Here is a 144,179-nt window from a genome sequence, read left to right on the forward strand (position 1 = left end):
GTCTAATAACTTCACCCCACAGGTCTGCAATATATGCAGTGGCCTCCAAAAGTAAATTTTGGACTTGCATTGCTTTAAACAAAATATCATATGCAGACAAATCTTTCCTCTGAAAAAAATCTTGCAATTGCTATTATTTTAAAACATCTGGTAAATGTATAAATTGATGTATACATTTTTTGATATTTTATTAATGCATTCACACTTTTAGAAGTTGGCTTGTTTGAATCCATGTCTTGCACGTACAACACAACAAACAGACTTCAATAAAAGCCTGGGTGATACTACAACTATGGAAAATAAAGTACAGTAAACCATATCAGCAGTCCAACGCCTCTCTGTTACCGTAACAATACATCACAACCCTGCCGTCAAGCCACACCCCCTCAAGGTCAACGGTGCATCCATCACCTTCATAACACCCTGCACATTCAAACACTTCTCATAATCCTGAGATAAGAGCAGGTGGTACATAGACCAAGCAAAGCTGAAAACCAGAGGACTCACAAACGAGACCCTTTGGCAGAATACGATGCCAGGAGACACGCACCTGAAGTTACTATGCGTAGTGACTTTCTTGTGCACCCTTAACACGGAGGCTTATTCTGGGTACGTTGTCGACTCTTTCAACTTCTTTAAAAAGTGCCAGGTCTACAAACGTGGCACAGTGGTTATTCTGTGAACTGTATCTTAGCACTTTCATTAATGTTACTCTTTCTGTTCTTCTTCTGCAGATATGTCTCACTCGCTCTACCCGATAGGAGGTCAAATGCGGGTAAGAATTATATTGATTTTAAAAGTATTTCTCTTTAAAAGGGCCTAGAATTGAAAACGCTGCAGTGCCAAACAGAGCTGTCAGAAAGCATGATATTACAGTTTCAAAGCAATATGAACAATTTCTCGCAACACTGACTTAGGACACAAACATCTGTTATAACAAATCAAAACAGAACTGTGTTTTTGGTTTGTTTCAAATGGGTTGATTAAATTCTTACACTGTAAAAATGATGTGATATCTATTTAAAGGGACAGTTCACCTTAATTTTCTCATCCTCATGTTGTTCTAAACCTGTACAAGTTTCTTTTTTCTGGTGAACACAAAAGAAGATATTTTGAGAAATGATGGTAAACACACAGCAGATAGTGACCATTGACTTCCATAGAAGAAAAAATATTTTGAAAGTATTGTGATAAATGAAGAAGAAGATATTTTGATAAATGATGGTAAGCACACAGTTGATGGTACCCATTAAATTCCATCATATTTTCCTATTCCTACTACGGAAGTCAATGGTCACTATCGGCTGTGTGTTTACCATAATTTCTCAAAATATCTTCTTTTGTGTTCATCAGAGACGAATAAATTCATACAGGTTTACAACAACATGAGGATGAGAAAATTGTGACAGAATTATCCCTTTAAAAAATGTTGGTAACAATGTTGCACATAAACATTTTAAAAAGTACTTTTTAAGGCTTATTTTGTAATGAAATTAATGTTAAATCATGTAAAATTATAATGTATCTACTTAAAAAAAATCTTAAATTGGTAACACTTTAAGTGTAAAGTTTAAGGTGAAAAAAAACTTTAAAAAATACTTAAATTGGTTACACTTTACATTACACTTTTAAGATGAAAAAACTTACTTTAACTGAAAAAAACCATATAATTAATACTTATATAAGAAAAGCAGTAAACTTTATTATTATATACCACAATATGATAAGCAAGTGTAAACAAATTCTGTAGAAATTACAGTATTATTGGCAGTTGTTTGGCAGTAACTTACTGTAGATGGTAACGCTTTAGATTACAGCCCGGAAAGTACTACGTAAGTACAGCGAATTTACAGCGTATGTTTCTGTAATTATTGTTTACTTATGAAGTACGTACGTGTAATTATAAGGGAACAATTTATAATATTTGGGGAATAAAGGGGTAACAACCAGGAAAAATACAAATAATATATGCAGTAAAGTACTGCGTAAGTACAGCGAATTTACAGCGTATGTTTCTGTAATTATAGTATACTTATGAAGTACGTACGTGTAATTATAAGGGAACAATTTATAATATTTGGGGAACAAAGGGGTAACAACCAGGAAAAATACAAATATTATATGCAGTAAGTATTTTAGATTACTAAACAACAAAACTTGAAATTCAGTTAATGTGTTTATGCTATTTATTAGTACGATACAATTTATTAAGGATTTTCAATAAAGGTTACTTACCTTAAGAAAGAAAAAGAGTACAGGAATTTGTTGGGTCACCAAGCAAAATTAAAAATAGGCAAGGCAACTATGGTGAAAACAAAGTAAGCAAAACTAGAACCACACTCTTAGAACGAATGTGTTAAAAACAACACATTAGTGTTGATTCTGGGACGACACACTAAATGCGTTGTCCCAAAATCCACCCATCTCTGTGTTATTATGGAAACAAAACATTTTGTGTTACTTTTAACACAACTTGTGTTATATTTTAACACAAAATGATACATAATGTGTTAAAATTACACATAATGTGTTAAAAACTTAACACACAAAGATGTGTAAAAAATTAACACATACTTTCTAAGAGTGTATTTTCTGTAGTTACTGTTTTGTGTTGTTACAGTCTAAGTCAAAAATTTTTACCCCCTTGTTTCACGTAGTTACAGAGTAAGTACAGAATCTGCGGGCTGTAAATTAAAGTGGCACTTGTTACCCCCTTGTTTCACGTAGTTACAGAGTAAATACAAAATCTGCGGGCTGTAAATTAAAGTGGCACTTGTTACCCCCTTGTTTCACTTAGTTAAAGAGTAAATACAACATCTGCGGGCTGTAAATTAAAGTGGCACTTGTTACCCCTTTGTTTCCGAAAATATTATAAATTGTTCCCTTAAAATTACATGTATGTACTTTATAAGTACACTATAATTACAGAAATGTATGCTGTAAATTCGCTGTACTTACGCAGTACTTTCCGGGCTGTAATCTAAAGCGTTACCCATTATTTTTAGTGAAAAACACATAAAATGGCATTTCATTTCAAAATGTACTCTCCAAATGCAGTCCCATGCAAACTACAAATCCACTCAAAAGTAGTAATGTCAAAAATCATTCATGTACTTACTAAATGTACACAAATTTATTCTTCCTACAAATTTAAGTGGATTAAACATTTTAAAATGAAGTTGAATTTATTAAGTAATGTGTTCATTTAGAATGATTATTATAATATTCACAACAAAAAATGTGTAGATTTCATAAAAAAATACGTTAATTAATTTTTATTTTATTAAATCTACTAAGTACTTGATAATTTTTTTACAGTGTCCACTTTAGTTTTTGTTTTGCCTTTTAATTTTTTTCCCTGTGTTGCAGATTATTTCACAAAATGTGATTTTGGCAGTGATTTGGCATCAATCTGCGATTGGACCTCTGAGGAACTCGGCACACAGATGGGAACAGGTAACACAATGAAACTGTAGATAGTAACTGCAATGCATTATTTGCTTATCCGTTTACTCTAAAGACGGACAAGTTCATTCAGTCAAGTCAAACACAACAGTTAATTGGTTTTTAAAAGCACACAGCAGTTTTGTTAAAATTAACTTGACCTCCCACTTCCGTAGTGGCAAAGCTCAAAAATGTTTTTGTGAAGCAAAGTTCAGAGCCTTTGCACATAAATGTTTACAACAGTGTGCATTTCAAGGTTGATCTATGAACTATGGCCAATCTATGAGCAATCTACAGTATGACCAAATCCTTGCAACAAAAAGTAAACAGTATATATTAACCTACTGTATACAGATTATATATCCAGCAAACTGAGCAGCTTTTCAAATCCAACCACTACCTAAAATCAATATCAATATTAAACTGTATATAACCTCATACATGAATACAACATTTGAGAAAAGCACTAAACTTTTACAAAGAAAAAATATTGGATTCATAAGGACCATTGACACAAGCTCTTTCTCCTCTCTACTTTTCTTACCAAAGAAATGTAAATAAGTGAAACTTGTAAAACTGTTCAATGCAATTGCAAGCTACCAATAATTAAAACAAATATTCAATAACAGCTAAAGCTGAAGTTTAGAAGTGAAAATATGCTGAAAAGCAGTATGTTACCAAACAAAACACAACCAATATGGTTTATTTGTATGTATTTGCATATATTATGCTTAAATCAAAAAGATGTTTTACAAAAACCAACGTACAGTACAGAACAGGACATAAACTGACTGTTTGTTAATGTTAATAATAGCTATTTTTATTTATAAAGTTTCGAATGCAAAAGCAAAGATTTCTCTCATATCTCCCTTTTTGTGCGTAAGCGGCAAAGTAATAAAATATAACATCTAACAATATAATATAATGCAGCAACAAGTGATTCTGATCATTGGTGTCGTAGTGCATTAAGCTTAATTTTCAATGGTAATGCCAGCTGTTATGGTGCGAGGGCCAAGCGTCTGCTCCAGCTATGGTTCTATAACAGGTAGAAAAGCCATATAACAGTAACACTTTCTTTCTGTTTAAAGCAGGGGAAAACATTCCCTCTCAAGACATCCATCCTGCATTTCATTTGAAGAGCGGCCTTCTGAACATCTCAGTTGACTCCTGTCTGGAGTTCTGGTATTACAAACCCAGTCAGAAGAGTACTGAGCTCAAAGTTTTTCTAGCAGAAGGTATTCAGCAGACATTGCTCTGGAGCTCAGACAGCACTGTGAATGGAGACTGGAGACAAGCCTTCATCCCTTTGACGGCCCGCCCAGATGAAAGCATACAGGTACAGTGATTAAAAGAAACAGCAAAGACACAGAGGTGTCTGTCTGATAAAAGACAGCAAACCATGTTTCAATGTTTGAGATCATTTTATTGTACAATTCACCGATGTTGATTCTGTGTTTGCTTTCTGAGCTGTATGTTAAGCTTGCTTGCCACCTTAACAAAACACTGCATATGTTTATTTAAGGAATAGTTTACTGAAAAAAATGGTCTTTGCTTTCTCCACTCATGTTGTTTCAAACCCATAAGAGTTTTTTTAGGGTAACGCAAATGAAAACCTGTTGCATTATGTTAGTAATTACCATTTACTTCTATTACAGTATGCACAAAAATGGGTTAAAACAACCCAATGGGCTATAGGTTCACCCTTTTTGACACAACAATGGTTTAAAAATAACCCAGCATTTTTGTGTGTGATTAAAAAAAAGTCAACATTCTTTTAAATTCCTCCTCCTGTGTTCAACAAAAAAGTCATAATGATTTGAACGTGCACAAGAGTGAAAAAAACTAAATGTAGGGCTGTTAAAAGATTAATCGTGATTAATCGCATACATAAAAGTTTGTGTTTGCATAATAAATTTATATGTATTGTGTGTAATTATTATTTTGGGGAGAGCGGGGCACAACCTAACGCTTTTTTTTTCATTAAAAAAAATTGAGTTTGATTAATTACACACATCTCTGCTACAAATGAACGTTTGTTTCTAGTAGTAACCATTCTTGGACAATTACACCAAACGTGACAGAAGTGCAAATGTTACAACTTACCCCATAGGTGGGGTTAATTGTAACAGGCAGGGGGTTACTTGTTACACTTGCTAAAAATTAAGTTTGCAGGCAAATATTTCAATACTATTTTGTCTATATACTTGGATATTGTTTATATATCTGTCTATAGTAGACAGGTATCCATACTGTTTTCATTCATCCAGCCCTTTTCTATCAATAGTTCAATTATAAATGGATACAAATGTCTAAATATATGAGGAAAAAGCAGCACAATTATGACAAAACATTTTTTTTTTATATGTGACCCAGTCTGTAATAACCATATTACAGTTTTAAAATCAAATTCTGAGATAATGAGCATCAAAGTCTGATTTTACCCATTCATTTTATTATGATTTCAATCTTTGATGTGACCTTATTCAATCAATATTAAAGTTATATTAAAGCATGTAAATAATGTTTTCCACTATCGGACATTGGATGATTATTTGAAACAGCCGATGATCAGGGCAAGATTATATCCTTGCAATCAAAAGGGTCAGAAAACACCAAAACTCATACCGTGTAATTATTTTGAATTACATAACAATTAAAACAGAATTGCTGTTTGTAAGCTCTGCACTATGAGAATATCAAAACATAATAACTTGAAACAAGAACAAAAAAGGAAAACTATGGGTATCTATTGGTATCGGTAGATGTCATTCAAAGTAATTAAATATTGGTATCGACACAGAAACGTTGTATTGTGAATACCTAGTACGATGGCATTTTGGTCTTAAGAATTAATCTCTGATCTCTGACAGGTTATTTTTGAGCTATCAAAAGGTCTGCAAAAGGAGGACGAGCCCGCCTTCAACAGAATTGGAATACGGAGGGGACAATGTGGTACGTGACCTACCCTTATGATTAAGACAAATGTTGTTACTTCTCTGACCAACCAAGTTTACTTCATAAATCCCCCGAATCATCCACAGGGATCCAATGCCAGCCAGGGGCTGAATTTTGGTCGGATGAAACTACTCGCTGTACCTGCACTGACCAGCAACTCACCTGTTCCAAGGACTCCGGATTTGGCACCTGCCATGTGGCCTCTGATCCACATTACACCACATTTGATGGCGTCAGCTTCCACTTTGAGGGCCCCTGTACATACATCTTGTCAAGGGTCTGCGATAAATCTGGGTTACTTCCAGAGTTTTCTGTAGAGGTGAGAAATGAGAAGAGGGGAGACTCGCCCTTCGCCTCTGTTCAGCAGGTGAACGTCATCATGGATGGTCTAAGAGTGGTCATGCTAAGAAGAGAAAGGAGTAGAGTCATGGTAAGCTATTCACGTTATTCGTCAATGAGATATCACTTCTAAAAATAATCTGCGTTCCTGTAGCTCAACTGGTAGAGAATTGGATTAGCAACAGTATTTTGAGCCAATATGAACCAAAGATGCTAAACTTATTTGGTCAACCAGTTTTACTAAAAAGCCATGCTAGATAATCCACTAAGTTTTGCTAACATCTTTTACAAGGCCTTTTAACTATTTGGTAGAAGACGTTCTGAGTTAAGATCTAAATCTGTTTGCAAATGATAGTTGCTGCATGACACTGTTGTTGTCTAAATCAGGCAAATGGTATTTGGATGAATCTCCCGTTACACCTAAAAGGGAATGGAGTCATCATTGAAGCCCAGGGAGATGTTGTGGCCCTTCAAACAGACTTCCAAATGTCTGTGTTGTACACTGGATCTGGCGCGGTTCAGGTTACCCTGCCCAGCAGTTATTCCAACAGAGTCTGCGGGATGTGCGGAAACTTTAACCAGCTGACAGAGGATGAGTTCATGGACCGAAACGGCTCAGAGGTGGAAGACGCCCGTATTTTGGGTGAGAGATGGTTGGCTGATGCTGAGTGCGAGGACCCGATCCCACCAAGAGTGTGTACAGAGCTGGAAGACAATGAGTATGCCAGCGATCATTACTGTGGAGTGCTAACATCCAGACAGGGGCCATTCGCAGAGTGTTCATCAGTCCTCAATGTAGACAACTTTCTCCAAAGCTGCATGTTTCATATGTGTACAACTGAAGGTGATCCTGAAGCTCTCTGCAATACCATACAGACTTTCAGTGATGCATGCAATAAAGCCGGGATCACGGTTTCTGCCTGGAGGAACTCAACATTCTGTCGTACGTATTTGCTAATTATTTGTGACCATGAACAACAAAACCAGCCTCAAGGACCAATTTAGATTTATACACACAAAGCTGAATAAATAAGCTTTCTATTCATGTATGCTTTGTAATGATAGGACAATATTTTAAAATCTGGAATCTGAGAGTGAAAAAAATCTAAATATTGAGAAAATCCTTAGCAACTGCATCTACTAACAAAAATTAATTTTTTATATATTTATGGTAGGAAATTTACAAAAGATCTTTATAGAACATTAGCTTTACTTAATATCCTAACGATTTTTGGCATAGAAGAAAAATCAATAATTTTGACACAATATATTTTTGGCTATTGCAACAAATATACTCGTGCGACTTAAAGGCGTTCTAAGCGAATCTGCGAGACGTTAGTTTTTGTTGACGTTTGAATTGTTTTCAAATAGACGGAGCGTAGCTAACTCCTCCCCCTCCCTTCCGTGCTTTCATGAATGCGCCTAACCCCCACCCCCAAATCCTTCTTGTCGTTTATTGGCTGGAACACTTTGTTATGGTTTCTGTTTGTAGGTTTGGCCACTGTGTTGTTATTGCCGTTTGTGAAGCCTGGGCTGTCTACAGAGATCGCGTTTTTTTACAGTTTGATCAGCGGACAGGCAGCAAGCAGATAGTGAGGAGATGTTTGCTGTATTTAACAAAAAAATGTTTTATGGTCTAAAACGCGTCAATTCGCTTAGAGCACCTTTAAGACTGGTTTTGTGGTCCAAATCTAGCACAAATCTTTACTATTTTTTTTAAACGATGTAAAAAATGTATATGTTTAGTATTTTCAATAACTGCGTACATCAATAACTGTGCAAAATTCCCTTTATAAATCCTAGTAGCAAAACAATGTGCGTATTTGTATCTTCACCTCATCTCCTCTTTAAAACAACCATAATGAAGAGTGCAATGCCTAGTTTTAATTTGCATAATGTAATCTGCATATGATTTTAATATGGATTTTCAATCCACATGACGGTACAAAACACAAGGAAAATATCGTTGCTGCCCAACTGAAGTCTCTAATCTACAAAACTGCTACTTTTTAAGAAATTACTAAAAAAAGTGTTTTTTTTAAAGCTTTTTTCAAGCTATGTCTACATGACAACAATGTAGTAAAATCTATAGCTGTGCAATTATGATTTTCATTTTTTTATTAAAAAACAAGATAACCCACTTAAAAAAAATATTGTATAATTAAAATGCTGCTGGGCCGATGTGTTTGTTAGGCACTTCGAAGGCCCTTTGACACGTGTAGCCTATTGCAACACTTGCTTAATAAAAAGGTTAAATAAGTCGGAGCCCATGGTGTAGTGGCAGTGCTCCAACATGTGGTGCTTTGGATTTCCGGCTCGTGGTCATTTGCCGATCCCTTACCCTCTCTCCTCCCTGTACTTAGGGCCCTGGTAAAAACTAAGAAAAACGTATTCTGTTGCATTTAATAAAATAAAATCATCACATACACACAACAACATTGTCAAAATGATACGCGTTTTCATGTATCTGCAAAAACGTCAAAAAATGCTGTATTGTGTGTGCCAGGCCAGAAGATTGTGATTTTACCTTGTAAAGAAATACTAGGAGATATGCATTTGTCTACAGAGCAATAAATACAAACAATCGTGACAAAGACAAATTTTGTAAACTTAAATAGCACAAAGACAGTTCTGAAGCTCCCCATTATTGTTCTGGGCCCGGTTCCCCGATAACGTTCACTCTTAGCGCGCTAAGAAGACTCAAAAAGATATATCTTACCAAAGTTGTTTGTGTTCCTAAGTGTGTTCCCCGAAGTGTCTCTTAGGAAGCTTCTTAACACGCTGCCTCTAAGAACGACGTAACAATGACGCTGTCCCAAGTGAAGGTGCTGAATTATTTGCAATCGATCTCTCAGGGATCGATTTTCCACTTCACGTGAAGGTGCATTACAGCGTTAAGAACGACAACACGTTCTATACAAATGGAACATTACTCAAATTATTCCAGTAACATTTATTTTAACATAGTTTAGTTATCTGTAAAATATAGACTATTAATTAAATTATCAAATTGTCAGTAATACGGGTAGACGAACCGGGTATCCCTCGCTAATCATCCACCCTGCTTATTCCGTTGTGCCACTTGTGCCGCTTATTGATGTGGGTTTAACGACTTAAAAAAATTATATAATACACTTTTATACTAAAGGTAAGGTACTTTACAATCAGAATTACTTGGCAAGCAGCTGTAGTACCTCTGTTTAATGCGGTATTGCTTGCCACTAATGTTTTCAATAAAAAACAACCTATCTACAATAAACAGAGAGAGTTAGATAGAGAATATGGTCTGAGAAGATCCACCAGCTCCATAATGGGTTGTCTTGGGAGGCAATTTTTTTTATTTAGCCACGTCAGGCAAATTGTCAAAAGGTTTTAAGTGTTGCCTAATAAAAAAAATTGCCATGGACTAAACGGTTACGGGGTTACCGGTGTTACGGGGAAGTTTGTCCCCCTTTTTTACCTTTAGTGCAGTGTTTTTATAGCGTTTTTATCACATTATACATTTATTCTTTATATACATTGAAAGTTTTAATGGCTACTGAGATTATTTTTACAGTATGAATCATATTATATGTATAATATATATTTATAATGTATGGAAACATAACAGTTTTAAAACAAACAGTGAAGAGAGAAAAACGGAAAAAGACATGCAGGCTATATGTTAAAAGACATAAAACTGTCAAATATGTAATATTTAATAAATTGTATAATAGAATATATGATATTATTGCTTTTTAGTATAACCAATTGAAATCTTTAATCTTTCTAAATAAATTATAAATGTAACGTGATGAAAACGCTATTAACATAGAGGGAACAGACTTCAATGAGGAACAAACACCGGCGCCGTCTTTGATTCATTAGTTCTGATACCAAATAAAGTCTGCATAAATAGTCCTGTATCCATTGCAAACTTTTTGTTATAAGTCTTAAAAAATTTTATTATAAGTCTTAAAAATGTCCATATCATAAAATCATTGTCACCATACCATAGTTTGACTTGTACTGCGCTGCGCTGATTTCTAAAGACTGCGGCGATAGCGTTTTGCCTTCAAACAACGCTAAGAGAGAGCTTACGAATGGTCCAGACCAACCTTACGAAAGTGTGACTTACAGAAGATATACTTAGCGTACGAACGTTTTGGGAACCGTGCCATAGAGTTAAGAGAGAGGTTAAGGAATAGGTTAAGAACTACTTAGCGATAAGAACGTTTTGGGGAACCGGGCCCTGGTTATTGTCTAGACTGCTTTTAGATTGAATTCGCTCTTGCGCGTCACTGTTTTAACAGATTTGTATTTTTAACCCAAAAACACTGTTCTCGTGTAAAGAAACGTTACAGTCTTCGGTTAAAAATATTGACATCTAAACAGCCTCTAGGTCACTTATTATTCTTCATGTATGACCTGTAAATTCTGTGAAGGGAAACCACAAAGGCATTGTCTAACAGATATTTAATGCAGTTTGATTTCCCTGGTTTCTGTTGTAGCTCTGGTGTGTGGACCTCAAAGCCACTATAATGCCTGTGCCAACGGCTGTCATGACACCTGCTCCAGTCTGGATACTGCAGGGGGTTGTGGGATATGTGAGGAACGCTGTGAGTGTGACGATGGCTTCTTGTTCAGTGGAGGAACATGTGTGCCGATTGAGGACTGTGGATGCTGGGTAAACGAACAGCATTATGCGGTAAGACGGCTTAGATCAATTAAAATATAAATGTACAAATCATTATACACTATAATTTCCACTGCGATATTGTAATACTATCATGCTATCATTATTTTAAGGATGTCTTAACGTTTTCCTCTGTGTCCACTTCAGATCAGAGAGACATATATGGAGGCTAACTGTGAGAGATTGTGCGAGTGTTTAGGTAACGGGAACATTCGCTGTTCACCCGTCGCCTGCCTGCCTGATGAAGTCTGCACGGTTAAAGATGGAGTCGTGGGCTGCTTTCCCTCCAACCCTGTGACCTGTAGGGTCTACGGTGACCCCCATTACATCACCTTCGATGGCAAGGCCTACTCTTTCTGGGGAACCTGCAACTACACAATAGCAAAGACATGTGGGCCTACCGTCACCCAGTTCACTATAACCGCAAGAAATGAAGGGCAAGAAAACTCTGCGACATCATCTCTTAACTCGATAGCTCTTGACATGGAAGGCTTCCACCTCACCATAAGAAAAAACAAGTTGGTTCACGTAAGTGTTTTTAAATGCTTTGCTTGATGGTTGCTAAGAAGTTCTGGGTGGTTGAAAAAGACAAGCCCCAAGACTATAATAGCCTGGCTAATATCTTTTATCTACAACAGGGTTGATTCAACCTAGAACAGTCTGAAGTTGTGTGTTAAAATTGTTACCCTCCCTGTTCAGTTCTCGGGTCACTCTGACATGGCATCCAACCAATTTCTTTAGTTTACAGCCCAGATATTTACAAATGCATTAATTCTAACAAGAACATGGACTGATAGTCTGAGAACATGGGGTTTTAAGGGACCGGCATCAGAGTTTAATGATCCATTGTGTTCAAAGGCTTGTTGGCATTTGTTAATTCAGACTCACTCTGCAGGTGTGACTTTTGGATCCTGTTTGAAGAAGCTATCACTGAAATACTTTCTGACCTAATTGATGATACAGACCATCAATGGCTACCTTTACATTCACACCAATAATGTGATTATTTCCAATAATCATAGTACTAAGGAATTAATCGGAGTAAGACTCCGCGGTATAAATCTAGCCTTTATTATACATATCTATGGTTACAAGTACCCAGGGCACATTGGGTTACTATTTTCGCAAAAAAAAAATTATGTAAGCTAAGCTTATGATCTTACAATGCTTTCCTTAGGCACTAAACCTGCAGTTGTCCGAGTTCCGGTTCCATTGCAACTGATACTCAACTGCCATTGGCTCATCTGCGTTGAAAGGGTGGGGCTTAGCAAAGGTCAATTAAAGCGTTTACATGTCTGCTTGTTGTGATTAAAATCAGCATACTCCACATGTATTTTAAGGATAATTATTAGGAATTATATATCGGCAGATAAACCTATTTTTCCCACCATCTGACATCAGCTGATTGTTCAAAGAATTTGAAATTGTTGGGATTACACCTCATCTCATGCAAACACAACACTTCAACCATAATATGTGATTAAGCTCATCACAGGAAGAATAATCATAAAACATGTGGTGTATGTACACAGCCATGTAAACACTTTCATCATATCTGCACCGCATTAACTGAAGTGCGTTTTGTCATGCACCTTTACGTGCAAATTCGTAGTAAACTTGAAATAAGTTTTCCCTGAACTCGGCAAACACGACATTGCTTTCATTCAGAAACAGCGCAAAAACAAGACAGCAGTGTATAAAATGGTTACAGCTGTCATTGTCGTAATATTTCTGTCTTCATAACGGCATTGAATAAATAAATACATCCATAGGAACGTGTTTATCATTTAAGTAAATTTAAACATTGGACAGTAACGCACCCACAGTATATCTGAGTACATAGTATGTGCTGTGCATTGGGCTATGTGAAAAAGTACCACAATTGTTAGTGAATAATCAGAAAAATAAAAACAGGTAAACAGGTATGAAGAGGTTTGCTGGAGTCATGCATACATCTTACTGCGATTAAGTCCTTACACTGATTATTGCAAATAAATCACATTATCGTTGTTCATGTACATATAGTCAATGACAACCGAATTGCAGTTTGTACACTTCTAGGATTGACATAGGATGACCTAAGATGCCATTTCAAGTAATCAAAAATCAGTATTGGCACAGACATTCTAGCCACATCCCTAACAATTATGATTGGTGCAATTATGAATGTAATTGCATTGTTTTGATGGAAGTATTGTGTTTTCATTAGGGTAAGAAGTGTAATGTTATAATGTTGCCTAAATCTTATCATAATTGAATAATGCATGTAAATGTGGTGAAAGAGTTAAATGCACAGGAGTTTGGTGATTACTGAGAGTCTATAACCATTTCATTTCGGTTTTATTACTCAAAATACAGAAGATGTAGTTAACATTTAGCAGATTTTTATTGCCAGTTGCTGGCACATAATTAGGTCAGTGTAAATTATTTGTTTCCCACGTGGCACTTCCCATCATTTTTAAACGTGTGTGTGTGTGTGTGTGTGTGTGTGTGTGCAAGAGCTGCCATCCAAAATGTATGACCTATAATCTGTGTTTACAGTGAGTGAAATTTGAGACTTTTACAAGAACATAATGAGAAATGTGTTTCCCTATAACATTCAGCATTATTACTCATTGATAACATTTGAGGAGCCCTGAAAATGACTTACTGTATACTTCTAATCGGACAAACAATACTGTATTTTTTTGAGAGGGAATGGCTTCAGATACACCTATTTGACCTAAATACTCTTTAGTTCTTATCAGCAATATAACACAGGCCCTTCCCATATACGAGAGATCAACAAATCTGCCATCTAATTGATGATTGATACTGTTGTTGGCCTACTTTGCATTTTGACAGATAAAAGCCTCCGGTCATGAGTAATAATGCTTTGGGATTAACATTATCAAAAATATAATTCCTTATCTAGTTTTGTTTAATGTTCACTTTATTTCTAGACCACATATTATTACAACAGTTGTTGAGCATAGTGCTGTACAAACCGGACTTTGATAAAAAAAAATTGGATGCTACAATTTTGGATAATACAGCTAATCCAAACACTGATAAGAAAAACACACAATAAAACTGTGGTATATAAATTTAAATCAAATGAAATAAAGACTCGTAATGTGTACAAACATCACAGTTCCAGTGTCCATATATCAAAATAAAAGCTCAAATAAACTCTGCTAATATAAACAGAATATTTGTAGTCAAACTTAAGGCGCTCTAAGCGAATCTGTGTGACGTCACCTCTTGTTGACGTTCGAAGTGTTGTCAAACAAAACGGAGCGTAGCTAACTCCTCGCTTTCTGAAAGAGTCATGAACGTGCCCAGCCCCCACTCCTAAATCCTTCTTGTCTTTATTGGCTGGAACACTTTGTTATGTTTCGTGGAGGTAGGTTTGACCACTTTGTTTTTGTTGCAGTTTTCTGACCGCGTTTTTTCCGTGTGTTCAGGGGACATGTGTGTTCAGAGGACAGGCAGCTAGTAGATAGTGAGGAGATGACTACTCTATAAAACAAAAAATGTTTATGGCATAAAACACGGAAATTCGATTAGAGCACCTTTAAGTTTAAGTCTCACCTTCTTCATTTTTAAATAACTGGATTTTGTCACAGCACAGTCAAAAATGTGCTATTAACCACACAGAAAAATTTGAATGATTTAAAAAACCGGAAAGTAAATAAATAAGTTATCAAATTACGGGCAGGGTAACCCGCTCTTAAATGCAGGGATGTGTCGACCCTCTGCACCCGCGACCCTCTGCACCCGAAAGAGCTAACGTCTCTTTAACTTTCAAATACCGCTGCAGCCTGCATGGAGGCTCGCGATTATAGCAATTGTAATGAGGCAGGGGCCATGCTAGGTGGCTCCAGTGCATCATCGTACCACGGTTTAAGTCCCGCACCAATATTCGTGAAAACAGAAATGTGGAAAAACTGTTAAGCGGTGTCAACAATTCAGTACTACATAGTTCACAGTAGGGATGCTCCGATCGATCAACCGCAGATCGGTATTGGTCAATCATCGCATTAAATGACTCAATCGGTACTCGCTAAATTTAACGATCTCATTCAACAATCTTTCCTTTACTTTTGTCATCATAGGGCTCCTGAATGTGCCTGCAATTGGAGACAATTTTTACGCAGTGCACGCATTTTGTGTTACCTGCAAATTTGAATTTCTTTTTCTGCCTTTACAAAGATCTATTTTCTATATGGACACGCTCTGGTCCTTACAACGTGATTTAATTAAATAGCATTACACCCTATGCTCTAGGGCTGTGCAAAAAATCGACTGCGATTATCATGCGCGTGTCATCAGTAAAGCCGGTTTGGTGATTAGTATTAAATCGCCATCAGCTGCTTTCAGATGGAGCGGCATTTATTAAACAGACCCGTAGTTCACCGAGAAGCTAGGCAAAATCGGGTTCATAATCGAGGAAAATCGATTCCGATTTTCTATGCGATTTTTGCCTAGCTTCTCGGTGAACTACGGGTCTGTGTATAATAAATGCTGCTCCATCTGAAAGCAGCTGATGGCGATTTACTTCTAATCACGGAACCGGCTTTACTGATGACACGCGCATGATAATCGCAGTCGATTTTTTGCACAGCCCTACTATGCTCTGTTAATAAGTTTGGTATGAGAACAGTATATTAGCATGCTTTATTAACCCTAATAGGGCCCTTGGGGTCAATCTTACCCACAAGCCACTTTTATTTAGTTAAAAAACATGGTTCCCTTTATCTCAGTGGAATAAGATTTTGTGACTTTTCCAGATTATCTGGATAAAAAAATCACCAAAAACAGGCCCTTTGGGGGTAAAAATGACCCCAATTGAAATGAATGGGAAATGCAAAAAAAAAAATCATATTTTTTTCTTGTTATTCATCAAAAAAAATCAATGCATCCGGAATAAATCTGAAAATTTTGACACACACTGGTACTACCTGGTACACAAATGCAATATAGAAAAGACATGCTCAATCACACACACAGACGCACGCACAAAGACACAGTAAAACTTACACACACATAAAGACACACACAAAAAAGACAAAGTCACAAACACGCACGCACGCACGCACACACCCTTACATTTAGTCGAATTTATATGGCATTTTGTAAAAACAGACATTTCAAAATGCATCAAAAACTACAAAAAAATTCATACTATTTGAAATAATTTTTATTTTTAATTACCTTTTTAATGTTTATATAAACATACATTCACAAAATGTATCACTAAATTATTGATGTTGAGCAGTTGGCCACATCCAGTAAAATGAATGGGTCTATATGGGCATCTGCTGGTCAAAATTATTTATTTCCTAAACTGTAACCATAAAACTGTTTTTTCTAAATAACAAATAGTCGATTTTACAGGCAAGCTAATGGTGTAGTTGAGGAATTGAGTGGTAAACATGTACAAAAGTATTTCATATCTCCCAGAACACAGCATTATTGTATAGATGGGAAGTAAACAACAAAAAAGATATATTATTTGTATCATTAAAAATTTATATATTTTTTGTAATCACCCTTTTAATTTCTGGGGTCATTTTTACCCCCAGGGAACTCTAACGTGGAAAATAGGGGCTTATGAGGGTTAAATAGTACACAGAACATGTTACACACAGGGATATCTTATGGGAATCGTGAAAGTTTGGGAAACACATGACGCATGGCGTTTCTCACCCTGATCCGTGTTTTGCTTGTTTTTCCCTTCAGGTTAACGGTGCTCCAGTCAATCTCCCCGCGGACTTTGGGTTATTTCGTTTGTCTCAGTCAGGACCTTACGCTCAGTTGGACACCAGTTTCGGTCTGCGGCTGTTGTTTGACGGAAAGCAGAGATTGTTTGTGCAGGTGGATGAGCGTTACACGGGGATGATGTGCGGTTTGTGCGGAACTTACTCCGGAAGTCAGTTTGATGACTTTTTAACACCCGACGGCAACACTGTAGCGCATGCGCACGAGTTCGGCAGCAGCTGGGATACACACGACACTGACTGGCCGTAAGAATCATTTTATTTTAAACTCTATTTCACTTTCAAAAACAGCATACAACGATATTTAATATTCAACAGAAGTGGATGATACATAAAACAAATCATATATATTTATTTTATAATATATTCTTTTTATATTTAATTCACCACAGTCGATGCTACAGAATAGTTTTAGCATCAACAAAGTTTAGGAATTTATATATTATTACAATAAATCGTACTACAATTTACTGTAGTAAAAATTAAATTTACTTCAGCATTTTTCATCTGAGTTACTACAATAAAAAACGTTCATGGTTTTAGAATACTGATTTCAACAAAATATTGAAATTACACATGTATATTTTATGTACATTACATCAATTTATTATGCATTTACAATAATTAAATAATATGTATGGCTTAAAATTACAAAATATTTCCCAGACTTCTGTTTTTTTATTGCCGACCTGGTTATGATTATGATCTAATTTTATGAAAAAATCTAATTTAAATGTGTTTTTTTCTCCAGATGCAGTAATGGCTCTCCAGACCCCCCTGCATGTGACCCTGATCTGGAGAACGGTGCATTCAAAGAGTGCAGTGCACTGTTTAGTGATGTTTTCGCTGAATGTCATTGGTTTGTTCCACCTCAGATCTACGTCACCAGCTGCATTTCTGATTACTGCACTTATCAGGGGGATAAATCTCAGCTCTGCAACTCTTTAGAGGACTATGTGTCTGCCTGCGAGTTAGCTGAAGTGTTTCTAACACACTGGAGAAATCACACTTCCTGTGGTAAATGCTTATTTAGTAAATAAATATATTTTAAAGGGGCGGTCATACTACACTTTGTGTTCCATTGACTTCCATTCATACCGAAACGCAACCTCATGCATAAATATTTCGCCCCAAACCTGTTTTTTTATTTTGTTTTTTGCTATGGTGAACACAGATATTTGTAGTCAAGTAGGAAGCAGGATAACTACTGACTTTTATAGTAGGTGAAGAAGTGGCGGCCAGTGACTTCTTTTTTCGAGGTCACTCGATGCAAAGTTCGTCACAACATGTATGTAGCCTGTCATGTGTGTGGTTCCTTTTTTCAAAATATGTGTTCTGCGCATCTAGAGATCCTGTGTGTATCACGTGTCTTGTCAAAAATAAGTGCCTGCTGCAGATGCGTCTAAACGGTTTATGATAAAAGAGACGCTCGCATTTGCCAGATGCTCGTATAATCTGATGTGTAATCAGAGTTTACAGTTAATGGAGTGTCTTGCATGTATTTCAGGGTTTCCCGCAGCACTTTTCAGTTCGGGCGGCCCACCTAAGCTGGGATACCCTACCACCTTAACTTGGTCGTCCAAAAAAAATTCCACCAAACGCCACATGGCCAAAATGAGAGAAAGACATGGTCCGTCACTGTCTGAAGGATAACTAGCCTGTTGATAAAACATTTAATTCATTAATAATCTAGTATGTGTTCATTTTCTGTCATAGTTTCTTCAAAATTGAGTTTTATTTGATTGTTTTAAATAAAAATATTTTTATCATGACGCATACGCGTCATGATTGCCACACCACCGGCCCGCCCACCTGCACAACCCTACCACCTTAACTAACAAATTTTCTGCGGGAAACCCTGTATTTTGTGAACGTGAGTGTCTCTTTTATCATAAACTGTTTTGATGCGTGTGCAGCAGTCACTTATTTTGACAAACATGTGATGCACATGGTTTACATGATGCAACAAACACATATTTTGAAAACGCAAGCAAAACACATGACACTCCAAACACTTATTTTTGAATGCCGCTCCTCAGATGAGCAGTCACGAGCCGCCACTGAGATGAAAAAAATACTATGTAAGTCAATGGTGCTCAGAAACGGTTTGGTTACAAACATTGCTTAAAATGTCAGCAGAATAAAGTAATTTAAAGAAGTTTGTTACAATTTGAATGGGGGGGTGATGAATGATTTTTTTTGGGAGGGGGGAACTATCCCTTTAAAATAATAGTTATTCATGTTTAATTTTCTTTTTACCTTATTACAAATTAAATTAGCCAATGATTTTATACTTGGGTTTATTCTTTGTGCAAATCATCTTTTATATAAATCAACTTTCATTGCCTTGTATTGTAGACAGCAACACAATCCATCAGAGAAACATCTAAATGTATATGTTTTTACACAGATTTGGATCCTCCCCCCCAACCAACAGATGGATCTAAACCAACCTCATCCTCTGAAAGTAAGCAGTGCTTCGTTGCTCGTTTTCTCAATTTATTTATTTGGTTTTATTGTTAAATCCCCTGTCCTTGTCATCACACAGGCTGCACATGGAGCTGTAACTTTGACCAGAATGAATGCGGGTGGGAACAACTCATCCAGGACAGTTTTGATTGGACGAGATGGTCGGGATCAACGCCATCAGATCTCACCGGGCCAACTGACGACCACACCACAGGAAGTAAGCTGATTTGGCCTAAAGATGCTTATAAAATGCTGGTTAAACTTTCTCATAAGGTTCTATAGATATATAGATCGATGTAGATATGATTTTGCAATAAATATACAACCTATGTTATATAAATTATATGATTGATTTATATAGATGGCTTCTACATGTACATTGAGGGAGATAGCGTGGTCCAAGGTGACTCAGCCCGCATCATGAGCCCTGCATGCTACGCTTCCGGAAAGCAGTGCGTGAAGTTCTGGTATCACATGTACGGCCAAGCAAATGCTATGGCACTCAACATTTACCTGTTTGAGAACAAGCGCGCTCTCAAAATATGGTCCAAAGCCAACAATCAGGGAAACCACTGGTTACAAGGAAGTGTCGAAATTAAACCACAAGAACCATTTCAGGTAAAAAGCATAAAAGGTACATTTTACACAGTGTATCCTCTAGAAATTGAACCCAATATTTTGCTATCGTAATGAGCCAAAATGTTGATGTTAAAGGGGCCATGTCACAAGACTTTTTAAGATGTTAAATAAATCTTTGGTGTCCCCAGAGTACACATGCGAAGTTTTAGCTCAAAATACCATAGAGATAATTTATTATAGCATGTTAAAATTGACACTTTGTAGGTGTCAGAAAAAATGTGCCATTTTGGGTTTGTCTTTTAAAATGCAAATGAGCCGGTTGGATAGTCCAGATTAAGGGACGGTATTATCATAATAAGATCTCCTCATGACATCATAAGGAGAGCCAAATTTCAATGACCTAATTTTTCACGTGCTTGCAAAGAATGGTTTACCAAAACTATGTTACTGGTTTGATCTTTTACACACTTTCTAGGTTGAAACACTGGGAACCCAATTATAGTACTTAAACATGGAAAAAGTCAGATTTTCATGCCATGGCCCCTTTAATACATTCTAGGGAGAAAAAATGGATATAAATGTTTTCAGTCTAATGGGTGCATTGTTTTTTTGTTAACATGTATAGCGAAACACATGCTTATGTTCTAAAATGGCTTGTTTCAGATAATCGTGGAGGGCATCAGGGGTTCAGATCCTCGCTCAGATGTGGCCATAGATGATGTGGTCATATTGTATGGTGGATGTGACGGTATGTGTAGTGTCAAAACCTTTTGAAGCAAAATATTTTTTTCTGGCATTATCAGCGACAAGGGAATATGTTTTTATTAGAGTTGCAAAGGGGTGGAAAGTTTTCTGTAAATTTCCGGAAACACTCCAAATTGGAATCTTAACATAAATTTATGGAAATTCAGGCCCTCTGTTTCATTTTTGTGTTCATGGTTACAAATAAAATGGTCAACCTTTTGAGTTAAATAATAATTTATCCTTATCCCCATTTGGGATTTAGAATGCTCAGTGACGTGACATTACTGCCAGATTCAAACGTCTTGCGCATTGGTTGGCGCTAAGCCAGACAGATGAGCTCATAATGTTTATTTAAGATTTCAGACATTTAAATACACATGAGCACTGCTAAAACAATAGCCTACATGTAGTTTGTAAAATGCACACTGATGTCTGTGGAAGCAGCAATAAAATCTATTCAAATAAGATAATAATTTGCAAATAATAAATAAATATTATTTTCAAATAATAATAATAATAATAATATAAGGTTCACTCTATTGTTAGAAAGGTTATAATGATACCTGTTTGAATACCGTGTTTGGCGCATTTACCTCAGAGTTTATTTCCGTAATATTGCTGCTTTTCCAGTAATAATAATACAATTTACATGTCAATCCTGCTTCCTTGTGTGTTTATTAATGTCATTATGGTGCTATGTTAAGTTAGCCTGGCTCCGCCCTCCTTCGTGCTTCTGCTTAATTTTCATTTCGCTTCAGTACTACGTCTGGGACTGCTGTGTAGAGTTTAGTTTTTTCCTGCAAAAATCTGCAGGACCAATCAGCGAACAGAGGGGTGTGGCTGAGAACAATGACGTTGAGGTTGTGCATCAGTTTGAGTTGTAGTTCAGTAATGGCATGACGTGAGAAAAGCAATTCGGTCCGTTGTTGCAAAACTGCCAAATATACAGAAGATAAAGCCGGAGCAAGAACAATATTTGCTAAGTTTTGTTGGTCTGATCATTCGGTCTTGTTTTTTTCCATCCGTTTTCGGCGCATGATATATGTCACGACCACACGTTAGCGATTGGCTACGGCAGATCCTGAGTGACTCTGGACGGATCCAATAGTTTTAAAATTCAACAGAGGACCCTCCTTAACGGAAGTAATGCTTTGCAATGGAGCGTAGCCAGACTCTCTGTACAAATGAAATGAATGTACGAGAGTCTGGTTGGACCAGGCTAATGTTAAGTTATATGTGGATATTTATTGCCATACGACGAGACGTTCATTGCTGTTATTTGAATACTCTCATCTAATATTAAAATAATTTGCGGAATAACGTGTGCATTTTTGAAAAACTGTAAGAATACAGTTCCTTTAAAAATATTTTTTGTCAAAGTTTTGAGAAATAGTAATATTGTGAGGATATTTACTGCCATATGAGACGTTTATTGCAGTTGAATACTTATTGGACCACTGAAGTGTAAAAAAACATTGCTCTTCTTCCTTTTCCTTTTATAATTTAATATATCATATTGTTACTTAATATTTAATACTATATCATTGGTCTTACAATTTTGATTACATCTTAAACATTGCCAGATACTTCAATAGAAGATCAAGACTCGACCACCCTGGTACCTCCTCTGTCTACTTCAAATTCAATCAATCCACATCCAGGTAAGATTAAGCTTCCCATGATAACACTGATGTTTAAGTCTGTGTGAAAGGTAGAACATATAAAAACAGGACTTAAATGCATCAAAATTAATATCTTGGTTATGCAGATGTTGTTAATTAGTAATTGTTGCTTTTTCCTTCAACAGTTTGTAGCCTGAACTGTGATTTTGACGGTGATATCTGCGCTTGGAGTCAGATGCCGACTGATGCTTTTGATTGGACAAGACACACAGGCTCCACCCCCTCTTTGATGACTGGCCCCTCCTCTGACCACACAACAGGAAGTGGGTCCTGATTTCTTTACTGAAAAACGATCAATACATTTGTTATGTTGATTTCTAAAGAGATTGTCCTGATGTAAATGTCTAGGTGGTTTCTACATGTACATCGAGGGTGATAGTGCTAGTTATGGTGACACGGCACGTATCATCAGTTCAGAGTGCACTGACATTCAAAATCAGTGTCTTCAGTTTTGGTACCACATGTACGGTTCCGGTAACACCATGGGACTGAGCGTCTACCATCTGCAGGGAAATGTGGCCAAAGAGGTGTGGAAGAAGAGAGAAAACCAGGGAAACATGTGGTACCATGCAATGGTGGACCTGACACCAACAGGGAAGTTTCAGGTCAGTGAAGGTTTGAGTATTACATAAAAATAAACAAAATAATGCTCCCATCAGTGATGTTTTAAAGTAATCAAAGCAGGCTTGTAGTTCCTCTCTTAATGTATCCTGTTCAGAGTGTTTTATGGGACATGATGTGCTACGGTCCTGAAATCATTTATGTGTGGTATATGAAGAAATGTGTCAAACTCTATATATGTAATTGATCTGTTAGGTGATCTTTGAGGGACGTAGAGGAAGCACATCCCTGTCAGATGTTTCCATTGATGATGTCTCTCTACACAGAGGAACCTGTTATGGTATGTTTCTACATTTGAGCTTTAAAAAAACTCTGTTTCATTTAATTAACAGAGTGATTTCTCACATGCAACTTTAACAAAAGTGTTCTTGACATCTGGTTAAACGCTGTACTTTTTCTTCAGATTTAACAAACCCTGGAGTCTCATTGCCACCCGAACCCATCCCAACTACAACCAGACCTACCCCAACTACAACCAGACACACCGAACCCACAACTACACCCATAAAAACTACAACCTCAGATGGTGGAAGTGCAGGTATGTATAGATATAAATATATCACAGACTGCACTTTAAGCACCGTTAAAAATTTATATTTCTATATCATTTTTTATTATTTTAAAAATGTTATAAAACATTATTTCTGAATGTTTTTTAAAAATATTTATTTAAAAAACCAACACAATTCACTTATTATGTTTAGATGTTGATGCTTTGTTTCATTTAAAGTCACCATTATGGTGATCAGTGTTATTTTCAGAATCAAAGACCTCATTGAATGTTTTTAAAACTTTTTTCTGTTAGCTGGGTCTATAGAAATCAGACTTTTATTGTAACAGGTGCTGTAGTTTGAAATAGTATGCAAGAAAAAAATCTGGGCCTTTTCATTTCCCTAAATATTTTGATAATCTTTTTCACTGTTGCAAAGTTACATTTTCAGAACGTGCTTTTTTACTATATTTTTTTGACATTATTTAACAATAAAAATTTTTTAACATTCCAACAGACAATAAAAGGCCTTTTTACACCTTGTCACTTTATGCATTTTCTCTTCTATTTAAATTCAGCCACATAAATGAGTCTTGGCCAAACGGCTGTTAATCCGATCTTCTATTCTTGGTTAAGCAGACTGCTGTTAACTACTTGGAATGGTGATTGCGTTTTTTCTTTCAACAGTTTGTAGCCTGAACTGTGATTTTGACGGTGATATCTGCGCTTGGAGTCAGATGCCGACTGATGCTTTTGATTGGACAAGACACACAGGCTCCACCCCCTCTTTGATGACTGGCCCCTCCTCTGACCACACAACAGGAAGTGGGTCCTGATTTCTTTACTGAAAAACGATCAATACATTTGTTATGTTGATTTCTAAAGTGATTGTCCTGATGTAAATGTCTAGGTGGTTTCTACATGTACATCGAGGGTGATAGTGCTAGTTATGGTGACACGGCACGTATCATCAGTTCAGAGTGCACTGACATTCAAAATCAGTGTCTTCAGTTTTGGTACCACATGTACGGTTCCGGTAACACCATGGGACTGAGTGTCTACCATCTGCAGGGAAATGTGGCCAAAGAGGTGTGGAAGAAGAGAGAAAACCAGGGAAACATGTGGTACCGTGCACTGGTGGATCTGACACCAACAGGGAAGTTTCAGGTCAGTGAAGGTTTGAGGATTACATAAAAATAAACAAAATAATGCTCCCATCAGTGAAGTTTTAAAGTAATCAAAGCAGGCTTGTAGTTCCTCTCTAAATGTATCCTGTTCAGAGTGTTTTATGGGACATGATGTGCTACGGTCCTGAAATCATTTATGTGTGGTATATGAAGAAATATGTCAAACTCTATATATGTAATTGATCTGTTAGGTGATCTTTGAGGGACGTAGAGGAAGCACATCCCTGTCAGATGTTTCCATTGATGATGTCTCTCTACACAGAGGAACCTGTAATGGTATGTTTCTACATTTGAGCTTTAAAAAAACTCTGTTTCATTTAATTAACAGAGTGATTTCTCACATGCAACTTTAACAAAAGTGTTCTTGACATCTGGTTAAACGCTGTACTTTTTCTTCAGATTTAACAAACCCTGGAGTATCATTGCCACCCGGACCCATCCCAACTACAACCAGACCTACCCCAACTACAACCAGACACACCGAACCCACAACTGCACCCATAAAAACTACAACCTCAGATGGTGGAAGTGCAGGTATGTATAGATATAAATATATCACAGCCTGCACTTTAAGCACCGTTAAAAAAATAATATTTCTATATCATTTTTTATTATTTTAAGAATGTTATAAAACATTATTTCTGAATGTTTTTTAAAAATATTTATTTAGAAAACAAACACAATTCACTTATTATGTGTTGATGTTGATGCTTTGTTTCATTTAAAGTCACCATTATGGTGATCAGTGTTATATTCAGCATCAAAGACCTCATTGAATGTTTTTAAAACTTTTTTCTGTTAGTTGGGTCTATAGAAATCAGACTTTTATTGTAACCGGTGCTGTAGTTTGAAATAGTAGGGATGCAAGAAAAAAATCTTGCCTTTTCATTTCCCTAAATATTTTGACATCTTTTTCACTGTTGCAAAGTTACATTTTCAGAACGTGCTTTTTTACTATATTTTTTTGACATTATTTAACAATAAACATTTTTTAACATTCCAACAGACAATAAAAGGCCTTTTTACACCTTGTCACTTTATGCATTTTCTCTTCTATTTACATTCAACCACATAAATGGTTGAAGCAGCCCGCATCAAATTTAAGGCTCTGCTCCTGGCCTTTAAAACCACCACTGGGTCAGCACCCCCTTACCTTCGCTTGCTTATAGAGCCTTATGTACCCTCTCGATCACTGCGCTCTGCCACCGAGCGAAGACTTGTGGTACCATCTCAAATAGGGAAGATAAAACTAACGCGTACCTTCTCAGGAACTGTCCCACAACTGTGGAATGATCTGCCGGTCGTGACACGATCAGCTGACACTGTAGCTGTCTTTAAGACTCGGCTAAAAACCCATCTCTTCCACCATTACCTAACTTCCTAATTACAGATTTACTATCTTTATTAAGTTACCCTTCTCTTTATCTCTTTCTCTATTTACCTTCCTCTTTATCTAAAAAAAAAATAAAAAAAAATACTAACATACCCTTGGCTATGTATATTGTGTTGGACTTGATAAAACTATTTCCAGTGCACTTATGTATTGCTGTTCTTATGTTGCCATAATTGCTTCTATTGTTTACCTCACTTGTAAGTCGCTTTGGACAAAAGCGTCTGCTAAATGACTAAATGTAAATGTAAATGTAAATAAATGAGTCTTGGCCAAACGGCTATTAATCCGATCTTCTATTTTTGGTTAAGCAGACTGCTGTTAACTACTTGGAATGGTGATTGCGTTTTTTCTTTCAACAGTTTGTAGCCTGAACTGTGATTTTGACGGTGATATCTGCGCTTGGAGTCAGATGCCGACTGATGCTTTTGATTGGACAAGACACACAGGCTCCACCCCCTCTTTGATGACTGGCCCCTCCTCTGACCACACAACAGGAAGTGGGTCCTGATTTCTTTACTGAAAAACGATCGATACATTTGTTATGTTGATTTCTAAAGTGATTGTCCTGATGTAAATGTCTAGGTGGTTTCTACATGTACATCGAGGGTGATAGTGCTAGTTATGGTGACACGGCACGTATCATCAGTTCAGAGTGCACTGACATTCAAAATCAGTGTCTTCAGTTTTGGTACCACATGTACGGTTCCGGTAACACCATGGGACTGAGCGTCTACCATCTGCAGGAAAATGTGGCCAAAGAGGTGTGGAAGAAGAGAGAAAACCAGGGAAACATGTGGTACCGTGCACTGGTGGACCTGACACCAACAGGGAAGTTTCAGGTCAGTGAAGGTTTGAGGATTACATAAAAATAAAAACAAAATAATGCTCCCATCAGTGATGTTTTAAAGTAATCAAAGCAGGCTTGTAGTTCCTCTCTAAATGTATCCTGTTCAGAGTGTTTTATGGGACATGATGTGCTACGGTCCTGAAATCATTTATGTGTGGTATATGAAGAAATGTGTCAAACTCTATATATGTAATTGATCTGTTAGGTGATCTTTGAGGGACGTAGAGGAAGCACATCCCTGTCAGATGTTTCCATTGATGATGTCTCTCTACACAGAGGAACCTGTAATGGTATGTTTCAACATTTGAGCTTTAGAAAAACTCTATTTCATTTAATTTACAGAGTGATTTCTCACATGCAACTTTAACAAAAGTGTTCTTGACATCTGGTTAAACGCTTTACTTTTTCTTCAGATTTAACAAACCCTGGAGTCTCATTGACACCCGGACCCACCCCAACTACAACCAGACCTACCCCAACTACAACCAAACACACCGAACCCACACCTACACCCATAAAAACTACAACCTCAGATGGTGGAAGTGCAGGTATGTATAGATATAAATATATCACAGACTGCACTTTAAGCACCGTTAAAAATGTATATTTCTATATCATTTTGTATTATTTTAAAAATGTTATAAAACATTATTTCTGAATGTTTTTTAAAAATATTTATTTAAAAAACAAACACAATTCACTTATTATGTTTAGATGTTGATGCTTTGTTTCATTTAAAGTCACCATTATGGTGATCAGTGTTATATTCAGCATCAAAGACCTCATTGAATGTTTTTAAAACGTTTTTCTGTTAGCTGGGTCTATAGAAATCAGACTTTTATTGTAACAGGTGCTGTAGTTTGAAATAGTAGGGATGCAAGAAAAAAATCTTGGCCTTTTCATTTCCCTAAATATTTTGATAATCTTTTTCACTGTTGCAAAGTTACATTTTCAGAACGTGCTTTTTTACTATATTTTTTTGACATTATTTAACAATAAAAAAAATTTAACATTCCAACAGACAATAAAAGGCCTTTTTACACCTTGTCACTTTATGCATTTTCTCGTCTATTTACATTCAGCCACATAAATGAGTCTTGGCCAAACAGCTATTAATCCGATCTTCTATTCTTGGTTAAGCAGACTGCTGTTAACTACTTGGAATGGTCATTGCGTTTTTTCTTTCAACAGTTTGTAGCCTGAACTGTGATTTTGACGGTGATATCTGCGCTTGGAGTCAGATGCCGACTGATGCTTTTGATTGGACAAGACACACAGGCTCCACCCCCTCTTTGATGACTGGCCCCTCCTCTGACCACACAACAGGAAGTGGGTCCTGATTTCTTTACTGAAAAACGATCAATACATTTGTTATGTTGATTTCTAAAGTGATTGTCCTGATGTAAATGTCTAGGTGGTTTCTACATGTACATCGAGGGTGATAGTGCTAGTTATGGTGACACGGCACGTATCATCAGTTCAGAGTGCACTGACATTCAAAATCAGTGTCTTCAGTTTTGGTACCACATGTACGGTTCCGGTAACACCATGGGACTGAGCGTCTACCATCTGCAGGGAAATGTGGCCAAAGAGGTGTGGAAGAAGAGAGAAAACCAGGGAAACATGTGGTACCGTGCACTGGTGGACCTGACACCAACAGGGAAGTTTCAGGTCAGTGAAGGTTTGAGGATTACATATAAATAAACAAAATAATGCTCCCATCAGTGAAGTTTTAAAGTAATCAAAGCAGGCTTGTAGTTCCTCTCTAAATGTATCCTGTTCAGAGTGTTTTATGGGACATGATGTGCTACGGTCCTGAAATCATTTATGTGTGGTATATGAAGAAATGTGTCAAACTCTATATATGTAATTGATCTGTTAGGTGATCTTTGAGGGACGTAGAGGAAGCACATCCCTGTCAGATGTTTCCATTGATGATGTCTCTCTACACAGAGGAACCTGTAATGGTATGTTTCAACATTTGAGCTTTAGAAAAACTCTATTTCATTTAATTTACAGAGTGATTTCTCACATGCAACTTTAACAAAAGTGTTCTTGACATCTGGTTAAACGCTTTACTTTTTCTTCAGATTTAACAAACCCTGGAGTCTCATTGACACCCGGACCCACCCCAACTACAACCAGACCTACCCCAACTACAACCAAACACACCGAACCCACACCTACACCCATAAAAACTACAACCTCAGATGGTGGAAGTGCAGGTATGTATAGATATAAATATATCACAGACTGCACTTTAAGCACCGTTAAAAATGTATATTTCTATATCATTTTGTATTATTTTAAAAATGTAATAAAACATTATTTCTGAATGTTTTTTAAAAATATTTATTTAAAAAACAAACACAATTCACTTATTATGTTTAGATGTTGATGCTTTGTTTCATTTAAAGTCACCATTATGGTGATCAGTGTTATATTCAGCATCAAAGACCTCATTGAATGTTTTTAAAACGTTTTTCTGTTAGCTGGGTCTATAGAAATCAGACTTTTATTGTAACAGGTGCTGTAGTTTGAAATAGTAGGGATGCAAGAAAAAAATCTTGGCCTTTTCATTTCCCTAAATATTTTGATAATCTTTTTCACTGTTGCAAAGTTACATTTTCAGAACGTGCTTTTTTACTATATTTTTTTGACATTATTTAACAATAAAAAAAATTTAACATTCCAACAGACAATAAAAGGCCTTTTTACACCTTGTCACTTTATGCATTTTCTCGTCTATTTACATTCAGCCACATAAATGAGTCTTGGCCAAACAGCTATTAATCCGATCTTCTATTCTTGGTTAAGCAGACTGCTGTTAACTACTTGGAATGGTCATTGCGTTTTTTCTTTCAACAGTTTGTAGCCTGAACTGTGATTTTGACGGTGATATCTGCGCTTGGAGTCAGATGCCGACTGATGCTTTTGATTGGACAAGACACACAGGCTCCACCCCCTCTTTGATGACTGGCCCCTCCTCTGACCACACAACAGGAAGTGGGTCCTGATTTCTTTACTGAAAAACGATCAATACATTTGTTATGTTGATTTCTAAAGTGATTGTCCTGATGTAAATGTCTAGGTGGTTTCTACATGTACATCGAGGGTGATAGTGCTAGTTATGGTGACACGGCACGTATCATCAGTTCAGAGTGCACTGACATTCAAAATCAGTGTCTTCAGTTTTGGTACCACATGTACGGTTCCGGTAACACCATGGGACTGAGCGTCTACCATCTGCAGGGAAATGTGGCCAAAGAGGTGTGGAAGAAGAGAGAAAACCAGGGAAACATGTGGTACCGTGCACTGGTGGACCTGACACCAACAGGGAAGTTTCAGGTCAGTGAAGGTTTGAGGATTACATATAAATAAACAAAATAATGCTCCCATCAGTGAAGTTTTAAAGTAATCAAAGCAGGCTTGTAGTTCCTCTCTAAATGTATCCTGTTCAGAGTGTTTTATGGGACATGATGTGCTACGGTCCTGAAATCATTTATGTGTGGTATATGAAGAAATGTGTCAAACTCTATATATGTAATTGATCTGTTAGGTGATCTTTGAGGGACGTAGAGGAAGCACATCCCTGTCAGATGTTTCCATTGATGATGTCTCTCTACACAGAGGAACCTGTAATGGTATGTTTCAACATTTGAGCTTTAGAAAAACTCTATTTCATTTAATTTACAGAGTGATTTCTCACATGCAACTTTAACAAAAGTGTTCTTGACATCTGGTTAAACGCTTTACTTTTTCTTCAGATTTAACAAACCCTGGAGTCTCATTGACACCCGGACCCACCCCAACTACAACCAGACCTACCCCAACTACAACCAAACACACCGAACCCACACCTACACCCATAAAAACTACAACCTCAGATGGTGGAAGTGCAGGTATGTATAGATATAAATATATCACAGACTGCACTTTAAGCACCGTTAAAAATGTATATTTCTATATCATTTTGTATTATTTTAAAAATGTTATAAAACATTATTTCTGAATGTTTTTTAAAAATATTTATTTAAAAAACAAACACAATTCACTTATTATGTTTAGATGTTGATGCTTTGTTTCATTTAAAGTCACCATTATGGTGATCAGTGTTATATTCAGCATCAAAGACCTCTTTGAATGTTTTTAAAACGTTTTTCTGTTAGCTGGGTCTATAGAAATCAGACTTTTATTGTAACAGGTGCTGTAGTTTGAAATAGTAGGGATGCAAGAAAAAAATCTTGGCCTTTTCATTTCCCTAAATATTTTGATAATCTTTTTCACTGTTGCAAAGTTACATTTTCAGAACGTGCTTTTTTACTATATTTTTTTGACATTATTTAACAATAAAAAAAATTTAACATTCCAACAGACAATAAAAGGCCTTTTTACACCTTGTCACTTTATGCATTTTCTCGTCTATTTACATTCAGCCACATAAATGAGTCTTGGCCAAACAGCTATTAATCCGATCTTCTATTCTTGGTTAAGCAGACTGCTGTTAACTACTTGGAATGGTCATTGCGTTTTTTCTTTCAACAGTTTGTAGCCTGAACTGTGATTTTGACGGTGATATCTGCGCTTGGAGTCAGATGCCGACTGATGCTTTTGATTGGACAAGACACACAGGCTCCACCCCCTCTTTGATGACTGGCCCCTCCTCTGACCACACAACAGGAAGTGGGTCCTGATTTCTTTACTGAAAAACGATCAATACATTTGTTATGTTGATTTCTAAAGTGATTGTCCTGATGTAAATGTCTAGGTGGTTTCTACATGTACATCGAGGGTGATAGTGCTAGTTATGGTGACACGGCACGTATCATCAGTTCAGAGTGCACTGACATTCAAAATCAGTGTCTTCAGTTTTGGTACCACATGTACGGTTCCGGTAACACCATGGGACTGAGCGTCTACCATCTGCAGGGAAATGTGGCCAAAGAGGTGTGGAAGAAGAGAGAAAACCAGGGAAACATGTGGTACCGTGCACTGGTGGACCTGACACCAACAGGGAAGTTTCAGGTCAGTGAAGGTTTGAGGATTACATATAAATAAACAAAATAATGCTCCCATCAGTGAAGTTTTAAAGTAATCAAAGCAGGCTTGTAGTTCCTCTCTAAATGTATCCTGTTCAGAGTGTTTTATGGGACATGATGTGCTACGGTCCTGAAATCATTTATGTGTGGTATATGAAGAAATGTGTCAAACTCTATATATGTAATTGATCTGTTAGGTGATCTTTGAGGGACGTAGAGGAAGCACATCCCTGTCAGATGTTTCCATTGATGATGTCTCTCTACACAGAGGAACCTGTAATGGTATGTTTCAACATTTGAGCTTTAGAAAAACTCTATTTCATTTAATTTACAGAGTGATTTCTCACATGCAACTTTAACAAAAGTGTTCTTGACATCTGGTTAAACGCTTTACTTTTTCTTCAGATTTAACAAACCCTGGAGTCTCATTGACACCCGGACCCACCCCAACTACAACCAGACCTACCCCAACTACAACCAAACACACCGAACCCACACCTACACCCATAAAAACTACAACCTCAGATGGTGGAAGTGCAGGTATGTATAGATATAAATATATCACAGACTGCACTTTAAGCACCGTTAAAAATGTATATTTCTATATCATTTTGTATTATTTTAAAAATGTTATAAAACATTATTTCTGAATGTTTTTTAAAAATATTTATTTAAAAAACAAACACAATTCACTTATTATGTTTAGATGTTGATGCTTTGTTTCATTTAAAGTCACCATTATGGTGATCAGTGTTATATTCAGCATCAAAGACCTCTTTGAATGTTTTTAAAACGTTTTTCTGTTAGCTGGGTCTATAGAAATCAGACTTTTATTGTAACAGGTGCTGTAGTTTGAAATAGTAGGGATGCAAGAAAAAAATCTTGGCCTTTTCATTTCCCTAAATATTTTGATAATCTTTTTCACTGTTGCAAAGTTACATTTTCAGAACGTGCTTTTTTACTATATTTTTTTGACATTATTTAACAATAAAAAAAATTTAACATTCCAACAGACAATAAAAGGCCTTTTTACACCTTGTCACTTTATGCATTTTCTCGTCTATTTACATTCAGCCACATAAATGAGTCTTGGCCAAACAGCTATTAATCCGATCTTCTATTCTTGGTTAAGCAGACTGCTGTTAACTACTTGGAATGGTCATTGCGTTTTTTCTTTCAACAGTTTGTAGCCTGAACTGTGATTTTGACGGTGATATCTGCGCTTGGAGTCAGATGCCGACTGATGCTTTTGATTGGACAAGACACACAGGCTCCACCCCCTCTTTGATGACTGGCCCCTCCTCTGACCACACAACAGGAAGTGGGTCCTGATTTCTTTACTGAAAAACGATCAATACATTTGTTATGTTGATTTCTAAAGTGATTGTCCTGATGTAAATGTCTAGGTGGTTTCTACATGTACATCGAGGGTGATAGTGCTAGTTATGGTGACACGGCACGTATCATCAGTTCAGAGTGCACTGACATTCAAAATCAGTGTCTTCAGTTTTGGTACCACATGTACGGTTCCGGTAACACCATGGGACTGAGCGTCTACCATCTGCAGGGAAATGTGGCCAAAGAGGTGTGGAAGAAGAGAGAAAACCAGGGAAACATGTGGTACCGTGCACTGGTGGACCTGACACCAACAGGGAAGTTTCAGGTCAGTGAAGGTTTGAGGATTACATATAAATAAACAAAATAATGCTCCCATCAGTGAAGTTTTAAAGTAATCAAAGCAGGCTTGTAGTTCCTCTCTAAATGTATCCTGTTCAGAGTGTTTTATGGGACATGATGTGCTACGGTCCTGAAATCATTTATGTGTGGTATATGAAGAAATGTGTCAAACTCTATATATGTAATTGATCTGTTAGGTGATCTTTGAGGGACGTAGAGGAAGCACATCCCTGTCAGATGTTTCCATTGATGATGTCTCTCTACACAGAGGAACCTGTAATGGTATGTTTCAACATTTGAGCTTTAGAAAAACTCTATTTCATTTAATTTACAGAGTGATTTCTCACATGCAACTTTAACAAAAGTGTTCTTGACATCTGGTTAAACGCTTTACTTTTTCTTCAGATTTAACAAACCCTGGAGTCTCATTGACACCCGGACCCACCCCAACTACAACCAGACCTACCCCAACTACAACCAAACACACCGAACCCACACCTACACCCATAAAAACTACAACCTCAGATGGTGGAAGTGCAGGTATGTATAGATATAAATATATCACAGACTGCACTTTAAGCACCGTTAAAAATGTATATTTCTATATCATTTTGTATTATTTTAAAAATGTTATAAAACATTATTTCTGAATGTTTTTTAAAAATATTTATTTAAAAAACAAACACAATTCACTTATTATGTTTAGATGTTGATGCTTTGTTTCATTTAAAGTCACCATTATGGTGATCAGTGTTATATTCAGCATCAAAGACCTCATTGAATGTTTTTAAAACGTTTTTCTGTTAGCTGGGTCTATAGAAATCAGACTTTTATTGTAACAGGTGCTGTAGTTTGAAATAGTAGGGATGCAAGAAAAAAATCTTGGCCTTTTCATTTCCCTAAATATTTTGATAATCTATTTCACTGTTGCAAAGTTACATTTTCAGAACGTGCTTTTTTACTATATTTTTTTGACATTATTTAACAATAAAAAAAATTTAACATTCCAACAGACAATAAAAGGCCTTTTTACACCTTGTCACTTTATGCATTTTCTCGTCTATTTACATTCAGCCACATAAATGAGTCTTGGCCAAACAGCTATTAATCCGATCTTCTATTCTTGGTTAAGCAGACTGCTGTTAACTACTTGGAATGGTCATTGCGTTTTTTCTTTCAACAGTTTGTAGCCTGAACTGTGATTTTGACGGTGATATCTGCGCTTGGAGTCAGATGCCGACTGATGCTTTTGATTGGACAAGACACACAGGCTCCACCCCCTCTTTGATGACTGGCCCCTCCTCTGACCACACAACAGGAAGTGGGTCCTGATTTCTTTACTGAAAAACGATCAATACATTTGTTATGTTGATTTCTAAAGTGATTGTCCTGATGTAAATGTCTAGGTGGTTTCTACATGTACATCGAGGGTGATAGTGCTAGTTATGGTGACACGGCACGTATCATCAGTTCAGAGTGCACTGACATTCAAAATCAGTGTCTTCAGTTTTGGTACCACATGTACGGTTCCGGTAACACCATGGGACTGAGCGTCTACCATCTGCAGGGAAATGTGGCCAAAGAGGTGTGGAAGAAGAGAGAAAACCAGGGAAACATGTGGTACCGTGCACTGGTGGACCTGACACCAACAGGGAAGTTTCAGGTCAGTGAAGGTTTGAGGATTACATATAAATAAACAAAATAATGCTCCCATCAGTGAAGTTTTAAAGTAATCAAAGCAGGCTTGTAGTTCCTCTCTAAATGTATCCTGTTCAGAGTGTTTTATGGGACATGATGTGCTACGGTCCTGAAATCATTTATGTGTGGTATATGAAGAAATGTGTCAAACTCTATATATGTAATTGATCTGTTAGGTGATCTTTGAGGGACGTAGAGGAAGCACATCCCTGTCAGATGTTTCCATTGATGATGTCTCTCTACACAGAGGAACCTGTAATGGTATGTTTCAACATTTGAGCTTTAGAAAAACTCTATTTCATTTAATTTACAGAGTGATTTCTCACATGCAACTTTAACAAAAGTGTTCTTGACATCTGGTTAAACGCTTTACTTTTTCTTCAGATTTAACAAACCCTGGAGTCTCATTGACACCCGGACCCACCCCAACTACAACCAGACCTACCCCAACTACAACCAAACACACCGAACCCACACCTACACCCATAAAAACTACAACCTCAGATGGTGGAAGTGCAGGTATGTATAGATATAAATATATCACAGACTGCACTTTAAGCACCGTTAAAAATGTATATTTCTATATCATTTTGTATTATTTTAAAAATGTTATAAAACATTATTTCTGAATGTTTTTTAAAAATATTTATTTAAAAAACAAACACAATTCACTTATTATGTTTAGATGTTGATGCTTTGTTTCATTTAAAGTCACCATTATGGTGATCAGTGTTATATTCAGCATCAAAGACCTCATTGAATGTTTTTAAAACGTTTTTCTGTTAGCTGGGTCTATAGAAATCAGACTTTTATTGTAACAGGTGCTGTAGTTTGAAATAGTAGGGATGCAAGAAAAAAATCTTGGCCTTTTCATTTCCCTAAATATTTTGATAATCTTTTTCACTGTTGCAAAGTTACATTTTCAGAACGTGCTTTTTTACTATATTTTTTTGACATTATTTAACAATAAAAAAAATTTAACATTCCAACAGACAATAAAAGGCCTTTTTACACCTTGTCACTTTATGCATTTTCTCGTCTATTTACATTCAGCCACATAAATGAGTCTTGGCCAAACAGCTATTAATCCGATCTTCTATTCTTGGTTAAGCAGACTGCTGTTAACTACTTGGAATGGTCATTGCGTTTTTTCTTTCAACAGTTTGTAGCCTGAACTGTGATTTTGACGGTGATATCTGCGCTTGGAGTCAGATGCCGACTGATGCTTTTGATTGGACAAGACACACAGGCTCCACCCCCTCTTTGATGACTGGCCCCTCCTCTGACCACACAACAGGAAGTGGGTCCTGATTTCTTTACTGAAAAACGATCAATACATTTGTTATGTTGATTTCTAAAGTGATTGTCCTGATGTAAATGTCTAGGTGGTTTCTACATGTACATCGAGGGTGATAGTGCTAGTTATGGTGACACGGCACGTATCATCAGTTCAGAGTGCACTGACATTCAAAATCAGTGTCTTCAGTTTTGGTACCACATGTACGGTTCCGGTAACACCATGGGACTGAGCGTCTACCATCTGCAGGGAAATGTGGCCAAAGAGGTGTGGAAGAAGAGAGAAAACCAGGGAAACATGTGGTACCGTGCACTGGTGGACCTGACACCAACAGGGAAGTTTCAGGTCAGTGAAGGTTTGAGGATTACATATAAATAAACAAAATAATGCTCCCATCAGTGAAGTTTTAAAGTAATCAAAGCAGGCTTGTAGTTCCTCTCTAAATGTATCCTGTTCAGAGTGTTTTATGGGACATGATGTGCTACGGTCCTGAAATCATTTATGTGTGGTATATGAAGAAATGTGTCAAACTCTATATATGTAATTGATCTGTTAGGTGATCTTTGAGGGACGTAGAGGAAGCACATCCCTGTCAGATGTTTCCATTGATGATGTCTCTCTACACAGAGGAACCTGTAATGGTATGTTTCAACATTTGAGCTTTAGAAAAACTCTATTTCATTTAATTTACAGAGTGATTTCTCACATGCAACTTTAACAAAAGTGTTCTTGACATCTGGTTAAACGCTTTACTTTTTCTTCAGATTTAACAAACCCTGGAGTCTCATTGACACCCGGACCCACCCCAACTACAACCAGACCTACCCCAACTACAACCAAACACACCGAACCCACACCTACACCCATAAAAACTACAACCTCAGATGGTGGAAGTGCAGGTATGTATAGATATAAATATATCACAGACTGCACTTTAAGCACCGTTAAAAATGTATATTTCTATATCATTTTGTATTATTTTAAAAATGTAATAAAACATTATTTCTGAATGTTTTTTAAAAATATTTATTTAAAAAACAAACACAATTCACTTATTATGTTTAGATGTTGATGCTTTGTTTCATTTAAAGTCACCATTATGGTGATCAGTGTTATATTCAGCATCAAAGACCTCATTGAATGTTTTTAAAACGTTTTTCTGTTAGCTGGGTCTATAGAAATCAGACTTTTATTGTAACAGGTGCTGTAGTTTGAAATAGTAGGGATGCAAGAAAAAAATCTTGGCCTTTTCATTTCCCTAAATATTTTGATAATCTTTTTCACTGTTGCAAAGTTACATTTTCAGAACGTGCTTTTTTACTATATTTTTTTGACATTATTTAACAATAAAAAAAATTTAACATTCCAACAGACAATAAAAGGCCTTTTTACACCTTGTCACTTTATGCATTTTCTCATCTATTTACATTCAGCCACATAAATGAGTCTTGGCCAAACAGCTATTAATCCGATCTTCTATTCTTGGTTAAGCAGACTGCTGTTAACTACTTGGAATGGTCATTGCGTTTTTTCTTTCAACAGTTTGTAGCCTGAACTGTGATTTTGACGGTGATATCTGCGCTTGGAGTCAGATGCCGACTGATGCTTTTGATTGGACAAGACACACAGGCTCCACCCCCTCTTTGATGACTGGCCCCTCCTCTGACCACACAACAGGAAGTGGGTCCTGATTTCTTTACTGAAAAACGATCAATACATTTGTTATGTTGATTTCTAAAGTGATTGTCCTGATGTAAATGTCTAGGTGGTTTCTACATGTACATCGAGGGTGATAGTGCTAGTTATGGTGACACGGCACGTATCATCAGTTCAGAGTGCACTGACATTCAAAATCAGTGTCTTCAGTTTTGGTACCACATGTACGGTTCCGGTAACACCATGGGACTGAGCGTCTACCATCTGCAGGGAAATGTGGCCAAAGAGGTGTGGAAGAAGAGAGAAAACCAGGGAAACATGTGGTACCGTGCACTGGTGGACCTGACACCAACAGGGAAGTTTCAGGTCAGTGAAGGTTTGAGGATTACATATAAATAAACAAAATAATGCTCCCATCAGTGAAGTTTTAAAGTAATCAAAGCAGGCTTGTAGTTCCTCTCTAAATGTATCCTGTTCAGAGTGTTTTATGGGACATGATGTGCTACGGTCCTGAAATCATTTATGTGTGGTATATGAAGAAATGTGTCAAACTCTATATATGTAATTGATCTGTTAGGTGATCTTTGAGGGACGTAGAGGAAGCACATCCCTGTCAGATGTTTCCATTGATGATGTCTCTCTACACAGAGGAACCTGTAATGGTATGTTTCAACATTTGAGCTTTAGAAAAACTCTATTTCATTTAATTTACAGAGTGATTTCTCACATGCAACTTTAACAAAAGTGTTCTTGACATCTGGTTAAACGCTTTACTTTTTCTTCAGATTTAACAAACCCTGGAGTCTCATTGACACCCGGACCCACCCCAACTACAACCAGACCTACCCCAACTACAACCAAACACACCGAACCCACACCTACACCCATAAAAACTACAACCTCAGATGGTGGAAGTGCAGGTATGTATAGATATAAATATATCACAGACTGCACTTTAAGCACCGTTAAAAATGTATATTTCTATATCATTTTGTATTATTTTAAAAATGTTATAAAACATTATTTCTGAATGTTTTTTAAAAATATTTATTTAAAAAACAAACACAATTCACTTATTATGTTTAGATGTTGATGCTTTGTTTCATTTAAAGTCACCATTATGGTGATCAGTGTTATATTCAGCATCAAAGACCTCTTTGAATGTTTTTAAAACGTTTTTCTGTTAGCTGGGTCTATAGAAATCAGACTTTTATTGTAACAGGTGCTGTAGTTTGAAATAGTAGGGATGCAAGAAAAAAATCTTGGCCTTTTCATTTCCCTAAATATTTTGATAATCTTTTTCACTGTTGCAAAGTTACATTTTCAGAACGTGCTTTTTTACTATATTTTTTTGACATTATTTAACAATAAAAAAAATTTAACATTCCAACAGACAATAAAAGGCCTTTTTACACCTTGTCACTTTATGCATTTTCTCGTCTATTTACATTCAGCCACATAAATGAGTCTTGGCCAAACAGCTATTAATCCGATCTTCTATTCTTGGTTAAGCAGACTGCTGTTAACTACTTGGAATGGTCATTGCGTTTTTTCTTTCAACAGTTTGTAGCCTGAACTGTGATTTTGACGGTGATATCTGCGCTTGGAGTCAGATGCCGACTGATGCTTTTGATTGGACAAGACACACAGGCTCCACCCCCTCTTTGATGACTGGCCCCTCCTCTGACCACACAACAGGAAGTGGGTCCTGATTTCTTTACTGAAAAACGATCAATACATTTGTTATGTTGATTTCTAAAGTGATTGTCCTGATGTAAATGTCTAGGTGGTTTCTACATGTACATCGAGGGTGATAGTGCTAGTTATGGTGACACGGCACGTATCATCAGTTCAGAGTGCACTGACATTCAAAATCAGTGTCTTCAGTTTTGGTACCACATGTACGGTTCCGGTAACACCATGGGACTGAGCGTCTACCATCTGCAGGGAAATGTGGCCAAAGAGGTGTGGAAGAAGAGAGAAAACCAGGGAAACATGTGGTACCGTGCACTGGTGGACCTGACACCAACAGGGAAGTTTCAGGTCAGTGAAGGTTTGAGGATTACATATAAATAAACAAAATAATGCTCCCATCAGTGAAGTTTTAAAGTAATCAAAGCAGGCTTGTAGTTCCTCTCTAAATGTATCCTGTTCAGAGTGTTTTATGGGACATGATGTGCTACGGTCCTGAAATCATTTATGTGTGGTATATGAAGAAATGTGTCAAACTCTATATATGTAATTGATCTGTTAGGTGATCTTTGAGGGACGTAGAGGAAGCACATCCCTGTCAGATGTTTCCATTGATGATGTCTCTCTACACAGAGGAACCTGTAATGGTATGTTTCAACATTTGAGCTTTAGAAAAACTCTATTTCATTTAATTTACAGAGTGATTTCTCACATGCAACTTTAACAAAAGTGTTCTTGACATCTGGTTAAACGCTTTACTTTTTCTTCAGATTTAACAAACCCTGGAGTCTCATTGACACCCGGACCCACCCCAACTACAACCAGACCTACCCCAACTACAACCAAACACACCGAACCCACACCTACACCCATAAAAACTACAACCTCAGATGGTGGAAGTGCAGGTATGTATAGATATAAATATATCACAGACTGCACTTTAAGCACCGTTAAAAATGTATATTTCTATATCATTTTGTATTATTTTAAAAATGTTATAAAACATTATTTCTGAATGTTTTTTAAAAATATTTATTCAAAAAACAAACACAATTCACTTATTATGTTTAGATGTTGATGCTTTGTTTCATTTAAAGTCACCATTATGGTGATCAGTGTTATATTCAGCATCAAAGACCTCTTTGAATGTTTTTAAAACGTTTTTCTGTTAGCTGGGTCTATAGAAATCAGACTTTTATTGTAACAGGTGCTGTAGTTTGAAATAGTAGGGATGCAAGAAAAAAATCTTGGCCTTTTCATTTCCCTAAATATTTTGATAATCTTTTTCACTGTTGCAAAGTTACATTTTCAGAACGTGCTTTTTTACTATATTTTTTTGACATTATTTAACAATAAACATTTTTTAACATTCCAACAGACAATAAAAGGCCTTTTTACACCTTGTCACTTTATGCATTTTCTCGTCTATTTACATTCAGCCACATAAATGAGTCTTGGCCAAACAGCTATTAATCCGATCTTCTATTCTTGGTTAAGCAGACTGCTGTTAACTACTTGGAATGGTCATTGCGTTTTTTCTTTCAACAGTTTGTAGCCTGAACTGTGATTTTGACGGTGATATCTGCGCTTGGAGTCAGATGCCGACTGATGCTTTTGATTGGACAAGACACACAGGCTCCACCCCCTCTTTGATGACTGGCCCCTCCTCTGACCACACAACAGGAAGTGGGTCCTGATTTCTTTACTGAAAAACGATCAATACATTTGTTATGTTGATTTCTAAAGTGATTGTCCTGATGTAAATGTCTAGGTGGTTTCTACATGTACATCGAGGGTGATAGTGCTAGTTATGGTGACACGGCACGTATCATCAGTTCAGAGTGCACTGACATTCAAAATCAGTGTCTTCAGTTTTGGTACCACATGTACGGTTCCGGTAACACCATGGGACTGAGCGTCTACCATCTGCAGGGAAATGTGGCCAAAGAGGTGTGGAAGAAGAGAGAAAACCAGGGAAACATGTGGTACCGTGCACTGGTGGACCTGACACCAACAGGGAAGTTTCAGGTCAGTGAAGGTTTGAGGATTACATATAAATAAACAAAATAATGCTCCCATCAGTGAAGTTTTAAAGTAATCAAAGCAGGCTTGTAGTTCCTCTCTAAATGTATCCTGTTCAGAGTGTTTTATGGGACATGATGTGCTACGGTCCTGAAATCATTTATGTGTGGTATATGAAGAAATGTGTCAAACTCTATATATGTAATTGATCTGTTAGGTGATCTTTGAGGGACGTAGAGGAAGCACATCCCTGTCAGATGTTTCCATTGATGATGTCTCTCTACACAGAGGAACCTGTAATGGTATGTTTCAACATTTGAGCTTTAGAAAAACTCTATTTCATTTAATTTACAGAGTGATTTCTCACATGCAACTTTAACAAAAGTGTTCTTGACATCTGGTTAAACGCTTTACTTTTTCTTCAGATTTAACAAACCCTGGAGTCTCATTGACACCCGGACCCACCCCAACTACAACCAGACCTACCCCAACTACAACCAAACACACCGAACCCACACCTACACCCATAAAAACTACAACCTCAGATGGTGGAAGTGCAGGTATGTATAGATATAAATATATCACAGACTGCACTTTAAGCACCGTTAAAAATGTATATTTCTATATCATTTTGTATTATTTTAAAAATGTTATAAAACATTATTTCTGGATGTTTTTTAAAAATATTTATTTAAAAAACAAACACAATTCACTTATTATGTTTAGATGTTGATGCTTTGTTTCATTTAAAGTCACCATTATGGTGATCAGTGTTATATTCAGCATCAAAGACCTCTTTGAATGTTTTTAAAACGTTTTTCTGTTAGCTGGGTCTATAGAAATCAGACTTTTATTGTAACAGGTGCTGTAGTTTGAAATAGTAGGGATGCAAGAAAAAAATCTTGGCCTTTTCATTTCCCTAAATATTTTGATAATCTTTTTCACTGTTGCAAAGTTACATTTTCAGAACGTGCTTTTTTACTATATTTTTTTGACATTATTTAACAATAAACATTTTTTAACATTCCAACAGACAATAAAAGGCCTTTTTACACCTTGTCACTTTATGCATTTTCTCGTCTATTTACATTCAGCCACATAAATGAGTCTTGGCCAAACAGCTATTAATCCGATCTTCTATTCTTGGTTAAGCAGACTGCTGTTAACTACTTGGAATGGTCATTGCGTTTTTTCTTTCAACAGTTTGTAGCCTGAACTGTGATTTTGACGGTGATATCTGCGCTTGGAGTCAGATGCCGACTGATGCTTTTGATTGGACAAGACACACAGGCTCCACCCCCTCTTTGATGACTGGCCCCTCCTCTGACCACACAACAGGAAGTGGGTCCTGATTTCTTTACTGAAAAACGATCAATACATTTGTTATGTTGATTTCTAAAGTGATTGTCCTGATGTAAATGTCTAGGTGGTTTCTACATGTACATCGAGGGTGATAGTGCTAGTTATGGTGACACGGCACGTATCATCAGTTCAGAGTGCACTGACATTCAAAATCAGTGTCTTCAGTTTTGGTACCACATGTACGGTTCCGGTAACACCATGGGACTGAGCGTCTACCATCTGCAGGGAAATGTGGCCAAAGAGGTGTGGAAGAAGAGAGAAAACCAGGGAAACATGTGGTACCGTGCACTGGTGGACCTGACACCAACAGGGAAGTTTCAGGTCAGTGAAGGTTTGAGGATTACATATAAATAAACAAAATAATGCTCCCATCAGTGAAGTTTTAAAGTAATCAAAGCAGGCTTGTAGTTCCTCTCTAAATGTATCCTGTTCAGAGTGTTTTATGGGACATGATGTGCTAGGGTCCTGAAATCATTTATGTGTGGTATATGAAGAAATGTGTCAAACTCTATATATGTAATTGATCTGTTAGGTGATCTTTGAGGGACGTAGAGGAAGCACATCCCTGTCAGATGTTTCCATTGATGATGTCTCTCTACACAGAGGAACCTGTAATGGTATGTTTCAACATTTGAGCTTTAGAAAAACTCTATTTCATTTAATTTACAGAGTGATTTCTCACATGCAACTTTAACAAAAGTGTTCTTGACATCTGGTTAAACGCTTTACTTTTTCTTCAGATTTAACAAACCCTGGAGTCTCATTGACACCCGGACCCACCCCAACTACAACCAGACCTACCCCAACTACAACCAAACACACCGAACCCACACCTACACCCATAAAAACTACAACCTCAGATGGTGGAAGTGCAGGTATGTATAGATATAAATATATCACAGACTGCACTTTAAGCACCGTTAAAAATGTATATTTCTATATCATTTTGTATTATTTTAAAAATGTTATAAAACATTATTTCTGAATGTTTTTTAAAAATATTTATTTAAAAAACAAACACAATTCACTTATTATGTTTAGATGTTGATGCTTTGTTTCATTTAAAGTCACCATTATGGTGATCAGTGTTATATTCAGCATCAAAGACCTCATTGAATGTTTTTAAAACGTTTTTCTGTTAGCTGGGTCTATAGAAATCAGACTTTTATTGTAACAGGTGCTGTAGTTTGAAATAGTAGGGATGCAAGAAAAAAATCTTGGCCTTTTCATTTCCCTAAATATTTTGATAATCTTTTTCACTGTTGCAAAGTTACATTTTCAGAACGTGCTTTTTTACTATATTTTTTTGACATTATTTAACAATAAAAAAAATTTAACATTCCAACAGACAATAAAAGGCCTTTTTACACCTTGTCACTTTATGCATTTTCTCGTCTATTTACATTCAGCCACATAAATGAGTCTTGGCCAAACAGCTATTAATCCGATCTTCTATTCTTGGTTAAGCAGACTGCTGTTAACTACTTGGAATGGTCATTGCGTTTTTTCTTTCAACAGTTTGTAGCCTGAACTGTGATTTTGACGGTGATATCTGCGCTTGGAGTCAGATGCCGACTGATGCTTTTGATTGGACAAGACACACAGGCTCCACCCCCTCTTTGATGACTGGCCCCTCCTCTGACCACACAACAGGAAGTGGGTCCTGATTTCTTTACTGAAAAACGATCAATACATTTGTTATGTTGATTTCTAAAGTGATTGTCCTGATGTAAATGTCTAGGTGGTTTCTACATGTACATCGAGGGTGATAGTGCTAGTTATGGTGACACGGCACGTATCATCAGTTCAGAGTGCACTGACATTCAAAATCAGTGTCTTCAGTTTTGGTACCACATGTACGGTTCCGGTAACACCATGGGACTGAGCGTCTACCATCTGCAGGGAAATGTGGCCAAAGAGGTGTGGAAGAAGAGAGAAAACCAGGGAAACATGTGGTACCGTGCACTGGTGGACCTGACACCAACAGGGAAGTTTCAGGTCAGTGAAGGTTTGAGGATTACATATAAATAAACAAAATAATGCTCCCATCAGTGAAGTTTTAAAGTAATCAAAGCAGGCTTGTAGTTCCTCTCTAAATGTATCCTGTTCAGAGTGTTTTATGGGACATGATGTGCTACGGTCCTGAAATCATTTATGTGTGGTATATGAAGAAATGTGTCAAACTCTATATATGTAATTGATCTGTTAGGTGATCTTTGAGGGACGTAGAGGAAGCACATCCCTGTCAGATGTTTCCATTGATGATGTCTCTCTACACAGAGGAACCTGTAATGGTATGTTTCAACATTTGAGCTTTAGAAAAACTCTATTTCATTTAATTTACAGAGTGATTTCTCACATGCAACTTTAACAAAAGTGTTCTTGACATCTGGTTAAACGCTTTACTTTTTCTTCAGATTTAACAAACCCTGGAGTCTCATTGACACCCGGACCCACCCCAACTACAACCAGACCTACCCCAACTACAACCAAACACACCGAACCCACACCTACACCCATAAAAACTACAACCTCAGATGGTGGAAGTGCAGGTATGTATAGATATAAATATATCACAGACTGCACTTTAAGCACCGTTAAAAATGTATATTTCTATATCATTTTGTATTATTTTAAAAATGTTATAAAACATTATTTCTGAATGTTTTTTAAAAATATTTATTTAAAAAACAAACACAATTCACTTATTATGTTTAGATGTTGATGCTTTGTTTCATTTAAAGTCACCATTATGGTGATCAGTGTTATTTTCAGAATCAAAGACCTCATTGAATGTTTTTAAAACGTTTTTCTGTTAGCTGGGTCTATAGAAATCAGACATTTATTGTAACAGGTGCTGTAGTTTGAAATAGTAGGGATGCAAGAAAAAAATCTTGGCCTTTTCATTTCCCTAAATATTTTGATAATCTTTTTCACTGTTGCAAAGTTACATTTTCAGAACGTGCTTTTTTACTATATTTTTTTGACATTATTTAACAATAAAAAAAATTTAACATTCCAACAGACAATAAAAGGCCTTTTTACACCTTGTCACTTTATGCATTTTCTCTTCTATTTACATTCAGCCACATAAATGAGTCTTGGCCAAACGGCTGTTAATCCGATCTTCTATTCTTGGTTAAGCAGACTGCTGTTAACTACTTGGAATGGTGATTGCGTTTTTTCTTTCAACAGTTTGTAGCCTGAACTGTGATTTTGACGGTGATATCTGCGCTTGGAGTCAGATGCCGACTGATGCTTTTGATTGGACAAGACACACAGGCTCCACCCCCTCTTTGATGACTGGCCCCTCCTCTGACCACACAACAGGAAGTGGGTCCTGATTTCTTTACTGAAAAACGATCAATACATTTGTTATGTTGATTTCTAAAGTGATTGTCCTGATGTAAATGTCTAGGTGGTTTCTACATGTACATCGAGGGTGATAGTGCTAGTTATGGTGACACGGCACGTATCATCAGTTCAGAGTGCACTGACATTCAAAATCAGTGTCTTCAGTTTTGGTACCACATGTACGGTTCCGGTAACACCATGGGACTGAGCGTCTACCATCTGCAGGGAAATGTGGCCAAAGAGGTGTGGAAGAAGAGAGAAAACCAGGGAAACATGTGGTACCGTGCACTGGTGGACCTGACACCAACAGGGAAGTTTCAGGTCAGTGAAGGTTTGAGGATTACATAAAAATAAACAAAATAATGCTCCCATCAGTGATGTTTTGTAGTAACCAAAGCAGGCTTGTAGTTCTTCTCTAAATGTATCCTGTTCAGAGTGTTTTGTGGGACATGATGTGCTACGGTCCTAAAAATCATTTATGTGTGGTATATGAAGAAATGTGTCAAACTCTATATATGTGATTGATCTGTTAGGTGATCTTTGAGGGACGTAGAGGAAGCACATCCCTGTCAGATGTTTCCATTGATGATGTCTCTCTACACAAAGGAACCTGTGATGGTATGTTTTTACATTTGAGCTTTAATAAAACTCTGTCCACTTAATTAAAAGAGTGATTGCTCACATGCAACTTTAACAAAAGTCTTCTTGACATCTGGTTAAACGCTGTACTTTTTCTTCAGATTTAACAAACCCATTGCCACCCGGACCCATCCCAACTACAACCAGACCTACCCCAACTACAACCAGACCCACCGAAACCACAACTGCGCCCATAACAACTACCACCTCAGGTGGTGGAAGTGCAGGTATGTATAGATATAAATATATCACAGACTGCACTTTAAGCACCGTTAAAAATTTATATTTCTATATAATTTTTTATTATTTAAAAAATGTTATAAAACATTATTTCTGAATGTTTTGTCAAAATATTTCTTTAAAAAAACAAACACAATTCACTTATTATGTTTAGATGTTGATGCTTTGTTTCATTTAAAGTCACCATTATGGTGATCAATGTTATATTCAGCATCAAAGACCTCATTGAGTGTTTTTAAAACTTTTTTCTGTTAGCTGGGTCTATAGAAATCAGACTTTTATTGTAACAGGTGCTGTAGTTTGAAATAGTAGGGATGCAGGAAAAAAATCTTGGCCTTTTCATTTCCCTAAATATTTTGACATCTTTTTCACTGTTGCAAAGTTACATTTTCAGAACGTGCTTTTTTACTATATTTTTTGACATTATTTAACAATAAACATTTTTTAACATTCCAACAGACAATAAAAGGCCTTTTTACACCTGGTCACTTTATGCATTTTCTCTTCTATTTACATTCAGCCACATAAATGAGTCTTGGCCAAACGGCTATTGATCCGATCTTCTATTCTTGGTTAAGCAGACTGTTGTTGACTACTTGGAATGGTGATTGCGTTTTTTTCTTTCAACAGTTTGTAACCTGAACTGTGATTTTGACGGTGATATCTGCGCTTGGAGTCAGATGCCGACTGATGCTTTTGATTGGACAAGACACACAGGCTCCACCCCCTCTTTGATGACTGGCCCCTCCTCTGACCACACAACAGGAAGTGGGTCCTGATTTCTTTACTGAAAAACGATCGATACATTTGTTATGTTGATTTCTAAAGTGATTGTCCTGATGTAAATGTCTAGGTGGTTTCTACATGTACATCGAGGGTGATAGTGCCAGTTATGGTGACACGGCACGTATCATCAGTTCAGAGTGCGCTGACATTCAAAATCAGTGTCTTCAGTTTTGGTACCACATGTACGGTTCCGGTAACACCATGGGACTGAGCGTCTACCATCTGCAGGGAAATGTGGCCAAAGAGGTGTGGAAGAAGAGAGAAAACCAGGGAAACATGTGGTACCGTGCACTGGTGGACCTGACACCAACAGGGAAGTTTCAGGTCAGTGAAGGTTTGAGGATTACATAAAAATAAACAAAATAATGCTCCCATCAGTGATGTTTTGTAGTAACCAAAGCAGGCTTGTAGTTCTTCTCTAAATGTATCCTGTTCAGAGTGTTTTGTGGGACATGTTGTGCTACGGTCCTAAAAATCATTTATGTGTGGTATATGAAGAAATGTGTCAAACTCTATATATGTGATTGATCTGTTAGGTGATCTTTGAGGGACGTAGAGGAAGCACATCCCTGTCAGATGTTTCCATTGATGATGTCTCTCTACACAAAGGAACCTGTGATGGTATGTTTTTACATTTGAGCTTTAATAAAACTCTGTCCACTTAATTAAAAGAGTGATTGCTCACATGCAACTTTAACAAAAGTCTTCTTGACATCTGGTTAAACGCTGTACTTTTTCTTCAGATTTAACAAACCCATTGCCACCCGGACCCATCCCAACTACAACCAGACCTACCCCAACTACAACCAGACCCACCGAAACCACAACTGCGCCCATAACAACTACCACCTCAGGTGGTGGAAGTGCAGGTATGTATAGATATAAATATATCACAGACTGCACTTTAAGCACCGTTAAAAATTTATATTTCTATATAATTTTTTATTATTTTAAAAATGTTATAAAACATTATTTCTGAATGTTTTGTCAAAATATTTCTTTAAAAAAACAAACACAATTCACTTATTATGTTTAGATGTTGATGCTTTGTTTCATTTAAAGTCACCATTATGGTGATCAATGTTATATTCAGCATCAAAGACCTCATTGAGTGTTTTTAAAACTTTTTTCTGTTAGCTGGGTCTATAGAAATCAGACTTTTATTGTAACAAGGTGCTGTAGTTTGAAATAGTAGGGATGCAAGAAAAAAATCTTGGCCTTTTCATTTCCCTAAATATTTTGACATCTTTTTCACTGTTGCAAAGTTACATTTTCAGAACGTGCTTTTTTACTATATTTTTTGACATTATTTAACAATAAACATTTTTTAACATTCCAACAGACAATAAAAGGCCTTTTTACACCTGGTCACTTTATGCATTTTCTCTTCTATTTACATTCAGCCACATAAATGAGTCTTGGCCAAACGGCTATTGATCCGATCTTCTATTCTTGGTTAAGCAGACTGTTGTTGACTACTTGGAATGGTCATTGCGTTTTTTTCTTTCAACAGTTTGTAACCTGAACTGTGATTTTGACGGTGATATCTGCGCTTGGAGTCAGATGCCGACTGATGCTTTTGATTGGACAAGACACACAGGCTCCACCCCCTCTTTGATGACTGGCCCCTCCTCTGACCACACAACAGGAAGTGGGTCCTGATTTCTTTACTGAAAAACGATCGATACATTTGTTATGTTGATTTCTAAAGTGATTGTCCTGATGTAAATGTCTAGGTGGTTTCTACATGTACATCGAGGGTGATAGTGCCAGTTATGGTGACACGGCACGTATCATCAGTTCAGAGTGCGCTGACATTCAAAATCAGTGTCTTCAGTTTTGGTACCACATGTACGGTTCCGGTAACACCATGGGACTGAGCGTCTACCATCTGCAGGGAAATGTGGCCAAAGAGGTGTGGAAGAAGAGAGAAAACCAGGGAAACATGTGGTACCGTGCACTGGTGGACCTGACACCAACAGGGAAGTTTCAGGTCAGTGAAGGTTTGAGGATTACATAAAAATAAACAAAATAATGCTCCCATCAGTGATGTTTTGTAGTAACCAAAGCAGGCTTGTAGTTCTTCTCTAAATGTATCCTGTTCAGAGTGTTTTGTGGGACATGATGTGCTACGGTCCTAAAAATCATTTATGTGTGGTATATGAAGAAATGTGTCAAACTCTATATATGTAATTGATCTGTTAGGTGATCTTTGAGGGACGTAGAGGAAGCACATCCCTGTCAGATGTTTCCATTGATGATGTCTCTCTACACAAAGGAACCTGTGATGGTATGTTTTTACATTTGAGCTTTAATAAAACTCTGTCCACTTAATTAAAAGAGTGATTGCTCACATGCAACTTTAACAAAAGTCTTCTTGACATCTGGTTAAACGCTGTACTTTTTCTTCAGATTTAACAAACCCATTGCCACCCGGACCCATCCCAACTACAACCAGACCTACCCCAACTACAACCAGACCCACCGAAACCACAACTGCGCCCATAACAACTACCACCTCAGGTGGTGGAAGTGCAGGTATGTATAGATATAAATATATCACAGACTGCACTTTAAGCACCGTTAAAAATTTATATTTCTATATAATTTTTTATTATTTTAAAAATGTTATAAAACATTATTTCTGAATGTTTTGTCAAAATATTTCTTTAAAAAAACAAACACAATTCACTTATTATGTTTAGATGTTGATGCTTTGTTTCATTTAAAGTCACCATTATGGTGATCAATGTTATATTCAGCATCAAAGACCTCATTGAGTGTTTTTAAAACTTTTTTCTGTTAGCTGGGTCTATAGAAATCAGACTTTTATTGTAACAGGTGCTGTAGTTTGAAATAGTAGGGATGCAGGAAAAAAATCTTGGCCTTTTCATTTCCCTAAATATTTTGACATCTTTTTTACTGTTGCAAAGTTACATTTTCAGAACGTGCTTTTTTACTATATTTTTTGACATTATTTAACAATAAACATTTTTTAACATTCCAACAGACAATAAAAGGCCTTTTTACACCTGGTCACTTTATGCATTTTCTCTTCTATTTACATTCAGCCACATAAATGAGTCTTGGCCAAACGGCTATTGATCCGATCTTCTATTCTTGGTTAAGCAGTCTGTTGTTGACTACTTGGAATGGTGATTGCGTTTTTTTCTTTCAACAGTTTGTAACCTGAACTGTGATTTTGACGGTGATATCTGCGCTTGGAGTCAGATGCCGACTGATGCTTTTGATTGGACAAGACACACAGGCTCCACCCCCTCTTTGATGACTGGCCCCTCCTCTGACCACACAACAGGAAGTGGGTCCTGATTTCTTTACTGAAAAACGATCGATACATTTGTTATGTTGATTTCTAAAGTGATTGTCCTGATGTAAATGTCTAGGTGGTTTCTACATGTACATCGAGGGTGATAGTGCCAGTTATGGTGACACGGCACGTATCATCAGTTCAGAGTGCGCTGACATTCAAAATCAGTGTCTTCAGTTTTGGTACCACATGTACGGTTCCGGTAACACCATGGGACTGAGCGTCTACCATCTGCAGGGAAATGTGGCCAAAGAGGTGTGGAAGAAGAGAGAAAACCAGGGAAACATGTGGTACCGTGCACTGGTGGACCTGACACCAACAGGGAAGTTTCAGGTCAGTGAAGGTTTGAGGATTACATAAAAATAAATAAAATACTGCTCCCATCAGTGATGTTTTAAAGTAACCAAAGCAGGCTTGTAGTTCTTCTCTAAATGTATCCTGTTCAGAGTGTTTTGTGGGACATGATGTGCTACGGTCCTAAAAATCATTTATGTGTGGTATATGAAGAAATGTGTCAAACTCTATATATGTAATTGATCTGTTAGGTGATCTTTGAGGGACGTAGAGGAAGCACATCCCTGTCAGATGTTTCCATTGATGATGTCTCTCTACACAAAGGAACCTGTGATGGTATGTTTTTACATTTGAGCTTTAATAAAACTCTGTCCACTTAATTAAAAGAGTGATTGCTCACATGCAACTTTAACAAAAGTCTTCTTGACATCTGGTTAAACGCTGTACTTTTTCTTCAGATTTAACAAACCCATTGCCACCCGGACCCATCCCAACTACAACCAGACCTACCCCAACTACAACCAGACCCACCGAAACCACAACTGCGCCCATAACAACTACCACCTCAGGTGGTGGAAGTGCAGGTATGTATAGATATAAATATATCACAGACTGCACTTTAAGCACCGTTAAAAATTTATATTTCTATATAATTTTTTATTATTTTAAAAATGTTATAAAACATTATTTCTGAATGTTTTGTCAAAATATTTCTTTAAAAAAACAAACACAATTCACTTATTATGTTTAGATGTTGATGCTTTGTTTCATTTAAAGTCACCATTATGGTGATCAATGTTATATTCAGCATCAAAGACCTCATTGAGTGTTTTTAAAACTTTTTTCTGTTAGCTGGGTCTATAGAAATCAGACTTTTATTGTAACAAGGTGCTGTAGTTTGAAATAGTAGGGATGCAAGAAAAAAATCTTGGCCTTTTCATTTCCCTAAATATTTTGATAATCTATTTCACTGTTGCAAAGTTACATTTTCAGAACGTGCTTTTTTACTATATTTTTTGACATTATTTAACAATAAACATTTTTTAACATTCCAACAGACAATAAAAGGCCTTTTTACACCTGGTCACTTTATGCATTTTCTCTTCTATTTACATTCAGCCACATAAATGAGTCTTGGCCAAACGGCTATTGATCCGATCTTCTATTCTTGGTTAAGCAGACTGTTGTTGACTACTTGGAATGGTGATTGCGTTTTTTTCTTTCAACAGTTTGTAACCTGAACTGTGATTTTGACGGTGATATCTGCGCTTGGAGTCAGATGCCGACTGATGCTTTTGATTGGACAAGACACACAGGCTCCACCCCCTCTTTGATGACTGGCCCCTCCTCTGACCACACAACAGGAAGTGGGTCCTGATTTCTTTACTGAAAAACGATCGATACATTTGTTATGTTGATTTCTAAAGTGATTGTCCTGATGTAAATGTCTAGGTGGTTTCTACATGTACATCGAGGGTGATAGTGCCAGTTATGGTGACACGGCACGTATCATCAGTTCAGAGTGCGCTGACATTCAAAATCAGTGTCTTCAGTTTTGGTACCACATGTACGGTTCCGGTAACACCATGGGACTGAGCGTCTACCATCTGCAGGGAAATGTGGCCAAAGAGGTGTGGAAGAAGAGAGAAAACCAGGGAAACATGTGGTACCGTGCACTGGTGGACCTGACACCAACAGGGAAGTTTCAGGTCAGTGAAGGTTTGAGGATTACATAAAAATAAACAAAATAATGCTCCCATCAGTGATGTTTTGTAGTAACCAAAGCAGGCTTGTAGTTCTTCTCTAAATGTATCCTGTTCAGAGTGTTTGTGGGACATGTTGTGCTACGGTCCTAAAAATCATTTATGTGTGGTATATGAAGAAATGTGTCAAACTCTATATATGTGATTGATCTGTTAGGTGATCTTTGAGGGACGTAGAGGAAGCACATCCCTGTCAGATGTTTCCATTGATGATGTCTCTCTACACAAAGGAACCTGTGATGGTATGTTTTTACATTTGAGCTTTAATAAAACTCTGTCCACTTAATTAAAAGAGTGATTGCTCACATGCAACTTTAACAAAAGTCTTCTTGACATCTGGTTAAACGCTGTACTTTTTCTTCAGATTTAACAAACCCATTGCCACCCGGACCCATCCCAACTACAACCAGACCTACCCCAACTACAACCAGACCCACCGAAACCACAACTGCGCCCATAACAACTACCACCTCAGGTGGTGGAAGTGCAGGTATGTATAGATATAAATATATCACAGACTGCACTTTAAGCACCGTTAAAAATTTATATTTCTATATAATTTTTTATTATTTTAAAAATGTTATAAAACATTATTTCTGAATGTTTTGTCAAAATATTTCTTTAAAAAAACAAACACAATTCACTTATTATGTTTAGATGTTGATGCTTTGTTTCATTTAAAGTCACCATTATGGTGATCAATGTTATATTCAGCATCAAAGACCTCATTGAGTGTTTTTAAAACTTTTTTCTGTTAGCTGGGTCTATAGAAATCAGACTTTTATTGTAACAAGGTGCTGTAGTTTGAAATAGTAGGGATGCAAGAAAAAAATCTTGGCCTTTTCATTTCCCTAAATATTTTGACATCTTTTTCACTGTTGCAAAGTTACATTTTCAGAACGTGCTTTTTTACTATATTTTTTGACATTATTTAACAATAAACATTTTTTAACATTCCAACAGACAATAAAAGGCCTTTTTACACCTGGTCACTTTATGCATTTTCTCTTCTATTTACATTCAGCCACATAAATGAGTCTTGGCCAAACGGCTATTGATCCGATCTTCTATTCTTGGTTAAGCAGACTGTTGTTGACTACTTGGAATGGTGATTGCGTTTTTTTCTTTCAACAGTTTGTAACCTGAACTGTGATTTTGACGGTGATATCTGCGCTTGGAGTCAGATGCCGACTGATGCTTTTGATTGGACAAGACACACAGGCTCCACCCCCTCTTTGATGACTGGCCCCTCCTCTGACCACACAACAGGAAGTGGGTCCTGATTTCTTTACTGAAAAACGATCGATACATTTGTTATGTTGATTTCTAAAGTGATTGTCCTGATGTAAATGTCTAGGTGGTTTCTACATGTACATCGAGGGTGATAGTGCCAGTTATGGTGACACGGCACGTATCATCAGTTCAGAGTGCGCTGACATTCAAAATCAGTGTCTTCAGTTTTGGTACCACATGTACGGTTCCGGTAACACCATGGGACTGAGCGTCTACCATCTGCAGGGAAATGTGGCCAAAGAGGTGTGGAAGAAGAGAGAAAACCAGGGAAACATGTGGTACCGTGCACTGGTGGACCTGACACCAACAGGGAAGTTTCAGGTCAGTGAAGGTTTGAGGATTACATAAAAATAAACAAAATAATGCTCCCATCAGTGATGTTTTAAAGTAATCAAAGCAGGCTTGTAGTTCCTCTCTAAATGTATCCTGTTCAGAGTGTTTTATGGGACATGATGTGCTACGGTCCTGAAATCATTTATGTGTGGTATATGAAGAAATGTGTCAAACTCTATATATGTAATTGATCTGTTAGGTGATCTTTGAGGGACGTAGAGGAAGCACATCCCTGTCAGATGTTTCCATTGATGATGTCTCTCTACACAGAGGAACCTGTAATGGTATGTTTCAACATTTGAGCTTTAGAAAAACTCTATTTCGTTTAATTTACAGAGTGATTTCTCACATGCAACTTTAACAAAAGTGTTCTTGACATCTGGTTAAACGCTTTACTTTTTCTTCAGATTTAACAAACCCTGGAGTCTCATTGACACCCGGACCCATCCCAACTACAACCAGACCTACCCCAACTACAACCAGACACACCAAACCCACAACTGCACCCATAAAAACTACAACCTCAGATGGTGGAAGTGCAGGTATGTATAGATATAAATATATCACAGACTGCACTTTAAGCACCGTTAAAAATGTATATTTCTATATCATTTTTTATTATTTTAAAAATGTTATTAAACATTATTTCTGAATGTTTTTTAAAAATATTTATTTAGAAAACAAACACAATTCACTTATTATGTTTAGATGTTGATGCTTTGTTTCATTTAAAGTCACCATTATGGTGATCAGTGTTATATTCAGCATCAAAGACCTCATTGAATGTTTTTAAAACTTTTTTCTGTTAGCTGGGTCTATAGAAATCAGACTTTTATTGTAACAGGTGCTGTAGTTTGAAATAGTAGGGATGCAAGAAAAAAATCTTGGCCTTTTCATTTCCCTAAATATTTTGATAATCTTTTTCACTGTTGCAAAGTTACATTTTCAGAACGTGCTTTTTTACTATATTTTTTGACATTATTTAAAAAAAAACATTTTTTTAACAGTCCAACAGACAATAAAAGGCCTTTTTACACCTTGTCACTTTATGCATTTTCTCTTCTGTTTACATTCAGCCACATAAATGAGTCTTGGCCAAACGCCTGTTAATCCGATCTTCTATTCTTGGTTAAGCAGACTGCTGTTAACTACTTAGAATGGTGATTGCGTTTTTTCTTTCAACAGTTTGTAGCCTGAACTGTGATTTTGACGGTGATATCTGCGCTTGGAGTCAGATGCCGACTGATGCTTTTGATTGGACAAGACACACAGGCTCCACCCCCTCTTTGATGACTGGCCCTTCCTCTGACCACACAACAGGAAGTGGGTCCTGATTTCTTTACTGAAAAACGATCGATACATTTGTTATGTTGATTTCTAAAGTGATTGTCCTGATGTAAATGTCTAGGTGGTTTCTACATGTACATCGAGGGTGATAGTGCTAGTTATGGTGACACGGCACGTATCATCAGTTCAGAGTGCACTGACATTCAAAATCAGTGTCTTCAGTTTTGGTACCACATGTACGGTTCCGGTAACACCATGGGACTGAGCGTCTACCATCTTCAGGGAAATGTGGCCAAAGAGGTGTGGAAGAAGAGAGAAAACCAGGGAAACATGTGGTACCGTGCACTGGTGGACCTGACACCAACAGGGAAGTTTCAGGTCAGTGAAGGTTTGAGGATTACATAAAAATAAACAAAATAATGCTCCCATCAGTGATGTTTTAAAGTAATCAAAGCAGGCTTGTAGTTCCTCTCTAAATGTATCCTGTTCAGAGTGTTTTATGGGACATGATGTGCTACGGTCCTGAAATCATTTATGTGTGGTATATGAAGAAATGTGTCAAACTCTATATATGTAATTGATCTGTTAGGTGATCTTTGAGGGACGTAGAGGAAGCACATCCCTGTCAGATGTTTCCATTGATGATGTCTCTCTACACAGAGGAGCCTGTGATGGTATGTTTCTACATTTGAGCTTTAAAAAAACTCTGCTTCATTTAATTAACAGAGTGATTCCTCACATGCAACTTTAACAAAAGTGTTCTTGACATCTGGTTAAACGCTGTACTTTTTCTTCAGATTTAACAAACCCTGGAGTCTCATTGCCACCCCGACCCATCCCAACTACAACCAGACCTACCCCAACTACAACCAGACACACCGAAACCACAACTGCACCCATAAAAACTACAACCTCAGATGGTAGAAGTGCAGGTATGTATAGATATAAATATATCACAGACTGCACTTTAAGCACCGTTAAAAATTTATATTTCTATATAATTTTTTATTATTTTAAAAATGTTATAAAACATTATTTCTAAATGTTTTTTTAAAAATATTTATTTAGAAAACAAACACAATTCACTTATTATGTTTAGATGTTGATGCTTTGTTTCATTTAAAGTCACCATTATGGTGATCAGTGTTATATTCAGCATCAAAGACCTCATTGAATGTTTTTAAAACTTTTTTCTCTTAGCTTAGTCTATAGAAATCAGACTTTTATTGTAACAGGTGCTGTAGTTTGAAATAGTAGGGATGCAAGAAAAAAATCTTGGCCTTTTCATTTCCCTAAATATTTTGATAATCTTTTTCACTGTTGCAAAGTTACATTTTCAGAACGTGCTTTTTTTGACATTATTTAACAATAAAAAAAATGTAACATTCCAACAGACAATAAAACGCCTTTTTACACCTTGTCACTTTATGCATTTTCTCTTCTATTTACATTCAGCCACATAAATGAGTCTTGGCCAAACGGCTATTAATCCGATCTTCTATTCTTGGTTAAGCAGACTGGTGTTAACTACTTGGAATGGTGATTGCGTTTTTTCTTTCAACAGTTTGTAGCCTGAACTGTGATTTTGACGGTGATATCTGCGCTTGGAGTCAGATGCCGACTGATGCTTTTGATTGGACAAGACACACAGGCTCCACCCCCTCTTTGATGACTGGCCCCTCCTCTGACCACACAACAGGAAGTGGGTCCTGATTTCTTTACTGAAAAACGATCGATACATTTGTTATGTTGATTTCTAAAGTGATTGTCCTGATGTAAATGTCTAGGTGGTTTCTACATGTACATCGAGGGTGATAGTGCTAGTTATGGTGACACGGCACGTATCATCAGTTCAGAGTGCACTGACATTCAACATCAGTGTCTTCAGTTTTGGTACCACATGTACGGTTCCAGTAGCACCATGGGACTGAGCGTCTACCATCTGCAGGGAAATGTGGCCAAAGAGGTGTGGAAGCAGAGAGAAAACCAGGGAGACATATGGTACCGTGCACTGGTGGACCTGAGACCAACAGGGAAGTTTCAGGTTAGTAAAGGTTTGAGGATTATGTAAAAATAAACAGAATAATGCTCCCATCAGTGATGTTTTAAAGTAATCAAAGCAGGCTTGTAGTTCTTCTTTAAATGTATCTTGTTCAGAGTGTTTTATGGGACATGATGTGCTACGGCCCTGAAATCATTTATGTGTTGTATATGAAGAAATGTGTCAAACTATATTTAATTGATCTGTTAGGTGATCTTTGAGGGACGTAGAGGAAGCACATCCCTGTCAGATGTTTCCATTGATGATGTCTCTCTACACAGAGGATCCTGTGATGGTATGTTTCTACATTTGAGCTTTAATAAAACTCTGTCCACTTAATTAACAGAGTGATTTCTCACATGCAACTTTAACAAAAGTGTTCTTGACATCTGGTTAAACGCTGTACTTTTTCTTCAGATTTAACAAACCCATTGCCACCCGGACCCATCCAAACTACAACCAGACCTACCCAAACTACACCCAGACCTACCCAAACTACACCCAGACCCATCGAAACCACAGCTGGACCCATACAAACTACAACCTCAGATGGTGGAAGTGCAGGTATGTATAGAATGTAAATATATCACAGACTGAACTTTAAGAACCGTTAAAAATGTATATTTATATATAATCTTTTATTTTTTTAAACTGTTATAAAACATTATTTCTAAATGTTTTGTAAAAATATTTATTTTGAAAACAAACACAATTCACTTATTAGGTTTAGATGTTGATGTTTTGTTTCATTTAAAGTCACCATTATGGTGATCAGTGTTATATTCAGCATCAAAGACCACTTTGAATGTTTTTAAAACTTTTTTCTGCTAGCTGGGTCTATAGAAATCAGACTTTTATTGTAAAAGGTGCTGTAGTTTGAAATAGTAGGGATGCAAGAATAAAAATCTTGGCCTTTTCATTTTCCTAAATATTTTGACAACTCTTTCACTGTTCCAAAGTTACATTTTCAGAATCTGCTTTTTTACTATATTTATTTTACATTATTTAACAATAAACATTTTTTTACATTCCAGCAGACAATATAGGGCCTTTTTACACCTGGTCACTTTATGCATTTTCTCTTCTATTTAAAGTCAGCCACATAAATGAGTCTTGGCCAAACGGCTATTAAAGGACAAGTTCGGTATTTTAAACTTAAAGCCCTGTTTTCAGATTGTTTTTGATGAAATAGAACGGTTTTGACTTAAATTTCGACATATCCGGCTGCCCCGAGAATTTTCGGGTGTTTGTGTTTCACCTCCCACCTCTACAATAGGTTTATAGGTGCACTGGAACAATCCTTCCTAAAATGCATTAAACTTTTGTTTACAAAGACGTGAAACTCACCGAGTGGTCAGGGTTGTTCACTGTTATGCTCACACAAATATTGCTGCAAAAGATGCTTTCCAACAGGTGTTTTAGGATTCGTTGTTAACTTGTGGACCTATTTTTCCAAACGCCTCACACCCGTACATTCTTCCGCTGAGAGCTTGAATAATACACTCCAGCCCAGGTGGTGGCGCTATTCCGCCATTGCCAATTGCAAGAATAGAAACAAAGTTCCCAGCGCGGAGTAATACCGTACCTCACAGCACATCTAATACAAGTCAATGGAGTTGACAAAACTACAATAAAACCTGTTGGAATGCGTATTTTGCAGCGATTTTTGTGTGAGCATACCAGTGAACACCCCTGACCACTCGGTGAGTTTCACGTCTTTGTAAACGAAAGTTTAATGCATTTTAGAAAGGATTGCTCCAGTGCACCTATAAACCCATTGTAGAGGTGGGAGGTGAAACACAAACACCCAAAAATTCTCGGGGCAGCCGCATATGTCGACATTTCAGTCAAAACGTTTCTATTTCACCATAAACAATCTGAAAACAGGGCTTTAAGTGTAAAATACCGAACTTGTCCTTTAATCCGATCTTCTATTCTTGGTTAAGCAGACTGCTGTTAACTACTTGGAATGGTGATTGCGTTTTTTCTTTCAACAGTTTGTAGCCTGAACTGTGATTTTGACGGTGATATCTGCGCTTGGAGTCAGATGCCGACTGATGCTTTTGATTGGACAAGACACACAGGCTCCACCCCCTCTTCCATGACTGGCCCCTCCTCTGACCACACAACAGGAAGTGGGTCCTGATTTCTTTACTGAAAAACGATCAATACATTTGTTATGTTGATTTCTAAAGTGATTGTCCTGATGTAAATGTCTAGGTGGTTTCTACATGTACATCGAGGGTGATAGTGCTAGTTATGGTGACACGGCACGTATCATCAGTTCAGAGTGCACTGACATTCAACATCAGTGTCTTCAGTTTTGGTACCACATGTACGGTTCCAGTAGCACCATGGGACTGAGTGTCTACCATCTGCAGGGAAATGTGGCCAAAGAGGTGTGGAAGCAGAGAGAAAACCAGGGAAACATGTGGTACCGTGCACTGGTGGACCTGACACCAACAGGGAAGTTTCAGGTTAGTAAAGGTTTGAGGATTATGTAAAAATAAACAGAATAATGCTCCCATCAGTGATGTTTTGTAGTAACCAAAGCAGGCTTGTAGTTCTTCTCTAAATGTATCTTGTTCAGAGTGTTTTATGGGACATGATGTGCTACGGCCCTGAAATCATTTATGTGTGGTATATGAAGAAATGTGTCAAACTATATGTAATTGATCTGTTAGGTGATCTTTGAGGGACGTAGAGGAAGCACATCCCTGTCAGATGTTTCCATTGATGATGTCTCTCTACACAGAGGAACTTGTGATGGTATGTTTCTACATTTGAGCTTTAACAAAACTCTGTTTCATTTAATTTACAGAGTGATTTCTCACATGCAACTTTAACAAAAGTGTTCTTGACATCTGGTTAAACGCTGTACTTTTTCTTCAGATTTAACAAACCCATTGCCACCCGGACCCATCCAAACTACAACCAGACCTACCCAAACTACACCCAGACCTACCCAAACTACACCCAGACCCATCGAAACCACAGCTGCACCCATACAAACTACAACCTCAGATGGTGGAAGTGCAGGTATGTATAGAATGTAAATATTTCACAGACTGAACTTTAAGAACCGTTAAAAATGTATATTTATATATAATCTTTTATTTTTTTTAAACTGTTATAAAACATTATTTCTGAATGTTTTGTAAAAATTAGGGCCGGGACTTTAACGCGTTAATTAAGATTAATTAATTACACAAAAAATAACGCGTTAAACATTTTAACGCATTTTAATCGCACTTATTAACGGAGTCATTCGTAAATGCTGCAGACCCTGTTTTAGTTCGAGAACTCCGGAGTTGTGCTGCAGTTTAAATAAAAGTAGACGGAACCTAAACGAACAGCTGATTTTAACGGGACAACGCATCAGTTTCAAAGTAAAAATTATTTATTCTGGTAAATGGAGGTTTGCAACGGAGGTTTTGCCCAATAAACATCTACCAACAAACTACAGATTATTTTAACATGTATCCTAATGTCTGTTATATGTTAATGTTTGAGTATTGCTGGGTTTAAATATTGTTGTAATGTTGTTTTGTTTCAATTTAATTAGCTTATTGCGAGTTTAATTTAAGTTTTGTTTGCTACTTTAAAATGAATTTCGTTTCAAATAATTTGTCTACTAATTATAAACAATGTTTTGTTGTTAGGTTTTGTGAATATAAATTAAAAAGAACATTAAAAGCAACACCGTGCATCTCATTGATGCATATGCTACCGAATGCCAAAACATGCAATGAGTAGCCTATATCACTTAAAAATCAGCTTGGCAGTCCCCAGAAATTACATTTACACGCGCATTTAGAGCATATAGCAGCACGTTTGATTTGCGGTGTGCTTAAGACTTTCAAAAATCAACTTCATATTAATTTTAATAGGCTACTTTGACAGAGGACACGCACAGAGAATAGCGACGGCAGGTAAAGGAAAAAAGTTAAATGGTGTTTTTCTGACGAATAGAGTCAGTTTGTAAGAACATTTTTAAATGGACTATAAGATCATCAATATGAACTCTGAACAATGAACTATTATAAACATAACAGCAAGAAAACCTGAAGAGGATCTTGCAACATTAAAGAAACAAGCATTTATGTAGGCTAAAGCTATATATCACCTCTTATTTTTTAATTTTGTTAAGTTTCAATGGTAAGACTAAAAGCGCGTACATTACGCAGCGCTTTTCACATCTGAATCCCACTTAAGAAAACTATAAACGATGTGCAACTTAAAAATGTGCATAATATATTTTTTATATTTTAATTTTAATATAGGCTATATAGTATATTATGTTTTGTTGTTTTTATACGTGAGGTGGGGGATCCGCGCAAATAGGTACCGGAACACAGACAGTCAAAACAACACATTAGTGTTGATTCTGGGACAACAAACTGCGTCATCCTGGAATCCACCCATCTCTGTGTTATTATTGAAACAACACATTTTGTGTTACTTTTAACACAACATGTTTTATACTTGAACACAAAATCAACACAAAATGACACATAATGTCTTAAAATTACACATAATGTGTTAAAAGCTTACCGCACAATGATGTGTATAAAATTAACACATCATTTCTAAGAGTGTATACTAAAAATCCATGTAAAAAAATTACTTCTTAATGTTCTCAGGTCAAATATTTATATGTGATTAAAATGCGATTAATTTAGATTAATTAATTACAAAGCCTCTGATTAATTAGATTAATTTTTTTAATCGAGTCCCGGCCCTAGTAAAAATATTTATTTTGAAAACAAAGACAATTCACTTATTAGGTTTAGATGTTGATGTTTTGTTTCATTTAAAGTCACCATTATGGTGATCAGTGTTATATTCAGCATCAAAGACCACTTTGAATGTTTTTAAAACTTTTTTCTGCTAGCTGGGTCTATAGAAATCAGACTTTTATTGTAACAGGTGCTGTAGTTTGAAATAGTAGGGATGCAAGAATAAAAATCTTGGCCTTTTCATTTTCCTAAATATTTTGACAACTCTTTCACTGTTCCAAAGTTACATTTTCAGAACGTGCTTTTTTACTATATTTATTTTACATTATTTAACAATAAACATTTTTTTACATTCCAGCAGACAATATAAGGCCTTTTTACACCTGGTCACTTTATGCATTTTCTCTTCTATTTACAGTCAGCCACATAAATGAGTCTTGGCCAAACGGCTATTAAAGGACAAGTTCGGTATTTTACACTTAAAGCCCTGTTTTCAGATTGTTTTTGATGAAATAGAACGGTTTTGACTTAAATTTCGACATATCCGGCTGCCCCGAGAATTTTGGGGTGTTTGTGTTTCACCTCCCACCTCTACAATAGGTTGATAGGTGCACTGGAACAATCCTTCCTAAAATGCATTAAACTTTTGTTTACAAAGACGTGAAACTCACCGAGTGGTCAGGGGTGTTCACTGTTATGCTCACACAAAAATCGCTGCAAAAGATGCTTTCCAACAGGTGTTTTAGGATTCGTTGTTAACTTGTGGACCTATTTTTCCAAACGCCTCACACCCGTACATTCTTCCGCTGAGAGCTTGAATAATACACTCCAGCCCAGGTGGTGGCGCTATTCCGCCATTGCCAATTGCAAGAATAGAAACAAAGTTCCCAGCGCGGAGTAATACCGTACCTCACAGCACATCTAATACAAGTCAATGGAGTTGGCAAAAACTACAATAAAACCTGTTGGAATGCGTATTTTGCAGCGATTTTTGTGTGAGCATACCAGTGAACACCCTTGACCACGGTGAGTTTCACGTCTTTGTAAACGAAAGTTTAATGCATTTTAGAAAGGATTGCTCCAGTGCACCTATAAACCCATTGTAGAGGTGGGAGGTGAAACACAAACACCCAAAAATTCTCGGGGCAGCCGCATATGTCGACATTTCAGTCAAAACGTTTCTATTTCACCATAAACAATCTGAAAACAGGGCTTTAAGTGTAAAATACCGAACTTGTCCTTTAATCCGATCTTCTATTCTTGGTTAAGCAGACTCTGACTGTTGTTAACTACTTGGAATGGTGATTGTGTTTTTTTCTTTCAACAGTTTGTAGCCTGAACTGTGATTTTGACGGTGATATCTGCGCTTGGAGTCAGATGCCGACTGATGCTTTTGATTGGACAAGACACACAGGCTCCACCCCCTCTTCCATGACTGGCCCCTCCTCTGACCACACAACAGGAAGTGGGTCCTGATTTCTTTACTGAAAAACGATCAATACATTTGTTATGTTGATTTCTAAAGTGATTGTCCTGATGTAAATGTCTAGGTGGTTTCTACATGTACATCGAGGGTGATAGTGCTAGTTATGGTGACACGGCACGTATCATCAGTTCAGAGTGCACTGACATTCAACATCAGTGTCTTCAGTTTTGGTACCACATGTACGGTTCCAGTAGCACCATGGGACTGAGTGTCTACCATCTGCAGGGAAATGTGGCCAAAGAGGTGTGGAAGCAGAGAGAAAACCAGGGAAACATGTGGTACCGTGCACTGGTGGACCTGAGACCAACAGGGAAGTTTCAGGTCAGTGAAGGTTTGAGGATTACGTAAAAATAAACAAAATAATGCTCCTATCAGTGATGTTTTAAAGTAATCAAAGCAGGCTTGTAGTTCCTCTCTTAATGTATCCTGTTCAGAGTGTTTTATGGGACATGATGTGCTACGGTCCTGAAATCATTTATGTGTGGTATATGAAGAAATGTGTCAAACTCTATATATGTAATTGATCTGTTAGGTGATCTTTGAGGGACGTAGAGGAAGCACATCCCTGTCAGATGTTTCCATTGATGATGTCTCTCTACACAGAGGAACCTGTGATGGTATGTTTCTACATTTGAGCTTTAAAAAAACTCTGTCCACTTAATTAACAGAGTGATTGCTCACATGCAACTTTAACAAAAGTGTTCTTGACATCTGGTTAAACGCTGTACTTTTTCTTCAGATTTAACAAACCCATTGCCACCCGGACCCATCCAAACTACACCTGGACCCATCCAAACTACAACCAGACCTACCCAAACTACACCCAGACCTACCCAAACTACACCCAGACCCATCGAAACCACAGCTGGACCCATACAAACTACAACCTCAGATGGTGGAAGTGCAGGTATGTATAGAATGTAAATATTTCACAGACTGAACTTTAAGAACCGTTAAAAATGTATATTTATATATAATCTTTTTTTTTAAACTGTTATAAAACATTATTTCTGAATGTTTTGTAAAAATATTTATTTTGAAAACAAAGACAATTCACTTATTAGGTTTAGATGTTGATGTTTTGTTTCATTTAAAGTCACCATTATGGTGATCAGTGTTATATTCAGCATCAAAGACCACTTTAAATGTTTTTAAAACTTTTTTCTGCTAGATGGGTCTATAGAAATCAGACTTTTATTGTAACAGGTGCTGTAGTTTGAAACAGTAGGGATGCAAGAATAAAAATTTTGGCCTTTTCATTTTCCTAAATATTTTGACAACTCTTTCACTGTTCCAAAGTTACATTTTCAGAACGTGCTTTTTTTACTATATTTATTTTACTTTATTTAACAATAAACATTTTTTTACATTCCAGCAGACAATATAGGGCCTTTTTACACCTGGTCACTTTATGCATTTTCTCTTCTATTTACAGTCAGCCACATAAATGAGTCTTGGCCAAACGGCTATTAAAGGACAAGTTCGGTATTTTACATTTAAAGCCTTGTTTTCAGATTGTTTTTGATGAAATAGAACGGTTTTGACTTAAATTTCGACATATCCGGCTGCCCCGAGAATTTTCGGGTGTTTGTGTTTCACCTCCCACCTCTACAATAGGTTTATAGGTGCACTGGAACAATCCTTCCTAAAATGCATTAAACTTTTGTTTACAAAGACGTGAAACTCACCGAGTGGTCAGGGGTGTTCACTGATATGCTCACACAAAAATCGCTGCAAAAGATGCTTTCCAACAGGTGTTTTAGGATTCGTTGTTAACTTGTGGACCTATTTTTCCAAACGCCTCACACCCGTACATTCTTCCGCTGAGAGCTTGAATAATACACTCCAGCCCAGGTGGTGGCGCTATTCTGCCATTGCCAATTGCAAGAATAGAAACAAAGTTCCCAGCGCGGAGTAATACCGTACCTCACAGCACATCTAATACAAGTCAATGGAGTTGACAAAACTACAATAAAACCTGTTGGAATGCGTATTTTGCAGCGATTTTTGTGTGAGCATACCAGTGAACACCCTTGACCACGGTGAGTTTCACGTCTTTGTAAACGAAAGTTTAATGCATTTTAGAAAGGATTGCTCCAGTGCACCTATAAACCCATTGTAGAGGTGGGAGGTGAAACACAAACACCCAAAAATTCTCGGGGCAGCCGCATATGTCGACATTTCAGTCAAAACGTTTCTATTTCACCATAAACAATCTGAAAACAGGGCTTTAAGTGTAAAATACCGAACTTGTCCTTTAATCCGATCTTCTATTCTTGGTTAAGCAGACTGCTGTTAACTACTTGGAATGGTGATTGCGTTTTTTCTTTCAACAGTTTGTAACCTGAACTGTGATTTTGACGGTGATATCTGCGCTTGGAGTCAGATGCCGACTGATGCTTTTGATTGGACAAGACACACAGGCTCCACCCCCTCTTCCATGACTGGCCCCTCCTCTGACCACACAACAGGAAGTGGGTCCTGATTTCTTTACTGAAAAACAATCGATACATTTGTTATGTTGATTTCTAAAGTGTGATTGTCCTGATGTAAATGTCTAGGTGGTTTCTACATGTACATCGAGGGTGATAGTGCTAGTTATGGTGACACGGCACGAATCATCAGTTCAGAGTGCACTGACATTCAACATCAGTGTCTTCAGTTTTGGTACCACATGTACGGTTACAGTAGCACCATGGGACTGAGCGTCTACCATCTGCAGGGAAATGTGGCCAAAGAGGTATGGAAGAAGAGAGAAAACCAGGGAAACATGTGGTACCGTGCACTGGTGGACCTGACACCAACAGGGAAGTTTCAGGTCAGTGAAGGTTTGAGGATTACATAAAAATAAACAAAATAATGCTCCTATCAGTGATGTTTTAAAGTAATCAAAGCAGGCTTGTAGTTCCTCTCTAAATGTATCCTGTTCAGAGTGTTTTATGGGACATGTTGTCTTACGGTCTTGAAATCATTTATGTGTGGTATATGAAGAAATGTGTCAAACTCTATAAATGTAATTGATCTGTTAGGTGATCTTTGAGGGACGTAGAGGAAGCACACCCCTGTCAGATGTTTCCATTGATGATGTCTCTCTACACAGAGGAACCTGTGATGGTATGTTTCAACATTTGAGCTTTAAAAAAACTCTGTCCACTTAATTAACAGAGTGATTGCTCACATGCAACTTTAACAAATTCTGGTTAAACGCTGTACTTTTTCTTTAGATTTAACAAACCCTGGAGTCTCATTGCCACCCGGACCCATCCAAACTACACCTGGACCCATCCAAACTACATCCAGTCCCCTTGAAACCACAGCTGCACCCATACAAACTACAACCTCAGAGGGTGGAAGTGCAGGTATGTATAGATTGTATTCTGGTTCTATGTATTTTGATTGGTTGAGATCTGATCTGTCAAATGTCTTACAATAATCACCAGAGCAATAATTGTGGTATTTGTGGTATAACCGGAATACATAAGCGGAATAATATTATTTGAAATGGCGGATATTATTATTACCACCTTGGATGTGCATTTTGTTTTTCAATAATTTAACAGCCTGTCATTAATTATTCCTTAAATAATTTATTTGTGGCATCATCAGTGACAACTTTGTGTATTCAGATTATTTGAATTCAATCAATTAGGGCTGTGTATCACCAACAACTTAACGCTACGATACATGTCGCGATACCAAGGCCCTGATATGATATCCATCATTATACGAGTTTTTGAATTCAAGTTCTTTTATCCAGAATTTACCAACATTATTATTTGTTTTAGAGCTGCACGGTTATGACAAAAATGCAAATGACGATTATTCACCTTGATATTGTAAATTTGATTATTAATGGTGAGTACTAGATTTTACATTTGAAGTTTTGAAATGTTTTAGAACTTTATGTGAAGCAGCTACATGATAAATTCTGAACATACAAAATGAAATATTATAATGTAAATCACAAATAATTATGGGAGTTACCGTATTTCTCAGACTGTATGTCGCTCCAGAGTATAAGTCGCACCTGACTAGAAGTTCCAGGACCCGCCAAACTATGAAAAAAGTGTGACTTATAGTCCGGAAAATACAGTATGTTGTTAGTAAAAAAATTCTAAATGAATGTTTAAGGACACTTCAACTTATCAATTTTAAAATCTCTGATTCATCACTGTATTTTGTGCCCAAACATACTTCTGAACACACAGAAATGAGCACAAATGGACAACTGCAATTGAGACTTTTGGCAATTATGTAATTGTTTCACCTGTAGTTGTAATTCAGATTAGTTTTCCATTAATTGTTCAGCCCGGGCGGCATACTGGCTCAATGGGTAGCACTGTTGCCTCACAGCAAGAACGTTCCCGGTTCGAGCCCTGGCTAGGGCAGGTGGCCTTTCTGTGTGGAGTTTCTGCATGTGTCAGCGTGGGTTTACTCCGGGTACTCCGGTTTTCTACCACAGGCCAAAAACACGCAAGTTAGGCAAATTGGAGTTACCAAATTGTCCCTCCCCCAACTTGTGTATAAATCAACTTGTCTGAATAAAACCTGTGTATGGATTACCTGGTTCTCACCATGAATATAGCCGTAGATGCTGGAATGCCGTTAAGAAATAAAGGAAGAAGAAGAATTGTTCAGCCCTAATCTGTTTATTGAACATTAAATAAGAGATGAAGAGAAAGAAAGAGAGCACACTTAAACTGTCTTTCACTCTATGATAATAAACTTCATCTGTGGGTAACATTCCTTATGTATGAATCAAAGATCCATCACAACACTAATACTGGTTACAAAACTAAGTTTATTGCAAAGTAATAAGCTACCTTTAAAATATGTGTTATAATCGATACGAAATCACATGCGTGCCTCATCAGGAGGTCATGTCTATGTCCTAGGGTTAACAAACTCAGACCAGGTTCGGTAACCTGGTGCACTCCAGGTCAATATGACAGCGTAGTAGATCATTGTTAACTACTAACAATGATGATTGTGTTTTTTTTTCATTCAACAGTTTGTAACCTGAACTGTGATTTTGACGGTGATATCTGCGCTTGGACTCAGATGCCGACTGATGCTTTTGATTGGACAAGACATACAGGCTCCACCCCCTCTTTGATGACTGGCCCCTCCTCTGACCACACAACAGGAAGTGGGTCCTGATTTCTTTACTGAAAAACGATCGATACATTTATTGCGTTGATTTCTAAAGTGATTGTCCTGATGTAAATGTCTAGGTGGTTTCTACATGTACATCGAGGGTGATAGTGCCAGTTATGGTGACACGGCACGTATCATCAGTTCAGAGTGCACTGACATTCAAAATCAGTGTCTTCAGTTTTGGTACCACATGTACGGTTCCGGTAACACCATGGGACTGAGCGTCTACCATCTGCAGGGAAATGTGGCCAAAGAGGTGTGGAAGAAGAGAGAAAACCAGGGAAACATGTGGTACCGTGCACTGGTGGACCTGACACCAACAGGGAAGTTTCAGGTCAGTGAAGGTTTGAGGATTACATAAAAATAAACAAAATAATGCTCCCATCAGTGAAGTTTTAAAGTAATCAAAGCAGGCTTGTAGTTCCTCTCTAAATGTATCCTGTTCAGAGTGTTTTATGGGACATGATGTGCTACGGTCCTGAAATCATTTATGTGTGGTATATGAAGAAATGTGTCAAAATCTATAAATGTAATTGATCTGTTAGGTGATCTTTGAGGGACGTAGAGGAAGCACACCCCTGTCAGATGTTTCCATTGATGATGTCTCTCTACACAGAGGAACCTGTAATGGTATGTTTCAACATTTGAGCTTTAATAAAACTCTGTCCACTTAATTTACAGAGTGATTGCTCACATGCAACTTTAACAAAAGTATTCTTAACATCTGGTTAAACGCTGTACTTTTTCTTCAGATTTAACAAACCCTCCGACCATACCACCTCCAGTCTCATTGTCACCCACAACCCCCTCTTGCCCCAAGAACAGTCATTACACTGACTGCATCCCTACCTGCCAGCCTACATGTTCACATCTACACGGTCCACCCAACTGTGACACTGAAGAGCCATGTGTGCCAGGCTGTGTGTGTGACGACGGCTTTGTGCTTAAACAGGGTGTATGTGTGCCTATCCACGAGTGCGTATGTGTAGACAGCAATGGCGATATTCACGACGTGAGTGACGGTCATGCAAAATGTACACTTTATTCTTTCGTTTTTTCAACCCTTAAAAAACATATTTTTTCCTGCTCTCTTTTGCTACAGTTTGGTGATGTCTGGTATGACGGCCATTGCTCACAGAGATGTAAGTGTGAGGAAGATGATGATGATGGTGGGGAGATAGAATGCGAAGATCATGAATGTGATGAAGATGAGATATGTCACATGACCGAGGAAGGGGATTACAGTTGCCAGGACACTGGTACAAATCTTTGCATTAATATCATTACAATCTTGAAATACAGTGTAACGTTATACCACCAAAAACATTCAGTTCATAATCAGAGTTATATTAGAAAGTATCCTAGCTGTTCCAAGCTTTAAAATGTTAGTAAATGGTGCTTCTGATTTTATCTAAAGATATATTTTATAATTTTAAATTTTAGATTATATAGAAATATATCATTTTTGATTACATATAAATATATCATTTTAGATTACATATAAATATATCATTTTAGATTACATATAAATATATAATTTTAGATTACATATAAATATATAATTTTAGATTACATATAAATATATAATTTTAGATTACATATAAATATATAATTTTAGATTATATATAAATATATAATTTTCACAAAATCACATCAGAAGGCCTTTATTAACCCTGAAGCCGCGTGGATTACTTATGCGAAAGATGGAAGGAGTTTTTTTGGGCTTCAAATCAAAAGCACCATTTGCCACCATTATAAAGCTTTAAAGACCCAGGACATTTAATTGACATTTAATTTAATTTTCATTAACTGTTGTGCCTTTTTATACCAGAGTTCAGCAAGTGCACAATCGATGACAAACCCGAGTTCAAGACCTTTGACAGCATGAAGCACAAGTTTAAGGGCAAGGAGTCCTACGTCCTGGCCCAAAGCTTTGGCCTGCCCAGCAACATCCCAGAAGTTTATGTGGTCTCCATCAACAAAAAAACCAAAGGCGAGAGCAGCGAGGAAGGCATGAGCAGCGGCATGAGCAGCGGCATGGGCAGGGGCAAGAGCAGCAAGGAAGACAGCAGCAGCGAGGAAAACAAGAGCAGCAAGGAAGACAAGAGCAGCGAGGAAAACAAGAGCAGCGAGGAAAACAAGAGCAGCAAGGAAGACAAGAGCAGCGAGGAAAACAAGAGCAGCAAGGAAGACAGCAGCAGTGAGGAAAACAAGAGCAGCAAGGAAGACAAGAGCAGCGAGGAAAACAAGAGCAGCGAGGAAAACAAGAGCAGCAAGGAAGACAAGAGCAGCGAGGAAAACAAGAGCAGCAAGGAAGACAGCAGCAGTGAGGAAAACAAGAGCAGCAAGGAAGACAGCAGCAGTGAGGAAGATAACAACAATAATGGTCGTATACGTGTCATCAGAATCAGGGCTTATAACCGCACTGTGGATTTTAAATGGGATTTGAAAATTACGGTGAGTGCATTTTTAGCATTTTTGAAGCTTTGTGCTTTTGGTGTTTGCTTCTTACGTGCATACTTTAAAAATGTGAAGTGGCAGCTGATGCAAAAATTCCTGAGACTTAAGGGTACCTCAACTATGAAGACATTGTATGCTTTAATACTTTATATTTGGCTTCTACTAATAAAATCCATGCTGTTTGGGCCGGCATAGTGCCTTTTGGGTTGATGCTGATTGAGGTGTTAATGATTTACTCCCCACTCCCACCTTCTTACCTCTCAGATCTTCTTTATTTTGATCATCTTTCATTTCTGTATTGTTCATCATACTCTCTGGTTCAGTGATCCAGGTGTTAAAACCAATAAGTGCCACCTACTGTCGGTGTTCATTTTTTAGACTCTCATCTTCCGTTTCACATAATTTTACAATCTATGGTTGAAGACTTGTTTACCATGTTTACCTACCTTTAACATTTATCAAACACATTTTGATTTCAACATTTGGTTGGCATTCGGTTGTACTGTGATATTTTGGCTAGGGCTGCCTAATGATAAGTCACGACTATTCGTTTGCAGAATAAAAGTTTTTGTTTACATAACTATTATACACAGTACATCAACAAATTTTATGTATATAGAAATACAAATACATGTATGTATAATTTTAAGGAAACTATATAATAAATATTTATATATGATGTAAATATACAAATGTTTATACACATGCAAATATTTTTTAATATATACATACATGTGTGTGCATTTATATATACATACATGTGTGTGCATTTATATATACATAATTAGTATACACATTACACACACATTTAAGATGTTAACAAAAACTTTTATTCTGCAAGCTCTTATTTTGGAGGCCTCCAAGTTAAAAGATTTTTCAGAAGTTTATTAAAACTATGACATTTGCATAACCATGTAGCCAATCCCAGTGTTTATCTATTACACCATACGTACGTTTAAAGTCAGGATACCCTATAAAGACCCATTCTGTAGTGTACACCTAGCAGTAGAGACTCATTTAGTGGGCACTGCTACACGGTGCCTGGTTTTAATACTGGATTTCAGACAGCAAAGTAGCAGATTGATAGCCACAAAATGTTGCGGTGCAAAACAATCTGCATTAGAACTGGATATGCCAAAAATGAAGCCATTACCCATTGAAGCTATTATCTACACATCCATATGCTGTTTCAAATCCATATGATTTTTAGTTTTTCTTTGGAACATAAAAGGGGATTTAGCCAAATGTCTTATCATATGATGACTTCAAAGACTTTATTCCAGGTCATCTAAAGCTGTAAAATAAGCAGCATGAACATTTACTGTAGCAAATTTATTTTATTTTAAGGTAGCCTACATTATATCATCAAGATAATGTATACAGTTTATGATGTTCTTGTCAATTTCTCTCTATCGCATGCTAACAGAGAGCACTGGTCACTTCTCTATTTATTATAAAACATCTTATCTGACTGTAGTACATCACTGGCTGCCCAAGAAAAGAAGCTGAGAGGTGGAAATATGGTATTTAAGAGCAACTCTTCACCGTCCTCTTGTGGTCAGTGTGGAGTACTGCCAGAATAACTAGTTTTCATCAGCTTATGCTTTTCTCTTTCTCACTTACAGGTAGATGGGTTGAGCGTTCGTCCTCCTATCTCACCTACTGAAGGAATTAAAATTTACGAGCGCTCTTCTCGACTCTTCCTAAAGACTGACTTTGGCCTCACTGTCGAGTTTAATGGCAAAGGCAGAGCCGGTAATGATGAACGATATTTAATTTATGAGATAAATAATCTTTAATGTGTGATACAATCTTGCAAACTGCCAATCGTGTAAATTTGAAGCACAATAGTAAAATCTGGCAGTTTCACTTTTTTCATGTTTAAGTGCTATAATTGGGTCTCCAGTGCTTCTATCATCCTAGAAAATGTGAAAAAGAACAACCCAGTAACTTAGTTTTGGTAAACCATTCTCTGCAAGCATGTGAAAAAATTGGTCATTGAAATTTGGCTCCCCTTGTGATGTCAGAAGGGGATCTTATTAGAATAATACTACACTATCCAAGAAAAGAGTGAGAGGAGGGAGAGAGAGAGAGCGCAAAATAATAAACAGCACAAAAGAGTTTCAACTTCAACAAACCACCAGTATGGCGATCAGTGTTTGCATTTTTTTCCGCTCATTTGCATTTTAAAGGACACACCCAAAAACGGCACATTTTTGCTCACACCTACAAAGTGGCAATTTTAACATGCTATAATCAATATCTCTGTATGGTCTTTTGTATGGCAAGCCGTTTTAACATTTATTAGTTGAGTTCTTGATATCAACAATTCAATTTTCACTAGTTAACATTTTAATTCTTGATATCAGAAATTACATTTCTACTAGTAACAATGGCAATTGTTGATATCAATAATTACATTTCCACTAGTAAAAATTATAATTCTTGATATCTGTAATTGTTTTTTAATTAGTGAAATGTCACCATAGGCTGCACTCAAATTCATCTGTTGATATCAAGAATTACATTTCAACTAGTAACAATGTTAATTCTTTATCAACAATTCAGTTATTGAAATCAAGAACTACATTTAAACTAGTAACAATGTTAATTGTTGATATATCAAGAATTAATTTGCTAAAATCAAGAATTAACATGTTTACTAGTGAAAATGTAATTCTTGATATCAACAATTGCCATTGTTACTAGAAGAAATATAATTTCTGATATCAAGAATTAAAATATTAACTACTGAAAATGTAATTGTTTATATCAAGAACTGAACGAATAAAAGTTAAAACGGCTTGCCATAGTTTTGAGCTAAAACTTCACATATGTACTTTTGGACACCAAAGATTTATTTTACATCTTTAAAAAGTCTTGTGAAATGTCCCCTTAAATTGTTTTTATAAAAATCATATTTTTGGAAACTTTGAAGTTTTGAGCTTGAATGTTACAACATGGGACTAAATGGTTAATAACAGCCTCACTGACAGTATACCAGCATTTACAGGGCTTAACATTAAGCGGTATGCAATGGTCCAGGGCAACACGAACGATGCTCAGGACAGGGCTGCATCATCACTAGAGTGAATCACTGCATCATTTGCACAGAAAACACAAAAGAGATCTCAATGTGCTACTCACGCGTTGCTTGAGAACTGAATAGTTGTGCACACACATGAATAGGACATATGGAAAGCCACATCTTAGTGGTTCAGATAGCAAAAATATGCATATTAAAAATATGATATAAATATAAATATAAAAATAATTTGTACAAATATCATCATAAACATAGTTTGTTATTTCTTTAGTTAACAGTTTAGAAATAAAACGCATGTGTAACAGTACATTGTATGGGTAGTGTTATTCAAACAATAACATTGTTAATAACAACGTAATAAGGATTTGATAACTTTTTTATTTCTGTACCTGAAAAGTTCAGTAATTTTAGATCTGAATCTCTTTTGTATATTTGTTCTGTTGTGTATATTTTTGCTATTGTTCATTATTTGAATGTTTGTTCTTAGTTTAGTACTGACAGTTTAATTGTCTTTTAAAGTATGTGAAATCTATAGCAACAAAGTTGGATTAGTAGTGTTTAATGTCACAACATTGTTTTACCCATGAAACATTATTAAACAATCAAATCAATAACCAGGCCTGGCCAATTTAAATGAAGAGCTCAGCCCAGGTTTACTCAATTTTGTTTGTTCGAAGAAAATGCAAAAGGTGATAAGATTTAAGGATCCCACAATAGTGTAACTACTGCTCTCTCTCTCTCTCTCTCTCTCTCTCTCTCTCTCTCTCTCTCTCTCTCTCTCTCTCTCTCTCTCTATGTGCAGTGATAACTCTTTCCCATGTGTATAAAAAGAAGATTGGAGGTCTCTGTGGAAATTTTGACGGCAGTAGCAAAAATGACATGATGAAGCCGAACGGGGAGCAGGCAAAGAATGTGAAGGAGTTTGGAGAGAGCTGGAGAGTGACAGACAGACGAAGGTCAGCAGCTTATTTTTATTCACAGAAATAATTGCAGTCAGTTTCAGCACTTACAATTAATTCTATAAAGAGCTAAAAATTAATTGCTGTTTACATATTAATTTTCAAGCATGCCTTAAAACAGGGGTTTTTAAACTTTATGTTGGCGTGTGTGTGTGTGTGTGTGTGTGCATGTGCATATAAATAAATAAAAGCCTCCTGTTGTAAGGCATTTTAGAAAATGTATATGTAAAAAAGCAAATCATTTTTAGCTCTTTATAGAATTTATACACACACACACACACACACACACACACACACACACACACACACACACACACACACACACACACACACACACACACACACATGTATACATATATACGTACATACATCTATCTATTTATTTATTTATAGCAAAATAATTGGCTATCCCTAGTAATGCTGGATGTATAAACCTACACTTTAAAAAATGTTGGTTTGTTTTGTGTTGGGTCAAATATGAACAAACCCAACCGTTGGGTTACAAATAAACCTGTGCTGGATTGTATAAACCCATGGTTGGGTTACAACAATCCAGCATAGATTTATCCATAGGTTTGGGTTTGTCCATATTTGACCCAACCATGGCTTAAATCAATCCAAAATTGTGACAAAATGTGAAAAGAAACCTTTTTAATTCAAATGTATTTGTCCTGCAGTACTTAACTTTGACAATAAATGCTTTTAAGGCAGCTTTATAAGCCTTACAAACCCCAGTGAGTGAGATAAAGGATAAGAAGTAAGGTTAGGAAAAAACACAAAAATATACAAAGTGAATATAAATCATTTTGATATGTATTGTAGCAAGAATTTTCTTTTGCTACATGATGGAAAAATGAATGTGTATCAGACTGGGTATTCCTGTTTGAGAGCACTGACCCACACACTGGATGATGTGTAAAATCCCATGAAAACCATAACATTTATTATTTATACAGTAAACAATGACATTTCACATACCTTGGAACAGTAAAACAAAACTCATTTCTTATTTATATATTTTTTCAAAGTAAATTTTTGGCATTCTCTTATTAGAAAATCACAACACACTGTAATAATCTTAAATGTTTGTTTACCTCTTTAATGTACAGGCGGTCCGCAGTGCTACAGAAATGGCTCCTGCGCTAAAACAGACAGAAGACTGACTGCACCTGTCATCACTACTGACCTTCATCTACACCACAACTAACAAACTACTTTAAGTAGTTAACTAGATAAAACTGGTCTATGATGTTTTTTGATTTTTACTTTATATCTGGAATTACATAACATATATATTTCCTAACATGCAATGTCTTACAACAAACAGTTTTCCACTAAAACCTCTGAATGAACAAAAACAAAAACTAACATTCCTACGTTTGTAGCCAGGCGTAAATGTATGTTAGTTTATTTGTAATGCTTATTTTAATTTTCTAAAAACGTTTACGGTGGATGAATGTTTACTCAAAACAAAATGTACAATACTTTAAAGGGGACATATCATGAAAATCTGACTTTTTTCATGTTTAAGTGCTATAATTGGGTGTCCCAGTGCTTCTATCAACCTAGAAAAATGAAAAAGATCAACCCAGTAACTTAGTTTTGATAAACTATTCTCTGCAAAGATGTTAAAAATAGGTCATTGAAAATTGGCTCCCCTTGTGATGTCAGAAGGGGATCTTATTATAATAATACCACCCCTTAACCACGGCACTGTCATTTAGTGCAGAGAGAGAGAGAGAGAGAAAATAATTGACAATTGAGTTTCAGTTTCAACAAACCACCATTATGGCGATCAATGTTTTTTATTTTATCAGCTTGTTTGCATTTAAACTGATAATTTTAACATGCTATACATTTTGAGCTGGAACTTCAAATATCTACTCTGGGGACACCAAAAATTTATTTTACATCTTAAAAAAGTCTTGTGAAATGTCCACTTTAAGTCGTATTTGATTTCACACCCAAGTGTTTCACTTTCGAATGCATTATAAACTTGTTAGTCACAATCATCTATACTGAGGCAGATTTTTAATATGTACTCACACAAGATCTCATGTATTTTGCACTTTACTATAATAAACATATTTATAACCATTAAAATAAAATGCCATCCTATTTTTTTATCTGCTGTGCTTTGTTTACAGAAAACCATTGCCATTTCAATTTTATGTCATACCGTGCATGGTTTAAAATTATTTACACACTGTAAAAAATTGCAGCATGAAGTTAAATCTTTCCTGCCATTGACGAGTTATCTCATCAATTAAGGGAAAACATTTCCCTGCCAATGATGCTTTCCTTACCCAATTTATAAAAAATTGAAACATAAGCTAATTCTACAACATTGTAAACTCCATGTATGTTTTGATCTTTGTTCTGAATCTGTGCCCGGTTGCATAAAAGTCCTTAAGCTAAGAAATCCTTTACATATAAGGTTAAGGGTACCCTTAATAAAAAATAGGTTGCAAGAATAAACCTTAATTGTTGACATAGGGAACCATAAAAACCATAATGAAAATATTTTTATTAAAAACACTCAAATAAAACTTAATTTTGAATAAACTATGACAGAAAAATTAACGCATACTAGATTATTAATGAAATAAATGTTTTTTAACAGAAACATCTAAAAGGAAAAGCTGCGTGATGAAGTGAAACTAAAGGGTTAATAAACACAAACTGATGCGCTTTCTATATGACGCACATAATATTAAGCCTTATATACAACATAAATGTATTATACAACGTGCATATACTGTATCTGCACAAAATGCAAGACTTAAACTAAGTTATGTACTGGACAGAAAGTATTTCTCCCATTGTGAATGTGCACAATAACAGCTGGCTTTAAAACACATCCAGTCAAAGCATAAGCTTCATAACATTAAGTCTTAATCAGAAAGTTGAAAGAAGCTCAACTTTATGGTAATGAGCCATGACATGGTTCAGTGGCAAGCAGCGGCAAAATGTCAGGAATCAATCCGAATATAGCCTAGACGTTCTTCGCTGGCTGATTCCGGAGAAACATATGAAGTAAACTTGTTCCTACCAAAACATTAGTTCCGTGAACACAGACTTCAGAGCGGCCAAAGCGGCAACAAGCTTCCCCGTATACTTTTTGACAAGCGTCCTTGATCGGGCGGCCTGAGCTTCTTTGGAAGCTCAAGTCTGCGGCGGTTTGTACGTACAGTTACTACCAAAGGCGCTTGTATTGCTAACCAGCCATGCAAATGCCGCCATAACCACAAAAATAAATAAATAAACCCACATGGTTATCGTTTTCGGGATCGATCATCGATGCCGCAATCGAATACTCGTGCCCATCCCTAGTCCTTAGTACCCATTTTCCCTTAAAAACTTAATGGCATATAACAGGTCCCTTAACGTCACACGCGATGGTTGACTTTATAGTTATTTAAGAAAAGAAAGTACCAACGCGCATTTCTAACTATCAAAATAATCCCTTAGAGAAAAGTGATGCGCATTTATTGGGAGAATAGCAGTTTGATTGTCAGTCAATAAAAAAATGCTTCAAGTTTGAAATACTTTTGAGGTTTTATACATGCAGTACTTTACAGTCAGTTATTTACAAAGGTTTTATTGTACCTACATCTGCCGTCTGTTGAGCTGCGTGTGTTGATTTGTTTACGCTGTGAGATTTTGTAACTATAGCAACAACTTCTCCATTTCCGTGTTTTGGCAGAGACTAAACCGTAAAATGGGAAAAAGGGTGACAGTTAAGACATTTGTTGCAACGCTCTTAAAGGGACACTCCACTTTTTTTGAAAATATGCTCATTTTCCAGCTTCCCTAGAGTTAAACAAATGAGTTTCACCATTTTGGAATCCATTCAGCCGATCTCCGGGTCTAACGGTACCCCTTTTAGCATAGTTTAGCATAATCCATTGAATCTGATTAGACCATTAGTATCGCGTTCAAATATTTTGTTATTACAATGATATTACGCGGTGCCTGAAAATAGTCCCCAGCTATTGAGTTATCAAGGGGACTATTTTCAGGCGCTGCATAATATCATTACCCATATTTGAGAGGTTATAAAAAGAGAACATATATAGATAGGATGAAACCATTTTTCGTTTTGTTTTATTTGTTTGTTTAAAAGCAGAGGGTCTGTTCTTTCATTTTAAATATATTGTATGTTTATATATTTATAGAAGAAAATTTTCATTTTGTAAAGCTGGCAGGGAATGAGTTAACAACTTGGTTTTGCAAGTCAATTTAACCTACTATTTTAAGTTTTGACCTGTTGATATAACTTAAAAAAACAAGTTGAACTTTTATTTTCATGTTACTTTAACCTAACAAATTATATTGATTTGACCAGAGGTGGAAAGAGTAAAAAAACATTCTACTCAAGTAAAAATACAGTTACTATGATGTTTTACTTGATAACAAGTAAAGTTACTAGTCTAAAAAGCCTGTCTTGTCCGTTTCAATGGTTCTTTTTGTGAGTTTAGCACACTACCCTGCCAATCAATCAATCATCCATGGCACGCCTTTATCACCTTGCATTTTTTTGGAGAAGTTGTAATGAAGTACATACTTTAAATAAAACAGACTTAAACAAAAGTAAAATTCCAGAAACTGTAATTACAAAAACTATTACTTAAAAAAGTAGAAGTTCACCAAAAATAAAAAAATACTCAATTACAGTAACGTGAGTAAATGTAATACTTTCAACCTCTGGATTTGACAAATAGATTTTAGTGCACTTAAATCAGCTTTTAGTACCAAATATGCTGTAAGAGCCTGTAGTACACTAAAACAGATTTCTTGTTTAGTGTTCATTTGGTTTGTTGATAAAAAGCAGAACTGGCTTAAGATTCTGGGTACTAAGAAGTTTTCTCATAATTTGCCAGTAATTGTTTGCTGCAGGGAACCTTTTATGTTTTTGATTTCCTCCTTGATGGGAATCCACGTGATGTGTGCAGCATTAAATAAACCTCACACACATCAGTCTACACAACACACACGCAGGATCAGGATGATGGCTTTACACACTGCACTCTTCTTATTGTTCCTGCTACCGAAAGTCATGAGCCAGCAATCAGGTAAGCTGAACAACATACAAACAGCATATAAGTGTATCAATCATTATATGGTTTGCCTAAATTATACTCATAAAATACAAAATAGTTTTTTGCATAAATCTGTTACACTATTAAATTGGTATCATTTAATCATACCTTCCACTGTAAAAAAGTTGGTTAAACTTAAAAAAAAAATGTTAACTTAAAATTTTTAGTTAATTCAACTTTCACAAATTAACTAAGATTAAGTTGAATTAGTTTAAAATTTTAGGGCAACCAGGTAACCTTTTATTTTTGAATCTTTGTTTACAATGCAGTTGCAATTGATAGATTAGAGATACACTATTTTTATTTACATACAAATGCATTTGGTTCATGATGTATTGTTTTACTGTGAGCAAGCAACTTTTTGTTAAATCATTTCTGTTTATTTGTACAAGGTATGTTTAAATGCACTACAGTACTGTAAAAAAATGCTAATTGTTTTGTCAAATTAACATATATTTTATGATACTTTAACTTAACAAATTGGGTTAAAATATTTCAACTTGTTTACCATCTTCCGTCTTATTATCAGAACATGTAAAGTACTTCTGAATTTTAGAAATAGTAGCAGTAATAATATACTGTAATCTATATGATGGAAAAATGATGTTTATCAGACTGGAACATCGCTCTGACCCATAAACTGGATGGTATTTAAGATCCTAGGATAGCAATAACATTTATTATTTAAACAGTACACAATGATGCCTCGTGTATAACTTTAAACAGTAAAACGAAAGAATTTTGTAATGTGACCCTGGACCACAAAACCAATCACAATTTTTTTTAATTTAGATAAATACATTATCTGACAGACGAATAAATAAGCTTTCTATTGATGCATTGTTTGCTCGGATAGGAAAATATTAGAAAATCTGGAATCTAAATATTAAGAAAATCGCCTTTAAAGTTGTCCAAATTAAGTCCATAGAAACACATTACTACTGATAAATATATTTTTGATATATTTGTGGTAGGAGATTTACAAAATAACTTAATGGAACATGATCTCTACTTAATATCCTTATGATTTTTTATCATTTTGACCCATATGTACACAGCGAAAAATGATTTTCAAGAAAAAAATTCTTAGTATTTCTGTCTTGTTTTCAGTAAAAATATCCAAAAATTCTTAAATTAAGATTATTTTTCTTGATGAGCAAAATGACCAAAGCAAATAGTTTTTAGACCAAAAATTTCAAATTTAAGTGATTTTGTGCATAAAACAAGCAGAAAAATCTGCCAATGGAGTTAGCAATAAAATCTTGAAAATTTTTCTTAAACACTAAATTCAAGAAAAATTACCCCATTGGCAGATTTTTTTGCTTGTTTTATGCACAAATCAATTAAATTTGATATTTTTGGTCTAAAAACTAGACTTCTTTCAACCTGATCTCACAAAGTTTTTGTTCACAAAATTTGTTGCTAATTTTTCCGTGGCATTCTCACGGATCTCCGCATTTTTCCGTGGGCCTGCTACGGACTGTGTTTTCCGTGGCATTCTCACGGATTGGTTACTCAACTGCTTTTTCCTATTTTCAAACCATTTTCACTTCGGTTTAGGTTTAGATTTGGTGTTTGCGTTAGTATGTCACTTTAACTATTGGTTTATACAATTTTTTCTGATTTATTATTTTATATTTTTTAAACTTTAAACAATTGTCGCCTGGCGTTGAGGTTTGAGTTGGGTTTGGGTAGGGATGTAATTTCATGTAAATCTAACCCTAAACCTAAGCGAAAATGGTAAGAAAATAGGACAAAACAGTTGAGTAACCAATCCGTGAGAATGCCACGAAAAGAGACAGTCCGTAGCAGGGCCATGGAAAAATGCGGAGATCCGTGAGAATGCCACGGAAAAATTAGCAAAAAATCCTGAGATCAGGCTGCTTCTTTTCTTGTTTTGCTCATCAAGGAAAAGCATCTTAATTTAAGAATTTGTGGATATTTTTACTGAAAACAAGACAAAAATACTAAGATTTTTTTCTTGAAAATCATTTTGGTTTTGTGGTGCAGGGTCACTACTGTGATTATTTTATGCTTTCATGTTTCTTGACCTATAACTGTAATGAATAATAGCTTTATGATATACAGAAGAACCTGTTTAGTAAAATGCAGGAAACTCTGGGCAGTCTCTCAAAACAAGAAAGTATTTCCGATTTTCAGGATTAAGGTTTAAACTGACCATTCCAAGAACAAGTGCAGTATTTACAGTACAACCTTTACCTAAAGCATATACTTCAGCAGAAGAGAAAAACAAACAAAACAGAATCACAAAAGGTGACTTCAGTGAAATGTTATTTTGTTTGTAATTCTTTTGCATTGTTATGTTTGTACATAAATCCTTAAAGGGATAGTCAATGTTTTTTTTTGTCTGTGGAACATAACAGGAGAAATGTTTCTAGAATTTTGTCTTTGCCCCTTATGTTGTACATTACGATCTTTTGTGTTTCACAGAAGCACCGGGGTGAGTAACCAGTGTTTGAATTGACGGGGTGCTGGGGTGGTCCTGGACCACATTAAGAGACCCTCTATAAGGCACAAAAATATAAATTATTGGGGGTTCCCTGGTTTTTATTAAAATAAAAAATGTACATGAATTTTAAATTCTCGTGCTACACTGGCACAATGCGATACTGTAAATTTTTTGTCACAATTTTACAATAAACTTTATTTCTGTTTAAAAATAAATGGAGGAATTGAAAGATTGTTAGATTTATGATTGGGTTAGGGGAAACATTTCTAAAAAAGTTAAGTAATTTGGGGTTTCTTTGATTAAAATCTTGATCCAGGATCACATCTAATTTTGTGAAGTGGAACCCCATAATCTTTGACAAAATTCGAACACTGTGAATAACTGATGACAGTCTTCATTTTTTTTGTAAAATATCCATCTCTATGCTTTCACTGATTTTACCTTTCCTTTGTGTCTGTGTGTTTGTACTTGTACTTGCCCCAACCACACTGTCTATAACAGATGGGTGAGTTGTAGTCCTTTTCTTACATTTGCAAAATGCCTGCACTGGCTAAGCATTGATAAGCGAGTATTTTTAAAGTCTCTATTCACTGCTGGTAGTTTCCAGCTTGATTTCACAAGAATTCGAGTTGGCTAATTTGTAACACCAATAACAAAACCCCATCCCTAACCCCAACGTCACAATTGAATGAATGTGGTCATACGAATTAATACAAATTAGCCACTGCGTAATATATGTATGAATTGCCATGAGATAGTGATGGTAATTCTGTGGCTAAAAATTCAGCTACACTTGAGATAACTTGACAGTGCGAGACTAATGTGGGCTTTATACTTCTGCGTCGTTTGTACTGCGTCGGCCTACCTGTACGCAGAGATGCGAATCCTATGCAGTAGGATGTCAATGCTATGTGGACCGCAGGAGTTGTGGTTGGTCTGCTACAGTGCTTTAAGTGGCCCAAAAGAAGTGCCGGTACTCTATTTTTTGTTTTTGCTGACTCGACTCCTATATTGAAGGGGTTTTATATTCAGCAGTAAACAGACGACCTTGTAAAAAATTATAAATCCTTTTAAAAGTTTGTGGATTTGCTTGAGCTAGAAAGAGCTATTGAACATTAATAAAATGTTCAAAAGGTAGATATGTGGGTAAAAATGTTCAGCATGGTTAAATGCTAAAACTAGTTGTTCAGATAGAAAGAGCTTGAAAACAAAAACTTTAAAATGACACCAAGACCATGTCTTTGGGTTCAAGAATAAAAAAATACTGGCCATTTGAAACTAGAAAGTCATCACTTTATTTTTTCCCATTGTTTTCCATTTTGCGGGTGGTAAAACTACTGTATGCGTCGTTCAAATTCATTGAAATTTCGTTCACTTGTAGTTTAGCAATTAAACTAAATGTCTATTACAATTTCAAGAATGTTTTTACTCTGCATATCGCCTGAGGAAATCCGAAGTTGCATAGAGGGGAACCAAACTGACAGCCGCAACAGCGCAGATTGTCACGTACCTACAAAAGGGTATTGTATATAGCTTGCGTCTGTCCTGCAGCGATATCATTCTGGCTTGGTGGGATGTTAGCCAGCGAGTCCTCTGATTCTGACCTTGTTCTTTTACTACTTAGAGTCTTAAACCAGGAGGGCATATTAAGTGTTCATTGTATTTTCATTTTAACCGAGCAGCTATGGTTGCGCGTTTCACACACAAACATACACCTCTCCACACCACGTTGACACTGACTGACAGCCAAGGCGACGCATGCGCTTTTAACGTGTAAAACTCAAGGGTGTATGGGTAATGTAGTCTCTGCTCTCGGTGGGACGAATTAGGAAGCGTACATTGTGAAGGTGGCTCTGAAAAGCGGCAGCGCAGCCAAAGGACTAAAACCTCTGATATAAACAGATGTGCAAATGAGCGTTCCGGTATGCTAAAAGCACGTTCTGGGCTGAGGGAGAGGTGGTGGTGCGCTCAAGAGCTATATTTAGAAGTGGTGTTACTGAGTACCGGTGCGTTCCGGCCCACTTAAAGCACTGGTCTGCTAGAACCCCTCCCATCAAGCAAAAAGATCTGCGTCGCATTTCTTCATATTGATAACAGTAAAAACAAAGATGGGCCAAGCTGAGGTGTGATATTTTACTCAAACGGCAACAAAATTCGCGGCCTATTTACCTCCATCACTCCTAGTCTTCTCAAAAAATATACTGTGGTTACATGCGTGGATACTGTATTGTATTATACTGTATTGTATTATATTTATTAATTTAGCTGATGCTTTTATCCAAAGCAACTTACAATTGCTATGTCAGAGGTTGCGCGGTTCTGGAGAAACTAAGGGTTAAGTGTCTTGCTCAGGGACACAGTGGTGTGTCACAGTGGATTTGAACCCAGGTCTCTCACAACAAAGGCGAGTGTCTTATCCTCTACGCCATCACCACCCAACATACTGCCTACTAGTGCTCTGTGTGATGGTACGTCGATGCAAACAATGACGCAGAAGTATAACGAAGCTAGGGCATAGGCCCTAAGGAGAAGTATAATGAGCCCTTAACAGTGCTTTTCAATATGTAAAGATCAGCCCTTTAACTTAATAATCCCTTTAAAGGCCTTATTAAAGCTTTAAAAACTTGTTAGCGAAAGCTTACAGCAGCACCCAAAACGGTAAATGTTCCGGTAGTGAGGTTTAGGCACTACAGTTTTCACTGATGCCTTTGTATACGTCGGAGAAGCTGAGAAGTGAGTGACAATGGACTGGGCCAGACTGACCAATCAGAGCTTTTCGGAAGGCAGGGTTTCAGGAAAAGTCTGGATGTAACAGTGTTTGAGGCAGACTGGGAAGAGAAGCGCAACAATAATATAATTTTTTTGATAAAGTGTTTTTCACAATGTCAAGACATGTAGACAAAAATTATGTAGTAGGTACTCTTTAATGTCTTAAGTCTTGTTTGTCCTTCAGCCTCATGTTTGGAGCCCACAGTGCTTTGCTGTCCTGGACACAATCGTACCTGCTATCGTGGGTGTTATTGTGATGAGGCCTGTGTCACCACTGAGGACTGTTGTAGGGATTACAATCAAACCTGTGCTTTAAGTAAGACTAAATATTTTTAACACATTTTTTAAAGCATTGTTTATCTTTAACGTACATTTTTTAAAGTTGTATATGTTGTGTAATTTGTACAAAAAGTGCAGCATACAAAAAAAGGAACACATAAACATACATTTGTTATTCCTTTGTTCACTATATATTGTTTCAGTGAATGCCACATGCCCACAGTATTATCACCAACTTCACACCGATTTCCATTACCAACATCTCTGTCACTACTCTCATCAACCTCACTTTCAGAATCACCAGATAAAAAAAAGTCATCATCCTCAACATTATCACCAACCTTAACAGAGTCATCCTCACAACCTCACCACTACCTTCACCAACCTTACACTCATCACACCAACCACAGAACAATCACCTCAACAGAAACACCATACACACCTGCATTACGTATCATCCTCATCGCTAACCTCAGCACAATATTAATCATTCTCATCTTCATTAAAATTATCATCCTCAAAACCCTAAACTTCACCATAATCAGCATATTTCACAACCACATTTTCAAAAAAGTTTAATTAATAATTAAACAGATTATATTAAATATTATACAAAAATTGAACTGAAAGTGTTTTAACATGGTAAACTTTTCAGATAAGAAAGTGATCATGGGTCTGCAAATACGTGTGCGCAGCAGAGCCAGTAATGAAGTAGCAACGAATGCTGTGCAGAATGTAAGTCATTAACCCTAACAGTGTACAAAGCTTCAATACAACACACTCAGATTAGAAAATACTAAGAGTAATATCTTTGTTTTCTCTCATAGTTTATTCTGGACTCACTTTTGAGAAGCCTACAGTGTGATAACTGCAGTCTACATATAATCAAAGTTACTGCCAACACTACATCACCAACAAAGCCAGCAAATACCACCACCCCACCAACAACACCAAAATGGACAACAACACAGCCACCAACCACCACATCCTTGAGAACAACATTTACAACACAATCGATAATAACAAAGCAACCAACCACCATAGATGTCCTAAAAAATACAACAAAAACATTGACCACCCCCGCCTCAACAACAACACAACCAACAACAACAGAGATACCAACCACCACCTCAACAATACATTTAACAAAAACACATCCACCGACCACCACCACCTCAAAAACAACGCAGTCAACAACATCACCGACAGCGACCCTCACTGATGCCTCAACAACAACAACATCACCAACATCACAGACACTGATCACCTCTGATGCCGCAACAACAACAATGCAGTTGAAAACGTTACAGACACAAACCACCACAAATGCCTCAACAACAGTAACTCAGTTGATAACATCACAGACACCGAACACCAGAGATGTCTCAACAACAGTATCACAGTTGACAACATCAAAGACACCGACCACCACCACCACACCTGCCCCAACCACAACAACTCTGTCACCGACCACCATCACACCTGCCCCAACCACAACAACTCCAACACCGACCACCACAAGACCTGCCCCAACAACAACAACTCCGATCACCACCACACCTGTCCCAACCACAACAACACCTGCCCCAACCACAACAACTCAGACACCAGCCACACCTGCCACAACCACAACAGCTCCGACACCGACCACCACCACACCTGCCCCAACCACAACATCTCCGACAGCGACCACCACCACACCTGCCCCAACCACAACAACTCCGACCACCAGCACACCTGCCCCAACCACAACAACTCCGACACTGACCACCACCACACCTGCCCCAACCAAAACAACTCCGACACCGACCACCACAACACCTGCCCCAACCACAACAACTCCGACATTGACCACCACCACACCTGCCCCAACCACAACAACTCCGACACCGACCACCACCACACCTGCCCCAACCACAACAACTCCAGCACCGACCACCACCACCACACCTTCCCCAACCACAAAAACTCCCACACAGACCACCACCACACCTGCCCCAACCACAACAACTCCGACACCGACCACCACCACCACACCTACCACAACCACAACAACTCCCGCAACGACCACCACCACCACAGCTGCCCCAACCACAACAACTCCCGCACCGACCACCACCACACCTGCCCCAACCACAACAACTCCAGCACCGACCACCACCACACCTGCCCCAACAATTCCGACACCGACCACCACCACACCTGCCCCAACCAAAACAACTCTGACACCGACCACCACCACACCTGCCCCAACCACAACAACTCCGACCACCACCACCACCACACCTGCCCCAACCACAACAACTCCGACTCTGACCACCACCACCACACCTGCCCCAACCACAACAACTCCTGCACCGCTCACCACCACCACACCTGCCCCAACCACAACAACTCCTGCACCGACCACCACCACCACACCTACCCCAACCACAACAACTCCCGCAACGACCACCACCACCACACCTGCCCCAACAACAACAACTCCTGCACCGACCACCACCACCACAGCTGCCCCAACCACAACAACTCCCGCACCGACCACCACCACACCTGCCCCAACCACAACAACTCCAGCACCGACCACCACCACACCTGCCCCAACAATTCCGACACCGACCACCACCACACCTGCCCCAACCAAAACAACTCTGACACCGACCACCACCCCACCTGCCCCAACCACAACAACTCCGACCACCACCACCACACCTGCCCCAACCACAACAACTCCGACTCTGACCACCACCACCACACCTGCCCCAACCACAACAACTCCCGCACCGACCACCACCACACCTGCACCAACCACAACAACTCCCGCACCGACCACCACCACACCTGCCCCAACCACAACAACTCCCGCACCGACCACCACCACACCTGCCCCAACCACAACAACTCCCGCACCGACCACCACCACACCTGCCCCAACCACAACAACTCCCGCACCGACCACCACCACACCTGCCCCAACCACAACAACTCCAGCACCGACCACCACCACACCTGCCACAACAACTCCGACACCGACCACCACCACACCTGCTCCAACCACAACAACTCTGACACTGACAACCACCACACCTGCCCCAACCACAACAACTCCCGCACCGACCACCACCACACCTGCCCCAACCACAACAACTCCGACACCGACCACCACCACACCTGCCACAACAACTCCGACACCGACCACCACCACACCTGCCACAACAACTCCGACACCGACCACCACCACACCTGCTCCAACCACAACAACTCCGACACCGACCACCACCACACCTGCCCCAACCACAACAACTCCCGCACCGACCACCACCACCACACCTGCCCCAACCACAACAACTCCCGCACCGACCACCACCACCACCACACCTGCCCCAACCACAACAACTCCCGCACCGACCACCACCACCACACCTGCCCCAACCACAACAACTCCCGCACCGACCACCATCACCACACCTGCCCCAACCACAACAACTCCCGCACCGACCACCACCACACCTGCCCCAACCACAACAACTCCCGCACCGTCCACCACCACACCTGCCCCAACCACAACAACTCCCGCACCGTCCACCACCACACCTGCCACAACAACTCCGACACCGACCACCACCACACCTGCTCCAACCACAACAACTCCCGCACCGACCACCACCACACCTGCTCCAACCACAACAACTCCCGCACCGACCACCACCACACCTGCTCCAACCACAACAACTCCCGCACCGACCACCACCACACCTGCTCCAACCACAACAACTCCCGCACCGACCACCACCACCACACCTGCCCCAACCACAACAACTCCCGCACCGACCACCACCACCACACCTGCCCCAACCACAACAACTCCCGCACCGACCACCACCACCACACCTGCCCCAACCACAACAACTCCCGCACCGACCACCACCACCACACCTGCCCCAACCACAACAACTCCCGCACCGACCACCACCACCACACCTGCCCCAACCACAACAACTCCCGCACCGACCACCACCACCACACCTGCCCCAACCACAACAACTCCCGCACCGACCACCACCACCACACCTGCCCCAACCACAACAACTCCCGCACCGACCACCACCACCACACCTGCCCCAACCACAACAACTCCCGCACCGACCACCACCACCACACCTGCTCCAACCACAACAACTCCCGCACCGACCACCACCACACCTGCTCCAACCACAACAACTCCCGCACCGACCACCACCACACCTGCCCCAACCACAACAACTCCCGCACCGACCACCACCACCACACCTGCCCCAACCACAACAACTCCCGCACCGACCACCACCACCACACCTGCCCCAACCACAACAACTCCCGCACCGACCACCACCACCAAACCTGCCCCAACCACAACAACTCCCGCACCGACCACCACCACCACACCTGCCCCAACCACAACAACTCCAGCACCGACCACCACCACACCTGCCCCAACCACAACAACTCCCGCACCGTCCACCACCACACCTGCCCCAACCACAACAACTCCCGCACCGACCACCACCACACCTGCCCCAACCACAACAACTCCCGCACCGACCACCACCACACCTGCCCCAACCACAACAACTCCCGCACCGACCACCACCACACCTGCCCCAACCACAACAACTCCCGCACCGACCACCACCACACCTGCCCCAACCACAACAACTCCCGCACCGACCACCACCACACCTGCCCCAACCACAACAACTCCCGCACCGACCACCACCACACCTGCCCCAACCACAACAACTCCCGCACCGACCACCACCACACCTGCCCCAACCACAACAACTCCCGCACCGACCACCACCACCACACCTGCCCCAACCACAACAACTCCGACACCGACCACCACCACACCTGCCACAACAACTCCGACACCGACCACCACCACACCTGCTCCAACCACAACAACTCTGACACCGACCACCACCACACCTGCCCCAACCACAACAACTCCCGCACCGACCACCACCACCACACCTGCCCCAACCACAACAACTCCCGCACCGACCACCACCACCACACCTGCCCCAACCACAACAACTCCCGCACCGACCACCACCACACCTGCCTCAACCACAACAACTCCGACACCGACCACCACCACACCTGCCACAACAACTCCGACACCGACCACCACCACACCTGCTCCAACCACAACAACTCCCGCACCGACCACCACCACCACACCTGCCCCAACCACAACAACTCCCGCACCGACCACCACCACCACACCTGCCCCAACCACAACAACTCCCGCACCGACCACCACCACCACACCTGCCCCAACCACAACAACTCCCGCACCGACCACCACCACCACACCTGCCCCAACCACAACAACTCCCGCACCGACCACCACCACCACACCTGCCCCAACCACAACAACTCCCGCACCGACCACCACCACCACACCTGCCCCAACCACAACAACTCCCGCACCGACCACCACCACACCTGCCCCAACCACAACAACTCCCGCACCGACCACCACCACACCTGCCCCAACCACAACAACTCCCGCACCGTCCACCACCACACCTGCCCCAACCACAACAACTCCCGCACCGTCCACCACCACACCTGCCCCAACCACAACAACTCCCGCACCGACCACCACCACACCTGCCCCAACCACAACAACTCCCGCACCGACCACCACCACCACACCTGCCCCAACCACAAAAACTCCCGCACCGACCACCACCACCACACCTGCCCCAACCACAAAAACTCCCGCACCGACCACCACCACACCTGCCCCAACCACAACAACTCCCGCACCGACCACCACCACACCTGCCCCAACCACAACAACTCCCGCACCGACCACCACCACACCTGCCCCAACCACAACAACTCCCGCACAGACCACCACCACCACACCTGCCCCAACCACAACAACTCCCGCACCAACCACCACCACCACACCTGCCCCAACCACAACAACTCCCGCACCGTCCACCACCACACCTGCCCCAACCACAACAACTCCCGCACCGCCCACCACCACACCTGCCCCAACCACAACAACTCCCGCACCGTCCACCACCACACCTGCCCCAACCACAACAACTCCCGCACCGACCACCACCACACCTGCCCCAACCACAACAACTCCCGCACCGACCACCACCACACCTGCTCCAACCACAACAACTCCAGCACCGACCACCACCACACCTGCCCCAACAACTCCGACACCGACCACTACCACACATGCCCCAACCACAACAACTCCAGCACCAACCACCACCACACCTGCCCCAACAACTCCGACCACCACACCTGCCCCAACCACAACAACTCCGACTCCAACCGCCACCACCACACCTGCCCCAACCATAACAACTCCGACACCGACCACCACCACACCTGCCCCAACCACAACAACTCCGACTCCGACCACCCCACCTGCCCCAACCACAACAACTCCGACTCCGACCACCACCACCACACCTGCCCCAACCACAACAACTCCCGCACCGACCACCACCACACCTGCTCCAACCACAACAACTCCCGCACCAACCACCACCACACCTGCCCCAACCACAACAACTCCCGCACCGACCACCACCACACCTGCCCCAACCACAACAACTCCCGCACCGACCACCACCACACCTGCCCCAACCACAACAACTCCCGCACCGTCCACCCCCACACCTGCCCGACACCAACCATCACCCTAGCTCCCCCAACGACAATAACAGAACCACCGACCACCACCCCAGCTGCCCCAAGGACAACAACAGCAAAGCCTAGGATATAAGAGTCACTGACCTACAACAGCACAAATTATGTTTTATTAACATTGTTTGGGAGGAACATGTCAAATAAACTACTCAAGTGCCTCCAGCTGTCTACAATCAGCTAATCAACAAATACTCTAGTATCACCAGCTGTCTACAATCAGTAATCAACATATCTCCCCCAATCAGCACAAAGGCAAACCTGTATATAATCACAATCAAACTCAGTCAAAGGATTCTCAACAGTCTTCAGAATCCCTCCACCACCCCTTCTCCTCTCACTTCCCAGGTAACTTCCTGAACCAAAGGGGGATACTCTGTGTTCGGGCCCATTTCCCAGCTCAGAGCCCTCTCCCTGCACAGCACACAAATAGGTTTACAAATTTAATCTATCCAACTTATTTGTAAGTGAGAACTCGTGAACAGGCCCAATGACAACAACACTACAGCCGACAACAACAACAAATTCACAGACCACCACTACATTTGCCCCAATGAAATCAACAGCACAGCCAATGACATCAACAGAGTCACCTACCACCACTGCTGTACCAACAACAACACAACAGACAACAACAACAGAGCCACTGACCACCAACACTGTTGTACTAACAACAAAACAACAGGGCTGCGTTCAGCCCCGACAAAACGTTGCACAACGTTTATTAAACTGAAACGGTGATGCATTGAACACCCTGTTGTGATGACGCAAGAGTTGCAACTACGGTAGCTGAGAGGCCATTCTTTGTGTTCCTTTTTAAATGTTTCTGAAGCCTGATGAAATCGTTATAAATGTGTGTTTAATACTGTAAAATACCCTCGATGTTACAGTCACTGACCTTGCCGTCCAGAATGAAAGACAACATTCCAACTTGAACTCATTGAGAGAGCTGTCTCTTTACTATCGCGTGGTTTTATACATCTTGCCGCTGATTGGGCTGACATTTCTGACACACCCACCAAACAAGAGAAAACGCTTCTAAAACCTGTTGCATTCCGTTGCACACCGTTTCCAGGAAACATGTCGTTCAACCCGGAAACCGTAGCAAAACGTTGCGCACCGGTGTGAGATTGAACATGCCTCAGATGACAACAACAGAGTCACCAACCACCACCGCTGTCCCAACAACAAACTGAGATCCATCTTGAACAGATATCCACAAATGTCAAATAAATCAGCTTATGTTCCTTCCATCCCATATCCGCTTTCAAATCAAAAACGGGAAAACAAAATAAACAATTCGTATTAACATTTATCGTTTCCATTCAGAAAATGAAAAATTTAAAGCTGCTTTAAAAAGTGAATTAAAAACGAATTGATTTTTTTTCTATATTTAGTTTCCCAGTCTTACTTCTTAAAACTAAATTGTAAAAAATGAAATAAAGAAAATATTAAAAAGCTGTATTTTCCAATTTTCAACCAAGGAGCTACCATTTCTCACCAGCATTTGTAAACGTTACCGGTGGTTACTTCTTCAGTAATAATAATTAGCTTTTGCTGGTTGAATGTTTTTTGTGTAATGTACTGCATTCAAAATAAATATCCCCTTACATAACATTAAAGCAACACTATATAGTTTTACGACCATTAAATAATGTCTCTTAAATTATTTCAGTGATAGAACAACAAACAGTAATAATACATTTCAAAAAGTCCATAAACTTTCAAACGTTTAAACTTTTCACAAAATTTGCAGAGCATTTTTGTACGCCCATGTGGGAAAGGTGTGCAGAAAAAATACCATTCCCAACTGGTCCTAAAGGTCATGGGTTTGAACCCAGGGAACACAAAATTATAAAATGTATGCCTTATAATGCACTTTGAATAAAAGCATCTACTTTTCCTGCTTATATCAACTGTTCTTCTGTTCTTTTCATTTAACCAGGTTAAAACTCATTGAGATTAAAATTACAAATTACACTTTTACAAGAGTGACCTGGCCAAGAAGGCAGCAACAAATGATATTAAAAATATGTGGGAGTGCATTTCTAGAATATTAATATTAGGTATTGCATTAGGTAGCGCTTAAGCATTAACATTAAATCAAAACTAAACAACAGATGTTGTGTGAAAATGTTTAAACATAAGGTTACAGTTTAAATTGTTACACTATAAATTTCCAACATAGCTTGTTTATCCATACCTTGACCATGAGACTAAACCCAATATGATACAATCAAACTTCTGATGCCAATCAGAAGACCACCTTTAGGGCTGTCAAAATGGCTGAACAAGTACATTCAAAATTCGTCCTTGAAAAATAATAAAATTCGAATTATATTCGAATTATAAAGACCTACTTTATCTTGGAGAAAATACTCCTAAAAGCCCACAAGAGGGCGCAGCACAAAGCCCCAATAATAATAATGCACAGCATATTTTTTGTTAAAACGAATGTTATAAACACTACTAATGAAATCAAAATTAACCAGTATAGTTGTGCACCTGTAAATGTACAAAACGAATGCCATACATAGACAATGCATATTAATATAGGGCATTTTATATAAGTAGATAAATTAACGTGTTTCTAATAAAGTATAAAAACGAATTAATCTTTATTTAAGCCAAAATAAGTGGGAAAGATCATTAGTCATTTAAATTTTGTCAAGCTTAAACGCTATTCACAACAACTTATATTATATTTTGTGTGTTCCTTGGTTGAAAATATGTAGAAATATATGCGAGTAATAAAGTACAGAACAAAAATGTTTAACTTACGCGCAGAGCGAAGCCGTTAATAAAGCGTAAAACTCTCCGTAATTAATAGAGGACGTGCTGAAACAGTCGAGTTGGCAGATGATCATCATGTTTATATTTCACGCAGATAATGTTGATGAAAAACTTGCAAATCAAATGTCCAGGTGAAAGTCAAGTTTCCAGTCAGTTAAAATAAAGCCACCGCGGCGTTACATTGCAACTCTCTCATATGCGGTGTGGACTCTGTAGATGCACATATGGGTTTAATGTTGCTAAACAAGCAGCTGTATTATGGCACTTTCGTGTTGATCAGTTATTTTAAACTTTAAAACTGCATTTAGAAGCAGACGACAATAATTCATCTCAGTTAGTTTCACTTTGCGGTTGAATTCCAGTTGATGCTCCAAAAACCAAAGAAGCATCACACAGCCCTTTTAATATTCTGTCCGACTCGTAATCCCCACTGTCTTTTCTTGTTATTTTTCAAATGAATAACGCTGGCTTGCTCCGCATAGTTGGCTGAGCCGCTTAGCTCTGTATAACAATCCGCGTCAGTTACGTCATCATAACGTTGCGTGAGCTTCCTGACACAGGTAAAATTCGAATGCAAAGTTTTACGTTCGAATATGCATATTTTTTTTACATTCGACGAATATTCGAAATTCGAATTAAAATTTGACAGCCCTAACCACCTTTAACCCCCACTATCCTGGAAAAACAACTGTGCCAATATGTTTGTTAGCAGCACAATATGTGCCTGCATGTCATACTAGATTTAGACACAGTGTATATTACTTATTTTTCACTTTCTTTTTTTAATGATTTTGTTAGGAAGATTTTTACTTTAGAACTTTAATCAGAACTATATTTTTGTGAACATGGTATTCAGATTCAAGGTTGTTCTGCCAAAAAATATTCTTTACAATCACTTAAAAAACACAACCTTACTTAGTATTTCATACAATCATGTACTTTTTTACTTTTATTTGCACTATTTGTATGCAGCCCAAACCATTCAAATTAAAATAAATATGAAATATTACGAATAAACACTTTTGTTCGTTTTCTTTATTAATCTCATTTGCCAGCAAGAAAGATAGTATTAAATTTTAAATAATCTGTAATGTACCCCCCCCCCACGCACCGACAACTTGGTATTACCCAACACGCTTTCTCTCCCAAGTTTGTTCACTGTTTTGTGCGTGCGCAGTGGCTGGGATGAATGGTTGGAGAAAGCAGACGGTGCATGATGAAAAGGATACATTTGTTAGCTATATTAGGATATATCTGAAGTTGAACTCTGATCAGATTACTCCTTGTCGTACCAGTCTCCTCCTCTGAGGCAGATGAGCTTTAGTGCTCTAAGCTAGACCATTAAAGACTTGGTAGTACAAAGCACAACGTTTTACGTCTTTTCTGACTTCTTGGAGAAATATGGAATTCAGTGTTGCACTTCCTTCTTTCAATGATGTAAAAATCATCATTTTGCATTTCTTTTACACTAAGACGTGGTGCTTTTATCTGAATGGTATGTGTGTTAAGTTGCAGCCAAATATGTTGTAACATACCTTAAATGTGATTTACAGATAGGCCTTCTTTTGTATTTACATGCTTTTGTTTAGATTTTGTTAGTGGATGGTGAGTTTTTGTGATGCCCACCAATATGTGAAATCTGTTCTGAATAAAGGTGCAAGCTGCACTCCAGTGTGCCACCCTGTATTGTGTAATGTATTGAGAAATTGTTCATAATACATTTGCTGCATGTAGGTGCCAATACAGTGATGGAATTGATTAATCTTTAAGTTCTTGTTTCTTTTTTGATAAAATATTGAACACACAAAAAATGTGGAAACTGCCACTGCTGGCTAGTTCTTAAACACGTAATTTGTGTCATTATGGCATAAATAGTCAAGTGAACAGCTGCATTTACGTTAAGTAGTCTAAAGCCCTATTCGGACGGGATTAGTTTTACAGGGGGACCTCTGAGAAAATCGTGCTTCTAAGAGGTCCTCTGTGTTTTTAATCCCGTCCGAATCGGCCATGTCTGCGTTTTTCTCTGACGACCTCCGTAAGAATTCCAGAGCAATTTACCTACTGTTTTTCGCCGAACTCAGAGGTCCTCTGAGAAATTTAATCCCGTCCGGATGCAAATGTCTGTGTTTGCCCGCAATATCTTTTGAAAACACGGTTCATTTCGTGTTTTGGCCAACGTGATCTGCCGTAAGGTCTTACTAATGGGCGTATATTGTATTTCCTGAGTCCTCTTCATTCAGATATGGATGTTTTTATGCATTCTGCAAAATAAAATAATTAAATCAAGACGAGCTGAATATTAAACACTGTTAAGACTGGCCACTGTAATATCATTAACGTAATAAGAAACTCCGTTCAAAGTTGTTCAACTCCGGAATGGTAATGTTAATAAAGATAATAAATTGTTATTAATCATTATTTCTTCATTTCTTTGGGTTTATTATAAGCAGACAGTTATATAAAACACGTAGGCTAACGTTACTTTAGTAGAATTTCTATATTTTATTTTGATTTGTTAAAATTAAATTAATAAATTACATTCTGTCATAATTTTACATTTAAAGCAAAATATTAAACATTACAAACACGCGTATCCAAAGCACGTGCTCTTCTGCAACGCCCAAATGCATGAAACAGACACTCCCATCTCTGCATCATTTTAATCCCGTCCGAATCGGTACATAAAATCACAGACGTCCTGGGGGACACGTTGAAACTCAAACGTTGTTTGGAAAACTAATCCCGTCCGAATAGTACTTATATCAGTAAAAGTATCACAATGTATTTGTTGAACTCCGAGTGCGCAGTTTTATCATAACTCGTGTGAAAACAAACAAACGTTACACCGTCTCACCACTTCAGCATCCACTGCTTTATTTTTCTCACATGGCAGAAGAACATGCCTGGACTTGGTTACAGCGTACACAACTAGCAGCGTAATGACGTAACAACATGATGTCATCACGCATAAGCGCAATACAATGACAAGAGTGCAATACTTTAACAGTATTTATAATACAGGATCGGCAAATTAGCATGTTACCTTTTACACAAGAAAATTATTCAATAAATAAATAAATATGCCGCGAGATTAACCACCCCAATGCTAGACGCAAAGTTACGCCCTTGCCTGTCAATAACAGAAAGATTTTACGTTCGCTTGTTTGCGTCTCACTCGTGTGTGCACTATTGAGGGCACTTAAACGCGCGCGCACACAGAGAACGAAGGCGAATCCCAAACAGCGCAGCATAAAAACGTTACGTTGTTTTTCATTGCTTTATTCGGCACATGTATGTTAATGGACTATACAGTATGAGACACATTTGCGCGACTCTCTCTAAAGATTACACATCAAGAGTTCTGATCTTTGAAGGGCGTACTCACTGTGATGATCACGTCTGGACCGGACACAACCGCAGGTGCCTCTGTGCGTACTTAAGCACCTTTTTGCGGTTAAATACATCCACGCCGCATACATGTTGCTTCAGACAAGCACGTCCAGGTCATGGTTTCTGTGCGTCATCACAACATTTCGGCCGTATTGTTTCGGTGATAAAAGTCTTTCAGCCGAAAGCTGAAAATGCTCTTTTGGGCCATTTTCGGCCGAAAATTTTTGGTGGCCGAATATTCGGTGCATCCCTAGTTTCCATGTCTAGAAAGGTAATAAAAACATCATCAAAGTAGTCCATGTGACATCAGTGGGTCAGTGAGAATGTGTTGAAACATCGAAAATACATTTTGGTCCAAAAATAGCAAGAATTACAACTTTATTCAGCAGTGTCTTCTCTTCCGGCTCTGTTTGAAACCGCGTGAAGTAACGTGACTGTAGTGACGCGGCTGACCTGTCCTTCAGACATGTTTGATAAGTTTTGTTTTTTTCTTCAAATTTATAGTGTGCGTCTCCCCAGACTGTAAACGAAGCTTGGGCGCACAAAACAAAAGAAAAATTTAAAAAGCTGGGGGGCGGAAGAGATAACAGTCAGTCAGCCACGTCGTACGCCAGTCGCGTACGACGAGGCTGACTTTAAAGTCACTGACTTTATGCGGTGCCGCAGTCGGATGACGTTAAAGTACTGTGAGAGCTCTTCAAGAAATCTTACGGAGTAGTTTAATTTCGACTCGCTCTCGCGGTACTTTGACGTCATCTGTCTGTCAGTTCTTGCAGCGCAGCATGAAGTCAAACACACACAAGTTACACAGAGATTGTTGTATTCTTATAATTGGCTACATGTTTTGTCTATCAATATTTTCCATGAAGTCATTGGCTGATGGAGGAACGAGAGAGCAATTGGTAACATCTTTAAAGGACGTCACGTTTTCGATGGCGCTGTTTGGAATACCTATTATACTACCTCCCTATTTTAAATACAAACTTTGAAGGCGGGTTCATGTGTTTAACGGAACGTAAATACCAGAGTGTAATCTGATATACCCTTACATGTTACGATGTAAATAGTCCTCAGATTGTATATTATATTCTATTACCAGACTGTCATGTGAAATCTGATGTAAACAATAGACTATATATCTATATTTCACAGATTATGAGCATTTGTGGACAAAAATGGTCATTGAATGATTCACACATTTGAAACAGACTGGATTCGACTTGTGATCCCCACAGAGGTAAAAAGTTCTGTTAATTTTTGCATGTTGTCATCTGGACTCCTGTCATAAAATACAACATATGATGCCAGAACATCTGTATCTCAAAACGGCTTTACAGGGGGTATAAATGAGATGTAAATAAGCCCTATTGTCTCTCCAGACAGGGAAAAGGGAAAAGTGTTAAAGGAGACATATCATGCTAAATCCACTTTCTTAGCTCTTAAATGCATTTTGTTGTATATTTGTAGTGTTTATAAGTACATAAAAGTTGAAATTAGTCTCTTCAGGTGCTTTGTTGATATCTTTATATTCTTTTTTGGTCATATTTTTCAACCTGTTCTGATTTTTCTATTATCTATTACGTTTTTTGAACAATTACGTCACAGTATTTGCAGCGGAACTGCCAAATAAGGACATCGACTCCCAGCCCAACACTTCAAGCAATCCGCCATTTTTTATTTCTCGCTGCGATATTGTAGTCCAAGCTCAAGGATGCAGAAGTTACGATAGAGTAAGAAATGTACGCACATCTGTGGGTAAAGTCATTTTTGTGTGCCCGAAGCACTTCAAGGATAACTAATTCACCAGTTTAAAGTAGGATTTGCCGATAGACTTCGTCTGATTGAGGGGTTAATTACTTCTATCTTTGGAGACGACGAGCAGAGCACTTCGGTAAGCTGTAAATAACTTAAAAAAGTAAAGTACACGGTGGTCATGGTTTAGCAGTGCCGTTTCTCAATCCGAAGGCTGCAGCCTGCAGAGATCGCTTTTTGGTCATCAAGCCTGGTTTAATGAAGTTAACTGAGCATTACATTTGCAAGCCATGAGCACATTACAACAACTTACGATTAACATATAATAGTCAACTTTATAATTGTTAATATTATGAAATAAGACCGTCTTGATGACGTATGCAGCCTAGAAATGCGACCTCAGGAGGCTGCAGCCTTCGGATTGACAAACGGCATTAACACACCATTGCGATACCTTCATATGAAGACGTTGTTCTGCAGGTTCGTCGTCTTCATTTTCATCTCGCTCCGTTTCTGACTCTGGCTCAAACATGTACGACTGGATGGACAAGTCTTCCGTTGTTGACATTTTGTGAATAACGAGTGAATAAAAAGTTTCTGTGCCGCTAGATAATAGTATCTCTGCTATAAAACTACAAAAATGGCCGAACGGGGTGAAGTTTAACTGAGTGTCACCTCTGCAACCTGGAGAGGGGGCAGGGTATGACGTGCATTTAAAAAGACAGCACCAAAATGAGTTGCTCTCAGATGCACATCAGAAAAGGGGTAAAAAGGGGGGCTGTGGAGCTATAATAATGAGGAATTCAGACCCAAGCATTGCAGTTCCGCATTATATAGACCTCAAATAGATGATTTATATATAAAAAGGGCAGATTTAAAAGCATGATATGTCTGCTTTAACTCTTCTTTCTCAAATTTCTCAGCATTCTCTTTCTTGAATGTGTTATATTCAAATGGCCACAACTTCTCCAAACCTTATCAGATTTCCACGTGTTACACATCGTTGCAAAGCTAAGAAACTGCACTTTCAGAATCTGTGAATAACTCAAAATGCCCCAGATCCGACTTGTGTCCCTACTTTCCGTGACTGGTCACATTTATAAAACAAGTGCATTGCAGTGTAAGATATGTGTTTTAGGGAAAAGTTTGTGTTTAGAGTTTTGCAAAAAGAGTGCATGATTTGACAAATGAATTTTGTTAATCAGAGATTGGGGTTTAGCGTTTTAGCAATTCAGAAAAATCATTTTGTAAATCATTCATGTCTGCATTTGTTCCACTTGCACGTGTCTGCTCGGTATCTCACAAATGTGCACATGTGTTTTATTTTCACTAGGTGACACAGGACGTACTCTGTAATGAATTGCAGTTTTCTTGGTTGCTTAAACACATTTCTTGAAACGATGCCTCATATTCTCAAAACAGTAAACACAAATCCATAACATCTTACCCAATTCCCCAAATATCCTATTTTCATGTCAAAATGAAGCTACTACTACTACTACTACTTCCTTACATTTATATAGCGCTTTTCTCAGTACTCAAAGCGCTTTACATGTGAACGGGGGAATCTCCTCAACCACCACCAATGTGCAGCATCCACCTGGATGATGCGACGGCAGCCATATTGCGCCAGAACGCCCACCACACACCAGCTTATTAGTGGAAAGGAGACAGAGTGATATAGCCAATTAGTATGAGGGATGATTAGTAGGCCAATGGGCAAGTTTGGCCAGGATGTTGGGGCACACCCCTACTCTTTTTCGAAGGACATCCTGGGATTTTTAATGACCACAGAGAGTCAGGACCTCGGTTTAACGTCTCATCCGAAAGACGGTGCTTGTTGACAGTATAGTGTCCCTGTCACTATACTGGGGTGTTAGGACCCACACAGACCACAGGGTGAGCACCCCCTGCTGGTCTCTCTAACACCTCTACACTCAAAACCATTTACTATAGCTGAAAACCAAACTTTTCCTCAGACAACACACACAAGCTTTCAAAAACACACACACTACAACATAGTCTTACACACTGGTGCAATAAATTCAAAACAATTTATCCAAAACAAGTTATGTTGTAACAATAAAGTCAGGAGTCACATAAAAAATGAGGAGGGATCAGTCACCACTTAACACAACATTGTATTTGCCTTGTTGTCAAATATACATTCTTGCAAAACACCACACATGTCTCAATAACAATACATACATTGTGAACCTTTTCACCATTGAAAGCAAGTTTTATGAATGTCCAACCAACATCAAAGTCCTGGGTTACCACAAATGTCCTTGGCCTTCACTCCAGTTTAGATGTTTTAGAGGTTGTGAATATGAGATTGTAGTTTCCAGTCACATGTTAATCCAAAGTTTGAAAAAGAGCTTGTTTATAATCCCAAATTGCAAAAACACATATCAAACACCTTGATGGGCCAGTTGTTCAAAGGTAAGATGATCGGACTTTGGTTATCGGATTGGATCAAATCTTGAAAATGGGTTGTTCAAAAGGGAAAGAAGGAATATGAAATCAGATTAGATCACAGAATCCAATCCTAGTTTTAATCTGGATCAAACCTTCAGTTTGTGTTGTTCAAAACTTGTCAGTAGGACTTGAATAACTTTGATCCAAAAAAAACTGGATTATCCTGATCCCAACAGGGGGTTCCAGGAGGGAAATGTACTGTAGAAAAACTTTAAAATTGGTCAAATAACACATTTGTTTCATTTAGTGTATATACTTTTATTTATATTTTGCACTTGACTTGTGTAACCGTTGTAACAGTGATAAAGTAGATATAGTAGACATAGGCTACCAATTAAGCTATTCAGTAAAGTAAAAATAATGAAATATGAAATAATCCCTCAAACAGATTTCAATCACAAACAAAAATTATATATTCAATTTTTTATGTCATTCATCACCGTATATTAATTTCAAAGAAACAATCATCAGAGATGAGGCTGTCAAAAACAATGTCTAACAATTGCATCCCTTACTATACGTCCACTCAGTCCCTCATTCTGACAGAATGCCAGAGGTTGGTCTAGTTCTTCAAACGGCTCAGGTGCATCATAAACATCATCACTGGGAGGGACATTGCACCTGGTAGCGATGTTGTGCAGGACGTTACAAGCTAGTATTATGTTGCATGCTCCCTATGGTTCCACTCGCAAGTAGTTAAGGCATGCAAAGCGTCTCTTCAGAACTCCATTTAAACGCTCAACTGCACATCTTGTTTTGCAATGAGCAGTGTTGATGAATACACAGATGTGGTTCTGGACATTATTGGAGGTGAAATCTATAAAGCTCTGCATGGGATTCAAGGTGTTGTAGGGGATGGTGAGCCTACGATTGTAAAGGAAAGTGAGCCAGTTCCTCTTAATGCAGAGGAAACATTCATTCTGGATCTCAGCCCTATACTGTATTATTGAAATACAACCTGGACCCTCACTGGTAGAGCCAGCAGTCACAGGAGCTCAGAAAAGACACTTGAAGCGTCCTTTGTGCGTCCATAATGTATTTGTTAATGTATATTTGTTTTTTTATTTTTGGTGACTCAGATAAGGGTTCATAAAAGAAATTATAAATGGATGTTTATGTTATTTTTGTGTTTTGTCTCAAAATTAAAAACTCTTACAGTGATCCTATATTGGTTCTTCTACCTGGGGCCCGTTCTTCGTACGTCGCTAACTCAGTTAGCTGGATTTGATTGTTGATGATTTGGCATGATCTTGGATTATTTGGTTCTTCGAAGCTCATTCTAGACTTGCTGTCATAGCAACAGGTCCGTAAACTCAAACCTGCTCAGGAGCAGGCTTATTTCATGTAAACAAGATTAGTTTGTACCTATTTAAGCGGATGTGATACAGAAAGTCTGAGGCAGTCGCGTATTCTCCATTATACGAGCGCAATCTGCGTAAGATGCATGATTAATATAAAGAGCTTTTCAAATTCAACACATAATAAAAAAGATATATTAATTAAATCTTTTAGTGATGTTATTTAAAAAATATATAATATAACAAATATATTTGTTCTGTACTTGTGCGACTTGTTTTTGTGTAACAGTTGTTTGATTATTATTCTTAAACGAATGACAAGACAAACATGCTGATCACATTCATTTTAAATTTGTTTGAATTAATCATACCCAGCACTAATAGATGTTATGTACAATAAAGACTATTACTCAGTGTAAAATAATTTTCATTTGAATAAACTAATCTCCCATTTTAGTTTTTTCTTTAGATTGTCAATTAGCTTACAAAGTCATGCATGAAAGGGTTTTCGTTTAGTAATTTCTATCTGTTCTATCTTTAAAACGTTGTCTACAAATATGTTACCCTGTCCCCGTTCTGTGACAAAAATGACCAAAATAACCAAATAAGTTTTTTGCACATATTTTCACATATCTTTATCTTCTTTACTACACTTTTCGATGCAGACTCAGCAGATGCAGGACTTTCAGTCAACGTGGAATACTGCTAATATAGTCAGAAATCAGTTAAGAATAATGCAATTGAAGTAAACTTATTTAACCACTTGCATATAGTTTCTCTAAAGGACTGTCATCTGAGAGGATTTCTTTGTCATGTGCATTGCTATCAGAAACGATTGCATTTTATAATCTTTTGATGTAGAATAACATTACCATTCCCTTACTGCACATCATACTTTATTTACCACATTATTGGAAACTGCTAAAAGTGTTGGTGTATTATCTACAACTGCACAAAAGAGAGGAAAACACAATCTTATAATAAACTACAATTCGAATTTTATTTATCAGGAATTAAATTGTTGCATTGGCTGTGGGTTTAAGAAAGAGCAACTGCTCCAGAGATGATCTGCACAATCAATCAGTTTAGAGACATCACTCCTGCCAGCATATTACATGAAGATGCAGGACCACCACCTGTTTTTATTCTGCTTTTTATGTTGCTGTTTCAAACAGATAAAACAGGATTTTAACTGTTTTTAAAATAGATTTAAAGTACTTTAGGAGCATCAAATTTTAATTACAATCATTAATTTCAATCTTTGACAAGCATAAAGATATCAAGATTATATTTTTACAGAAAATTTTACATTATTTTTGGTGATTTATGTAAAGTAGCTTTAACTGGGTTTTTAATTTCAGTGTCATAAAAAGTTCACAACCTTTCATCAGTAGCTCTCAGCCTGCAGGGGTTAAAAAATGGGCGTGTTCTTGGCCATTGTAACAACTGGCCAATCACAGCGTTGCTGATCAGTGTTTCTACTATCGATATGTATTGCCTTTTCTTGCAGTGCACGAACGCGCAGTGATCTCAGATAGTTCAATCCTGCCATACTAATCATCAACAGCAGTGGTGTTCAAAGAACCAAATAAGCGAGATCATAATTAGTGAGATCTAAATATCTTAGATGTCTCATTTGATCTCGGATGTATTAAGCAACGTACGAAGAACGGGCCCCTGTTCTTGACATAGCTGGTAACACATGTTGTGATATGTTGTCCCATTTAGAGCACAGGTAATCTGGATTTGGTAATCTTGAAAACTGAGTATCTGGATCAGGGTTATCCAGTCCAATGTTGCTTTGAAAAACCGGCATAAAAGTAAGACGGATTACCTGATCCTAAATAGGAAAAAATGTGATTTCCAAATCTGGATCATTTTGATCCAGATTAAACTTTTTGAACAACTGGCCCGATGAGATGTCTTCAAAATCAAGTAGACAAAAAAAACCTCTAGACAAAGCAAAAACAAACAAACAAACAAACAAACAAACAAACAAAACAACATGAGGTTCAGCAAACAGAATACATTTTCCACTGAACTCTAATAAAGATAAAGAAACCAATAAACTCACATTGAGATGTAGAACATAAATGTTCCTCAACCAGGGTTTACAAGATCAAAGCATGGAGAGAGAGAAAACTCCCAGCTAACAGGTATCTTCACTCCATTTCCTACTTCCTTTAACTCTCTAACCTAGAGAACTGTCCATAATAATGACTCTCTAGTGCCCTCTAATGGCAGGGAGTAAAATTACAACTAACAAAGTAGAGAACACAGGTAACAATTTACTGTAGCTGTTACACAGTTGCTTGTGGTTCTCCCCCACAAAAACCTTTTCACATGACCAAAAAAGACACAATCAATGTATGCATAGGCACATTTTTATTCATTACAGTTTTTCTCAATTGTTAAAACACAATTTCTGAAACCTTGTTCCAATTTCTGAAAACATTACAACAAACACAAAACCTAATATTCAAGCACTATTTGCAAAGCCTCTGACTCTTTCGCCCCAAAACAGTTTTACCTGCGTTCAAAATCAAACACTGCTCTTAATTCATAAACAAAGTGTTCAAAATGATATACACTAAAACGTTCAAAACATATACAGGTAGTTCTCAGGGAGAAGTACATTTTTACAGTTTACAGTTTTTTACGAATGCTTAAGTGTGGTAGATTGAAATATGTATTTACAAAGAAATGGTTATAAATCATATGTATTTACAGAGAAATATAAAATAATTGAAATGTGTATTTACATAGAAATATGAAAGAATTTAGAAATATAAAAGAATTGAAAATTTACATAGAAATATTAATTCACCTAAGGTTTAATTAATCTGTGAAACAGTGAAAATACATTCCATTACATATGGTGTGAATATGTTTATAACTCCGTTATCTTTTGAAAGAGGTGTTACATTGAAATTATGAAGTCTTTATTCTGTGAAGTATCTGTTTACAAGTCATCATTCTGTGAAGCGTAACTGTTTAAGTTTATAACTGTTTATTAAATCTCACGATGTAATTTGTTTGTTATTTTAGTTCATCTATGTCCTATTAGATTTATGAGTCGGTAAGGCGTTCGATCGATTACTGCTCATTCGCAGGGGGCGATCGATTGCTTTTGCCTGATTCACTTCACTGGGAGAGAACTCGCGGGGTTTCTTCATTACACATATAGTTCGCAGTGGGGAAACTTCAGCATCTTTATGAGTTTTCTTCTCCCTCTTTTCAGGTATTAACTCAAGTAATAAAATGTTTAAATGTGTACTAGTTTAGAGATGCGTGAGCCCAGGCGTGAAATGGCGTAAGGCCCAGATAACAACACAAGGCCATATATCGAGAGTTTAGTGTATTTTTACGTATTAAGTTACATTTAATGTTTATTTCTGTTAATTTAGTATTGACTGATTAATTTACTGAGAAAATTGTAAATATATTGAAGAATGTGAAAAGTGAATTACAGTTTAAGATATTAATGTATGTTCAGATGAGAGTTATTTGAAGAGTAGCCTACATGTTATTTTGAATTGTCTGTATCAGATATTTCTAAAAAGCTGTATTAATTCATGCATCATTGATTATAAATAACTAAAACTGTATTTGATTGACAGTTTGTGTAAAAATGTGTAAAAGAAAAAGACAATTGATGCTGTTTTGTAAAGTTTATTGTCAATTGCTATGAAAATGATTATGCATAAAGTTCGCAGTGGGGAAACTTCAGCATCTTTATGAGTTTTTTTCTCCCTCTTTTCAGAGGTATTACATAAGCACAATTTTAAAAACAGGGCCCGGTTTGTCAAAACACTACACACAATTAACACAACCCTATGGAGCTAGAAGAGTCTCAATAAAGATAAATGCACACACTACATTCACATATGCACACACAGGATTCATAAATACACACACAGGATACACAAATGCGCACAAAATTCAGAAATGCACACACAAAATTCACAAATGCACACACAAAATTTAAGAAGCACAGAAGATTCACAAATGTACACAAAATTCAGAAATGCACAACCAATTCAGAAATGCAAACAACATTTACAAATGCACTCAAGATTCACAAATGCACATGACAAGATTCAGAAATGTATTTCTGATGCACACACAAATATATCTTGATTTACAAACTGTTTTGGTCTGTGAACTTTACTGCATTTGTGTGTGAATTTTGAGACTCCCCTGACTTGGCTCGACACACAAATGCCTTTTTTTAAACTGGGAATGATCTGCAACCAAGGAGATAACTAGCTAAACACTTTAAGTTCTACATACCGCTCCCCTGTGGTTGCCAGAAGCCATGTTGAGGTCTCAACCAACCAACTGACAGACAGAACTCCACCGCGCTAACGTTAGCTCGCGCCCGCACCACGTGCATATCACGCTGTGTAAACTTCTTCTTCTTCTTCGGTTTTATTGGCGGTTGGCAAACCAGCTTAAAGGTCATATGATTGGCTTATAAGTAAACAATCCCCCACGTGGGGTGCGTTGTTGTGATTGACTAAAACAAGGGAGATATCTGATTGGTTGCAGATCATTCCCTGTTTAAAAAAAGGCATTTGTGTGTCGAGCCAAGTCAGGGGAGTCTCAAAATTCACACACAAATGCAGTAAAGTTCACAGACCAAAAAGAGTTTGTAAATCAAGATATATTTGTGTGTGCATCAGAAATACATTTCTGAATATTGTCCTGTGGATTTGTGAATCTTGAGTGCATTTGTAAATGTTGTTTGCATTTCTGAATTGGTTGTGTATTTATGAATTTTGTGTGCATTTGTGAATTTTGTGTGCATTTGTGAATCTTCTGTGCTTCTTAAATTTTGTGTGTGCATTTGTGAATTTTGTGTGCATTTGTGTATCCTGCGTGTGTATTTATGAATCCTGTGTGGGCATATGTGAATGTAGTGTGTGCATTTATCTTTATTGAGACTCTTCTAGCTCCATACAACCCTACACCAAAGTAGCACAACACTTCAGATCATTTGCAAAATGGAACACTTTTGTCAAAACTATACACGACCTTATAAAAACAATATTTTGTTACCATAAGAAACACACACATTTCATAAGACTTCAATCTTAATCAATAAGAATTAGACTTGCTAAAAGTGTTTTAGGTTTGCAACAGCAGTGTGTAACTGGTTCAACCAGTTACACACTGCTGTTGCAAACCTAAAACACTTTTAGCAAGTCTAATTCTTATTGATTAGAGTACTGCAAATGAAGTACAAAGAAAAAGTGCAACTATACAATAGTTTACCAAACACTACAAAAGACCCATACTGCAGACTGAGGAAAATATCATTGATTTCTCTCCATATACACAAATCAGTCAACATGGAGAATCACAACAAAACATGTCCCAGTTGTCATGCTACTACAGTAGTGTGCATAACACTGTTAGCTCAGCAAACAACAGACAAACATACAGTTTTTTACGATTGCTTAAGCACAATTTTGAAAACAGGGCCCGGGTTGTCAAAACACTACACACAATTAACACAACCCTTCACCAAAGTAGCACAACATTTCAGATCATTTGCAAAATGGAACACTTTTGTCAAAACTATACACAACTTTATAAAAACAATATTTTGTTACCATAAGAAACACACACATTTCACAAGAATTCATTTTTTTTAACCAGTTACACACTGCTGCTGCTAACCTAAAACACTTTTAGCAAGTCTAATTCTTATTGATAAGAGTACTACAAATGTAGTACAAAGAGAAAGTGCAACTAAATATAACTGATTTCTCTTCATACCCAAATCAGTCAAACATGGAGAATCACAACAAAACATGTCCCAGTTGTCATGCCACTACAGTAGTGTGCATAACACTGTTAGCTCAGCAAACAACAGAAAAAAATATAAAATACTGTATCCAGTACAGGTTACAAGTACAGTAAATAACAACAACAACAAACATAAAAAATAAAGAAAATACTACGGTCATCCCTGCTGGAAAAACCAGCATACCAGCAAATTGTGTTTTGGTGTTGGTATGGTGGCGATCACCAGCTAAACCAGCACCAAACCAGCATGGACCAGCATGGGAATGTTGCTGGTCTATGCTGTTTTTTCAGCAGGGATACTATACATTCTCTCTTCGCCTAACTGGATCTGGCCAGAGAATTTCATCAACATCACAAGCAATATCCTCATTAGCAAGACAACGCAGGAAGAACTGTCTTGAATGTTGAATCCATCATTGCACAGCTACAGTGTCGATTTGGTCACAGGCGTCCTCCATGGCCTGAATGAAGGGTATCTGAGCCTGGAGATCGTAAACCTTCCACCGCCATGCAGAGAAAAACTCTTTGATATGGTTTTGAAACGGAGAGTTTGGTGGAAGGTATAGTACTGTCAACTGTGGATGGTGTTGAAACCAGTTCTGGACCAAAGCAGAGCGGTGGAATGACACATTGTCCCAGATGACAGTGTATTGTATCTGGTGCATTTCATACCTGCTGTGACAATGTGGTGCAATCGGTCCAAAAATGAGAAAATGTGAGGTGTGTTCTAAGGGCCCATTTTGGCATGATGGAGGAGAACCGCATGCTGTGAAATACTTTCACTTTGCCCTGGGACACTGATTATAGCCCGGTGGCCAATGATATTTCTGCCTCTCCTTCTAGCTTTTATAGTGCTTAAACCTGATTGGTGTGTGTACAATTTAGCAATCATGTGTTTGTGCACCTGATGGCTGTGTTTAACAGATTGGCTCATAAATGTGGTCATTTGACAGTCAGTGCTTTGGAATTGCAAAGAAGTGACATCCTGATAGACTTCTGTGTCTAATGTATACAAGTGTGTTTAGTGTTTTGCAAATCACTGTGTGTAATGTTTTGAAAATAGTGTGAAGCTGACAATGTGCTTAAAGTTGTGCAAATCCAGCCTTGTGTTTTGCTCCTTGAGTGTTAGGTTTTGCTAATTCTGGGAAAATTTTAATTATAGTGTGTAAGCAATCGTAAAAAACTGTAAAATACTGTATCCAGTACAGGTTACAATTACAGTAAATAACAACAACAACAACCATAAAAAATAATCAACAAAAAACTGACAATATTTTAAAGAAAATACTACAGTCATCCCTGCTGTAAGAACCAGCATACCAGCAAAACCAGTATATGTTGTGTTTTGGCGCTAGTGTGCTGGTGACCACCAGCTAAACCAGCACCAAACCAGCATGGGAATGATGCTGGTCTATGCTGTTTTTGCTGATGAAGGAGAACCCCATGCTGTGAAATGGCAGCGCGAAGGGCGATGTTACCCCCACGTTGGCCTGGGACATTGATTATAGCCCTTTTGATTATAGATTTTGAACCCTGTCTCATCAATATATATATGAATTCATGCAGGACCTGCTGCATTTTTATAGTGCTTAAACCTGATTGGTGTTTCTACAATTTAGCAATCATGTGAGAAGAAAATATGATGCACCATGTGTCAAAAAATTTGATTTATGACTTTGATTTACGACCTAACACCTAGGTGTGAAATTTGTCACCTTATGAGTTGTTTGCTTCCTGTAATAAAATTTTATGGCGGCAATTGATGTTTATACTCAGGAAGTTGTTCAGGAAATGATGTTTATCCAGGTGTCCTATAGTCTCTGTTGTTTCACGCCTCCCCTCTCATACGTGAGTGTTTAAAGAAATCAGAAGATAGTAAAAAAGACAAGTTAGAATTTTGTTTGTCAGAATGTTTTGCTTTTAAGCATAAAGTCTGTGATTAAATTAATACACATGATTAAAGAAATAAGAAGACATGATGAAGAATCAATGTCAAATAAAATAAGTTGTAATAGTATTTAGGTAGGTTTTTTAAAAGAGGTACCGGTTAGGAGGTCAATTGAATAAGCTGTTGTCTTCCTGTCTTGAAAGTTGTAATGTAAATCTTTCCTTGCAAGCCCATCATCATCGTCTATCCGGGGTCACACTCCAAGACCTCTGATACGTCGGTATAGTTCAATAGAATAAAAGTTTTAGGATCTCGGTTAGGTGTTAAGACATTTTCCCTGCAGACATGTAGTCTCTTGTCCCTGCATGATGTCTAAATATTACTTCCTAACAGTCTGTACCATCTTCAGCCTGTTTGGAAGCAAGGCACTAGGTCGTTAGATCAATGTTTCAGAACAACACTAGGGCGTGTAGACTTAGTGGCAAAACCTACCAAACGGCCCTTGCTTGATATTTAAATACAACCAATACAGTCGTCTTCATCCTGTATGGATCGTTAGGTCAATGTTTCAGAACAATGCTAGGTCCTGCAGACTTGACGACTGCACATAGCAAACGGCCCTTGCTTGATATTTAAATACAACCAATACAGACGTCTTCATCCTGTATGGCTCGTGTTTATTGCCAGATTCCGGCGTCTCTCTATCCCTCCTTTGCTCGCCCGTGCGCGTTTCAATACAGCCTGTCACACTGTGGGGTGTGTGTTGTTGAATCTAAAGTTTTGCAACATCAAAAGTTTATTTAAAGTCAATCACGAATCATATATATATATATATATATATATATATATATATATATATATATATATATATATATATTAGATGTAACTGGCTAAGCTTAAAGCCGATGTTTTCTATCGAACTATTAGTTTTTGATCAGACACAAAGTCTGAACTAAATAAAATTTTAAACGGTTCATGAGGTCCGGGAATCTTTTCATGACCTGCTCTATAGTTTCACGCGTATTAAAGATCCGGCGGTGCCTGACAAAGCGCCGGGTGAGCGTTCATATCTGACATTTTAAAATAAAGTTAATAAATGTAATTCTGTCCACTATGGCAAAATAGGAGTTTATTTTAGATTTAGGGGAATCTTTAACCAAGTCTATGATTAAAACTTTTGATTGTAACATCACAAGTTATTTAATTAAATATTCCGTATACGGGTATAGTTTAAGCAATGACCTAAGCCAATACTACAATCTTTAGACGAAAGTCTGAACTAAATAAAATTTTAAACGGTTCATGAGGTCCGTGAATCTTTTCATGACCTGCTCTTTAGTTTCACGCATATTAAAGATCCGTCGGTGCCTGACAAAGCGCCGGGTGAGCGTTCATATCTGCCATTTTAAAATAAAGTTAATACATTTATTCTGTCCACTATGGCAAAATAGGAGTTTATTTTAGATTTAGGGGAATCTTTAACCAAAGCTCTGATTAAGACATGTGTATACATGCACAGATGGTGCCAGAGAAACTTATATCAGACGTTAATAAACTTTTAAATGTTTTTAAGACGTATTCACCCCATTTTGGGGTTTTATTTTTAATTAAAGGCTTCTTAAAACATGTGTGAATATGTGTATATTATACAAAGAGTCTTATAGTGTCTGCTCTGACAAAAATAAAATATTATTTTAGATTTAGGTGAATTGACTGCGTGTATCTTATAAATACAACTTGATAATACGTTTGTTTTGTAAAGAGATTTCTTTAAAGTCACGCAAGAATAAAATATTTTAGTTGTAACTGGATAAACTTAAATCTGTTATTATCTATTTAACTATAAGATATATTTTACTGATAAGACACAAAGCTTCTGATGATGGTCTTATAACAGTGTGTGAGATGATGATGGCTGTTCACAGCAGGTGACGGGTTGTAAACAAGTGTCTTTTAAAAACTGTGGTGGAAAAATGTAATAGGGGCACACTGACAAAGTAAAAGGTTTATTTTAGATCACAATCTATTTTATGGCACACAATGCAGTATTTAAAAGTTTGTAACAACACAAATTATTTAATGAAATACTCAGCACGTGTATAGCGATGAAATATGCCAAAATCACCGGGGCCCCATCAATACTATATTCTTTAGACTAAAGGGTATTATTTTAATCTAAATAAAATCATAATCTTTTCATGCACAATAATCTGTTCACGCCATTAGATTGTGTTCCAGCGTTTACAATAGAGAACATAATCGGATGCGTGTGCATATCCACCGTTAAGAAACTTTTTTAAACGATTAAAGACATTATCAATTCATCTTCTGGGGTTTGTTTTAAAATAATAACACCTTAAAATCAACTGTTAATATGGGGTTATTACACAATAACATGTAATTCTGTCCGCTCCGGTATAATAAGGGTTTTTATTTTAGATTTAGGGAATTCTTTAATAAAGTCTGTGATTAAAACACATGAATGAGTGAACCACCGGTGCCAGAGAACGTACGCTGATGCGCTCTTATGGCGTTAAGAACCTTTTTAACGTTTAAGACATTTTGACCCCAAATCCTGGTTTTGTGTCCGCTGCGGACCCCAACCTCTATGTGTTTATTATACAACAAATGCAATTCTGTCAGCATTTCTAGTTTTAGAACGACACTGATTTAAACATTAGGGTTTTAAAATGAAACGGCCATGTGACTTTTATGACAAAAGCTATTCGATCTTAATTTTTTGTTTAACATCCATATGTTTTTATACACAATCCATAATTAAACATCTAGGTGTGTATGAGTAAGTTTATATCTAATGTCACATGAGCAGCACCAAGTAACGCTTGTGTCTGTGTGGGTGTGTGTGCATCCAGTCTGTTTATGTGCATGTGCATGTGTGTGTGTGTGTGTGTGTGTGTGTGTGTGTATGTGTGTTTGTGTGTGTGTATGCGTGTGTGTGTGCATGTGTTTGCTTGCACGGGGGTCTATGATGTCTCTGTTTGGTACTAAAGTTTTGATATTAAGTCTGTGTCCTCACTGACAAAAATAAGGTGGTTTTTAGATTTAGGCTTCATTACACAGATACTGATTAAATCATGTTATCCATTATTTGCGATTTAAAGAAACTTAAAAGGTTTAAGACATTTTATCTCACATTTGGTGTTGTTTTTTAATCAATGTAACCTTAAACCCATCTGTTATCCATTTAGGGAACAATAAAACGGGTGCAAATATTATTTATCAAAGTTGACGATGTTATAATCCAGGTTGTCACTAACCTGACAACAACCATTTCTTTAAAGACAAAACATTTAACAAATTTGACGGGGCCCACAGAGACTTTTTGTATGATTTTTGTTAAACATGGTTGTGTGATTCCATAAAGATAACTATAAACACAACAACAGATAGGACATGGTTCTACATAACATTAAAATCACGTACTTACGTTAAATAGGTAAACCTTAACATTTACTAAATAAAATAAAAATATACTATTTGAACATCTTAACTGATATTAGGTTTAAGATGAATCATTGTCTATAGCTTTACGATTTACAGCACAAAACCCCCAGAGGATGTGGTATGTGTTTATATGTGTATTGGCAGGTATCACGTGGTAGGGACCAAACGACCAACGCCGTGGGGGTTGTGAAGCGAAGAATGAGTCCTGTTTAGATGAGAAGCTATCCTCCTGAACACACAATCTTTACCAAAAAACTTAACCCCGGATTAACACATCCCAGAACAATTTTGAACAACCGCGACGGATTCGCACACATCAGAGGTCTGTTTTATGTTTTGCAGAATCTGTGGAACCTTTTGAAGCTGCGAAGGTGTCCGAATTCGCAAACAAACTATCGAACGCTGCGCGGCAGAAACTGTGGACACGAGCTTTTTGTTGCTGAGAAGTGTTTGAACTCAGAAACAAACAAGCAAGCAAAGTTGTCTACGAAGCTACGGATTCTTGAAAAAGATGGAACAAAGATCATTTGAACGACTACGCAATGGTCAGATGGGGTATGTGTACGGTACAGACCTTTTTAAAGATATGCTTAAAAAGAACTACAAGCGGGAGATGACCAATCTACTATGTACTGTGATATACAAAGATGCCAATATGGGCATGCCTCCAAATTATTGCGAAGCTAACGCCGAGTGTGTAAACAGACTCAAGGAAAAAACAGATGGTGTGAAAAGTATAGATGAATCTCTCAGTAACATGGTGCAGACTATGGTACAGGCCCAAGAGGAACCCAGTGTGATTATTAGAAAGGCCCTAGAGATATTTTATGAATGTGACGAGGTCGAGTTTTACGTTGTCAATATCATAATTATGATAGCCTTTGTAATTGATGTATGCATTGATATGCTTGTAAAGAAACGAGAAATTAATGTGTGTGAAATCATAGAAAATGCCGTAGATTTCATGTTTGAAAAGGGTCTTGGATCATGCATACACTTTCTATGGTATCTAGACAATATCATAACGTTTAATAATGATGATGCCTAAAAACCAATCGTGTGAGACAGTGGCATATCTTACGCAAGTTTTTACAGTTGTTTTTTAGTTTTACCAAAAGTTTTAATCTGATTTTATTTTTACTTAACATTATGATTGACAATCCATGTCCGTCAACAAATGTATACTTTAACAAAAACTATGTTCTAGTAGTTTCAATGTATGGTCACTGTTGTTTTTTCATCATGGATTTTGTACACTGCTTATGTTTTTGTATGTTTTGCTGTACCGGTTTCATAAAAAACAAAAAAACAAAATATACAAAGCTTTTTTGGTCTTAATGTCTGTTGCTACCATAAGATACAATCATTAGAACATTTAGACATCTTGTTCAGACAACGTGTGACATTGCTCATTCTTCATATGTTTTTGCAACAACACACAGAGAAACGTGAAAGATTAATAGAAATTACAGGTGGCTACATCACATGTCTTTCAGAGGCGTAAAAATAAAAGACAGCAGTGTTAGTATGGGAAGCTAAAACAGCACAGGCACAATATGATCATAATTTGTTACCTGTCGTCTGTCACATAGTCAAAAATCATCTAATTCATGTCTCTATGAATCAGAGTATTGGGTTCATATACACAACACATCAAATGTAAACCAGGGTAAACTAAATACATTTGACAACCATGATCTCTAATTTTCTGATTCATAGAGACATGAATTAGATGATTTTTGACTATGTGACAGACGACAGGTAACAAATTATGATCATATTGTGCCTGTGCTGTTTTAGCTTCCCATACTAACACTGCTGTCTTTTATTTTTACGCCTCTGAAAGACATGTGATGTAGCCACCTGTAATTTCTATTAATCTTTCACGTTTCTCTGTGTGTTGTTGCAAAAACATATGAAGAATGAGCAATGTCACACGTTGTCTGAACAAGATGTCTAAATGTTCTAATGATTGTATCTTATGGTAGCAACAGACATTAAGACCAAAAAAGCTTTGTATATTTTGTTTTTTTGTTTTTTATGAAACCGGTACAGCAAAACATACAAAAACATAAGCAGTGTACAAAATCCATGATGAAAAAACAACAGTGACCATACATTGAAACTACTAGAACATAGTTTTTGTTAAAGTATACATTTGTTGACGGACATGGATTGTCAATCATAATGTTAAGTAAAAATAAAATCAGATTAAAACTTTTGGTAAAACTAAAAAACAACTGTAAAAACTTGCGTAAGATATGCCACTGTCTCACACGATTGGTTTTTAGGCATCATCATTATTAAACGTTATGATATTGTCTAGATACCATAGAAAGTGTATGCATGATCCAAGACCCTTTTCAAACATGAAATCTACGGCATTTTCTATGATTTCACACACATTAATTTCTCGTTTCTTTACAAGCATATCAATGCATACATCAATTACAAAGGCTATCATAATTATGATATTGACAACGTAAAACTCGACCTCGTCACATTCATAAAATATCTCTAGGGCCTTTCTAATAATCACACTGGGTTCCTCTTGGGCCTGTACCATAGTCTGCACCATGTTACTGAGAGATTCATCTATACTTTTCACACCATCTGTTTTTTCCTTGAGTCTGTTTACACACTCGGCGTTAGCTTCGCAATAATTTGGAGGCATGCCCATATTGGCATCTTTGTATATCACAGTACATAGTAGATTGGTCATCTCCCGCTTGTAGTTCTTTTTAAGCATATCTTTAAAAAGGTCTGTACCGTACACATACCCCATCTGACCATTGCGTAGTCGTTCAAATGATCTTTGTTCCATCTTTTTCAAGAATCCGTAGCTTCGTAGACAACTTTGCTTGCTTGTTTGTTTCTGAGTTCAAACACTTCTCAGCAACAAAAAGCTCGTGTCCACAGTTTCTGCCGCGCAGCGTTCGATAGTTTGTTTGCGAATTCGGACACCTTCGCAGCTTCAAAAGGTTCCACAGATTCTGCAAAACATAAAACAGACCTCTGATGTGTGCGAATCCGTCGCGGTTGTTCAAAATTGTTCTGGGATGTGTTAATCCGGGGTTAAGTTTTTTGGTAAAGATTGTGTGTTCAGGAGGATAGCTTCTCATCTAAACAGGACTCATTCTTCGCTTCACAACCCCCACGGCGTTGGTCGTTTGGTCCCTACCACGTGATACCTGCCAATACACATATAAACACATACCACATCCTCTGGGGGTTTTGTGCTGTAAATCGTAAAGCTATAGACAATGATTCATCTTAAACCTAATATCAGTTAAGATGTTCAAATAGTATATTTTTATTTTATTTAGTAAATGTTAAGGTTTACCTATTTAACGTAAGTACGTGATTTTAATGTTATGTAGAACCATGTCCTATCTGTTGTTGTGTTTATAGTTATCTTTATGGAATCACACAACCATGTTTAACAAAAATCATACAAAAAGTCTCTGTGGGCCCCGTCAAATTTGTTAAATGTTTTGTCTTTAAAGAAATGGTTGTTGTCAGGTTAGTGACAACCTGGATTATAACATCGTCAACTTTGATAAATAATATTTGCACCCGTTTTATTGTTCCCTAAATGGATAACAGATGGGTTTAGGGTTACATTGATTAAAAAACAACACCAAATGTGAGATAAAATGTCTTAAACCTTTTAAGTTTCTTTAAATCGCAAATAATGGATAACATGATTTAATCAGTATCTGTGTAATGAAGCCTAAATCTAAAAACCACCTTATTTTTGTCAGTGAGGACACAGACTTAATATCAAAACTTTAGTACCAAACAGAGACATCATAGACCCCCGTGCAAGCAAACACATGCACACACACACGCATACACACACACAAACACACATACACACACACACACACACACACACACACACACACACATGCACATGCACATAAACAGACTGGATGCACACACACCCACACAGACACAAGCGTTACTTGGTGCTGCTCATGTGACATTAGATATAAACTTACTCATACACACCTAGATGTTTAATTATGGATTGTGTATAAAAACATATGGATGTTAAACAAAAAATTAAGATCGAATAGCTTTTGTCATAAAAGTCACATGGCCGTTTCATTTTAAAACCCTAATGTTTAAATCAGTGTCGTTCTAAAACTAGAAATGCTGACAGAATTGCATTTGTTGTATAATAAACACATAGAGGTTGGGGTCCGCAGCGGACACAAAACCAGGATTTGGGGTCAAAATGTCTTAAACGTTAAAAAGGTTCTTAACGCCATAAGAGCGCATCAGCGTACGTTCTCTGGCACCGGTGGTTCACTCATTCATGTGTTTTAATCACAGACTTTATTAAAGAATTCCCTAAATCTAAAATAAAAACCCTTATTATACCGGAGCGGACAGAATTACATGTTATTGTGTAATAACCCCATATTAACAGTTGATTTTAAGGTGTTATTATTTTAAAACAAACCCCAGAAGATGAATTGATAATGTCTTTAATCGTTTAAAAAAGTTTCTTAACGGTGGATATGCACACGCATCCGATTATGTTCTCTATTGTAAACGCTGGAACACAATCTAATGGCGTGAACAGATTATTGTGCATGAAAAGATTATGATTTTATTTAGATTAAAATAATACCCTTTAGTCTAAAGAATATAGTATTGATGGGGCCCCGGTGATTTTGGCATATTTCATCGCTATACACGTGCTGAGTATTTCATTAAATAATTTGTGTTGTTACAAACTTTTAAATACTGCATTGTGTGCCATAAAATAGATTGTGATCTAAAATAAACCTTTTACTTTGTCAGTGTGCCCCTATTACATTTTTCCACCACAGTTTTTAAAAGACACTTGTTTACAACCCGTCACCTGCTGTGAACAGCCATCATCATCTCACACACTGTTATAAGACCATCATCAGAAGCTTTGTGTCTTATCAGTAAAATATATCTTATAGTTAAATAGATAATAACAGATTTAAGTTTATCCAGTTACAACTAAAATATTTTATTCTTGCGTGACTTTAAAGAAATCTCTTTACAAAACAAACGTATTATCAAGTTGTATTTATAAGATACACGCAGTCAATTCACCTAAATCTAAAATAATATTTTATTTTTGTCAGAGCAGACACTATAAGACTCTTTGTATAATATACACATATTCACACATGTTTTAAGAAGCCTTTAATTAAAAATAAAACCCCAAAATGGGGTGAATACGTCTTAAAAACATTTAAAAGTTTATTAACGTCTGATATAAGTTTCTCTGGCACCATCTGTGCATGTATACACATGTCTTAATCAGAGCTTTGGTTAAAGATTCCCCTAAATCTAAAATAAACTCCTATTTTGCCATAGTGGACAGAATAAATGTATTAACTTTATTTTAAAATGGCAGATATGAACGCTCACCCGGCGCTTTGTCAGGCACCGACGGATCTTTAATATGCGTGAAACTATAGAGCAGGTCATGAAAAGATTCACGGACCTCATGAACCGTTTAAAATTTTATTTAGTTCAGACTTTCGTCTAAAGATTGTAGTATTGGCTTAGGTCATTGCTTAAACTATACCCGTATACGGAATATTTAATTAAATAACTTGTGATGTTACAATCAAAAGTTTTAATCATAGACTTGGTTAAAGATTCCCCTAAATCTAAAATAAACTCCTATTTTGCCATAGTGGACAGAATTACATTTATTAACTTTATTTTAAAATGTCAGATATGAACGCTCACCCGGCGCTTTGTCAGGCACCGCCGGATCTTTAATACGCGTGAAACTATAGAGCAGGTCATGAAAAGATTCCCGGACCTCATGAACCGTTTAAAATTTTATTTAGTTCAGACTTTGTGTCTGATCAAAAACTAATAGTTCGATAGAAAACATCGGCTTTAAGCTTAGCCAGTTACATCTAATATATATATATATATATATATATATATATATATATATATATATATATATGATTCGTGATTGACTTTAAATAAACTTTTGATGTTGCAAAACTTTAGATTCAACAACACACACCCCACAGTGTGACAGGCTGTATTGAAACGCGCACGGGCGAGCAAAGGAGGGATAGAGAGACGCCGGAATCTGGCAATAAACACGAGCCATACAGGATGAAGACGTCTGTATTGGTTGTATTTAAATATCAAGCAAGGGCCGTTTGCTATGTGCAGTCGTCAAGTCTGCAGGACCTAGCATTGTTCTGAAACATTGACCTAACGATCCATACAGGATGAAGACGACTGTATTGGTTGTATTTAAATATCAAGCAAGGGCCGTTTGGTAGGTTTTGCCACTAAGTCTACACGCCCTAGTGTTGTTCTGAAACATTGATCTAACGACCTAGTGCCTTGCTTCCAAACAGGCTGAAGATGGTACAGACTGTTAGGAAGTAATATTTAGACATCATGCAGGGACAAGAGACTACATGTCTGCAGGGAAAATGTCTTAACACCTAACCGAGATCCTAAAACTTTTATTCTATTGAACTATACCGACGTATCAGAGGTCTTGGAGTGTGACCCCGGATAGACGATGATGATGGGCTTGCAAGGAAAGATTTACATTACAACTTTCAAGACAGGAAGACAACAGCTTATTCAATTGACCTCCTAACCGGTACCTCTTTTAAAAAACCTACCTAAATACTATTACAACTTATTTTATTTGACATTGATTCTTCATCATGTCTTCTTATTTCTTTAATCATGTGTATTAATTTAATCACAGACTTTATGCTTAAAAGCAAAACATTCTGACAAACAAAATTCTAACTTGTCTTTTTTACTATCTTCTGATTTCTTTAAACACTCACGTATGAGAGGGGAGGCGTGAAACAACAGAGACTATAGGACACCTGGATAAACATCATTTCCTGAACAACTTCCTGAGTATAAACATCAATTGCCGCCATAAAATTTTATTACAGGAAGCAAACAACTCATAAGGTGACAAATTTCACACCTAGGTGTTAGGTCGTAAATCAAAGTCATAAATCAAATTTTTTGACACATGGTGCATCATATTTTCTTCTCATGTGTCTGTGCATCTGATGGCTGTGTTTAACCGATTGGCTCATAAGTGTGGTCATTTGACAGTCAGTGCTTTGGAATTGCAAGGAAGTGACATCCTGATATACGTCTGTGTTAGATGTATACAAGTGTGTTTAGTGTTTTGCAAATCACTGTGTGTAATGTTTTGCAAATAGTGTGAAGCTGACAATGTGCTAACAGTTGTGCAAATCTAGCCTTGTGTTTTGCTCCTTGAGTGTTAGGTTTTGCTAATTGTGGGAAAAGTTTAATTATAGTGTGTAAGCAATCGTAAAAAACTGTAATTCTCATTGACTGGACAAATTTTAAATGCTTTGATACAATCAAGCAGATGATTACAGTTTTTCTGAATTGCTAAAACACATTTTTTGAAACCATCACTCATTTTCTCGAAACCTTAAACACAAATCCCAATTTTAAACAAAATTCACAGAACCCCTGACTCTTCTAGCAAAATCAAACAATTCCTTCAAAACCATTTCACTTGTACTCAAAATCAAACTAAGCTATCAAATCATACACATATAAGTCTATAATATAAAACACTACAAAGCATCCATTAGACATTACCTTAAAAAATGGAAAACACAACATCCAGGAGATCTGCTTACAGAAAAATACATGTTTATTGTACATAACAACACACTTGACAAATACTGTTAAAAATCTCTATTACTGTAATCACAAGTTTAGTTCAGTGAATATAGTGAATACTTTATTGTAAGTACTGCAAGTAATAGTAAGTTTTCAATATTACTGTAAGCAGCACTTGTATTTTGTAAAAAGTCAGCAATCCAACTGCTAATTTTGCCAATTGCATTGTCTCTGGTGTCCTTTTCTTCCTCATACTCTTCATCTGCCTCTCAGACTGTTTCCAGTCCACACAATTGTTTTAAAAGGTATTTAAAAAATACCTTTAGATAAAAGTGTGTAGAATTTTGAATTGTTGTGTTTACTCGATGATAACGGTGTTTTAGTTGTGTTCAACTTTTGCCTGCTTGTGTTTAGCATTTATAAAACAAGTGCATTGCAGTGTGAAATGTGTGTTTTAGTGAGAAGTTTGTGTTTAGAATTTTGCAAAAAGAGTGCGTGATTTGACAAATGTGTTTACGCCACTATGAATTTGGTTCAGAGATTGGGGTTTAGTGTTTTAGCAATTCAGAAAAACTGTATGTACAATTGTGTGCTTCTTCATTTTCATAAAAATACATTATACTGGTTTCTGTTGAATAGTCTTACACCTCAAAACAGTTAGGAATTAGTTCATTGTGCAAGCTATAGCATGCAAAATTGTTGACCATCTGTTACTGTAAACATGAAGATGTTTTCTGGTTTTTGTTTTGTAAACTGAATTGATAAATTCCTGTCAAGTGAATCCTGAAATTTGGATTTTTACAGTGTACACTGAACCTTTCTATTTTTTTTATTTTTGCTGTATTTTTCTCAAAATCACAATGTGTGTAATTTGTTTACAGTAAAAAAAGTGGAAAAAAAAGTAAATTCATCCACAGTTCACATAAAAAAATACTGTGTACACTTGCTATTTGGACAACATGGCTAAACATTTTGACTGTCTTGTTCATGAACAACGACACACGGACTTGCCATTTTGATGGGACTGACATGTTTACTGATGTAAAAATTAAGGATTTTGAACAAGTTACAGGCTTTTACAGGACATCCATGATACTTACTACAGTATACAACAGTGAACTGGCTTATATTGGTTGTGTCACATAATTTTAAACATTTTAAATCAATTTGAGTGGTTGTGTTTAATCAATGAGACGTGTGCTCTATTTGTAATTTATTGTTGCCGCTTGTGTTTAGTAGTGTACATGACATAGAGTGTAGATTGTGTTTTGAGAATAAGTATGTGTTTGGAGTTTTGCTAAAAAGTCTAAGTGAGATCTGCAAAATGTGTTTAACCATGTGAAATTGTTTAAGGTATTGACAACAGACTGCACAATAAGATAAATGGGATCAGGCAACTGAGAACTTTGTTCAGCCAATGGGTTTTAGTGTTTTAGCGATTGAGAAAAACTGTAATGTGCTATACAGCACAACTTTAAAAAATATTCCTCCTCAACATCCCGTCTTTTTTTCTGGGTCAGGCCAGATAATTTCATCTACATCACATTCTACATTGGCCCTAGCCATGCATCAAGGGTAAAATCCTCTTGCATGATCCACCCCTGGTATTCATCTACTGATATGTCTATTTGTATGGAAGGCAATTTTATGCATTTCTTTATATATATTATTTATTATATCTATATTACAGTAGCATAGTCCAACAGTGTATGCACTCTAAAGTTACTGCAGTCCTACTTTAAGTACACCTATCTGTTTTCCTCCCTGAAGGTTTTGAAGATGAAGGCAATGGTGAAGTGACTCAAATTAGGCTTTACCTGTTGCTCAGCCTCCCTCATAGTCATACCATGGACAAGGACATGGTTAGCAAGAGTGGCTTGAATTTCATCTAAGACTGCTTGTCTTCTTGCCCTTCTTCTCCTTCTTCCTCTTTCATCACCTCCTCCTCCTCTCCCTCCTCCTCTGCCTCTTCCTCTCCCTCCTCCTCCTCCTGGACCTATTCCTTCATTTCTCTGTGGATACATTGTTCCAAAGCTCAGTGAACTGATTCAGGACCCTTTCTGGATCTATCTGTTGAAGGATCTGATTGATGCGTGTTCAATTTTGACTCTTAGTGTTTCCACCTTGGTAATTGTTTGCTAATTGAGCCTAAGCTGTGCTGACTTGAGTGAACAGTATTGAATGCAAGTGCTTTCCATACGACCACATGGCGTAAGCACTGAGAAATGTAGGGATTTGTGTGTAGAGTTTTGCAGTAACAAATCAACAAATCTGACTCATGTGTAAAAGCAGGGGAGTAGTGTTTATAGTTCAGCAAAATGATTGTACTTTTTGAAAAATGGCGTTATGGTTTTTAAATTTTTGTTCAAAAGCCTGGTTATAGTGTTTTAGCAATGGAGAAAAACTGTAAGGTAAGGTGCCTTGCTCAAGGGCACCGCAGTCGCAACCCACCGGCCTTGAGCCTAGAACCGGCAACTCTCAGGTTACAAGATGGTACAGGATGGAAATGGGGGTTGTGACAGAGTACTAAATTTCTATATTTTCAATCTTACAACACCTTGTTATATAAACATGAGAATTTAATTAAGTGAACTTAATTGTTTAAGTGCACTGTACATACTCCAAGTTTGGTGAACTTAACAATTTAAGTTCAGTCTATGTGGCCATCAAGTTAAGTGAACTTAAGTGAATATACATGTTTTTGGGAAACCCATTAATTGAATTTAAGGAACGAGTTTACTCAATTAAATGAGCTCAGTCAACTTATAAGGGTTTTTAGTGCATTAAGTAAGGAATAATTGACGACGGTGTCATGAGCAATTCTGTCCCCCCGAGCAATTCGGTCTCCCCTAGGACCCAGCGTGATTCCATTGGCTGAAAAAACTTCTCATGGGTAGTTTTCTTAGCGCCTTATTACAATTCCTACAAAATCGCGTTATGATTTATGTAGTTAGAACGTTGTTAAAATTACAATTGATGTCTTTTAAATGATATGTTTCATATAGTAGTATATAAATGAGGCTATAGGTGGGAGATCTACACATTGCTTGTGTCATTTTATTATTTAGATATTATATACACTGTACCATTTCCACTTTTTACTGTCTACTTATACAATTATTTACTCATGAATTACTTACAAAACATGATTACTACATAGTTGAATCACACATTAAAATTATAATTATAAGCCATGATTACTACACTTTTACTATTAAAAAATATATTCCGTAAGGTATGTTAATAATTTACAAAAAATAAAAGTATTGTTTTTGTAAAGCAGATGATGACACAAAAGTACTGACGTGTCTGCAACATGAATATTAGTTTATTATATAATTTTTTTGTTAACTTTTATGTTTTTAAATGTTATGCTTCTATTTTGTACAACATAATTAACTTGCTAGACCGCGTATGCAGACGAGATATCACAATGACAAATTTTTGAGCAGGCATTAGTGCTAGGTACCAATCGGGGTCCTAGGGGAGACCGAATTGCTCGGGGGGACTGAATTGCTCATGACAACGGGCCATTGAATCATAAGAAAATAATGCACACCCAATGTGCAATGCGGCACGAGTGTTACCACAAACATGTCATGATTCTGCCATCTTGTCCTTTGTTTAATCTAGTCTTGTGGCAGGATCATGACAGACCCATGTTTTGTGTTGTCCTCATTAGTTCTCTCCTATTTAAGGTCCTTGTGTTTGTTACTCTGTGCTTGTTCGTTTGTTTCCATACCCGTGAGTACCCTGTCAAGTTGAGTCTAGTCTAGTCTAGTCGAGTTTATTGTATATAGTGTTCAGTCTAGTTTAGTGTCATCCTGTTTAGTGTCATATTGTGTAGTCTTGTATCTTGTCCAGTTCAGTGTTCACACTTTCTGTTAAAGTTATCCTGTTTATGTTGTTTTGCCCCCTCGTGGGTTTTGTTTTCTGTTTTCATTGCATAATAAAATTATTTTCGTTAGTACTTGCTGTCTGCATTTGGGTTCTGTCCAACCATTTCACACCACACCATAACAAAACATTGCTCTGGTGCCTATTTTTAAGACATTTGACAAGTTAGGTGTGCGGTTATCAGAAATTAATGCATAACCACGGAACATTTCTCAGCCAATCAGAATACAGTATTCAACAGACCCGTGGAATAAGCTGACTTATTACACGGCTCTCTGGAATGCTTGATTCTGATTGGTCAGTTGAGACATTTGCAGGTTCGTTCTTTTCAAATAATAACCGCTCCAAAGTAATAATGCATAGCCGGTACTACTTGTATGTTTAAAATACCTCCGCGCCAACAAAGATTACCGTTTGGTGCCATCTTGTGACAAACACTGGACAACCACAATTAACAATGGAAAATTTCGACATTAATTTTAACATGTACGGTAAAAACAAAACGTTTGAACAGTGGATAGATTTGGACGATTCAATGGCTCCCCAATTAAGACGAAAAACGAAAATTGAACTACGAAGAACAAACAACGACAAGACACAGAGAGCTTACTGAGACTGAACTTGACAAAATAGAGCATGACAGCTACGAAGCTAACACACAAAAAAATACAGAATGGGCAATAAAACTTCTCAAAGACTGGCTAAAAGAGAAAAAATGGAGACATACAAGTATGAAGCAGAGGATCTTGATAAGGTATTACGATCATTTTATGCATCTGTGCAAAGTGCAAATGGTCAGACTTATTTAATGGCCAGCTATATTTTAATGGAAATGTGCAATTTAATACTTGTAAATAAATAAAATACTTATATATATTCATATGTAGATGTTATAAATTGTCTTCTAACGTACATTCCTTTGAATTATGTTAGTCACGTAGTACTATATTGTTTCGCGAAAGAATAAAAATGTCAATTTAAAATAAATATGCCAATAAAATGTTTCAAATTCATATTCATGTCCAGTTTTTTCCTTATGTGGCAAGTAGCCGTGTAATACACGGGATAATGTACAAGCAGCGTGTAGTTATCGCGAAATAAGCCCCTTCAGTGTGATACAAGACCCTCCGCTTCATGTCGGGTCCTGATCACACTGTCGGGGCTTATTTCGCCATAACTACTGGCTGCCTATACATTATCCCTTACTTATTGTATAATATGCCTTGGGTTGTTGAAAAACTGGTTTGGTAAATGCTAGGTGGTTTTCCCATAATTGGCCAGTAATCATTTACTGAAATAGTAATTAAAATGTTATTGTTTGTTGATTTACTCGTTGAAAAGGATCCATGTGAACTGTGCACCATTGACTACACCTGAATGAAAACACACACATCAGTTTACACAAACACACACAAAGGATCAGGATGATGGCTTTACACACTGCACTCATCTTTTTGTTCATGTTACAGAAAGCCATGAACCAGCAATCAGGTAAGCTGGAAAACATCTCCATAGATAACCTGCATGTGTTTATGTTTTGTCATTACTTACTGTATGGTTTGCCTAAATTATGCTTGTCAAATAATAAACAGGGTTCTGCATGTCACAACATAAATCTATAGCACTATTGGCAGGGGTGCACATAACTGATGCACAGGTGCGACACTGCTCTAAAAGGCGCTTTGCGTACCTGCAGGAATTTTGTTACATAGTTACCTAATTTACTGCAACATAAGGGATTTCTTTATGCATCATTGAAAAGATAATTATTACAAACGTGTTAAATGTAATGTGTGTTGTTAGCAGCAATGCAACAGTCACTGGCCCGATTGGCTGTTTAAATATTTAAGATTTCAAAACTTTACTCCAGTGGGGAGGCTAGAACTTTTAGTGAGCCTGGTGAAATAGGGTGGACCTCAATACCTTCTCTCAAATTGCTTAATTTTACAATCATGGCCGTAGGTACCATTGAGGACACTGAGGTCATGTCCTTGGTAGATTTTTCTTGAAGTTTCGTTTCATTTTGATGTGAAAATAGCCGACGAGACAATTATCCTTGCATTTACAGACCGTCATGTGACACGTACTTGCAGATACCGCTGCCATCTCAAAACGAAAGTAGTCGGCATAGCGAAATGTTTCTTAAACCAATTAAAGAACGCAACACAGTGTCTCGCACATCTCACATAAACTTCAATACCCACAAATCCATTGTTCAAAATAAAGTTGACGTCATGATAATTTCTGCGTGTGATTTTCATCCAAATGAAAAGGCTGCAACAAACTAAATTATCATTTGGAAAGCCAGCAGAAGATGAGAAGACAAAGAGAAGGAGGGAAGGTGAGAAAGTTAATGGTTATGCAGTAAATAGCGTACAAGATGAGATGCATGAGATGCAATACGGCTACCAATGAGATTTAAATCTATATCCTACTGAAATGCTGAAATCAAGTGGCTAGCTAATCTGCCCTGACAATTAAAGGGGACAGAGAATGAAAAAACATTTTTACCTCGTCTTTGTTGAATAACGGTAGTCTACCCACATTCACGAACATACAAAAAGTGCTAGACATGCTAAACATCTCAATCTCATAGAAAACAGCCCAATCTGAAAAACTGATGCTTATGACATGACAGGCATCTAACTGCCCCTCTACTTTAAAATAATTGGCTAATTTTTTTGAGTGTCAGCAAAGTCAGCCAATCAGTAATGAGATTGCAAGTTAAGCCAGTAGGGGGAGCCAAATAGGTGCAAAACCACTTGTTTAAAATCCCCCACCTTAATAGAGCCATCTGAGAGAGGTTTTTAGGAAGCTTCTAAGGCATTACAGACCCAAACAAAAATATTTTTGTTTACATGTCACATCACAAAACAAGGATAAATACCCCGTTCAATCATTCTATGTCACCTTTAAGCTAAATATTATATGGATAATTAATGTGTTGTGAAGTGATGGATAGCCTATTACCTTTTAATAATGGCCTGCACTTTGTGCTTGTATGTTAATAAACCTGTTAACTGAACTCTGGCCTTATGAGACATTACATTATTATTATTATTATGTTAAATTCACACAGGTGCACAGTTTGCACATTGTTATTGAAAGCAAATATATTGTTTTAAAAATATAAAAATTTATTTCATTTTTTTTGGGGGGGGGGGGTGTCCTCGGTATTTGAAAAATACAGTTTAACACAATGACACAAACATAAGCAGATTTCTTAAAGAGTAACTAAACCCTAAACCAACTTTTTTTAGTTAATGATCTGTAAGAATGATGCTTTATTAGTGCTGTTCATTGATTTTAGTAAGTTTTTTGACATTTGGATATAAAGTGTTTCAATACTACAATATATGGTGTAAAAACGTCTGAGTGCTGCCCTCTTCAGGTTGAACGGTGGCTACTGCAGTTGAATTTTCCTATTGGATGTTGGGTCCAAGAAATAACTCGTGACGTAAGCAGGTTCAAGCTCACCACGCCCTTGTTACTATCTCACCACACACTTGGTACAAGCTTAGTTCGTCCCCTCTATCTCCGTTGGGATCTGCCCACTTTTCTTGCATTTTTCAAATATTGCAGTGGGGGGAGTCAGGCTCTGACCAGGGGTTTAGTTACGCTTTAAAGCAACACTATGTAGTTTCCATGTAAAAATGACTTACAGCTCCCCCATGTGGTTGAAAAGGGCAACAGTGCCTGGTATCAGACACTCTTCTGCAGGCAGGGGGAGGGGCTGGGCTGTGTGCTCTACCCTCCACCCTCCACCCCCACTTTCAGAGTGTGCTTGTAGCAGCTAGGAGGCTGCTCAGGTTGCAGCAACAGTACAATTTGTCCAGTTAAAAGTTGTTCTATCACTGAAATAATTTTAGAGACATTATTTAAAGGTTAAAAAACTACATAGTGTTGCTTTAAAGGTACTGCCACTTTTAGACCAAGAAGCACAGATCCATATACTGACACACATCTCATTTCTTTCTGAACTGTTTGTGTTCACTTTAAGACATAACTGACAGTTTTTATGAGAATACTTGCCAAGAACTTGGTATTTTGAGATAATTTTGCGTGTATTTGTCCTGTCATGTGCAGAGTGTTTCTATGTTTGAGTCATCTTCTTGCGCTCAAATTGTTTAAAATTGCTTGAATGTTAACATTTAGAAGGTTTCGAAACACATGCAAATGATAAACTTTCTATATAAATGGTTATTTATTTCAAATTAACTACAAGAAAATAATAGCTAAATCTTGAAAGATAAAGCAATAAAATATTTAGGTTATGTTTTACTTGCACAATATACACATTATCTTGTGTTATTATATGTACAACAATATGAGGAGTTTGGTTTCAAAACAAGATAATTCATTTGCAGTTACACTCTAAAAATGGCTGGGTTATTTTTGACCGATAATGGGTAAATATTGGACAGAACACGTGCTGGGTTAAAAATGACCTTATGCAACCATGGGGTATAATAACCCAGCAGTTGGGTTAAAATAACCCAGCATTGGGTCAATTTTTAACCCAGCATGTGTTCTGTCTAACATTTACCCATTATCTGTCAAAAATAACCCAGCCATTTTTAGAGTGTGGTTTGAAGTAAAAACAAATACAGCTAAGTAGCACAATAAAACACAATAAAAAACATGAAAACATAATAATTAACACGTTTTGGAACTAAACTCATCATATACACTCTAACCACCCATTAACATGTGTAGGAATAAAATACAGGGTAATAAAAATTCACAAAACTACAGTATGTCTGCATGGAGAACATTTACAATTGTAAAAATGTTCATATAAGAAGTATATATCAAAGGAAAAAAATGTGTTTGTTTCGTACTGGTAATTCCGGTTTTATGAGCCCTGAAACACACAATGAATGTTGTTTAAGATTCTGCAATAAGACGATTATTCTCAATTCTCCCACAAAATCTTTGTACATACCTTAAAATAGTTAAAAACAACTTAATTTCTAGTTTATATCCCATGTTTGGCATTTTTAATATGAGAAAATTAGAACAAACTGTTACTCTCTTACCTTGTCTAGCAAGGTGCAGGAAACTTTGCCCTTGGCATAGGCGGGATAGGCAGTTACCTATGGCACTAAGTGACTAAAGGGAGCGTCACAAAAGAGTTTTTGTGTTACTATGTATTGTAACCATTTCAGTCTACTTTCTGTTGTATTTTAACAACTTCTGAGTTATTTTTAAACAACACAATGCTAATAATTGGTGGCCGGTGACGTCGTTTTCAAGGGCACACAATGCAAAGCTCGTCACGTGTATTTAGCTCATCATGTCAAAATATGTGTTAATGACGAGCAACACACATGAACTTCGAACACAATTTTTGAATTTGCGGCCCTCGGAAGAGAGGTCACCGGTCGTTGTTATTTTGACAATTATATATATATATACAGTCTTGTTCAAAATAATAGCAGTACAATGTGACTAACCAGAATAATCAAGGTTTTTAGTATATTTTTTATTGCTACGTGGCAAACAAGTTACCAGTAGGTTCAGTAGATTCTCAGAAAACAAACAAGACCCAGCATTCATGATATGCACGCTCTTAAGGCTGTGCAATTGGGCAATTAGTTGAAAGGGGTGTGTTAAAAAAATAGCAGTGTCTACCTTTGACTGTACAAACTCAAAAATATTTTGTACAAACATTTTTTTTTCTGGGATTTAGCAATCCTGTGAATCACTAAACTAATATTTAGTTGTATGACCACAGTTTTTTAAAACTGCTTGACATCTGTGTGGCATGGAGTCAACCAACTTGTGGCACCTCTCAGCTTGTATTCCACTCCATGATTCTTTAACAACATTCCACAATTCATTCACATTTCTTGGTTTCGCTTCAGAAACAGCATTTTTGATATCACCCCACAAGTTCTAAATTGGATTAAGGTCTGGAGATTGGGCTGGCCACTCCATAACATTAATTTTGTTGGTTTGGAACCAAGACTTTGCCCGTTTACTAGTGTGTTTTCGGTCATTGTCTTGTTGAAACAACCATTTCAAGGGCATGTCCTCTTCAGCATAGGGCAACATGACCTCTTCAAGTATTTTAACATATGCAAACTGATCCATGATCCCTGGTATGCGATAAATAGGCCCAACACCATAGTAGGAGAAACATGCCCATATCATGATGCTTGCACCTCCATGCTTCACTGTCTTCACTGTGTGCTGTGGCTTGAATTCAGAGTTTGGGGGTCGTCTCACAAACTGCCTGTGGCCCTTGGACCCAAAAAGAACAATTTTACTCTCATCAGTCCACAAAATGTTCCTCCATTTCTCTTTAGGCCGGTTGATGTGTTCTTTGGCAAATTGTAACCTCTTCTGCACATGCCTTTTTTTTAACAGAGGGACTTTGCGGGGGATTCTTGAAAATAGATTAGCTTCACACAGACGTCTTCTAACTGTCACAGTACTTACAGGTAACTCCAGACTGTCTTTGATCATCCTGGAGGTGATCATTGGCTGAGCCTTTGCCATTCTGGTTATTTTTCTATCCATTTTGATGGTTGTCTTCCGTTTTCTTCCACGTCTCTCTGGTTTTGCTCTCCATTTTAAGGCATTGGAGATCATTTTAGCTGAACAGCCTATCATTTTTTGCACCTCTTTATAGGTTTTCCCCTCTCCAATCAACTTTTTAATCAAAGTACGCTGTTCTTCTGAACAATGTCTTGAACGACCCATTTTCCTCAGCTTTCAAATGCATGTTCAACAAGTGTTGGCTTCATCCTTAAATAGGGGCCACCTGATTCACACCTTTCTTCACAAAATTGATGACCTCAGTGATTGAATGCCACACTGCTATTTTTTTTAACACACCCCTTTCAACTAATTCAACTAATTGCCCAATTGCACAGCCTTAAGAGCGTGCATATCATGAATGCTGGGTCTCATTTGTTTTCTGAGAATCTACTGAACCTACTGGTAACTTGTTTGCCACGTAGCAATAAAAAATATACTAAAAACCTTGATTATTCTGGTTAGTCACATTGTACTGCTATTATTTTGAACAAGACTGTATATATATATAGACATAAGTGTTGTCGCCGTGTCATTTGAGCTTTATCTGTGACTAATAATGGATCAATTAGGTCTCAGGTATATATAAAAAGAATCCCAGTACACTTGACATTCACATCAACTGCAACTAGACCTCTGCAAACATGCCTATTCACCCTGAGACTAAAGTTTTGATTATCAAGAGGCTGAAGATCCACTGCTGATGTGGCAGACACCTTCAATGTGTCTCAGCATCAAGTTCAGAGGATAAAAAAAGATTTGAAGAGACCGGAGACGTTTTAGACAGGTTAAGGTCAGGCAGACCCTGCAAGACAACTGCTCGAGAGGACCGTTTGTCGGCTCGAAAATCCAAGGTCAGCCCATTTTCCACTGCAGCAGAGCTCCACGAGACCTGGTCATCTGAAGTCCCTGTGTCAACCAAAACAATTTGTCGGATTTTGTCTCGAAATGGCCTCCATGGTCGAATCAGTGCCCAGAAGCCAGCACTAAACAAAAGACAATTGAAAAACCGTGTGGCATTTGCCAAGGCCCACAGCCTGCTAAAAGGATGGACGCTAGAAAAGCAGAAGGTTGATTTTTCAGATGAATCTTCTGTTGAATTACACCACAGTCACCTCAAATATTGCAGGAGATCTACTGGAACACGCATGGATCCGAGATTCACCCAGAAAACAGTGAAGTTTGATGCCAGAAAAATCATGGTCTGGTTACATCCAGTATGGGGGTGTGTGAGAGATCTTCAGAGTGGAAGGCAACATAAATAGTCTAAAATACCAAGATCTCTTCACTACCTCTTATATTCCTAACCATAAAAGAGGCCAAATTCTGGATGGTGGTCCATCGCAAACTTCCATCTCCACATCAAAGTTCCTCAAGGTGAAGAAGATCAAGATGCACCAGGATTGGCCAGCGCAGTCACCAGACATGAACATCATTGAGCATATGTGGGGTAGGATGAAAGAGGAAGCATGGAAGACAAAACCAAAGAATATTGATGACCTCTGGGAGGCATGCAAGACTGCTTTCTTTGCTATTCCTGATGACTTCATCTATACATTGAATGCTTGCCAAACCGCATGGATGCGGTCCTTCAAGCTCATGGAAGTCATACAAGATATTAAATTTGGACCTCACAGCACCACTACTTAATTTGCTGACATATTTTTGTATTTGCAGTAAATTTGTTCAATTTCTGTATAGGCGACAAAACTTTTGTCTTGCCAAAATTCGACCTTTCTGTCTTGATTAAAGGATAAATCTTTTTTCAGTAAAACTAATTTATTCCAGTGCATTAAACATCATTTGGGAGGGTTTTAGCTTTTCATATGAGCTATTTCTAACACCAATTGATTAATTAAAAGTCAGGTTAATAGCAGGTTATTAGCAGCAAGAATGTGACCACAATGAAAACCACTATTTTCTGTTACAAATTTTCACATAGCATCTTTAAGTTAAAATAACAATAAAAATTCTAATGCATAATTTGATTTTCAAAGATTTATTATAAAAACTGATTATTAATTCCATAAAATGCAATAAATCCATGACAAAATGCTATAAATCTGTGAAATCAATATATAACAATTGCAATTGTTGTTTACAGTGTGTGAAATGGTGCGCTGTGATTTGTTGAGCGGATTTATTGCATTCTGCAGAAAAGGAATAATGGCGTATCACGTTTTGGGAAAAAAAGAGAGAAAAGGTGCCGAATATATAAGGTGCTGAAAGCATTCTTTAGAAATGGTGGCCCATATTGATAGGATAGCATCTTGCAGTTGATGGAGATTTGTGGGATGCACATCCAGGGCACAAAGCTCCTGTTCAACCGCATCCCAAAGATCCTCTATTGGGTTGAGATCTGGTGACCGTGGGGGCCATATTAGTACAGTGAACTCATTGTCATGTTCAAGAAACCAATTTGAAATGATTCAAGCTTTGTGACATGGTACATTATCTTGCTGAAAGTAGCCATCAGAGGATGGGTACATGGTGGTCATAAAGGGATGGACATGGTCAGAAACAATGCAGGTAGGCTGTGTCATTTAAACGATGCCCAATTGGCACTAAGGGGCCTAAAGTGTGCCAAGAAAACATCCCCCACACCATTACACCACCACCACCAGCCTGCACAGTGGTAACAAGGCATGATGGATCCATGTTCTCATTCTGTTTACGCCAAATTCTGAATCTACCATCTGAATGTCTCAACAGAAATCGAGACTCATCAGACCAGGCAACATTTTTCCAGTCTTCAGCTGTCCAATTTTGGTGAGTGTGTTATTTTATATATCTTATAATAATCAGACAAGGCGCGATAGCTTCTTTTACATCTTTACTTCACAACTCCATAAGCACAACAAACCCCTCCCTTACCCGAGGCTTCTGCCCATGCTCACAACTGCTGTGGCATGCTGGGTAATGGAGTTCTTAACATATTGTACTCATAACATCACATCTTTCCGCCTATAAAGAAATGAAATGTACCCTATAAATCAAACCATCTTAAAGTGCTCTTAGTCATCTATAGATATATAAACTTTAATTTTACTTATTTAACTGTATGAAACTTTACTTGTAAACAACTATTACAATTGAAACCTTTTTTATATATATATATATATATATATATATATATATTAACTTAAGGGTCCATATTGATCCTTTGTTCTGCAAAACAAACGAGAAAGTCATTAGCAACACTCAATCAACCTCTGAGGTGGCTGAACATGTCTCTTAGGGCTAGCCTGTTTTTCAGCAGCTGGCGACCTTGACAGTTTGGAAGGTGTCTCAACAAATGGTGATGCCGACACTGCTGTCAGGCCACTGTCAGGTAGCTCTGTCGATTCACCCGTGTCCTGCTGGACAATCTCCTGAGCTGTAGTGTCCTTTACAGTCGGCTGTAGTTGAAGATCCGTGCGGTTCCTCCTCAGAGACAGTCCATCTGGATCCTGTAGGAGCATGGAGCAACTTCCTCCTCCACATGTCCCTTTTGTCTCCAGGTGCCTGTAGAAATGTCCCTGAGACGCACCATGTCACCAGGCTTCAACATTGGCAGGTGTTTTGTTGTTCGATTATACAGCTTTCTTTGTTTTGCTTTTTGCTCCTCCTTTACTTTTCTGACTTTGTATGCACTTTTGGGCGTAAGCAAGTCCTCATTTACTGGTAGGTTTGAACGAATGCGTCTACCCATCAGCATTTGAGCTGGTGATAGTCCGTTCTGTAGAGGTGCACTCCTATAGATCAATAAACTTTTCTGAAAGTCATCTCTATCCTGTGCTTTTTTCATCATTGTTTTTACTGTTTTTACAGAGCTTTCCGCCAAGCCATTGGACTTTGGATAAGTTGGACTCGACGTCAGATGTCGAAACCCCCATTCTTTGGCAAAGGCAGCAAACTCACAGCTGGAAAACTGGGGCCCATTGTCCGAAAACAGTTCACATGGGACGCCATGTCTGGCGAAGACGGTCTTGAGGTAGCTGATGACTGCCTTACTTGATGTTGACTGCAGCACTCCAACTTCTGGATAGTTTGAAAAGTAGTCGGTGACCACTATGTAACTCTTTCCATCACAGTCAAATAGGTCAGTTCCAACCTTATAGTAGGGTCTGTGGGGCACCGGATGAGTCATCAGCGGCTCAGCTTGTTGTTTTGGCCTGTGGATGCGACAAAGTTCACATGACGCTGTTGTCTGGCTGATATCTTGGTTGATTCTAGGCCAGTACATTACTTCTCTTGCCCGTTGTTTACACTTGACTTCTCCGAGGTGGCCTTCGTGTATCTTTTGAAGCATTTGTTTACGTAATGATAATGGAATAACAAACTTACTTCCCTTCATCACTATGTCATCCACCACGGTGAGCTCTGCTCTGCAGTTCCAGTAGTCTTGTATTTTCGTGGGGCAATCCTTTTTGTTTTTGGGCCACCCTGTCTGTACTGTGCGCTTGAGTTCTTTCATCGTTTCGTCTGCATTTGTCTCTCTCCGTATTTGTTCTGTTCTGTCAGCTGTTACTGGCAGAGACGTCACAATCATGTCCACATATGCCTGTATTTCTACAGTTTTTTCGCTGTCCGCACGTTCCTCCTTATCCACTGCCCTAGACAAGGTGTCAGCGGTGTACATGGATTTTCCCTGAGTGTATATCATGTGCACATCATATTTTTGCAGCCTAATTAGCATGCGCTGTATCCGTACGGGACAGTCATTCAGAGGTTTGGACATGATGGACACCAGAGGTTTGTGGTCAGTTTCTACTTCAAAAGCTTGACCATAGACGTATTGGTGAAAGCGTTCACATGCATACATGCTCGCTAACAGCTCCTTCTCAATTTGAGCGTATCTGGACTCAGCGCTTGTCAAGGCCCTGGATGCATAGGCGACAGGTAGCCACTGCTCGTCGTGTTGCTGCAGTAGCACCGCTCCAAGGCCGTACTGCGACGCATCTGCTGAGATCCTTGTTCTCTTCTCTGGGTCGTAAAACTTGAGCACTGGCTCCTGTGTCAGGGTCTCTTTCAGTTTCACAAAACTTTGTTCCTGCTCATGGGACCAGATCCATTCATTCTTTTGTTCCAGAAGACTCCTTAAAGGTGCTGACAGCGCTGAGAGCTGTGGGACAAACTTGGCAAGATAGGTGACCATTCCTAGAAAACGTCTAACCTCATCTTTGTTGTTTGGTCTTTCCATGTTGTTGATTGCTGACGTTTTCTCGGGTCGGGCTTCACTCCCTCTTCACTGACAACATCTCCCACAAAGGTAAGTGTTTTCACTCCAAACTCACATTTGTCTTTGTTAAGCTTCAGATTCACTTCCCTTGTCTTATCTAGCACTTTTCTCAGTCTTTCGTCATGTTCTTCTCGATTCGACCCCCAGACTATGATGTCATCCATCATTGTCTCTACTCCTGGTATGTGCTCGAAGATCATATGAATAGTCTTATGGTAGACTTCAGGGGCCGATAAGATACCGTACGGCAGACGAAGAAACCTGTACCTGCCCTCAGGTGTGTTAAACGTGCACAGCTTGGAACTCTCCTCGTCCAGCCTCAGCTGCCAGAAACCTGACGAAGCGTCTAGTTTGCTGAACCATTTAGCTCCTGCGAACTGTGCCATGATTTCTTCTCTGGTCGGTAACTTAAAGTGTTCTCTTTTGATTGCCTTGTTTAAGTCCCTTGGGTCCAAGCATGTTCTCAGAGCACCACTTTTCTTTTGCAGGATAACCAGCGAGCTGACCCATTCAGTTGGCTCATCTATTTTCTGGATGACCTTTAATTTTTCCATACGCGCTAGTTCCTCTTTCAGTTTTTCACGCAATGCAAAAGGAATTTTCCTACAAGGATGCACAACAGGAGAGACATTTTTATCCACACATATTTTGTGTTCTCCAGGAAGACATCCAAGTCCTTCGAAACAGTCTTTATACTCTTCCATGAGTGAATCATGATCATTTGCAGTATCTGATGATGTCACTACAAACACTCTTTTGACCAGATTGAGCTTTGTACAGGTCTTTAGTCCCAGGATTGGTTGTGCAATCGTATCCACGATCAGTAGCAGTGCTCTTATCTGTTGGCCTCTGTGTTTGAAGGTTGCCATGCATCCGCCTTTAACAGGAACGCGTTCTCCAGTGTATCCTGTCACCTTTGTTTTTATAGGATGTATTTTGCTTTTCACCTTCAATGTTTTGTAATCTTCAAATGATAACAGGTTTACGTGGGCACCTGTATCTAACTTGAATGGTATTATCGTCTCATTCACTTCGACTGGCACAATCCATTCCTCTTTTTCCTTTGTGTGAGCCTGCAACACATCCACAATGAACTCCTCATCATCATCCTCTTCCTCATCAATTGCGTGAACTTTCTGTTTAAAAGCTGATTTGCAACATCTTGCATAATGGTTGCTTTTTCCACAGTTGTTACAGGATTTTCCAAATGCAGGACATGATTTTGGCTTGTGGCTGCCTCCACATTTACCACACTTAAACTCTGTAGATTTCTCCTTCTGATCTTTTTGTTTGGTAAATGTTTTCTTTTTTCTTTGTTCTTTATTTACTGCATGCACTGTTGTTTCACCTCTCCGCAGCTCTTTTGCTTGTGCTCGAGTGGTTTCTGCTGCTCTACACATACTGACACACTTATCTAATGTCAGCCCAGTCTCTCTAAGCAGTCTTTCTCTGAGTGCATTGTCCACTGTGCCACAAATGATCCTGTCTCTCACTAGTGAATCTCTCAGGGTGCCAAATTCACATGTTTTGCTTAGTGTGTGAAGCTCTGCTAAGTACTGATCAAAAGGTACTCCTTGCTTTTGGTCATGGGTGAAAAATGTGTACCTCTCAAATGTCACGTTCTGACTAGGCACAAAATACTCTTCAAACTTTGCCATTAGCTCTGCTAAAGTCAGATTAGCTTCATCCAGCTGAAAGCTATTATATATGTCTAAAGCATCTTCTCCCATAACATGCAAAAGGATGTGAGCTTTCAGTTTTTCATCCTCACCTCCTGCTCCGCTTGCTGCTAAATATATATTAAAACGTTGCTTAAACCGCTTCCAATTATCAGCAAGATTACCAGTCAGTTTCATGGAAGTGGGTGGACTCAGCCTCTCCATTGCTGCACGTCGGGGTACCGGGACTTCCCCAGCACTCTCCTGTTGCTGGTTGTTCTCCGATTCGGGCACAGAATCCTCTTCTATTTGTTCGCTCTGTCCCTCGTCACCTGTTTCACTTCCACTGCCACTTGTAGCCATCACACGCCGTAGCAAACTTTTTTAGCATGTTGCTTTATTAGCCCGTTACACTCACGCGATCGGAAATTTTTCTTCTCTTTTCGTGGCTCTCCCGTGGCAAATCTTCCTTCCGTTGTTGCTCACGGCCACTTCTGACACCATGTGTTATTTTATATATCTTATAATAATCAGACAAGGCGCGATAGCTTCTTTTACATCTTTACTTCACAACTCCATAAGCACAACAAACCCCTCCCTTACCCGAGGCTTCTGCCCATGCTCACAACTGCTGTGGCATGCTGGGTAATGGAGTTCTTAACATATTGTACTCATAACATCACAGTGAGCTAGTGCAAATTGTAGCCTCTTTTTCCTATTTGTAGTGGAGATGAGTGGTACCCGGTGGGGTCTTCTGCTGTTGTACCCGAAATGGATTGCTGCATACCTCAGTTGTAATTTCAGTCAAAGTTGCTCTTCCATCTGCTTGAATCAGTCGGCCCATTCTCCTCTGACCTCTAGCATCAACAAGGCATTTTGGCCCACAGGACTGCTGCATACTGGATGTTTTTCTCTTTTCACACCATTCTTTGTAAACCCTAGAAATGGTTGTGCGCGAAAATCCCAGTAACTGAGCAGATTGTGAAATACTCAGACCGGCCCGTCTGGCACCAACAACCATGTCACGCTCAAAATTGCTTGAATCACCTTTCTTTCCCATTCTAACATTCACTTTGGAGTTCAGGAGATTGTCTTGATCAAGACCACACCCATGAGTGGACTGGCCATCTGGCATACCGGCGTTTTCCCGGTGGGCCGCAGAGCTATTTGGGCCGACAGTCCCGAGTCCTCCACTTTTTTAATCTATATATTATTGTTTCTGACCAGTACATACATATACACAATATTCATTGGACATAAATGAGGACCGATTAGGAGAAGTTAGAAGGTGTAAAGAGATGTTTTTACCTGTAGCCTGGTAAGTAATTATGGTGCTCATGGCGCTGTCCGAGTGCTGAAACGGCTCTCCGCACATTTGTAAATTCTTTATCTCCTGTTCATTACAAATAAAGTATTTTAACAGTACAGACCTTACTTGTAAATTATTATTTGATTATGTTGGATATACATACATTTACAGCAATTAAAAGCCTGCAATTTTAACTTCCATGACTAAAAGAAAACGGTTTTTAAAAGTTTTAATCTAAAAAATAACAATTTCAAAGCAAATGAGAACAACACATTTGTTTAACATTAATCTTAAAGGATAATTCCGGTATTTAACACTTTGAGTCTCATTTCTGGTTTGTTTTGGATGAAGTACAGTGATGGACACAGAAATTTTGAAAATGGGTCGTGTCTTGAGTTTTTGACTCGTTTAGAAGCGTCTCTTGACTGCTTCAGAATGGAAGTCAATGACCATGCACAAACATGTCATTAAAACAACACTTAAGGTTCATTTTCAAAACTGTACTACTCAACGAGTGGTTCGTGGTGTTCGTTGATGATTAAAAACAAATAAATTGGCGCAATGTATGATTTCAATCCGTGTTATTTGCTATAGTGGAACTATTTTTTCAGATACCTCACAACCGCGTATATACTTCCGCTCTATATTTGAGTCTGAAGCGTTAGCACACTCGGCGTGCCTGTCACGCGTCCTGCGAGAACAGCATTAGTGAAACAAAACACAGGAGCAATACTTTTAATAAGGTAGCCTAACATTTTCTAACAAACAAACATTCCCGTATCAGAAATAAGCAGCACAGTAATTACTGACAACGTAAAGGGTAG

General features: G+C 37.9%; 10 protein-coding genes and 1 long non-coding RNA gene across 11 annotated transcripts in view; all 11 read left to right on the plus strand.

Moving 5' to 3' along the window:
* Window positions 1-456: 456 nt before the first annotated feature.
* Window positions 457-40,266, plus strand: LOC135744143 (MAM and LDL-receptor class A domain-containing protein 1). Its single transcript, XM_065262109.2, has 57 exons — window positions 457-609; window positions 735-775; window positions 3,370-3,456; window positions 4,533-4,780; window positions 6,315-6,396; window positions 6,486-6,829; window positions 7,126-7,681; window positions 11,229-11,425; window positions 11,561-11,941; window positions 17,138-17,421; window positions 17,927-18,192; window positions 19,586-19,642; window positions 19,724-19,861; window positions 20,006-20,262; window positions 20,887-20,971; window positions 22,551-22,628; window positions 22,775-22,912; window positions 22,998-23,254; window positions 23,466-23,550; window positions 23,674-23,808; window positions 24,448-24,585; window positions 24,671-24,927; window positions 25,139-25,223; window positions 25,347-25,481; window positions 26,700-26,837; window positions 26,923-27,179; window positions 27,393-27,477; window positions 27,601-27,735; window positions 28,379-28,516; window positions 28,602-28,858; window positions 29,070-29,154; window positions 29,278-29,412; window positions 30,056-30,193; window positions 30,279-30,535; window positions 30,747-30,831; window positions 30,955-31,089; window positions 31,733-31,870; window positions 31,956-32,212; window positions 32,424-32,508; window positions 32,632-32,766; window positions 33,410-33,547; window positions 33,633-33,889; window positions 34,101-34,185; window positions 34,309-34,443; window positions 35,087-35,224; window positions 35,310-35,566; window positions 35,778-35,862; window positions 35,986-36,120; window positions 36,764-36,901; window positions 36,987-37,243; window positions 37,455-37,539; window positions 37,663-37,797; window positions 38,441-38,578; window positions 38,664-38,920; window positions 39,132-39,216; window positions 39,340-39,474; window positions 40,118-40,266. The coding sequence occupies exons 1-57, from the start codon at window positions 533-535 to the stop codon at window positions 40,264-40,266; spliced, it is 9,477 nt and encodes a 3,158-aa protein (XP_065118181.2). The 5' UTR covers window positions 457-532.
* An 8,461-nt stretch (window positions 40,267-48,727) lies between these two features.
* Window positions 48,728-50,311, plus strand: LOC135744029 (MAM domain-containing protein 2-like). Its single transcript, XM_073815055.1, has 4 exons — window positions 48,728-48,973; window positions 49,186-49,270; window positions 49,393-49,518; window positions 50,163-50,311. The coding sequence occupies exons 1-4, from the start codon at window positions 48,728-48,730 to the stop codon at window positions 50,309-50,311; spliced, it is 606 nt and encodes a 201-aa protein (XP_073671156.1).
* Window positions 50,312-50,396: 85 nt separating this feature from the next.
* LOC135744142 (MAM domain-containing protein 2-like) lies at window positions 50,397-51,979 on the plus strand. The gene is made up of 4 exons (XM_065262108.1): window positions 50,397-50,642; window positions 50,855-50,939; window positions 51,062-51,187; window positions 51,831-51,979. Exons 1-4 carry the CDS (start codon window positions 50,397-50,399, stop codon window positions 51,977-51,979), a joined length of 606 nt encoding a protein of 201 aa, XP_065118180.1.
* An 85-nt stretch (window positions 51,980-52,064) lies between these two features.
* Window positions 52,065-53,649, plus strand: LOC135744141 (MAM domain-containing protein 2-like). The gene is made up of 4 exons (XM_065262107.1): window positions 52,065-52,310; window positions 52,523-52,607; window positions 52,730-52,855; window positions 53,501-53,649. Exons 1-4 carry the CDS (start codon window positions 52,065-52,067, stop codon window positions 53,647-53,649), a joined length of 606 nt encoding a protein of 201 aa, XP_065118179.1.
* An 85-nt stretch (window positions 53,650-53,734) lies between these two features.
* On the plus strand, window positions 53,735-55,317 carry LOC135744028 (MAM domain-containing protein 2-like). The gene is made up of 4 exons (XM_073815056.1): window positions 53,735-53,980; window positions 54,192-54,276; window positions 54,399-54,524; window positions 55,169-55,317. The coding sequence occupies exons 1-4, from the start codon at window positions 53,735-53,737 to the stop codon at window positions 55,315-55,317; spliced, it is 606 nt and encodes a 201-aa protein (XP_073671157.1).
* An 85-nt stretch (window positions 55,318-55,402) lies between these two features.
* LOC135744139 (zonadhesin-like) lies at window positions 55,403-78,577 on the plus strand. Its single transcript, XM_065262106.1, has 8 exons — window positions 55,403-55,648; window positions 55,860-55,944; window positions 71,123-71,382; window positions 71,473-71,629; window positions 72,202-72,827; window positions 74,456-74,585; window positions 76,679-76,832; window positions 77,945-78,577. The coding sequence occupies exons 1-8, from the start codon at window positions 55,403-55,405 to the stop codon at window positions 77,979-77,981; spliced, it is 1,695 nt and encodes a 564-aa protein (XP_065118178.1). The 3' UTR covers window positions 77,982-78,577.
* LOC135744031 (uncharacterized) lies at window positions 57,535-58,652 on the plus strand. Its single transcript, XR_010530653.1, has 3 exons — window positions 57,535-57,621; window positions 57,745-57,879; window positions 58,512-58,652. It is a non-coding gene; the product is annotated as an uncharacterized lncRNA (long non-coding RNA).
* LOC135744123 (MAM domain-containing protein 2-like) lies at window positions 58,741-61,134 on the plus strand. Its single transcript, XM_065262095.1, has 4 exons — window positions 58,741-58,991; window positions 59,199-59,283; window positions 59,406-59,552; window positions 60,986-61,134. The coding sequence occupies exons 1-4, from the start codon at window positions 58,746-58,748 to the stop codon at window positions 61,132-61,134; spliced, it is 627 nt and encodes a 208-aa protein (XP_065118167.1). The 5' UTR covers window positions 58,741-58,745.
* On the plus strand, window positions 61,220-71,056 carry LOC135744122 (MAM and LDL-receptor class A domain-containing protein 1). The gene is made up of 15 exons (XM_065262094.1): window positions 61,220-61,465; window positions 61,673-61,757; window positions 61,881-62,027; window positions 65,055-65,192; window positions 65,278-65,534; window positions 65,746-65,830; window positions 65,953-66,120; window positions 67,550-67,687; window positions 67,775-68,031; window positions 68,243-68,327; window positions 68,438-68,572; window positions 70,225-70,362; window positions 70,448-70,704; window positions 70,916-71,000; window positions 71,052-71,056. The coding sequence occupies exons 1-15, from the start codon at window positions 61,220-61,222 to the stop codon at window positions 71,054-71,056; spliced, it is 2,226 nt and encodes a 741-aa protein (XP_065118166.1).
* Window positions 78,578-81,831: 3,254 nt separating the features above from the next.
* Window positions 81,832-94,544, plus strand: LOC135744120 (uncharacterized). The gene is made up of 6 exons (XM_073815057.1): window positions 81,832-81,910; window positions 87,361-87,492; window positions 88,111-88,190; window positions 88,283-89,999; window positions 90,303-94,012; window positions 94,365-94,544. Exons 1-6 carry the CDS (start codon window positions 81,844-81,846, stop codon window positions 94,542-94,544), a joined length of 5,886 nt encoding a protein of 1,961 aa, XP_073671158.1. The 5' UTR covers window positions 81,832-81,843.
* Window positions 94,545-130,032: 35,488 nt separating this feature from the next.
* Window positions 130,033-144,179, plus strand: part of LOC135744137 (uncharacterized) — a 17,258-nt gene continuing 3,111 nt past the window's right edge. The window contains exon 1 of the mRNA XM_073815058.1: window positions 130,033-130,115. Within this exon, the coding sequence (XP_073671159.1) occupies window positions 130,049-130,115 (67 nt within the window). The 5' untranslated portion in view covers window positions 130,033-130,048. The remainder of the gene's footprint in view (window positions 130,116-144,179) is intronic.

The sequence above is a fragment of the Paramisgurnus dabryanus genome, chromosome 6 (assembly GCF_030506205.2).
Source record: "Paramisgurnus dabryanus chromosome 6, PD_genome_1.1, whole genome shotgun sequence".
Taxonomy (NCBI): Eukaryota; Metazoa; Chordata; class Actinopteri; order Cypriniformes; family Cobitidae; genus Paramisgurnus; species Paramisgurnus dabryanus.

Excerpts from the sequence above, each read along its gene's own strand:
- LOC135744139 (XM_065262106.1), top strand. The coding sequence starts at position 55,403 with ATGTACATCGAGGGTGATAGTGCCAGTTATGGTGACACGGCACGTATC. Across the intron at positions 74,586-76,678 it reads TAATGGCAAAGGCAGAGCCG|TGATAACTCTTTCCCATGTG; the intron begins GTAATGATGAAC and ends CTCTATGTGCAG. Across the intron at positions 76,833-77,944 it reads AGAGTGACAGACAGACGAAG|GCGGTCCGCAGTGCTACAGA; the intron begins GTCAGCAGCTTA and ends TTTAATGTACAG.
- LOC135744029 (XM_073815055.1), top strand. The coding sequence starts at position 48,728 with ATGTACATCGAGGGTGATAGTGCCAGTTATGGTGACACGGCACGTATC. Across the intron at positions 48,974-49,185 it reads CACCAACAGGGAAGTTTCAG|GTGATCTTTGAGGGACGTAG; the intron begins GTCAGTGAAGGT and ends TTGATCTGTTAG. Across the intron at positions 49,519-50,162 it reads CTCAGGTGGTGGAAGTGCAG|TTTGTAACCTGAACTGTGAT; the intron begins GTATGTATAGAT and ends TTCTTTCAACAG.
- LOC135744028 (XM_073815056.1), top strand. The coding sequence starts at position 53,735 with ATGTACATCGAGGGTGATAGTGCCAGTTATGGTGACACGGCACGTATC. Across the intron at positions 53,981-54,191 it reads CACCAACAGGGAAGTTTCAG|GTGATCTTTGAGGGACGTAG; the intron begins GTCAGTGAAGGT and ends TTGATCTGTTAG. Across the intron at positions 54,525-55,168 it reads CTCAGGTGGTGGAAGTGCAG|TTTGTAACCTGAACTGTGAT; the intron begins GTATGTATAGAT and ends TTCTTTCAACAG.
- LOC135744141 (XM_065262107.1), top strand. The coding sequence starts at position 52,065 with ATGTACATCGAGGGTGATAGTGCCAGTTATGGTGACACGGCACGTATC. Across the intron at positions 52,311-52,522 it reads CACCAACAGGGAAGTTTCAG|GTGATCTTTGAGGGACGTAG; the intron begins GTCAGTGAAGGT and ends TTGATCTGTTAG. Across the intron at positions 52,856-53,500 it reads CTCAGGTGGTGGAAGTGCAG|TTTGTAACCTGAACTGTGAT; the intron begins GTATGTATAGAT and ends TTCTTTCAACAG.
- LOC135744122 (XM_065262094.1), top strand. The coding sequence starts at position 61,220 with ATGTACATCGAGGGTGATAGTGCTAGTTATGGTGACACGGCACGTATC. Across the intron at positions 67,688-67,774 it reads CTCTGACCACACAACAGGAA|GTGGTTTCTACATGTACATC; the intron begins GTGGGTCCTGAT and ends GTAAATGTCTAG. Across the intron at positions 68,328-68,437 it reads ACACAGAGGAACCTGTGATG|ATTTAACAAACCCTGGAGTC; the intron begins GTATGTTTCAAC and ends CTTTTTCTTTAG.
- LOC135744142 (XM_065262108.1), top strand. The coding sequence starts at position 50,397 with ATGTACATCGAGGGTGATAGTGCCAGTTATGGTGACACGGCACGTATC. Across the intron at positions 50,643-50,854 it reads CACCAACAGGGAAGTTTCAG|GTGATCTTTGAGGGACGTAG; the intron begins GTCAGTGAAGGT and ends TTGATCTGTTAG. Across the intron at positions 50,940-51,061 it reads ACACAAAGGAACCTGTGATG|ATTTAACAAACCCATTGCCA; the intron begins GTATGTTTTTAC and ends CTTTTTCTTCAG.
- LOC135744123 (XM_065262095.1), top strand. The coding sequence starts at position 58,746 with ATGTACATCGAGGGTGATAGTGCTAGTTATGGTGACACGGCACGTATC. Across the intron at positions 58,992-59,198 it reads GACCAACAGGGAAGTTTCAG|GTGATCTTTGAGGGACGTAG; the intron begins GTTAGTAAAGGT and ends TTGATCTGTTAG. Across the intron at positions 59,553-60,985 it reads CTCAGATGGTGGAAGTGCAG|TTTGTAGCCTGAACTGTGAT; the intron begins GTATGTATAGAA and ends TTCTTTCAACAG.
- LOC135744120 (XM_073815057.1), top strand. The coding sequence starts at position 81,844 with ATGATGGCTTTACACACTGCACTCTTCTTATTGTTCCTGCTACCGAAA. Across the intron at positions 87,493-88,110 it reads CAATCAAACCTGTGCTTTAA|ATAAGAAAGTGATCATGGGT; the intron begins GTAAGACTAAAT and ends TAAACTTTTCAG. Across the intron at positions 88,191-88,282 it reads CAACGAATGCTGTGCAGAAT|TTTATTCTGGACTCACTTTT; the intron begins GTAAGTCATTAA and ends TTTCTCTCATAG.
- LOC135744143 (XM_065262109.2), top strand. The coding sequence starts at position 533 with ATGCCAGGAGACACGCACCTGAAGTTACTATGCGTAGTGACTTTCTTG. Across the intron at positions 610-734 it reads AACACGGAGGCTTATTCTGG|ATATGTCTCACTCGCTCTAC; the intron begins GTACGTTGTCGA and ends CTTCTTCTGCAG. Across the intron at positions 27,180-27,392 it reads CACCAACAGGGAAGTTTCAG|GTGATCTTTGAGGGACGTAG; the intron begins GTCAGTGAAGGT and ends TTGATCTGTTAG.